Source organism: Struthio camelus, chromosome 31, assembly GCF_040807025.1.
Source record: "Struthio camelus isolate bStrCam1 chromosome 31, bStrCam1.hap1, whole genome shotgun sequence".
Lineage (NCBI taxonomy): Eukaryota > Metazoa > Chordata > Aves > Struthioniformes > Struthionidae > Struthio > Struthio camelus.
In genome coordinates, this window is record NC_090972.1 from 4,429,183 (window position 1) to 4,552,127 (window position 122,945).

General features: G+C 67.8%; 9 protein-coding genes across 26 annotated transcripts; 6 read left to right on the plus strand and 3 right to left on the minus strand.

Moving 5' to 3' along the window:
- The first annotated feature begins 3,270 nt into the window (after positions 1 to 3,270).
- On the plus strand, positions 3,271 to 11,114 carry YJU2B (YJU2 splicing factor homolog B). 3 transcript variants are annotated; one of them, XM_068922733.1, is made up of 11 exons: positions 4,990 to 5,045; positions 5,962 to 6,022; positions 6,194 to 6,336; positions 6,420 to 6,592; positions 6,735 to 6,873; positions 7,048 to 8,071; positions 8,188 to 8,429; positions 9,300 to 9,469; positions 9,573 to 9,749; positions 9,837 to 10,061; positions 10,921 to 11,114. In XM_068922733.1, exons 3-11 carry the CDS (start codon positions 6,206 to 6,208, stop codon positions 11,049 to 11,051), a joined length of 2,412 nt encoding a protein of 803 aa, XP_068778834.1. In that variant the 5' UTR covers positions 4,990 to 5,045; positions 5,962 to 6,022; positions 6,194 to 6,205; the 3' UTR covers positions 11,052 to 11,114. The 3 variants fall into 3 exon arrangements, with proteins under 3 accessions (XP_068778835.1, XP_068778837.1, XP_068778834.1); XM_068922734.1 differs by lacking the exons at positions 8,188 to 8,429; positions 9,300 to 9,469; positions 9,573 to 9,749; positions 9,837 to 10,061; positions 10,921 to 11,114 and adding exons at positions 3,271 to 3,380; positions 4,422 to 4,451; positions 4,531 to 4,584; positions 4,767 to 4,849 and having other exon boundaries at positions 7,048 to 7,658; XM_068922736.1 differs by lacking the exons at positions 8,188 to 8,429; positions 9,300 to 9,469; positions 9,573 to 9,749; positions 9,837 to 10,061; positions 10,921 to 11,114 and adding exons at positions 3,425 to 3,443; positions 4,422 to 4,451; positions 4,531 to 4,584; positions 4,767 to 4,849 and having other exon boundaries at positions 7,048 to 7,600.
- Positions 11,115 to 11,125: 11 nt separating this feature from the next.
- On the plus strand, positions 11,126 to 12,581 carry C31H19orf53 (chromosome 31 C19orf53 homolog). Its single transcript, XM_068922737.1, has 3 exons — positions 11,126 to 11,407; positions 12,085 to 12,140; positions 12,227 to 12,581. Exons 1-3 carry the CDS (start codon positions 11,317 to 11,319, stop codon positions 12,368 to 12,370), a joined length of 291 nt encoding a protein of 96 aa, XP_068778838.1. The 5' UTR covers positions 11,126 to 11,316; the 3' UTR covers positions 12,371 to 12,581.
- Positions 12,582 to 16,788: 4,207 nt separating this feature from the next.
- LOC138063026 (proline-rich protein 2-like) lies at positions 16,789 to 20,948 on the plus strand. The gene is made up of 3 exons (XM_068922698.1): positions 16,789 to 16,899; positions 18,686 to 19,774; positions 20,711 to 20,948. The coding sequence occupies exons 1-3, from the start codon at positions 16,853 to 16,855 to the stop codon at positions 20,946 to 20,948; spliced, it is 1,374 nt and encodes a 457-aa protein (XP_068778799.1). The 5' UTR covers positions 16,789 to 16,852.
- A 1,390-nt stretch (positions 20,949 to 22,338) lies between these two features.
- Positions 22,339 to 25,278, minus strand: LOC138063027 (collagen alpha-1(I) chain-like). The gene has a single exon (XM_068922699.1). It carries the CDS (start codon positions 25,276 to 25,278, stop codon positions 22,339 to 22,341), a length of 2,940 nt encoding a protein of 979 aa, XP_068778800.1.
- A 10,523-nt stretch (positions 25,279 to 35,801) lies between these two features.
- CC2D1A (coiled-coil and C2 domain containing 1A) lies at positions 35,802 to 77,111 on the plus strand. Of its 12 annotated transcripts, none has more exons than XM_068922714.1 (31): positions 41,856 to 42,350; positions 42,750 to 43,427; positions 43,541 to 43,840; positions 62,402 to 62,489; positions 63,111 to 63,246; positions 63,508 to 63,617; positions 63,865 to 63,930; positions 64,271 to 64,408; positions 65,429 to 65,756; positions 65,859 to 65,983; positions 66,182 to 66,254; positions 66,594 to 66,692; positions 66,803 to 66,933; positions 67,047 to 67,119; positions 67,325 to 67,461; positions 67,647 to 67,797; positions 68,843 to 69,015; positions 69,433 to 69,555; positions 70,189 to 70,247; positions 71,104 to 71,220; positions 71,320 to 71,393; positions 72,040 to 72,098; positions 72,185 to 72,236; positions 72,814 to 72,913; positions 73,359 to 73,449; positions 73,825 to 73,956; positions 74,232 to 74,287; positions 75,714 to 75,780; positions 76,121 to 76,247; positions 76,319 to 76,395; positions 76,507 to 76,770. In XM_068922714.1, exons 4-31 carry the CDS (start codon positions 62,427 to 62,429, stop codon positions 76,591 to 76,593), a joined length of 3,024 nt encoding a protein of 1,007 aa, XP_068778815.1. In that variant the 5' UTR covers positions 41,856 to 42,350; positions 42,750 to 43,427; positions 43,541 to 43,840; positions 62,402 to 62,426; the 3' UTR covers positions 76,594 to 76,770. The 12 variants fall into 12 exon arrangements, 11 of the variants coding, with proteins under 11 accessions (XP_068778813.1, XP_068778815.1, XP_068778816.1 ...); XM_068922715.1 differs by having other exon boundaries at positions 43,710 to 43,840; XM_068922713.1 differs by having other exon boundaries at positions 42,750 to 43,269; positions 43,449 to 43,840.
- BRME1 (break repair meiotic recombinase recruitment factor 1) lies at positions 51,112 to 60,766 on the minus strand. Its single transcript, XM_068922701.1, has 8 exons — positions 60,736 to 60,766; positions 58,371 to 58,569; positions 58,112 to 58,187; positions 57,327 to 57,431; positions 55,344 to 57,017; positions 54,609 to 54,739; positions 53,894 to 53,986; positions 51,112 to 52,650 (listed from the first exon to the last, which is right to left on the minus strand). The coding sequence occupies exons 1-8, from the start codon at positions 60,764 to 60,766 to the stop codon at positions 52,503 to 52,505; spliced, it is 2,457 nt and encodes an 818-aa protein (XP_068778802.1). The 3' UTR covers positions 51,112 to 52,502.
- Positions 77,112 to 78,942: 1,831 nt separating the features above from the next.
- Positions 78,943 to 84,529, plus strand: DCAF15 (DDB1 and CUL4 associated factor 15). The gene is made up of 13 exons (XM_068922728.1): positions 78,943 to 79,107; positions 79,926 to 80,023; positions 80,169 to 80,304; positions 80,509 to 80,615; positions 80,701 to 80,840; positions 80,935 to 81,105; positions 81,180 to 81,749; positions 81,927 to 82,018; positions 82,112 to 82,240; positions 82,324 to 82,409; positions 82,485 to 82,589; positions 84,078 to 84,193; positions 84,290 to 84,529. The coding sequence occupies exons 1-13, from the start codon at positions 78,970 to 78,972 to the stop codon at positions 84,343 to 84,345; spliced, it is 1,944 nt and encodes a 647-aa protein (XP_068778829.1). The 5' UTR covers positions 78,943 to 78,969; the 3' UTR covers positions 84,346 to 84,529.
- Positions 84,530 to 84,697: 168 nt separating this feature from the next.
- On the minus strand, positions 84,698 to 97,901 carry RFX1 (regulatory factor X1). 4 transcript variants are annotated; one of them, XM_068922723.1, is made up of 20 exons: positions 97,772 to 97,901; positions 93,493 to 93,810; positions 92,062 to 92,171; positions 91,888 to 91,971; positions 91,277 to 91,372; positions 90,773 to 90,868; positions 90,045 to 90,139; positions 89,645 to 89,954; positions 89,375 to 89,556; positions 89,134 to 89,253; positions 88,934 to 89,049; positions 88,714 to 88,832; positions 88,528 to 88,637; positions 88,227 to 88,378; positions 88,046 to 88,143; positions 87,784 to 87,933; positions 87,504 to 87,712; positions 87,252 to 87,405; positions 86,451 to 86,496; positions 84,698 to 86,147 (listed from the first exon to the last, which is right to left on the minus strand). In XM_068922723.1, the coding sequence occupies exons 2-20, from the start codon at positions 93,755 to 93,757 to the stop codon at positions 85,981 to 85,983; spliced, it is 2,679 nt and encodes an 892-aa protein (XP_068778824.1). In that variant the 5' UTR covers positions 93,758 to 93,810; positions 97,772 to 97,901; the 3' UTR covers positions 84,698 to 85,980. The 4 variants fall into 4 exon arrangements, with proteins under 4 accessions (XP_068778824.1, XP_068778825.1, XP_068778826.1 ...); XM_068922724.1 differs by having other exon boundaries at positions 93,493 to 93,806; positions 97,772 to 97,897; XM_068922725.1 differs by lacking the exon at positions 90,773 to 90,868.
- A 12,689-nt stretch (positions 97,902 to 110,590) lies between these two features.
- CLPP (caseinolytic mitochondrial matrix peptidase proteolytic subunit) lies at positions 110,591 to 117,024 on the plus strand. 2 transcript variants are annotated; one of them, XM_068922668.1, is made up of 8 exons: positions 110,591 to 110,676; positions 112,114 to 112,212; positions 112,301 to 112,372; positions 113,311 to 113,407; positions 113,968 to 114,155; positions 116,044 to 116,149; positions 116,269 to 116,653; positions 116,735 to 117,024. In XM_068922668.1, the coding sequence occupies exons 1-7, from the start codon at positions 110,659 to 110,661 to the stop codon at positions 116,436 to 116,438; spliced, it is 750 nt and encodes a 249-aa protein (XP_068778769.1). In that variant the 5' UTR covers positions 110,591 to 110,658; the 3' UTR covers positions 116,439 to 116,653; positions 116,735 to 117,024. The 2 variants fall into 2 exon arrangements, with proteins under 2 accessions (XP_068778769.1, XP_068778768.1); XM_068922667.1 differs by having other exon boundaries at positions 116,816 to 117,024.
- Positions 117,025 to 122,945: the final 5,921 nt, after the last annotated feature.

Consider the following 122,945-nt stretch of genomic DNA (forward strand, 5'->3'; position numbering starts at 1 on the left):
CCGCGGGAGAGGAGGGAAGCGGGTTAGGAGGGAGCCCGGGACGGGCCCGAGAGGCGTCCCGCTCCCTCCCTCCTCCTGCACGCGCTCAGCCCAGCTTTTCCTTCGGGATAAAAGGCCGAAGCGGGCGGCGGCGGCAGGAGCAGGGCGCCCCGGGGACCGTGCACGGTCCTGCTCGCGCCCGTCCCGCTCCCGGCTGGTGGCTCCGGCCCGGAGACTCGCAGCGTCCACGGTGTTTCCAATGTCCGGGACGAGGTGGGAGATGCCGGCTCCTTGCTGGGGGGGGGGGGGGGGGGGGAATCCCAGGGCGGCCGCGGCCTCGGCACCCGGATGTGGCTGGAGCCGAGGGAACAAAGGGCGGCGATGCTGCACCGGCCTGCATCCCGCATCCTGCATCCTGCATCCCGTATCCTGCATCCCGCATCCTGTATCCCACATCCTGCATCCCGCATCCTGTATCCCACATCCTGCATCCTGCATCCTGTATCCCGCATCCCGCATCCTGCATCCTGCATCCCGCATCCTGCATCCTGTATCCCGCATCCTGCATCCCGCATCCTGTATCCCACATCCCGCATCCTGCATCCTGCGTCCTGCATCCTGTATCCCGCATCCTGCATCCTGCATCCCGCATCCCGCATCCTGTATCCTGCATCCAGCATCCTGCATCCTGTATCCCACATCCCGCATCCTGCATCCCGTATCCTGCATCCCACTTCCCACATTCTGCTCCCTGCATCCCGTATCCCGCCTCCCGCCTCCCACATCCTGCATCCTGCATCCCGTATCCCGCCTCCCGCCTCCCACATCCTGTATCCTGCATCCTGCATCCCGTATCCCACATCCCGCCTCCCACATCCTGTATCCTGCATCCCGCATCCCGCACCCCGCTTCCCGCCTCCCGGCGGCCCGTAGCCGCCAGAGGGAGCCTCGGGCAGCGCGACGGGACAAAACCCCATTTCTGAGACGCGAGGGGCTGCGGGCGGCGGAGGGGGGCGGCAAGCAGGGGGGCGCAAGGGGCACGCAGGGACGCGCCGGAGCCGGAGCGGCCAGGCGCCGCCGGAGACCCGGCCCGGCGGGCGGCGCGGGGGCGAACGAGCCCCCCCGGCGCTCGGCAGCGCCGTGCCGCCGTGCCGAAGCGGCCGCCTCCCGCCGCCCGGATCAGAGGCCGCACGCGGGTTCGGCGGGCGCCCGCCGCGCAGCCACGCCGGCTTCCCGCGCCGCGGCCGAGCCCAGGCGCCGCTTGCGAAGACCAGCCGGAAAAGAGCCCGGCAAAGGGGGTCGAGGCGGCCCGGCGCAGCCCCTCTCGCCCGCCGCCGGCCCCAGCGGACGCCTGCCCGCCAGGGAGCCGGAGGAGCGGAGCCGGCAGCGAATTCGGGCCCGAGGCTTCGGAGCGGCGCGGGGATTTTCCGGGCATCCCGGAAAACGCCGGCGCAGCAGCACCGGTAGAAGGTGCAAAGCTGGGAAGGGGCTCCCGAATCCCCCCCCCACCCCCGCGTGTCCCCCAGGGCCCCCGCCGGGCCGGTTCCCGCTCCCTGGGGAAGCAGATCCTGGCTCGGCGTCCGAAGGCCGCCGGCACCCCACTGCCCGGGGTCCCCTCAACGCCCTGCGGTGACACCCCCAGGGGCGGTGACACCCCTGGCAGTGGTGACACCCCCAGGAGCAGTGACATCCCTGGCAGTGGTGACACCCCCAGCAGCGGTGACACCTGTGGGAGCAGTGACACCCCCAGGGGCGGTGACACCCCTGGCAGTGGTGACACCCCCAGGAGCGGTGACACCCCTGGCAGTGGTGACCCCCAGCAATGGTGACACCCACAGGAGCACTGACACTCTCCAGCACCGGTGACACCCCTGGCAGTGATGACACCCCCAGGAGCAGTGGCACACCCAGGAGTGGTGACACCCTCCAGCACCGGTGACACCCCCAGCACCAGTGACAACCCCAGGAGTGGTGACACCCCTGGCACCGGTGACACCCCCAGGAACAGTGACACCTGTGGGAGCAGTGACACCCCCAGCAGCGGTGACAGTTTTCTCCCTTCTGGCGCGCAGGACCAGGCGGCGGTGGCCGCGGGGCCTGGTTCCCATGGCGGGGGCGTGGGGTGACCATGGCCATGGGGACCATTCCCGTGGGGTGACCATGGCCGTGGGGTGAGCATGGCCGTGGGGTGAGCATGGCCATGGGGACCATTCCCGTGGGGTGACCATGGCCGTGGGGTGTCCATGGCTGTGGGGTGAGCGTGGCCATGGGGACCATTCCCGTGGGGTGACCGTGGCCATAGGGCCTGGTTCCTGTGGGTGACCATGGGGTGACTGTGGCCATGGGACCCATTCCCATGGGGTGATCATGGCCATGGGGTGACTGTGGCCGTGGGGCCTGGTTCCTGTGGATCCTGGTTCCCGTGGGGTGACCGTGGCCGTGGGTCCCATTCCTGAGGGTTCTGGTTCCTGTGGGGTGACAGTGCCCGTGGGTCCTGGTTCCCACAGGTCCCAGTTCCCACGGGGTGACCATGGCCGTGGGGCGCGGTTCCCGTGGGGTGACTGTGGCTGTGGGTCCCGGTTCCCACGGGTCCCAGTTCCCGTGGGGTGAGCGTGGTCGTGGGTCCCGGTTCCCACAGGTCCCAGTTCCCACGGGGTGACCATGGCCGTGGGGCCCGGTTCCCGTGGGGTGACTGTGGCCGTGGGTCCCGGTTCCCACGGGTCCCAGTTCCCGTGGGGTGACCGTGGTCATGGGTCCCGGTTCCCACAGGTCCCAGTTCCCACGGGGTGACCATGGCTGTGGGGCCCGGTTCCCGAGGGGCGACAGTTGCCTTGGGTCCAGGTTCCCGCGGGTCCCGGTTCCCGCGGGCTCCGCAGGCGCGAAGCCGGCGCGAAGCCAAGCCCCCTCCCGGCCGCCATACCTACCGAGGCAGCACGATGCCACGGTAGCCATGGCGGCGCGCGGCGGGGAAAGCGCCCCCCGAATGGCTGCGCTGCGGGCGCCCCGCCCCCGGCCGCCCTTCGGCCCCGCCCCCTGGCCGGACGATACCATCTCCCCGCCGCGGTGGCGGTGGGGGGGGGGAGGAAGGAAAGGTTTAGGACTCTCCTCCCGGGGTCGGTAGCGGCGGGGGCCGAGCCAGGCGGGGGGTTCCGCTCCCCGGGGCCGCCATCACGGTGTGTGGGGGGGGGGGTGAGGGCCGGGGGCGGGGGGGGCAACGGAACAGGAAGTGACGCTGCAAGTTGGAGCGGCGCTGCACGAGGCGGCCCGCGGGGGGGGGGTGGGCGCGCACTGCGCAGGCGCGGGAGTGGGGGTGGCCCCGCCCCCTTTCTGCCGCGGTGACGTCTGTCGCTGGGCAGTGACGCAGCGGAAGAGGCGGGGCGCCAGGAGCGGAGCAGGAAGAGGTGAGGGGGGGGCTGGGCCTGGGCCGGTGACCGGCCCCGTACTGGGAGGGGGGGGCCGTCCCAGTATGTACTGGTGACCACCGGCCCCGTACTGGGAGGGGGGGGCCGTCCCAGTATGTACTGGTGACCACCGGCCCCGTACTGGGAGGGGGTGGCTGTCCCAGTATGTACTGGTGACCATGAGCCCTGTACTGGGAGGGGGTGGCTGTCCCAGTATGTACTGGTGACCATGAGCCCCGTACTGGGAGGGGGTGGCTGTCCCAGTATGTACTGGTGACCATGAGCACTGTACTGGGAGGGGGTGGCTGTCCCAGTATGTACTGGTGACCATGAGCCCCGTACTGGGAGGGGGTGGCTGTCCCAGTATGTACTGGTGACCATGAGCCCTGTACTGGGAGGGGGTGGCTGTCCCAGTATGTACTGGTGACCATGAGCCCTGTACTGGGAGGGGGACGCTGTCCCAGTGCTTACTGGTGAGCATTGCCCCATACTGGGAGGGTGTCCCTGTCCCAGTATGTACTGGTGAGCACTAGCCCTGTATTGGGAGAGTGTCCCTGTCCCAGTATGTACTGGTGACCATGAGCCCTGTACTGGGAGGGGGACGCTGTCCCAGTGCTTACTGGTGAGCATTGCCCCATACTGGGAGGGTGTCCCTGTCCCAGTATGTACTGGTGAGCACTAGCCCTGTATTGGGAGAGTGTCCCTGTCCCAGTGTGTACTGGTTACCATTAGCCCCATACTGGGAGGGTGTCCCTGTCCCATTGTGTACTGGTGACCGTTACCCCATACTGGGAGGGTGTCCCTGTCCCAGTGTGTACTGGTGACTGTTACCCCATACTGGGAGAGTGTCCCTGTTCCAGTATGTACTGGTGACTGTTACCCCATAGTGGGAGGGTGTCCTGGCCTCAGCACATATGAGGAGCGTAGCGCCCCTTGCTGGTAGAGGTGTCCCTTCCCCAGTAAGGACTGGGAGCCCGGTGCCCCGTACTGGGAGGGCGCGCCGGGCGCCTCTCGCCCTGACGGCGCCTCCTCGTCCCGCAGGTCCCGCGGCGCTAGACACCCGACGCCATGGTGAGTGGAGCCGGCCGCGGGGCCGGGGCCGGGGCCGCCCTGGGCGCCGCCGCCGACACGTCCCGTTTCCTCCCTCCAGGGTGAGCGCAAGGGGGTCAATAAGTACTACCCCCCCGACTTCGACCCGGCCAAGGTGAGTGCGGGATGGGCCCCTCCCCCGGGGGCCTTTTTGGGGGTCGCAAACGGTACGATTTCGGGGTGAGGACGCACAGCTCCGTTGCGGTGGGGTTCTCCGGATCCTGGAGCGGTTTGAGGGGTGTTTTGGGGGGGGGGTTTTGCACGGATCCCGGCTGACCCCTCTGCTCGCCTTCGCAGCATGGCTCCCTCAACAAGTACCACCACAGCCACCCGCTGCGGGAGAGAGCCCGCAAGCTCTCCCAGGGCATCCTCGTCATCAGGTGAGGGGGCGCACGGGTTAGGGGGCAGCCCCCTGCCCGGGGTCGCGGCATGGCCGAGGCCTTGGGGAGGGGGGAAGGGGGGGGGGCCGAGGCCGAGCGGTTGGAGCGGCCCCCGTGACGGGCCTGTGCCCTCCCCGCAGGTTCGAGATGCCGTACAACATCTGGTGCGACGGCTGCAAGAACCACATCGGAATGGGTGAGCTCTCCTCCGGCGTGCGCCGGCCCCCTCTGACACCCGTCACCCCCCCCGCCGCCTTCCCCCCGGCCCCCTCCAGCATCCCCGAGGTGTCCCTGACCCCTTCCGGCATCCTTCATCCCCCTCCGATGTGTCCTGGATCCCCATCCAGCATCCCCGAGGTGTCCCTGACCCCCCTCTGGCATCCTTCATCCCCCTCCGGCGTGTCCTGGGAGCCCCAGGCCCCCTCCGATGCACTCTGGGCCCCCATTCAGCGTCCCCGAGGTGTCCCTGACCCCTTCTGGCATCCTTCATCCCCCTCCAATATGTCCTGGATCCCCATCCAGCATCCCCGAGGTGTCCCTGACCCCCCTCTGGCATCCTTCATCCCCCTCCAGCGTGTCCTGGGTGCCCTCAGCTCCCTCCGGCGCACCTTGGATCCCCATCCAGCATCCCCGAGGTGTCCCTGACCCCCCTCTGGCATCCTTCATCCCCCTCCGATGTGTCCTGGGTGCCCTCAGCTCCCTCTGGCGCACCTTGGATCCCCATCCAGCGTCCCCGAGGTGTCCCTGACCCCGCTCTGGCTTCCTTCATCCCCCTCTGGCATGTCCCGGGAGCCCCAGGCCCCCTCTGACATGATCCAACCCCCTCCAGCATGCTCCGGGCTCCGCTGGTGCCCAGAGCCAGCTTCAGCCACCTCCTGGGACTAGGACGGTCCTTTACGGCCCAACCGAGCGCTGCAGGGACCCTCTGGCTGCTGCCCCGGTGCTGGTTTAGCCCCCGGAGATCCCTTTTGACGGGAGCTGGGGACAGAGGGAGGTGGCAGGGCGCAGCAGCACGTCGGGCTGGGAAATCACCCAGCGGCCAGCGGCTCTGGAGGGGTGAGAGGCTGCCCGACAGGAGAGCAGGGCTCAGCCACGCGTCTCCCTGTCCCCAGGTGTCCGGTACAATGCGGAGAAGAAGAAGGTCGGCACTTACTACACAACTCCCATCTACAGGTGGGTGCTGGGGGCCGTGTCGTGCCGCATGGAGGCAGCCCCAGGGCTCCCGTGTCACCCGCCAGTGTCTGAGGGACTTTGTGGCGGGCGTGGGGACCTCTTGTCCAGCGACAAGGTGCTCCCCATCCCCACGGCTGGACCCAACCCCGTCCCTGTCCCCTGCGGTGCCAGGTTTCGCATGAAATGTCACCTGTGCGTCAACTACATCGAGATGCAGACGGACCCGGCGGGCTGCGACTACGTCATCGTGAGCGGGGCCCGGCGCAAGGAGGAGCGCTGGGACATGCAGGACAACGAGCAGGTCCTGCCCACCGGTGAGTCCCGTTCCCGGTGGCGCCTGCGGTCCTGGGGAGGCGCAGCCACCGAGTCCCCCCTGCTCTGCCGTGTCCTTTTCCAGAGAACGAGGACAAGGCCAAGCTGGAGACGGATGCCATGTACCGGCTGGAGCACGGCGTCGCCGACCGGGCCACGCTGCAGAGAGCCGTCCCCACTCTGGCCAACATCCAGGAGGCCCAGAATGCCTGGAAAGACGATTTTGCCCTCAACAGCATGCTCCGGCGACGCTTCAGGGTGAGCTCTCGCCCGCCCTGGCCCCGCTCCGCCTCCCTGGCCACGTGGGGGGACCGCGGCCCCCTTCCCCTCCCTGCCAAGCTTAGCCCTGTGGAGTTGGGGACCAGTCCCTGACGGTTGTCCCTGTTCCCTCCTGGCCCAGGAGGAGAAGAAGACGCTGCGGGAAGAGGAGGAGGAGGCCGCGGCGCTGCAGGCGAAGGCCGGTCTGAGCATCCCTCTGGTGCGGGAGGCCGAGGAGGACCGGCGCCTGGCCGCGCTGCTCAAGTACCACAGCTTGGACTGTGCGTCCCACCGCGGGGAGGGCGCTGGGGGGGAAGGGGGGGGGGGCCTGGGGGAGGGTGGCTGGGCAGCTAGGACTCCTGGGGTCCCTGCCACAGTGTGAGGACAGGCAGGGAGGGGAAGGACCCCCGCACGTGGCTGTGACGCTGAGCCTGTCCCTGTCCCCCCACCCCCAGCCTACGAGGACAAGCAGAAGATGAAGCGGACGGAGATCTCCAGCCGGTCGTGGTTCCCCCCAGCCCCGGCTCCGAGCGGCAAAGCCGGCGACGCGCTGCGGAAGCTGGGCCTGGGGGGCCGAGCCTTGCCGGGCCGGGCGGCCCTGGGCGCCTCGGCCACCTCCACCTGCCTGGGCATCGTCCGGCGCCGCTCCAGAGACGGTCCCGAGGGGCCGGCGGAGCCCGCGGTGCTGGAGCAGGGCGAGACGGCACCGGACGGCCTCCCCACGCCCGCTGGAGAGCCCGGCGGGGCGGCCGACGAAGGGGCAGCCCCCCGGGACGGCTCCCCGGCGTCCCCTGGCCCCGCTCCCGCTGCCTCCGGCCTCAACGCCTCACTCGTCGCCGACTATTCAGACTCTGGCTCAGATTCAGAGAGCTCCTGAGCGGGGCAGGCGGCATCCGAGCCGGGGCAGGTCCCCGTGTCCTGCCCTGCCGTCTCTGGTCCCTCTGGGCTGGTCCTGGAGGCAGCGGCTTGGGGCGTCCCCACCCCAGATTCGTGCTCCCCCCTGTAATTTATACGCTCCCTTCACCCTGCTCCTCTGTACGTATTAAAAGGAGTTTGCAGCACCGGGAAAGGGCAAAGTGGTGTCTCTCCTGCTGCCCTGTGCCGGACGGGAGCCGAGCGCCGCATCCAGTCCGCGCTCAGGCCCGGGCTGTCGCGGTGCGGCTTATCCCAGCCCCTGGAACGGGAGCCCCGCGGCCGTACGGGTGGCCGAGCCGGCTGCACCCGCGGGGCTCCGGCTCCTCTGCCCTCGGTTCCCCTTCCCCGGCTCTGCTCGGACGCCTGGGTCCCTCCCCCGTCCCCAGGAGGAGGTGGGGAGGCAGGAAGAGAGAGCAGCTTCCGGCAGAGGCCATGAGTCTGGAAGCGATCCAGTACCGCCGCGGCTCCCTCTCTATTCTCAACCAGCTGCTGCTGCCGGGGCAGATCCGCTATGAGGCCGTGGGCAGCGTGGAGCGGGCCTGGGAGGCCATCCGGGCCATGGAGGTGAGCCGGCGGCTCCGGCTTCCCCCGGGGCAGCGCCGGGGGCCGCCAGAACCGGCCCACCCGGACGCCGAGGTGGCCCGGACGCCGGGGCCCCACGGCCTGCACGCGGCCCGCAGGTGCGGGGAGCCCCGGCCATCGCCCTGGTGGGCTGCCTGAGCCTGGCGGTGGAGCTGCACGGCGGAGCCGGGCCGGAGCGCGACGCGGCGGCGCTGGAGGCCTTCGTGGACGAGCGGCTGCGGTACCTGGGCACGGCGCGGCCCACCGCCGTCAACATGGCCCGGGAGGCCGAGCGGCTCCGCGCCGTCGTGCGCCGCCGGGTGCAGAGCCCCGGCGTCACGGCCCAGGACGTGCGCGACAGGTAGGGCAGGACGCCCGGGTCACGCGGGGAGCTGGGGTGGAGGGTGCCCGGCCCGGCAGCGGGATCGCAGGGATGGAGGATGCCCGGTGGGATGCGAAGATCGTGGGGATGAAGGGTGCCCAGCGGGGAGATGGGATGCAGGATTGCAGGGATGGAGAGTGCGGGATCACAAAGAGGTGGGATGCGGGATGCGGGGATGGAGGCTGCCCGGCGGGATGCAGGATGGCAGGGATGGAGGGTGCGGGATCACGAGGAAGCAGGATGCAGGATGCGGGGATGGAGGCTGCCCAGCGGGATGCAGGATGGCGGGGAAGCGGGATGCGGGGATGGAGGCTGCCCGACGGGATGCAGGATGGTGGGGAAGCAGGATGCGGGGATGGAGGCTGCCCAACGGGATGCGGGATGGCAGGGAAGCAGGATGCAGGATGTGGGGATGGAGGCTGCCTAACGGGATGCAGGATGGTGGGGAAGCAGGATGCGGGGATGGAGGCTGCCCGACGGGATGCGGGATGGCAGGGAAGCAGGATGCGGGGATGGAGGCTGCCTGGCGGGATGCGGGGATGGAGGCTGCCTAACGGGATGCAGGATGGTGGGGAAGCAGGATGCGAGGATGGAGGCTGCCCGACGGGATGCGGGATGGCAGGGAAGCAGGATGCGGGGATGGAGGCTGCCTGGCGGGATGCGGGGATGGAGGCTGCCTAACGGGATGCAGGATGGCAGGGAAGCAGGATGCGAGGATGGAGGCTGCCCAGCAGGATGCGGGATGGCAGGGAAGCAGGATGCGGGGATGGAGGCTGCCCGGTGGGATGCGGGATGGCGGGCTGCCCGGCGCGGGGGCAGGAGGCCGAGCCCGGCTCGCCCACGCCACAGCGTCATCGAGCACGCGGAGGCCCTGCTGCAGAAGGACCTGGAAGACAACCGGAACATCGGGGCACACGGCGCCCGGCACATCCTCCAGCGCGTCCCCCACGCCAGCGTCACCGTCCTCACCCACTGCAACACGGGCACCCTGGCCACCGCCGGCTACAGCACCGCCCTGGGTAGGTGGCGAGGGACCCAGGTGTCCGGGCTGACCCAGCGCCCGCCGTGTGCCGTGCCGGCGGGGGGGGAGCAGCCCGGCCCTGAGCGTCCCGCTGTCCCCAGGCATCGTGCGCTCGCTGCACGCCCAGGGCCGCCTGGCCCGCGCCTACTGCACCGAGACGCGGCCCTACAACCAGGGCGCCCGGCTGACGGCCTTCGAGCTGGTGCACGACGGCATCCCGGCCACGCTCATCGCCGACAGCGCCGCCGCCGCCGCCATGCGCGACCGGGGGGTGCACGGTGAGCCGGGGCGGCGGCGGGGGGTGGCCAGGTCGGGGCCACCATCGCTGCCGCGGGGAGGGTCTCACGCCGGCTCTCGCCCTCCAGCCGTCGTGGTGGGAGCCGACCGGGTGGCCGCCAACGGCGACACGGCCAACAAAATCGGCACCTACCAGCTGGCGGTGGTGGCCCGGCACCACGGCGTCCCCTTCTACGTGGCCGCCCCCAGCACCTCCTGCGACCCGGCGCTGCCCAGCGGCGCCCACATCCCCATCGAGGAGCGCCCCAGCCGGGAGCTGACGGACGTCCAGGGCGTCCGCGTGGCGGCCCCAGGTGGGTGTCCCCCCGCCTCAGCCGGGGTCCCCCGCGGCAAGGCCAGGGCCGGGCTGGGGGGTCCCGTAGGGCTGAGGTGACCCCGCTGTCCCCTTTCCCCCTGTCACTGGGTGCTCCCAGGGCAATGGCAGGTCCACAGGGCTGGGGTGACCCCGCTCTCCCCCTGGGCCAGGTCCCCCCCGAGAACTGCTCCCCCCACACCGTGGCAGTGCCTGGTCCAGGGTGGGGGGACCCATAGGGTTGGGGTGATCCTGCCATCCTGGGTGCCCTCCAGTGTCCAGGAGGGGCGAGGGTGTCCCATAGGGCTGGTTTGTCCCTGTCCCCTGGGGGGCTGCTGGATCTGGGTGGGGTTGTGGTGTCCTACATGAGGTGGGGGTGTCCCACAGGGCTGGCATGTCCCTGTCCCTGTCCCCCTGGGGTGCTTATGGGCCTGGGCAGGGTGGGAGGGTCCCATATGGGGTAGGGGTGTCCCTTAGGGCTGGCATGTCCCCATCCCCCTGGGGAGGTGCTGGATCTGGCCAGGGTTGTGGTGTCCCGCATGGGGCAGAGGTGTCCCATAGGGCCCACATGTCCCCGTCCCCATCCCCCTGGGGGGTTCCCAGATCTGGCCAGGGTTGTGGTGTCCCGCATGGGGCAGGGGTGTCCCATAGGGCCCACATGTCCCCGTCCCCATTCCCCTGGGGGGCTGCCGGATCTGGCCAGGGTTGTGGTGTCCCGCATGGGGCAGAGGTGTCCCATAGGGCCCACATGTCCCCGTCCCCATCCCCCTGGGGGGCTGCCGGATCTGGCCAGGGTTGTGGTGTCCCGCATGGGGCAGGGGTGTCCCATAGGGCCCACATGTCCCCTTGCCACCCCGCAGGCATCGACGTCTGGAACCCGGCCTTCGATGTCACCCCCCATGAGCTCATCACGGGCGGCATCGTCACCGAGACGGGGGTCTACGCCCCCGGGGAGCTGCTCCAGGCCCTGGCCGCGGCCCGGGGGGACTGAGCCGGGTCAATAAAGCCCTTTAATGGCGGGGAGGGGAGCCATAATCCACCCTCAGCTATGGCAGTGGCTGCTTCCGCCTCGCTGTATCCCGGCGTGCCTTGCGGTTGCCGCCGTGCGCGGCACCGCGCTTCCGCCTCGCTGCGTCCCGGCGTGCTTTGCGCTTGCTGCCGCGCGCGCCCCCGCTGCGCAGCGCTTCCGCCTCGCTGTATCCCGGCGTGCAGTTCGCGGGGGGTGGGGGAGGCAGGAGCCGGAGGTGCGGCGCGACATGGCCCAGGGAAGGCCCAAGGCGGCGGCGAAGCGGCCGGGAAAGACGGCGGCAGCGGCCCCGGCGGCGGCCCGGGGGCCGCGGAAGGGAGGTGAGGGGAGAGGGCCGGGCCTAAGCCCCCCGGCTGGCGGGGAGCTGGGGAGGGGCGGCCCCTTTGGGCGGCCGGGGGGGGGGGAGCTCGTAGGGGAGGGGGCCTGGAGGAGGGGTATGGGGACACCATGGCGGAGGGGGATCCTTTGGGGAGGGGGCGTTTGGGGGGGACCTTCAGGGAAGGGATGTTTGGGGGTCGGGGGTTCCCGGGGGGTCCCTTAGAGAAGGGATATCTGGGGAGTGGGGGGCTGTGGGGGGGATGCTTTGGGGAGGGGGCTCCTGGGGGTGTGCAGAGGAAGGGAGTCCCTTTAGGGGTGGGGGTTGCTGGGGGGTGTTCACCTGGGGGAGGGGGCAGGGGGAGTCCTCAGGGAGGGGGTTCTCGGGAGGGGTCCCTTGGGGAGGGGGCAGAGGGAGCCCTTGAGGAGGGGGTCCCGGAGAGAGGGGGCAAGGGTGGGGGCAGCTCCCGGAGAGGGGTCCCCGGGGGGTCCCCTAGGGAAGGGGCAGGGGGGACCCTCAGCAAGGGGGTCCCTGGGGGGGGTCCCTTGAGGAGGGAGCAGGGGGAGCCCTCGGGGAAGGGGTCCCCCCCCCCACGCGTGGCAGGCGGTGCGGGAGGAGCGTGATGTCCCCACAGCGGTGGCAGGGGGGCTCCCGTCCACCCCGGCGCTCCCCGCTCCGCAGGCCGGACCATCGCCCCCAAGAAGGTCCGCGTGATCCAGCAGCAGAAGCTGAAGAAGGTGAGGAGGGGGGGGGCCGCAAGGGGCTTGGGCGGGCGGGGGGGGAGCAGCCCCGAGCCCCCCGCTGCCCGATGCTGCCCCCCCAGAGCCTGGAGGTGGGCATCCGCATGAAGATCGAGCACGAGGTGGTGATGAGGGCCAGCAGCAGCCTGCCCAAGAAGCTGGCCGTGGTGAAGGTGCCGCCGGCGGGCGCCGCCAAGAAGGGCAAAGCCAAGAAAGCTCAGCCCTGAGCCGGGCCCCCGAAGGTGCCCCGGGGGGCTCTGGGACCCCCCCCTGCTGCCGGAGCCGCGCTTTGGATTTTTTACAGATGGAGCAGGGTGTGTGGGGGTGGGGGAAGGTTGGACCTGTCATGAGCATGTCCATGCTCAGCCTTTGCTGTAACTGTCTTTAATAAAAAGGAGAGAGGGGGAAGCTGCTGCTCCCCCCGTCCTCCGCCCCGGATGCCTGGGCTGATCCGGATTGCTGGTGCCCAGGCCAGGGTGGGGGCGGGTTGGGGTCTCCCCTGTGAGCTGGGGTGCTTGTGGGCTGGTGGGGGGCAGGTTTGGTCCCCCCGGGGTATCCAAGGTTGTTCCCGAATCCAGCGTGGCTGGAGCCAGACCCTGTTTGCAGGTAATTGGGGCTCATTGGGGTCTGGCCCCCTCTCCCCTGCCTGTGGGGCTGGAGCCCCGGGGAGGGGCTGGGGGACTGGCTGGGCTTGGGGCAGGGGTCCCCGGCCAGCATCGGGGCAGAGGGGCTGGGGGCAGGTGGGGGGTGCCAGAGCTGGCATTGATATGGGGGTGGTTCCTGGTATCGGGGGTAGTGGGGGCCTCTGGGGCCAGGATCAGGGTGGCTGGGGGTCCCCAGGATCGGGGCAGCTGGGGGGGGAGTCCTTGTGGCCAGGATTGGGGTGGCTGGGGGGTCCTTGTGGCCAGGATTGGGGTGGCTGGGGGGGGGTCTCAGGGCAGAGAGTGGGGTGGGGGGCCTCTGGGGCTGGTATCATGATTGCTGGGGGTGGTCCCTGGAGCCGCAATCAGAGTGGGGGGCTTCTGGGGCTGGGATCAGAGAGGCTGGGGGGGTCTCTGAGATTGGGGCAGCAGGGGGTCCTGGGACCAGGGTGCCATGGGCGGGGGGGGGTCCCGGGGCCGGCATCGGGGTGCTGTGGGGTGTTCCAGGACTGGGAGGGGGCTGCTGCAGGGGGGTCCTGGGGCCAGGATTGGGGTGCCATGGGGCGTCCCGGGGGTCGGAACCGGGACGCCGTGGGGGGTCCCGGGGCTGGGACCGGGGTGCCGTGGGGGGTCCCGGGGCTGGGACCGGGGCGCCGTGGGGGGTCCCGGGGCTGGGACCAGGGCACCGTGGGGGGTCCCGGGGCTGGGACCAGGGCGCCGTGGGGGGTCCCGGGGCTGGGACCAGGGCGCCGTGGGGGGTCCCGGGACCGGGGCGCCGTGGGGGCTTCCGGCTCCCTCGTTACTTTGTTGCCGCTTTCGGCGCCGGCGGAAAGTTGTGAATGGAGCGCGGGAGACCACGCCCCCGGCTGCGAGCGCCTCCCCGCTGATTGGTGGGCCCCAGCCGCGATTGACAGATTCCCCTCGTCGCTTTGCTGCCTCACGTGGGTTAAGGCGCCCACGCTGATTGACTGCAGCCATATCCAATGAGCTGAGGCGACCGCCCTGCCACCAATCAGCGGCGGCAGGGAAGGGCGAGGCGAGGACCGAGCTTCTTAAAGGCGCCGCCTCCAAGGGACACGTGGGCGAGTCCCGCCCCGCCCGGGTGAGGCCCCCGCGTGGCCCCGCCCTCCCAGAGTGGGCGGAGTCAGTCGTTAAGCCCCGCCCACCGCGGGGCATCCCTCCCTTCTCCCCCCCCTCCCCCCCCCCGCTGTGACATCAGGGAAATTCCCTGAAATTTGCCGCATTTCGGAGACTCGTTTCTCGGCTTTATTTTGGGAACAAGTTTAATGGGGGAGGCGCGTCCGCCGCCGGCGGGGCTGCGCCGCGCGGGGAGGGCAGTGGGGCCTAGCGCGCGGAGCAGGGGGGACGCGGCGCCCGGACGCCTGGGCCCCTCTGCAGGGCAGCAGGGTGCGGGGGTTGGAGCAGGGATCCCGGATGCCTGGGTTTCCCCCCCCCCCAAAAAAAAAAGCCTGGGCAGGCAGTGGGGTGTGCCCCCCCCCCCCGGACGCCTGGGCCCCTCTCGAACCCCTGGGCAGGCAGCAGGGCACAGGCCCCCCCGGACGCCTGGGCCCCTCTCGAACCCCTGGGCAGGCAGTGGGGCTCAGGGCTCCCCCCCCCAGACACCTGGGCCCCCCCGGACACCTGGGCCCCCCCAAACCCCTCGGCAGGCTGTGGGGCACAGGCCCCCCCTCCCGAACACCTGGGCCCTCCTTGCAGCGCAGAGGGGCGTGGGGGCCCCCGGACGCCTGGGTCCCCGCCGTGGGGTGGGGTGGGGTTGGGGGGGGGGAGATGCCCCACCTCGCTGTCCCCGCCGCAGGGGCTGCGCTGACTCAGGCCTGGGTGCGACCGGCTCCCCGTCATCCCCTAATCGCCTGCGACGCCCCGACTTGCCGGGGCGCCGCGGGGGGGGGGGGGCCGGGCACCTCCCTGCGCCCGCGGCGCCGGGCGCTGCCGCCGCTTGCCGGGCTCCTCCGGGCCGGCCCGGCCTGGCGGCCCCCCCTCCCTTCCTGCCACCCGGCGGGGGGACGCGGGCAGGAACGGGGGCCCCCGCGGCCGCCGCCCGGCCCACCGGCCCCCGGAGCCTGCGGGCTCCCAACGGTCCGGGGGGGGGGGTTGAGGGGGGGGTTGGGGGGGGGGGTTTCCTCCCATCGCCGCACGCACGCGAATGAGGAACCGATTCCCTCTCCGCGTCCCGCTCCTGCCGCAGCCCCCCCCCCCCCAACCCAAACCCGGAGCAGGGGCCCAGGCGTCCGGGCTTGCAGCTCCCGCTCGCTTCCGCTCACCCTCAGCGCCCCGAGCTGGGAGGCCGGGAGGAGCCCGGCGGGGCCCCCCCCGCCCCAGCCCAGCGTGGGTGTGCCAGGGCCCAGGCGTCCGGGCGGTGCCGGGGGTTTTGGGGTGGGTGGGTGGGTGGAGGGGGGGCGCCGAGCGGCGGGTGCCGCCACGGGCGCGCGGGGCCAGACTCCTGTTCCTGCTGAACTGAGCCAGTTTAAGCAAAGCAACTGCGTATCAGCTCAGTAGGCACGGGAGGCAGCGCCCAGAGCGGGCCCCGGCGTCCGGCGGGGCCCCGGCGTCCGGCCGCCCCCCCCCCCGCGCCGCCGCCGCCGCCACGGCGCCGGGGAGCGGAACTTAGCCACTGTGAACACGACGCGGCGGCAGACTCTGTTCACAGGTGGGCTAAGCCCTGCGCCCCGGGGCCCGGCCGGCGGGCGGGGGGCCGAGCCGCGGCCCCCCCCCCCGCCACCGCCACCGCCACCGTCCCCTCTCTGTCCCCCTGTCCCGGGCACGGCCACCGCGCGGGTCCCCTCCCTGCTCCCCCTGTCCTGGGCACGGCCACCGCCCCTGTCCCCTCTCTGTCCCCTGTCCCGGGCACGGCCACCGCGCGGGTCCCCTCTCTGTCCCCCTGCCCTGGCCACCACCCAGGTCCCCTCTCTGTCCCCCTGTCCTGGGCACGGCCACTGCCACCATCCCCTCTCTGTCCCCCTGTCCCGGGCATGGCCACCGCCACTGTCCCCTCTCTGTCCCCCTGTCCTGGCCACCACCCAGGTCCCCTCTCTGTCCCCCTGTCCCAGGCATGGCCACCGCCCCTGTCCCCTCTCTGTCCCCCTGTCCTGGGCATGGCCGGCACCTGTGTCCCCTCTCCATCCCCCTGCCCTGGACATGGCCACCGCCCCTGTCCCCTCTCTGTCCCCCTGTCCTGGCCACCACCCAGGTCCCCTCTCTGTCCCCCTGCCCTGGTCACCCCCCCCCCAAGGTCCCCTCTCTGTCCCCCTGCTCTGGGCACAGCCACCACCTCTGTCCCCTCTCTATTCCCCTGTCCTGGGCATGGCTGGCACCTGTGTCCCCTCTCCATCCCCCTGCCCCAGGCATGGCTGGCACCAGTGTCCCCTCTCTGTCCCCCTGTCCCAGGCATGGCTGGCACCAGTGTCCCCTCTCCATCCCCCTGCCCCAGGCATGGCTGGCACCAGTGTCCCCTCTCTGTCCCCCTGTCCAAGGCATGGCTGGCACCTGTGTCCCCTCTCCGTCCCCCTGCCCCAGGCATGGCTGGCACCTGTGTCCCCTCTCCGTCCCCCTGCCCCAGGCATGGCTGGCACCAGTGTCCCCTCTCTGTCCCCCTGTCCCAGGCACAGCCACCACCCACGTCCCCCTGCCCCGAGCATGGCCGGTGCCTGTGTCCCCTCTCCGTCCCCCTGCCCCGAGCGCGGCCGGTGGCACGTCCCCCCTCCGTCCCCCTTCTCCGGGCATGGCTGCCGCCTGCGTCCCCCCCCGTCCCCCTGCCCCGGCCACCGCCCCTGTCCCTGCTCGGTCCCCAGCCGCTCCGGCGTCCTCGAGGCGGGGGCTGGCGCCCGTTGGAAATCCCTGGCAATGTGATTTTGGGCGAGAGAGTACAAAAATCGCATCACCAGGAACCCCGGCGGGCGGCAGCAGGCAGGGCCGGCGCGGCGGGGGGCCGGCGGGTCCCCTCGCTGCCCGCCGGGCCGCTTCCTCGACGACTCCGCCGGCGGCAAAGCGCGGCCCCCCGGCCCGGACGCCTGGGCCCTCGGCGGAGCCGGGGCGGCTCCGGGCGCAGCGATGCCGACGGTGTCCGGCGTCCCCCGGTGCCACCTGCGGAAAGGAAGGTGACGTCAGCGGGGTCCCCCCCAGCTCTGCCCGACCCATCCGGCCTCCGTCCCCCGTGTCCCCCCCCCTCCGCCGGCAGCAGCCGTCTCGGCTCTGCGCCGGCCCTAAAAATAGCGGCGGAGCGCGCCGAGATTGGGGCCGGAAGCGGCGGCTCGGCAGGGTGGGGTCCGGCGCTGGCACCCGCCGCGGCTCCCTGCGCCCGGCGGCCCGGCCCCCGCGGGGCAACCGAGGCCCCGGGCGGGCGGAGGCGGTGGTGCGTCGGCCCGGACGCCTGGGCCCGGAGCAGGCGGCGGCGGTTTGGGCCCCGCGTCCGACTCCGGGCCGGGCGCTGCCGCTCCGGCGGCCCCTTGTAGGGCGCGAGAGGCGCCCGGTAAAAATAACCCGGCGGGGCCACGTGCAAAGGGGAGGAGGGCAGGGCCGGCCGGAGGCTCGGCCAGGACGCCTGGGCCCCCTCCGGCGCGCGGTGCCCGCGGGCAGGGCGGGAGGGACGCGGCAGGGTGTGGGCGCGCGAGGGCTGAGTCACGGCGCGGGGCCGCGCTGGCGCATGCCTCGGCCGGCTGGTGCCACGCGGAGGGGACACGTGAGCCCTCGCGGTGACAGCGCGCGGCCGCGCGTGCGAGCCGGGACGGGCGTGCAAGCCCGGAGAGCCGTGCGAGCCGGGACGGGTGTGCGAGCCAGGACAGGCGTGCAAGCCCAGAGAGCCGTGCGAGCCGGGACGGGCGTGCGAGCCGGGACGGGCGTGCAAGCCGGGACGGGCGTGCAAGCCTAGGGAGCCATGCGAGCCAGGATGGGCGTGCAAGCCGGGACGGGCGTGCAAGCCGGGACGGGCGTGCAAGCCCAGAGAGCCGTGCGAGCCGGGACGGGCGTGCAAGCCGGGACGGGTGCACAAACCCAGAGAGCCGTGCGAGCCGGGATGGGCGTGCGAGCCTGGCATGGGCATGCAAGCCCGGAGAGCTATGCGAGCCAGGACGGGTGTGCAAGCCGGGACGGGCAGGAAAGCCCAGGGAGCCATGCAAGCCGGGGCAGGCGTGCAAGCTGGGATGGGCGTGCGAGCCCAGAGAGGCAAGCAAGCTGGGATGGGCGTGCGAGCCGGGACAGGCGTGCGAGCCGGGACAGGCGTGCGAGCCGGGCTCCCCGGCACCAGCCCGGATGCCGGGACAGCTCCTCCGGCCACGGCGCGTTCCCGCGGTGTCACCGCCGCGGTGGCGCTCGCCCGGGCTGCGGAGCGAGGCGTGAGCCGGCGGGACGGGCGCTGCCGCGGGTTGCCCGTCGGGCGGCGGCGAGGAGCCGGCGCTGGCCCGGCTGCGCCCGCCTCTGCCCCCCGCCCGGCCCCGGCTCTGCTTTTCCCATCAGCCGGGAGGAAACGTCCGAGCGGGAAGTCACTTCCGCGAGCGACGTGCCGCGTGTCCCCCGAGCGTGCCAGCGCGGCCGCTGTCCCCGAATCCCCCTGCGCGCGCCTGTCCTCGGGAGCCGCGGGGAGGCGGATGGGGACGGGACGCCCTGTCCCCAAATCCCCACGTACGCGCGTGTCCCCAGCCAGGAGCCGCGGGAGGGGACCCCTGTCCCCAAATCCCCCCTGCAGGCGCGTGTGCCCGGGGCCTTGGGGACAGGGATGGGACCCCTTAATGCCACCTCTGTCCCCGCAGCCCCCGGGCACGTCCCCACGCCTGGGGCGTGCGTCCCGGGCCCCGCGGCCACCGAGGGACCCAGGCGTCCTGGGGCGGCCCGCGGCCTGGCGTCGCCGGCGCCCGCCCCGGCCTGACATCACCGTCGCTCCGGCAACAGGCGCACTTCAAAGGCAAAACGGGTGGAAAGGGCCCAAAACCGTGGGCTAAGCAGCGCGGCGGCACCGCAAGCAGCACAGCTGGCCGCCCGCGCCAACCCGCCCGGACGCCTGGGCCCCCGGCGGGTGAGGTCCCGCGCGGGGAAGAGCAGCCGGAGCAGGCGGAGACGTGCACGGAGCCAGACGGACCCCGGAGGCGGCGGCCTGGTGCCAGGGACCCCGCGGAGGCCCTGGCGCTTCCCGGGCAGGGAGGCCCCGGCTCGGCGGAGAGGGAGCGACGGCAGCGATAGGAAGCGTTGGCATGTTGGGGAGCCGGGAGCGAGCTGGAGCGTCGCGCCGGTGCCCGCGCGGGGACGGCACCGGGAGCGCAACCCCGTATCAGACCCCCGAGAACCCACCGCGGTGCTGCCTGTTCCCACTGGGAGCACAACCCCGTATCAGACCCCCGAGAACCCACCGCGGCGCTGCCTGTTCCCACCGGGAGCGCAACCCCGTATCAGACCCCCGAGAACCCACCGCGGCGCTGCCTGTTCCCACCGGGAGCACAACCCCGTATCAGACCCCCGAGAACCCACCGCGGCGCTGCCTGTTCCCACCGGGAGCACAACCCCGTATCAGACCCCCGAGAACCCACCGCGGCACTGCCTGTTCCCACTGGGAGCACAACCCCGTATCAGGCACCCGAGAACCCACCGCGGCACTGCCTGTTCCCACTGGGAGCACAACCCCGTATCAGACCCCCGAGAACCCACCGCGGCGCTGCCTGTTCCCACCGGGAGCACAACCCCGTATCAGGCACCCGAGAACCCACCGCGGCGCTGCCCCACGGGCAGACCCCTTCCCACCGGGAGCACAACCCTATATCAGACCCCGGAGAACCCACAGCGGCGCTGCCCCACGGGCAGACCCCTTCCCACCGGGAGCACAACCCTATATGAGACCCCCGAGAATCCACAGGGGCGACGGCCTCTCCCCGCCGCCGGGGCTCGCGTTCAGCAGCCTCCCCCGGCGTTTCGCTGCGCCGAGCGGCCTCCCACGCGTGGCACGAGCGCGTCGGGGCTCAGCCGGGCCTCGCCCGTGCGGCTCCCCGCGTACCGGCCTTTCCCCCCCCCCCGCCCTTGTTGCGCCCCGCGGGGCTGAGCCCGGGCCAACTCGGGACAGCGGTGGGAGGAGGGCGGCGCGGGGCCGCCCCGTCGGCGCCCGTGCGCACACGCAGCGCCGCGGGGCGGGCAGGAAAGGATGAATCACGCGCGGCGGCGCCCGCCGGGGCCGAGCACCCCCCCCCCCCGCGCGCGCCACCGCCCTCACCCAGCGGCGCCGCGGACACGCGTGTCCGGCCCACGCCCGCCGCTGCCGCGAGCTTCGCGCGCGTTTTTTCCCACGCTGGCGCGCCGCGCCGATACTCACCCGGGGCCGGGGTGGGGTCGGGCCGGGGTCGGGCCGGGACCGGGACCGGGACCAGGACCAGGACCGGGGCGGCCGCCGCCGCCGCCGCTGCCCGAGTCGCTGACTTTTCCTCCAAGCAGGGAAATGCTTTTTAAAAGCTTCGCTCCGCCCCGACAGCGCGGCGAGGGCCGCGGCGGGCGCCGAGGGAGGGGCCTGGCCCGCGCCGCGCCGCGCCCCGCTCCGCTCCGCGCCGCTCCGCACCCTTTCGCCGCCGCGCCCGGCCGCCGGCGCCCCCCCCGCCCGGCCCCGCGCGTGGGAACCCGCGGGAGCCGCGGCGTGGGAACCGCGGGACCCGCGGCGTGGGAATCGCGGGACCTGCGTGGGAACCCGCGGGAGCCGCGGCGTGGGAATCGCGGGAGCCGTAGCGTGGGAACGGCGGGAGCCGTGGCGTGGGAATCGCGGGACCTGCGGCGTGGGAATCGCGGACCTGCGTGGGAACCCGCGGGAGCCGTGGCGTGGGAATCGCGAGAGCCGCAGCGTGGGAACGGCGGGAGCCGTGGCGTGGGAATCGCGGACCTGCGTGGGCACCCGCGGGACCTGCACTGTGGGAACCGCGGGACCCGTGGCGTGGGAACCTGCAGGACGCGTGGCATGGGAACCCCCAGCCCCACGGCGTGGGCACCGCCGGCCCCACAACGTGGGAACCCCCAGCCCCATGGCGTGGACACCGCCAGCCCCACAGCGTGGGAACAGCTGACCCCACGGTGTGGGAACCGCTGGCTCCACAGCGTGCAAACCTTCATCCCCACAATGTGCAAACGCCCCGTCCACAACGTGCAAACCCTCGTCCTCACGGTGTGCGAACCCTCGTCCTTGTGATGCTCAAACACCCCGTCTCACACCGTGCAAACCCTCATCCTTCTGGTGTGCGAACCCTCGTCCTCGTGGTGTGCAAACGCCCCGTCCACAACGTGCAAACCCTCGTCCTCACGGTGTGCGAACCCTCGTCCTTGTGGTGTGCAAACACCCCATCTCACACCATGCAAACCCTCATCCTTGTGGTGTGCGAACCCTCATCCTCGTGGTGTGCAAACCCTCGTCCTCGTGGTGTGCAAACGCCCCGTCCACAACGTGCAAACCCTCGTCCTCACGGTGTGCGAACCCTCGTCCTTGTGGTGTGCAAACACCCCATCTCACACCATGCAAACCCTCATCCTTGTGGTGTGCGAACCCTCATCCTTGTGGTGTACGAACCCTCGTCCTCGTGGTGTGCAAACGCCCCGTCCACAACGTGCAAACCCTCGTCCTCACGGTGTGCGAACCCTCATCCTTGTGATGTGCAAACACCCCGTCTCACACCGTGCAAACCCTCATCCTTGTGGTGTGCGAACCCTCATCCTCGTGGTGTGCAAACCCTCGTCCTCGTGGTGTGCAAACGCCCCGTCCACAACGTGCAAACCCTCGTCCTCACGGTGTGCGAACCCTCATCCTTGTGATGTGCAAACACCCCGTCTCACACCGTGCAAACCCTCATCCTTGTGGTGTGCGAACCCTCATCCTCGTGGTGTGCAAACCCTCGTCCTTGTGGTGTGCAAACCCTCATCCCTGCGGCGTGGCAGCCTGTCCCCAGCCCGGGCGTCCTGCGTCCGCAGCGCTGGAGTCCTGAGCAAAGCCGCCAGCCCCACGCCGTGGCACCCCCCCGGCGCGGCCCCCCAGCCCCCGGCACGGGACCGCCGAGCCCCGCGAGTTGCAGGGCCCTTGGCTCCCCAGTACGGGTGTCCGGGCCCCCCAGCGCGGGCATCCGGAGCCCCGTGACATGCAAACGCCCCGTCCCCGTGCGCGGTGGCAGCCTGAGCGTCACGGCGCGGCAGAGGGAAGCACCGCGGTGCGGGACCCAGGACGGAGGTGACAGTGGGTGCATGTGCTGGGGACAGAGGTGACGGTGGGTGTGTGTCCCAGGACGGAGGTGACGGCGGGTGCACGTGACCCAGGACGGAGGCGACGGTGGGTGCGCGTGTCCCAGGACGGAGGCGACGGTGGGTGCGCGTGTCCCAGGATGGAGGAGACGGTGGGTGCATGTCCCAGGACGGAGGTGACAGCGGGTGCGTGTGCCAGGACGGAGGTGACGGCGGGGATGAGGGCGATGGCGGGGATGGAGGTGACTCCAGGAACGGGGGCGACGGTGGGTCCTGGCAGCGATGGTGCGGATGGGGGTGGTGCCGGGGCCCGGAGGTGACGGTGGGGACGGAGATGATGGCGGGGACAGGGGTTAATGGCAGGTCCCAGGGATGACGGCAGGTCCCAGAGGTGACACCGGGTCCCGGAGGTGACACCAGGTGCCAGGGGTGATGGTGGGTCCTGGAGGAGACACCGGGTCCCGGAGGTGACACTGGGTCCTGGGGATGACGGCAGGTCCCGGAGGTGACACCGGGTCCCGGAGGTGACACCAGGTGCCAGGGGTGATGGTGGGTCCTGGAGGAGACACCGGGTCCCGGAGGTGACACTGGGTCCTGGGGATGACAGTGGGTCCTGGGGATGATGGTGGATCCCGGAGGTGACACCAGGCCCCAGAGGTGACACCAGTTCCCGGGGATGATGGCAGGTCCTGGGGGTGACGGTGGGTCCTGGAGGTGATGCCAGGTCCCGGGGGTGATGCCAGGTCCCAGGGGTGACAGCGGCTGATGCCGGGTCCCGGAGGTGACGGTGGGCCCCGGGGGCGATGCCGGGCCCCGGGGGCGATGCCGGGTCCTGGGGGTGACACCGAGTCCAGGGGGTGACGGCGGGTCCCGGGGGTGACGGCAGGTCCCGGAGGTGACTGTGGGTCCTGAGGGTGATGATGGGCCCCGGGGGCGATGCCGGGTCCTGGGGGTGACACCGAGTCCAGGGGGTGATGATGGGCCCCGGGGGTGACGGCGGGTCCCGGGGGTGACGGCAGGTCCTGGGGGTGATGATGGGTCCCAGGGGTGACGGCGGGTCCTGGGGGTGACGGCGGGCCCCAGGGGTGACGGCGGGTCCCAGGGGTGATGATGGGTCCCAGGGGTGACGGCGGGTCCCGGAGGTGACTGTGGGTCCTGAGGGTGACGGTGGGCCCCGGGGGCAATGCCGGGTCCTGGGGGTGACACCGAGTCCAGGGGGTGATGATGGGCCCCAGGGGTGACGGCTGGTCCCGGGGGTGATGATGGGCCCTGGGGGTGACGGCGGGTCCCGGGGGTGACAGTGGGTCCTGGGGGTGATGATGGGCCCCGGGGGTGACGGCGGGCCCCGGGGGTGACGGCGGGTCCTGGGGGTGATGATGGGCCCCGGGGGTGACGGCGGGTCCCGGGGGTGACTGTGGGTCCTGGGGGTGATGATGGGCCCCGGGGGTGACGGCGGGTCCCGGGGGTGACGGCGGGTCCCGGGGGTGATGATGGGCCCTGGGGGTGATGATGGGTCCCAGGGGTGACTGTGGGTCCTGAGGGTGACGGTGGGCCCCGGGGGCGATGCCGGGTCCTGGGGGTGACACCGAGTCCAGGGGGTGACGGCGGGTCCCGGGGGTGATGATGGGCCCTGGGGGTGATGATGGGTCCCAGGGGTGACGGCGGGTCCTGGGGGTGACGGCGGGTCCCAGGGGTGACGGCGGGTCCTGGGGGTGATGATGGGCCCCGGGGGTGACGGCGGGTCCTGGGGGTGATGATGGGCCCCGGGGGTGATGATGGGTCCCAGGGGTGACGGCGGGTCCTGGGGGTGATGATGGGCCCTGGGGGTGATGATGGGTCCCAGGGGTGACGGCGGGCCCCGGGGGTGACGGCGGGTCCCAGGGGTGACGGCGGGCCCCGGGGGTAACGGCGGGTCGCGGGGGGGACGGCGGGCCCCTCGGGCCGGGCCGGCGGGGCGAGGGGAGCGGGGGCCGGCGGCCGGCCGGGATCTCCATGGCGATGCCGCACACACAGACATTAAACAGCGCGCGGCGGCGGAAGTCGGCGAAACCGCCGCGCGTCACTGCGGTCGTGCAGCGCCCTGCGCCCGGCCGCTCCCGCACCGCCTCCCCGGCCTCCGCCCGCCCCGGGCCGGCACGCGGGGCCCCGCAGGCGCCCGTCACCGCCGCCTCGGGCACCCCGCGGGGACACGCCAGGGCGCCCGTCACTGCTGCCTCGGGCACCCCGCGGGGACACGCCGGGGCGCCCGTCACCGCTGCCTCAGGGACCCTGCGGGGACACGCCGGGGCGCCCGTCACCGCCGCCTCGGGGACCCCACGGGGACACGCCGGGGCGCCCGTCACCGCCGCCTCGGGCACCCCGCGGGGACACGCCGGGGCGCCCGTCACCGCCGCCTCGGGGACCCCGCGGGGACACGCCGGGGCGCCCGTCACCGCCGCCTCGGGGACCCCGCGGGGACACGCCGGGGCGCCCGTCACCGCCGCCTCGGGCACCCCGCGGGGACACGCCGGGGCGCCCGTCACCGCTGCCTCGGGGACCCCACAGGCGCCCGTCACCGCCGCCTCGGGGACCCCGCGGGGACACGCCGGGGCGCCCGTCACTGCCGCCTCGGGGACCCCGCGGGGACACGCCAGGGCGCCCGTCACTGCTGCCTCGGGCACCCCGCGGGGACACGCCGGGGCGCCCGTCACCGCTGCCTCGGGGACCCCGCGGGGACACGCCAGGGCACCCGTCACCGCTGCCTCGGGCACCCCACAGGCGCCCGTCACCGCCGCCTCGGGGACCCCGCGGGGACACGCCGGGGCACCCGTCACCGCTGCCTCAGGCACCCCGCGGGGACACACCGGGGCGCCCGTCACCGCCGCCTCGGGGACCCCACAGGCGCCCGTCACTGCCGCCTCGGGGACCCCGCGGGGACACGCCAGGGCGCCCGTCACCGCTGCCTCGGGGACCCCACAGGCGCCCGTCACCGCCACCTCGGGGACCCCGCGGGGACACGCCGGGGCGCCCGTCACCGCCGCCTCGGGGACCCCGCGGGGACATGCTGGGGCGCCCGTCACCACTGCCTCGGGGACCCCACAGGCGCCCGTCACCGCCGCCTCGGGGACCCCGCGGGGACACGCCGGGGCGCCCGTCACCGCCGCCTCGGGGACCCCACGGGGACACGCCGGGGCGCCCGTCACCGCCGCCTCGGGGACCCCGCGGGGACACGCTGGGGCGCCCGTCACCGCTGCCTCGGGGACCCCACAGGCGCCCGTCACCGCTGCCTCGGGCACCCCGCGGGGTGCACCCATCACCACTGCCTTGGGCACCCTGCAGGAGCCTGTCACCCCCGCCTCGGGGACCCCGCCAGGGTGCCCGTCACCGCCGCCTCGGGGACCCCGCGGGGACACGCCGGGGCACCCATCACCACCGCCTCGGGGACCCCGCGGGATGCGCCCGTCACAGCCGCCTCGGGGACGCCGGGGACGGCGCCCGGCCGGCCGGGGGGGTTAAGGCGGTGGCCTGGGCGCTGGATCCGGCCGCGCTGCCGTCACCGTCACCGCCGTCGCCCTGGAGACGCTTGGAAATCCCGAAGTGCAAACGCTGCCGGGAGGTTTGGGGCTTCCTCGGGGCGCAGCCGCAGCCGGGCAGGAGCAGCGGCGGCCGCGGCCCCGCGCTGCACCCGCGCTGCACCCGCGCTGCACCCGCGCTGCCCAGCCCGCAGCGCAGCGCTGCCCGGCCACGAGCAGCCTGCTCCCGCGCACTGCAGCGCGCTCACTGCAACGCACACTGCAACGCACACAGTGCAGTGCACACGCTGCACGGACACAAGCACGCTGCATGGACTCACTGCGACGCACCCGTGCACTGCAATGCACCCGCACTGCAACACACGCGCACACTGCAATGCGTGCACACTGCAATGCACGCGCACACTGCAATGCGTGCACACTGCAACGCGCGCGCACACTGCAATGCGCGCACACACTGCAATGCACTCACACTGCAACACCAACACATTGCAGCGCGCGCACTGCAATGCATGAGCACACTGCAATGCACACTCTGTAATGCACGCACACATTGCTATGCACGCACACTGCAACACACACTGCAACTTGCACACACTGCAACGCACGCCCACACTGCAACGCGCGCGCACTGCAACGTACACCGTGTGACGTGCACCCACTGCACGCAGGCAGGCTCACTGCACGCCCGCTGCGACGCACACCCTGCAGCGCCCGCACGTGTCCCGGCCGGCCGCTGCCTCCCTCACCCACCACCACGGGTCCCATCCTGCCCGGGGCCGGGGCGCGGGGACACGGGCGGCCCCCGTTCCTGCCGCCGGCGTCAGCCCCGGGCACGCGCTCTGGGCACCCGCCGCCAACCCCGAGCGTGGGCAGGCATCCGCCGGCGCCCGCCGCACCCTGTCCCAGGCTGCCAGTAGCACCCGGCGCCAGCACTCACCTCCTGGCGCCAGCACCCGGCTCGCGCCTGGGCACCCGGCTCGCGCACATGCGCCTGGATCCCGGCACGGGCACCCAGCTTGTTCATGGGCAGCCAGCTCCTGGCACGGGCACCCAGCTTGTTCATGGGCACCTGGATCCCGGCACGGGCACCCAGCTTGTTCATGGGCAGCCGGCTCCTGGCACGGGCACCCAGCTTGTTCATGGGCACCTGGATCCCGGCACGGGCACCCAGCTTGTTCATGGGCAGCCAGCTCCTGGCACGGGCACCCAGCTTGTTCATGGGCACCCGGCTCCTGGCACGGGCACCCAGCTCGTGCGTGGGCACCTGGATCCCGGCACGGGCACCCAGCTCGTGCCGTGCGTGGGCACCCAGCTCCCAGCATGGGCACCCGGCATCAGCACCCAGCTGGTACCTGGGCACCCAGCTTGCGCACGTGCACCTGGATCCCAGCATGAGCACCCAGCTCCCAGCACGGACACCCAGCTCCCAGCATGTGCCCCAGTTCATGCATGGGCACCCAGCTCCCACCACGGACACCCAGCTCCCAGCATGGGCACCCAGCTCCCAGCATGTGCCCCAGTTCATGCATGGGCACCCAGCTCCCACCACGGACACCCAGCTCCCACCATGGACACCCAGCTCGGACACTCATCTCCCAGCACGGGCACCCAGTTTCCAGCATGGGCACCCAGCTCCCAGCATGGGCACCTGGCTCCCAGCATGTGCCCCAGTTCATGCATGGGCACCCAGCTCCCACCACGGACACCCAGCTCGGACACTCATCTCCCAGCACGGGCACCCAGTTTCCAGCATGGGCACCCAGCTCCCAGCATGGGCACCTGGCTCCCGGCACAGGCAGCCAGTTCGCACGTGAGCACCCAGCCTGTGGCACGGGCACCCGGCTCCCAGCTCGTGCGCATGCATCCGATTTCCAGCGCGGGCACCTGATTTCTGGTGTGGGCACCCAGCTTGTGTGTGTGCACCCGATTCCTGGCACGGGCACCCGCTTCGTGCATGTGCACCCGATTCCCGGCACGGGCACCCAGCTCCCGGCATGGGCACCCACCTCGTGCACGTGCACCCGATTCCCGGTGCGGGCACCCAGCTCCTTGCACAGGCACCTGGCTCATGCTCGTGCACCCGCTTCCCAGCATGGGCCCCCAATTCCCAGCGCAGGCACCCGATTCCCAGCACAAGCACCCGCCTTGTGCATGTGCACCCGCTTCCCAGCATGGGCACCCGATTCCCGGTGCAGGCACCCAGCTCCTGGCACGGGCACCTGGCTCATGCTCATGCACCCGATTCCCGGCACGGGCAGGCGGCTCCCGGCGCGGGCAGCTGCCCCGTGCGCGTGCGCCGGGCTCCCGCTCCGCGCGCCGCCCCACTCCCGCCCCAGCTTTTGCCGGTCTTTTTCCAGGCCGTGATTCACTGCAAACTCATCGGCGCTGCCGGCCGGGCGCCGGCTGGAAAATCCGGGCAGCGTCTTGCCGCTGCGAGTGGAAAAGGGCGGGAGGCGCGTGGGAGGCCGGCGCCCACGTGGGCAGGGGTTGGCATAGAAAAATCCAAATATTTGGGGCAGGAGGGCGGCGGGAGGCTGGGAAAAGGCGGCTTTTTCCGCCCGGGAAGCGGCGGCCGCTCCCGGCGGCGCTGCCGCCACCGAGGTGCCGGAGCGAAGCCCGGAGGAAGCGGCCGGAGGGAGCGGGTGCTGTATTCCCGGTGTCCGTGCTGGGTCCCCTGGGACCAGGCCGTTCCCCGTGTCACCCGCGCCGTGTCCCAGGCCTCGTTCCCGTGGCCCGTTCCAAGGGCACCCGTGCAGCCGGGCACCCATGCACACGGACACCCGTGCGCCTCTCCACCCGGGCACCCATGCACACGCACAGCCGTGCACCTCAACCCCTGTGCACCCATGCACACGGACAGCCATGCACCCATGTATCCATGCACATGGACAGCTGTGCACCTATGCACCCATGCACTCGGGCACCCCTGCACCCGTGCACCCGGACAGCCGTGCACCCATGCACATGGACAGCTGAGCACCTCTGCACCCATGCTCCTGGATGCCCCTGCACCCAGACAGCCGTGCACCCCTGCACCCATGCACCCAAATGCCCGTGCACCCATGCAGATGGCCAGCCGTGCCGCGCACCCAGCACCCCGCGGGGCCCCGGCTGCGGCCGGGGGGCAGAGCCGGAGGCGGCCGCGGGAAGGGCTTTTCCGGCGCTCCGGCCGCGCGGCCCCTCGCCGAGCCGCGGCCCCCCTCCTCCTGCGCGGCCTTCCCCTCCTCCTCCTGGCACGGGCACCGCCGGCTCCCGGAGAACCCCAGCGCCGGGAGCTGGGAGCTGGGCGGGGGGGGCCGAGGGGTGCCAGGGGGTGCCGGGGGGTGCCAGCGGGTGCAGGGGTCCGTGCGATGCCGGGGGGTGCTGTGGGGTGCAGGGGACCGGGGGGTGCCATGGGGGTGCCGGGGGGGTGCCGGGGGGTGCAGGGACTCGTGGGGCCGGGTCGAGGGGCGCCCGGGGCTGGGCCGAGCCGGAGCCCAGGGGGAAACGGGGTCTGGAGGCTGCCAGGGAGCAACGGGGCCTGCACAGGGGCAGCGCGGGGCGCAGGGCCGGGGAGCACCCGGAGCACCCGGAGCAGCGCAGGGTGCAGAGCTGGGGAGCACCCAGAGCACCTAGGGGAGCACCCGGAGCACCCGGAGCAGCACAGGGTGCAGAGCTGGGGAGCACAGTGGTGGCTGGCGCAGGGTGCAGGGCACAGTGTACAGGGTGCAGGGTGCAAGGCACAGGGTGCAGTGTACAGAGTGCAGGGTGCAGGGTGTGGGGTGCGAATGCAGGGCGCAGGGTGCAGGGCGCAGGGTGCCTGGTGCAGGGAGCAGGGAGCAGGGTGCAGGGAGCAGGGTGCAGGGTGCGAATGCAGGGCATGAGGTGCAGGGCAGGGGTGCAGGGTGCAGGATGCAGGGTGCAGGATGCAGGGTGCAGGATGCAGGATGCAGGGTGCAGGATGCAGGATGCAGGGTGCAGGGTGCAGGGTGCGGGGAGCAGGGTGCAGGGCGCAGGGTGCAGGGCGCAGGGTGCAGGGTGCAGGGCGCAGGGTGCAGGGTGCAGGGTGCGGGGAGCAGGGTGCAGGGTGCAGGGTGCAGGGCACAGGGTGCGGGGAGCAGGATGCAGGGCACAGGGTGCGGGGTGCAGGGTGCAGGGCGCGGGGTGCAGGGTGCAGGGCGCAGGGTGCGGGGTGCAGGATGCAGGGCGCAGGGTGCAGGGTGCAGGGCGCAGGGTGCGGGGTGCAGGGTGCAGGGCGCGGGGTGCAGGGTGCAGGGCGCAGGGTGCGGGGTGCAGGATGCAGGGCGCAGGGTGCGGGGAGCAGGATGCAGGGCACAGGGTGCGGGGAGCAGGGTGCAGGGCGCGGGGTGCCGGCGGCGGGCGCGTTGCTGGGCGACGCCGTGTTTGTTGGCGCGGGCCGGCGCGCGGCTGAGTCACGGCGCTGTGACTCACCCGGCCCAGAGGCCTCCGGGCTGGCCGGCGGCCACCCCGCGCCCGCATCCTGCACCCCGCACCCCGCGCCCGGCCCGGCCCCGCACCCCGCGCCCGCATCCTGCACCCCGCACCCTGCACCCCGTGCCCTGCACCCTGCGCCCACATCCTGCACCCTGCACCCTGCACCCCGTGCCCTGCACCCTGCGCCCACATCCTGCACCCCGCACCCTGCACCCCGCGCCCGCATCCTGCACCCTGCACCCTGCACCCCGCGCCCGGCCGGGCCCCGCACCCCGCGCCCGCATCCTGCACCCCGCACCCTGCACCCCGCGCCCGGCCGGGCCCCGCACCCCGCGCCCGCATCCTGCACCCCGCACCCTGCACCCCGCGCCCGGCCGGGCCCCACACCCCGCGCCCGCATCCTGCACCCCGCACCCTGCACCCCGCGCCCGGCCGGGCCCCACACCCCGCGCCCGCATCCTGCACCCCGCACCCTGCACCCCGTGCCCGGCCGGGCCCCGCACCCTGCGCCCGCATCCTGCACCCCGCACCCCGCGCCCGGCCCGGCCCCGCACCCCGCGCCCGCATCCTGCACCCCACACCCTGCACCCCGCACCTGCATCCTGCACCCCGCGCCCGCATCCTGCACCCCACGCCCAGCCCGGCCCCGCACCCCGCGCCCGCATCCTGCACCCCGCACCCTGCACCCTGCACCCTGCACCCCGCATCCTGCACCCCGTGCCCGCATCCTGCACCCCGCACCCTGCACCCCGCGCCTGCATCCTGCACCCTGCACCCTGCACCCCGCATCCTGCACCCCGCGCCCGCATCCTGCACCCTGCACCCTGCACCCCGCACCTGCATCCCGCACCCTGCACCCTGCACCCCGCATCCTGCACCCCGTGCCCCCATCCTGCATCCCGCATCCTGCACCCTGCACCCCGCATCCTGCACCCCGTGCCCGCATCCTGCACCCCGCACCCTGCACCCCGCGCCCGGCCCGGCCCCGCACCCCGCGCCCGCATCCTGCACCCCGCACCCGGCCCGGCCCCGCACCCCGCGCCTGTATCTTGCACCCTGCACCCCACACCTGGCCCAGCCCCACACCCTGCACCCAGCCCCAGCCCTGCACCCTGCACCCCACATCCTGCACCCCGCACTGGCCCGCACGCTGCACCCTGCATGTGCCGAGGCCGCGCCGGGGGCCAGGAGGCTTGTGGTCCCCTCTTGTGCCCTGCACCAGCGCCGCTGAGGGCTGCCTTCCCGGGCACCCATGGGTCCTCCTGAGCACCCCTGGGTGCCCTGGGCATGCATGGCCCCTCCTTGTGCACCCCTGGGTGCTCTGAGTATGCATGAGACCTCCTGAGCAGCCTTGGGTGCCCTGGGCATGCATGGCCCCCCCTTGTGCACCCCTGGGTGCCCTGGGCATGCATGGCCCACCCCTGTGCACCCCAGGTGCCCCCTGCAGCCCTCGGTGCCCCGTGCACCCCTGGGTCCCTCTGTGCACTCTTGGGATCCCCCTGCCCCACGGGTCCCCCTGAGACCCCCAGTCCCCCCCAGACCCCCCAGTGTCCCCCAGTGAACCCCCAGGTCCCCCTGAGACCCCCAGTGCCCCCCCAGGGTGCCTCCCTTGGGTGGCAGCAGCAGAAGGCCAGGGCAGGGCTGGGGGGGGGGGTGGGGCCCGAGCTGAGAACGGCCCCGCTCGTGACACCCCAGGCAGCGGCAGCGGTGGTGGGGGGGGGGCGGGAGGAGGAGGCCGCGGCAGCCCCGTGACGCACGGCGGCGGGGGTGCCGGGGACGCCGGGGCCCGCTGGCGCCCGGCCCGGCAGCACGGGGGGGGGGGGGGCGGCGGTGACTCAGGGCGCAGCAACGCGCCGTGAGTCACCGCCTGGGTGGGACGCGGCTCCCACGCGCCGCCGCCGCCACCGCACAAAGGCGCTTTGACGGCCCGCGGGGGGACCCGGCCGGGGGTCCCGGCGGGGGTCGGAGTGGGGACCCCCGGGGCTGCGGTGCTGCGACACGGCCGCGCTGCCCCCGCCGCCCGCTGCCCCCACCACCGCCGCTGCCGCCACCGCCGCCGCCCCGGCTTTGCACCGCCGGCGGCCCACGGTTTTGCACCGACGGTAGCCAATGGCTTTGCACCACCGGCGGCTCGCAGTTTTGCACCGACGGTGGCCCACGGCTTTGCACCACCGGCGGCCCACGGTTTTGCACCGACGGTAGCCAATGGCTTTGCACCACCGGCGGCTCGCAGTTTTGCACCGACGGTGGCCCACGGCTTTGCACCACCGGCGGCCCACGGTTTTGCACCGACGGTAGCCAATGGCTTTGCACCACCGGCGGCTCGCAGTTTTGCACCGACGGCGGCCCGCGGTTTGGCACTGGCGGTGGCCCATGGCTTTGCACCACCGGCGGCTCGCAGTTTTGCACCGACGGCGGCCCGCGGTTTGGCACCGACGGTGGCCCATGGCTTTGCACCACCGGCGGCTCGCAGTTTTGCACCGACGGCGGCCCGCGGTTTGGCACCGACGGTGGCCCATGGCTTTGCACCACCGGTGGCCCATGGCTTTGCACCACCGGCGGCCCGCAGGTTTGCACCACCGGCGGCCCGCAGGTTTGCACCACCGGCAGCCCACGGTTTTGCACCGCCAGCGGCCCGTGGATTCGCACCGACGGCGGCCCACGGCTTCGCACCGACGGCGGCCCACGGCTTCGCACCGCCACGGGCCCGTGCTGTTGCACGGCTGCTGGCCCACGGCTTCGCCCGCCCGGCGGCACTTTTGGGGCGCCCCGGCTGCCCCCCCCGCCGGCCCCTCGGCCCCGCACACAATAGCGGCGTTTCCGGCAGCAGAAGAAGCCCGGCTGCCACCGCCGGGGGCTTTTCGGGCCGAGGGAAGCCCCCGGCGCGGCCCCGGGAAGCCCGGCGCAGCTCGGCCTCGGGTGCTGCGCCGCCCCGTGACTCATGGGCGCGCGGGCGCCCGCCTCCCGCCACGCCTGGGTGGCGCCCGCGGCTGAGACCCGGCACGCTCGGCTCACCCCAGCGCGGTGGAAACGCCCTGGGGGGGGGTGCCCACGCCTGCTCCGTCCGGCCCGAAGTGCCGCAGATCCGCCCCAAAACTGCCCCAAATCTGCCCCGATTTGGCCCAAAGCCTGCCCGAAGCGCCCCCTCCGCCCCGAGGTGCTGCGCAGCGCCGCCCCCCGGCTGCATGATGCCCGGCACGGCCTGGAGCATGGCCCGCGCTGTGCCTCAGTTTCCCCTCTTGCAGGGAGCCAGGCCAGGCTGTGCCAGGCTGTGCTGGGCCACGTGGTGCTGTGCCGTGCCAGGCCGTGCCATGTCATGCCAGGCTGTGCCAGGCTGTGCCAGGCTGTGCCATGCCATGCTGTGCCATGCCAGGCCAGGCCAGGCTGTGCCATGCTGTGCCATGCCAGGCTGTGCCGTGCCGTGCTGTGCCATGCCAGGCCATGCCAGGCTGTGCCGTGCCAGGCCATGCCAGGCTGTGCCGTGCTGTGCCATGCCAGGCCATGCCAGACTGTGCCGTGCCAGGCCATGCCAGGCTGTGCCGTGCCGTGCTGTGCCATGCCAGGCCATGCCAGGCTGTGCCGTGCCAGGCCATGCCAGGCTGTGCCGTGCCGTGCTGTGCCATGCCAGGCTGTGCCGTGCCATGCTGTGCCGTGCCAGGCCATACCAGGCTGTGCCATGCTGTGCCATGCCAGGCCATGCCGGACTGTGCCGTGCCAGGCCATGCCAGGCTGTGCCAGGCCATGCTGTGCCGTGCCAGGCCATGCTGTGCCATACTGTGCCGTGCCAGGTAGTGCCAGGCTGTGCCATTCCAGGCCATGCAGTGCTGTGCCATGCCATGCTGTGTCAGGCTATGCCGGGCCATGCCATGCCAGGCCATGCTGGGCTGTGCCAGGCCATGCCGTGCCATGCTGTAACATGTCATGCCAGGTCATGCTGTGCCATGCCAGGCCGTACCGTGCCATGTCAGGCTGTGCCGTGCCAAGCTGTGCCAGGCCATGCCAGGCTGTGCCATGCTTTGCCATGCCATGCTGTGCCATACTGTGCCAGGCCGTGCCGTGCCGTGCCATGCCGTGCCATGCCAGGCCGTGCCATGCCAGGCCGTGCCGTGCCGTGCCGTGCCAGGCCATGCCATGCCGTGCCATGCCAGGCCGTGCCGTGCCGTGCCATGCCATGCCGTGCCGTGCTGTGCCATGCCATGCCAGGCCGTGCCATGCCAGGCCGTGCCGTGCCGTGCCAGGCCGTGCCGTGCCAGGCCGTGCCGTGCCGTGCCGTGCCGTGCCGTGCTGTGTCAGGCCGTGCCGTGCCATGCCATGCCATGCCAGGCCGTGCCATGCCAGGCCGTACCGTGCCGTGCTGTGCCAGGCCATGCCGTGCCGTGCCATGCCGTGCCGTGCCGTGCCGTGCCAGGCCGTGCCGTGCCGTGCCGTGCCGTGCCGTGCCAGGCCGTGCCGTGCCGTGCCATGCCATGCCATGCCAGGCCGTGCCATGCCAGGCCGTGCTGTGCCAGGCCGTGCCGTGCCGTGCCGTGCCATGCCATGCCAGGCCATGCCATGCCAGGCCGTGCCATGCCAGGCCGTGCCGGCCCGGGCGGGCGGTGGCAGCACAGAGCGGCTGTGCCGTGCCGGACGCCGGGGCCCGCTGTGCCGCGCGCCTGCCGCGCCGTCTGCTGGAGGCCGCCGGGCCGCCGCCGTGGGCTGCCCTGGGGGCTGCGGGGGGCCGGGAGGCGGGCAGGAGGGACCGGGACTGCAGGGGGGGGCTGGGGGGGTCTCAGGCTGCCAGGGGCATTTAGGGCTGCTGGGGGGCTCTGGAGGTGCTGGGGGGCCCGGGGGGGGGTCTGGAGGAGCCTAGAGGTGCCAAGGGGTCTGGGGGGTCTGGACTGTCCAGGGGTGCCAGGGGGGTCTGGGGGGGGTGGGGGGCGTCCGGAGGTGCTGGGGGGAGTCCGGGCTGTCCAGGGGTGCTGGGGGGGTTCAGGGGTGCCAGGGGGTCTGGATGAGGCCCAGGGGGGTCCAGGCTGTCCAGGGGTGCCCAGGGTGGGCCGGGGAGGGGTATGGGGGGCACAGGGGGGCTCAGGGGTGCTGGGGGGTACAGGGGTGCCAGGGGGGTCTGGAGGTGCCAGGGAGGGGTCTGGGGGGGTCCAGAGGTGCAGCGGGGGTCCAGGCTGTCCAGGGGTGCTGGAGGGGGGCCAGGGAAGGGTCTAGGGGGGCTCGGGGGGGTTCTGGGGTGCTGGGGGGTTCTGAGAGGGGTCCCGGGGGGGTCCAGGGATACTGTGGGAGCTGGGGAGGGGCTGGGGGTCCGGGGGGGCTGGGGAGGGGTCTGAGGGGGCCAAGGGGGGGCTCAGGGGTGCTGGGAAGGGGTCAGAGGGGCTCGGGGGGGTTCTGAGAGGGGTCCCGGGAATGCCGGGGAGGGGTCTAGGGGGGTCAAGGGGGGGATCAGGGGTGCTGGGGAGGGGTCAGGAGGGCTCGGGGGGGTTATGAGGGGGGCCCGGGGGGGTCTGGGCTGTGCAGGGGGGCGGAGGGCCCGGAAGGAGCCGGGGGGCTCCGGCAACAACATCTGCCCCCCGGGGGGGGGTCCCGGGTCCCTGGTCGCCCGGGCGGCGGCGGCGCCGAAGGGGTTAAAACTCGGCAACAAAACGGCTACAAAAATATCAGTCTGCGGCGCCGGCAGCCAATGAGCGGCGAGCTGGGCGGCAGCCAATGAGCGGCGAGCTGGGCGGCGCCGCTGGCCAATGAGAAGCGTCCGGGCTGGCGCGGGCGGCCAATGAGCGACGAGCTGGGAAGCGCGGGTGGCCAATCGCGTGGCGCTCGCTGACCTGACATGACCCCCCCCGCCGCCGCCCCCCCCCCCGCCGCCGCCGCCGCCGCCGCCCCCCCACCCGGTGCGCGCCGGCACCGGCACCGAGCCGGGACGGAGCCAGCGGCGCTATATAGAGCGGGGGCCGAGCAGGGACCCCCCCCCGACCCCCCCCGCGGGAGCTCCGTGCCTGGCTGTAAGTACCGCCCCCCCCCCGGTTTTGGGGGGTTTTCCCCGGTTTTGGGGTGCCCCCCCCTCTCCGGCTGCCCTGGGGAACGGCTCGGCTTTGGGGTCAGTGACCGGCACTGACCCCCCCCCCCATATGCTATAATGGGACCTGACACCCCCCCCTCCCCATTGCCCCGAGTGCTGGGACTGGGACCCCCCCCCAAATCCCGGGAGGGGGGCGCTGACCCCCCTTCCCCCCCCCCAAAATGGTGAGGGGTCGCTGACCCCCTTCCCCCCCCCAAAGGTGAGGGGTCGCTGACCCCCTTCCCCCCCCCCAAAATGGTGAGGGGGCGCTGACCCCCTTCCCCCCCCCAAAATGGTGAGGGGGCGCTGACCCCCTTCCCCCCCCAATGGTGAGGGGGTGCTGACCTCCTTCTCCCCCCTCCCCAAATGCCAGTGGGGTTGCTGACCCCCTTCCCCCCCCCAAAATGGTGAGGGGTCGCTGACCCCCTTCCCCCCCCCAAAATGGTGAGGGGTCGCTGACCCCCTTCCCCCCCCCAAAATGGTGAGGGGGCGCTGACCCCCTTCCCCCCCCAATGGTGAGGGGGTGCTGACCTCCTTCTCCCCCCTCCCCAAATGCCAGTGGGGTTGCTGACTCCCTTCCCCCCCCCCAAAATGGTGAGGGGTCGCTGACCCCCTTCCCCCCCCCAAAATGGTGAGGGGGCGCTGACCCCCTTCCCCCCCCAATGGTGAGGGGGCGCTGACCTCCTTCTCCCCCCTCCCCAAATGCCAGTGGGGTTGCTGACTCCCTTCCCCCCCCCCCAAATGGTGAGGGGCGCTGACCTCCTTTCCCCCCCCCCCAAAAGCCGAGATGGGTGCTGACCCCCTCCCACTCCCCCTCCAAAAGCCGACATGGGTGCTGACCACCTTCCCCTCCCCAAATGCCGGTGGGGGTGCTGACCCCCCCCCCCCCAGGGCCAACGTCCCTGTCCCACGTCCCTGTCGCCCCCCCCCCCCCGGTGCAGATTTGGGGGCCGCTCCACACAAAACGCCTATTCTGAACCGATTCCCATGGGCGTTTTGGGGGGAGAAGAGCTGGAAAAGGGCCCGGGGAGGGGGGCAGGGGGCAGGCGCGGGCACGGATATAGGGGCCTGGACGTATGGGCACGGATATACGTGTGTTTATCAGCCCGGGGGGGCTCGACGCAGCCGGTGGGAGCCGGTTTCCCGCTCCGTCCTGTTTCACTCGCTTTTTTTGCCAAGCGCAGCTGCCTTCGAAGCGAGCGCCGCGCCGAGGGCGACGTCTCCCCGCCGGCTGCGGGACGGCGCCGGGTCCCGGGGCCGGAGTTCCCGCGGCGCCGCTCGCTCGCCGGCTGGTCCCGGCGCGGCCCCGACGGCTCCGGGTCCCGGCGCCGCTCGCTCGCCGGCTGGTCCCGGCGCGGCCCCGACGGCTCCGGGTCCCGGCGCCGCTCGCTCGCCGGCTGGTCCCGGCGCGGCCCCGCACGGCTCCGGGTCCCGGCGCCGCTCGCTCGCCGGCTGGTCCCGGCGCGGCCCCGACGGCTCCGGGTCCCGGCGCCGCTCGCTCGCCGGCTGGTCCCGGCGCGGCCCCGACGGCTCCGGGTCCCGGCGCCGCTCGCTCGCCGGCTGGTCCCGGCGCGGCCCCGACGGCTCCGGGTCCCGGCGCCGCTCGCTCGCCGGCTGGTCCCGGCGCGGCCCCGACAGCTCCGGGTCCCGGCGCCGCTCGCTCGCCGGCTGGTCCCGGCGCGGCCCCGACAGCTCCGGGTCCCGGCGCCGCTCGCTCGCCGGCTGGTCCCGGCGCGGCCCCGACGGCTCCGGGTCCCGGCGCCGCTCGCTCGCCGGCTGGTCCCGGCGCGGCCCCGCACGGCTCCGGGTCCCGGCGCCGCTCGCTCGCCGGCTGGTCCCGGCGCGGCCCCGACGGCTCCGGGTCCCGGTGCCGCTCGCTCGCCGGCTGGTCCCGGCGCGGCCCCGACGGCTCCGGGTCCCGGCGCCGCTCGCTCGCCGGCTGGTCCCGGCGCGGCCCCGCACGGCTCCGGGTCCCGGCGCCGCTCGCTCGCCGGCTGGTCCCGGCGCGGCCCCGCACGGCTCCGGGTCCCGGCGCCGCTCGCTCGCCGGCTGGTCCCGGCGCGGCCCCGCACGGCTCCGGGTCCCGGCGCCGCTCGCTCGCCGGCTGGTCCCGGCGCGGCCCCGACGGCTCCGGGTCCCGGCGCCGCTCGCTCGCCGGCTGGTCCCGGCGCGGCCCCGACGGCTCCGGGTCCCGGCGCCGCTCGCTCGCCGGCTGGTCCCGGCGCGGCCCCGACGGCTCCGGGTCCCGGCGCCGCTCGCTCGCCGGCTGGTCCCGGCGCGGCCCCGACGGCTCCGGGTCCCGGTGCCGCTCGCTCGCCGGCTGGTCCCGGCGCGGCCCCGACGGCTCCGGGTCCCGGCGCCGCTCGCTCGCCGGCTGGTCCCGGCGCGGCCCCGCACGGCTCCGGGTCCCGGCGCCGCTCGCTCGCCGGCTGGTCCCGGCGCGGCCCCGCACGGCTCCGGGTCCCGGCGCCGCTCGCTCGCCGGCTGGTCCCGGCGCGGCCCCGACGGCTCCGGGTCCCGGCGCCGCTCGCTCGCCGGCTGGTCCCGGCGCGGCCCCGACGGCTCCGGGTCCCGGCGCCGCTCGCTCGCCGGCTGGTCCCGGCGCGGCCCCGACGGCTCCGGGTCCCGGCGCCGCTCGCTCGCCGGCTGGTCCCGGCGCGGCCCCGCACGGCTCCGGGTCCCGGCGCCGCTCGCTCGCCGGCTGGTCCCGGCGCGGCCCCGCACGGCTCCGGGTCCCGGCGCCGCTCGCTCGCCGGCTGGTCCCGGCGCGGCCCCGCACGGCTCCGGGTCCCGGCGCCGCTCGCTCGCCGGCTGGTCCCGGCGCGGCCCCGCACGGCTCCGGGTCCCGGCGCCGCTCGCTCGCCGGCTGGTCCCGGCGCGGCCCCGACGGCTCCGGGTCCCGGCGCCGCTCGCTCGCCGGCTGGTCCCGGCGCGGCCCCGCACGGCTCCGCTTCGGTGGTCCCTGCAGGCAGGTCACCGGCTGCAGCCGGGACGCGGCGTCTCCTCGGCTCTTCGCGCTCCGGGTCCGCTCGCTGCCGGAGGCCGGGAGCTCCCGGCTCCCGCGGGAAGGCCGCTGCCCTCGCGGGGGATTTTTGCCGTTTTTGCTCGCCGCTTCGGTTCGGCCGACTGTTCTGCTAATAACCCGGGAAGCGTCGCCGGGCGACCTTCCTCGGGCCGCGCCGTTTCTGCACCAGCTCCGCTTGCGCCGGGGGCGACTCGGGTCCCCGGTGTGAAAACGCTCCCGGGGAGCTCGGGGCAGGGTTTGCCGCTCTTGGAGCCCGCGTTCGCCTCCCGCGCCGGGAGCCGGGCTTTGCCCCCAAACGCAGCCGTGAGCCGCCGTCCTTCGAGTGGCATTTGGCGACTTTCTCCTGAATTCGGAGCAAAGGGGTAACGGCCTGGCCGGGAGCCGTGCAGCGCCTCGAGGCGAAGCAGCCCTGCTGCCGTCGCCTTTCCGTGGCCTTCGCCTGGATCCAGCGCCGCCGGAGAAGGAGGATTCGCCTCATTTTTGAAGCCTGTCTTTCCCCCTGACGCGACGCGAGGAAAAGGGGTCGGGCGCGAAGCGCAGCGGGCGGGAAAGGGCTGGTGGCCGCCATGCCCCGGGGGCGCGGGAGCCGGGGCCCGGAGGCGTTTTTGGGGAGACGGATGGAGGAAGGAAGCGGGCGGAGGGCAAGCGCGTTCCCCCAGCGCGGCCGAAGCCGGGGGGCCGCTCCGTTCGGCGGAGCAGCCTGGGAGCGTTCGGCGGGGACGCGCTTCCCCCGAACCCCACCGGCCGTTTGCTGCCGTTTCTCCCTTTTTTTGGGGGGGGGCTCCGCGGCGGACCGGCTGCTTTCGGGGTCGGGGCGCTTCCTATCGCTTCCTGATTTTTCCCGCCTCGTTTTCCAGCCCTTTTCTCCCCTCACAAGCTCTGGGCGACGTAGAAAATCGGGGGGCGTTCGGGGGCTTTTTAACCCCCCCCCCCCGACGGGGGTTTATTTTTAGCGGCGGCCTTTGGCTTCGGGGTCTGGAGCGCCGCCTCTCCGCAGGCCCCTAATTACGGCTCCTTTGAGCTTTATTTATAGCTCGGAGGTTTACCCCAAGGAACCCGCCCACTGAAACTTGCTATAAAAAGGAAAAACCAAAAAAAAAAAAGAAAGAAAGAAGGAAAAAAAAAAAAAAAAGGCCCCTTTTCGGAGGCCCACGTAGCACTTTTAAAGAGACAGATGTTTTTGCCGCTGGCTGAGCCGGCGGCGCCTTCGGGGCGCCTCTCACCCAGCGTTTCGGCATCGCGCGCCCCGGAGCGGGAGCGCGGGGGTTTGGGGAAGGTCCCGCGTCGGGGTAGAAACCTCCCATCGGCCGGCCGGTCGCGAGGGGCGGCTGCGGCGCGACGCGGGGCTGGGAAGCTTCTCCCGCCGCTTCTGCGTCAAAACCCCTTCGCTTCCAGCTCCTGCTTGCTTTTCTTCCCCCCCCCCCCCAAAAAAAAAAAAACAAAGCAAAACAACCCCAGCAAAAACAATGCCCAGCAACCAGGTTTCTTTAATTTTTTTAATTCCCCCCCCCCCCCCCCGCCAAAAAATAAAATCGCGTCTGAACGGATGCAGAGAATCGGGTTGGTTCCTCCCGCAGCCGAACCGGGTCGCGTCCGGATCACAGCCCGCTCCGGGCGGGATTCCCTGGCCGTTGGTCCGTCCTGGTCCTCCCGCATTTCGGCGCTTTGCTCCCTCGCCCGGTGAAGCTCCCCCCCTAAATAGGGTGGGATGGGCGACACGTGCCCCCCCCGGCATCGCCGGAGCGGAGAGCCGCGAGGAGCCAGGAAAAACGCGGGGCGAAGCGGGAAACCCTCGCGCGCCGTCGCTCCGGGGCTTTTCCTGCCGCCCGGGCTCCCTCGTCTATTTTTCTTTCCCCCCCCCGCCTCCTTTTCCGGCTGATTTTGGCCCGGAAGCGAGTGTAATAACAGCGGTTTGAATTCCCGTCTTTGGGCGGGCGGCCGATCCCCCGGGATGACCCCGCTCCCCGGCCGCCGCGAGGTTTCGGCTCCGCTCGCGGCCGCCCCCGTCCCGCTTTCGGTGCGGTTTTGCTCCCCCCCCCCCTTTGCATTCGGTGACTTCATATTTTATTTATTTTCCTCCGACGGGTTTTTCAGCCTCGCAAGGGGATGCCGGTCACCTTCGGCGGGGAGGGGGTAACCGTTCCCGCCGCGGCTCCAGCTACCGACAAAATAGCCATTATTTGCCTTTCCAGGACTTTCCTTTCCTTTTTTTTTCCTTTCCTTTTTTTTTCCTTTCCTTTTTTTTTCCTTTCCTTTTTTTTTCCTTTCCTTTTTTTTTCCTTTCCTTTTTTTTTCCTTTCCTTTTTTTTTCCTTTCCTTTTTTTTCCTTTCCTTTTTTTTCCTTTCCTTTTTTTTCCTTTCCTTTTTTTTCCTTTCCTTTTTTTTCCTTTCCTTTTTTTTTCCTTTCCTTTTTTTTTCCTTTCCTTTTTTTTTCCTTTCCTTTTTTTTTTCCTTTCCTTTTTTTTTCCTTTCCTTTTTTTTTCCTTTCCTTTTTTTTTCCTTTCCTTTTTTTTTCCTTTCCTTTTTTTTTCCTTTCCTTTTTTTTTCCTTTCCTTTTTTTTTCCTTTCCTTTTTTTTTTCCTTTCCTCGGGGGCCCCTTTGAGGTTTATTGCTTAACTATAAAGACCGTTACGTCACTGGGAGCCAATGGGAAGGCGCAGCGAGCGCCGGGCTTGTCCGCAGGCCCCGGGCGGTCGGTCGGTGGCTGAAGTCGTGCCTGGAGGCGCGGGAAGGAGCCGGGTCCCGAGCCGGGAAACTCATTTCGACTTGTGGGAGGGTTGCCCCGGTGGTGATGGTGGTGGGGAAGGAGGGGGGGGGAAATAAATAAAAGGTTTTTTTTTTTTTTGGAGGGGAAGGTTATGCGTTTGCAAAGTCTCCCTCGGCGCGGTTTTGCTCGGCACCGGAAAAAACCTGGTTTTCGTGTTTCCCGCGGTTCGGCGGCCGCCGTCCCCGCTCCGGACCCGGGCGCCGGGAGGACGCGGGCGGCTCGAGCCCGGCGGTATCGTGTCAGGAGCTCGGCTGGAAGCGCTGGCGGCGAGGCCCGGCGCAACGTGCATCTGATTTATAATTAATAAAGGAGATTCATTTCCCCGTCTTGCTCCGGTTTTGATCTTTAAAGCTGCGGCGCCTGCAGGCTGCCGGCGCTTGGGTTATTTCTGTTTTAAAATTCACTCCTTTTTCCAGTGATAGTATCGTGCGCGCCGCCTTTTTTTTTTTTTAATTTTTTTTGCCTTTTTCGCTTGCTCCTTTCTGCTGGGGTGACCTGCCCTGGGGGCTCAGCCCGCGCGCCGCGCCGCGGCTCCGTCCCCTCCCCGGCTCCGGTTTTAAGGGCGAGCAGCCGGCGCTCCGGTAGGTGACGGCGCCGCGGGCCGCGCTTTATCCCTGGCGGGGTGGATTTTGCCCGGGGCAGGGGGGGGAAAACGGGATGTTCGCTCCGGCATCGGGCTCGCTGCCGACCTCCCGCGCTGGTCCGGCTCCGACGTCAGCGGCGCGGGGTTCGCTGCAGGTGAACGGGGCCAAAGAGCAAAATTCGGGGCGTTTTGTTGGAAGCTTTTTGCCAAACCAGCCCTGCGCTTGAGCCTGCTACGGCCGTCGGGAAGAGCGGGGGAAGCTGGTGTTCGCCCCCGGGAAAAGGGCGCTTTAGCCGGGGAGGGGGGAGTCGAAGACGGCCGAGCGCTGCCGCGGGACGAGCCGCCCCGGCGCCCGTTCCGCCTGACGGAGATAACGGCTTTTCCTCCGCTTTCTTAGCCGGGAAGACTCGTTCCTGAAAGGCCCTCGGCGCTGGACCAGGGGACGGCAGCCGCTGCGAGCCGTTCGCCGGGACGGCGCGGATGCATCCGGCGGCCGCGCGGGTCGAACGGGAAGCAGAGCGGCCAGACGGCCGCGGCCACCGGGGGGGCCGACGCGGAGGAAAAGCTGCCGCTCTCCTGCCCCTTCCCGGCGGCGCCTTCCCCTCGGTTTGTCGGAGAAACCGGGTGATGCTGTTGGCGCTGCAAGCGTCCCGGCCGTCTTCTCGCCCCGCTTCCCTGTTGCCGGAGCAACGTTCGCATCCGTAAAAGCTCTCGCCGTGCGGGATGGGTCGCCCAAGTCCTGCACGGGCAAAGCAGCGGGAAGGAGGCGAGGGAAAGGAAGCGGGACGAGGCACGGGAGCGCAGGGGTCGGCCAGCCGCGGAAGAGCCCCAGGCCCGCGGACGTGCGCTGACCGAGGCTTCTCTGGAAGGCGCCTCCGTCTCGAGCCCTCGGCCCGGAGCGGCGCGTCCTGGGGCCGGTGAGTCGGGGCCGGCGGCACGTGTTTATAATCGGGCTTATGCGCCCCCGTGACGGGCTGGGAGGCTCCTGCGGCGGCCGCCGGGTGCCCTACAGCCGAGCGGCAGCACCCGAGAAACTCCCGGAAACGGCCAGACCGCGAGGAGCGGAGCAGCGCAGGTAAATAATTTCGGAAACTAGTTTTGTGCGCAGGAACGGGAAGCGGCGAGCCTGCGCCCGGCCTCCCCCAGAGCCGGTCCCCAGGAGCCCGGCTGGGTCCCGTCTCTGCCTAGAGCCTCCCCGAGCGGCGCCGCTGGAAATCTCGGCTTTCCTCGATGCCCGCGCTCCGGAGCGGCGCTCGCTATCGATCCCTCCTTCCCTCCCGCCGGCTGCGGCGGGCAGACAAAAGCCTTGGGCTCTGGCAACGGATTAACCAAACGCCGTCTCGCCGCGCTCGCCTAGGGGCTGCGGGGCCGGGAGGGACGACGGACGTCTGCTCGTGCCCGGGAGCCGCGATGCGCCCGCCCGCGCGGCGATCGGAGCCCGCCGGACGTCGGAGGCAGACGGGGCGCCCGCCGCCCCCCTTTCGCTCGGTAAGTGCCCGGTTATCGCGGCGCGGTTTGGGGGCGAGGGGGGAGAGGGACGGCGGCGGCCGGAGCGGGGGAAACCCGGCGACAAGGGCTGGGAACGCGTCTCCCCGCTCGGAGCGCCCTCCGGCTCGGTCTCCTCCGCCCTGCCGTAATCGGGGCACGGAGACGGATGCTTTCCCTAAGCTCCTTACTCTCCTCCTAATTTGCTGTCAGAGCTGAATAAATGAACGGGGCCGGCTATGGGGGCGATAGGAAGATCCCAGCAGGGATGCGCCCCCCCCCCGCCCCGGGCAGATTAATCCGCCGGTCTCGCAATAACCCGTCCCCCAAATCGCCGCCTCTCAATTCAAAACCGCGGCTAGTGCCGCCGCCGCCGCCGGGGAGGAGATCGCCGGGGCCGCCAGCCGGCGCGGCGGCGTCGAACGGCAGGAGCCGGCTGCGCCTTCGCGAAAGGGGGGTGCGAGAGCCGGCGCTGAAACGGGGCCTCGTCCGGCCGCACGGCGACCCGTCCTCTTTGTTTAAGGTTGGGATCAGAGCGGTTTTGGACTGCTCTCCCTCCGGCTGGAGCTGCGGGAGGGCGGCGGTGGCCTCCCCGCGCAGGAGGCAGCGTCGCTACGGCCCGAGGTTGTTCCCGGCGGGCCGCGAGCCGGACGCGCCGGCTGAGCCGGTCGCTCCGTCTCCGGGCGGTCGAGGGAGACGTCCTGCCTATTTCAGGGCGCCTCCGTCAGGCGAGGAATCCTCCTTCCTTCCCGGGGTCAGACACGGACCTTTAGCCAGCCGGATCCCAGCTTCGGCGCTCGGCCGCCTCCGGTTTCCCCGTCAAAGCGCGTTTTCCCCGGTCGGCCCTCGGTTTCCCTCCAGGAAGCGTCGCGGGAAGGAATAGGCGAACGCGGGCACATCGCCGGATGGATGTAAAACCAGCTCGGGGTGAGAGGCCGGGCAGGCGGCGCTCGTCCGCCTGCGCTCCCTGCCCTTGTTTTGTTCCCCAGCGCGGATCCGAGGCGACGCTTTTCGTGTCCATCCAGCCCCGCCGCTTGTTACGCGCGGTCGTCAGTTTTTAAGCCTCCGCCGCCGGTGGGGTGGGCACGTGAAGCATCCGCGTCTTCGCCGCAAAGATGCGGAAAGGGAGGTTTGCTCGGAAACGGCGAGTCCCGATCCCGGCTCTCCCCTGCCGCCGGGACCTGGCGGCTTTACGACAGCAGCAGCGCGGGGTTGTACGTGATCGTGGCCCGGAGCCGGCCGGTAGCAGGGGTGAAACCAGCTCGCTCAACGGATCCATCCAAGCTGGGTGAGGGGAACCAAACCAACCACAAGGAAAATGATTTAAAAAAACAAAAAAACAAAAAAACGCCAACCCTCCTTTCAGCGCTCCCGAGGGTTAAGGCGGCTGCTGCTCCCGCTTGCAGCGCAGCAAACCCGGACAACCCGCTGGGTCGGCGTTGCCGGCGCCGCCTGGGAAGACCCCTCCGACGATGTCTGACGACGGCGGGCGCCGAGGGTTCGGGGGTCGAATCCCCCCTCTGTGAGAGCGTCTCCCGAGGTTTATCGGATGCGATCAGCCTTCGGCCCCTTCGCGGGAGAGCGGGCCGGGCCGGGGGGGGGGAATCGGGCCGCGCCGCGTTGGGAAGCGAGCGCCGTGACGAGGTGGCAGCGCGTCGAAAGGCAGCGGCGGGCGGGCGGCCGGGCTGCGTCTAGACGAACGCCGGCGGAGCTCCCGGGCTCTGCTCCCGCTGGACCGGCTGGCGCGAAGCTGGGGAGCGGAGCCCTCGCCTGAAAGGCCCCCGGCGTCCCTTTCATCTCCCTTTTGATTTCCCTTCGACGTTCCTTTGTTTCCCTTCCGGATCTACCCTGCTTCCCATCTCCTTCTGGGCAGGTACGTGAGGAGCCCTGCCTCGAGCAGCGGCCCTCAAATACTTGCTGAATCCAGAGCGGAGCGTCTTTTTTTAAATGCAATTCTCAGACAAAAGATTTCCATCCCTCGGGTAGCCTGGCGGAGCAGGGCGAGCCGGCGGCACGCGTCGAAGTCGCGGTTTTTGCAGAACTTAGCTGGAAACGCTGCCGGGGAAAAGGGTGCAGGAGGCCCCCCCCTGCCGCCCCGGCGCAGCTGAGTTTCTCCGGGAAAGGCGTGAAACGAGCGTTCGGAGGCCGCTTTCGCGGGAGCCGGTACGAGCGGCAGCAGGGCTTGCCCCCGTCCCGCTGCTTGTGCCGGCGTTAGCCTGCGCATCTGCCGCCGCCGCCGTGCCAGGGAGCGGGAGTCGCGAAGCCTCGCTCGCGCTTAACGGCGTCGTCCCCAGCGTTGCACAGGAAGGGGAAACCGAGGCACGCGGCGGCGCGTAAAACCGGCGACGCCGAGCCCCTCGCTCTCCTCGCTGGACCCATCCCGGGGGGAGCGGGCATCTCCGGTCCTGCTCTGAGCCCCGCTGCACCCCGCGCCGCGACTCTCTCTGCTCCGAGTTGGTGGAAAGCGTCAGTCTGGTATCTCCGGGCGGGACCTGGGCGCGCGCGCGGCCTTTAATTCGGGCGAAAGCCGCCGAAGGCAGCGTGCGTCTCGGGGTGATGCTCGGAGGGGTCTTAACGCGATGAGATCGCAAGAGGCAGGCGTGAAACGAGCTGCGTTAAAGAACTGCAGATCCCTTTACACCCTCTTTTGGGGGTTTTTCCTGAGTGGGCATCGCCGGAGCCGCCAGTTCGGGCTCAGCTGAGCTAGTCTCTCGCTTGCCGGCAGCAGCGAAGCCGAGACGGTTGAACGCGGCCGAGACAGAAGCGGCGGCGAGCCGGGCGGAGGGCGCCGTGCCAGCGCGGCCCCAAGCCTTGCTTCCGCCCCGAAAAAAATCGCTATTTTGTGCGGCAGAGCCGGGATGAGGCCGGTGCCGGCGCGGATGAAGCCCTGCGGGGTTTAGCCCAGCCGCGGCGGCTCGTGAGCCCGCGCTTCCTCTTCTGGAAACTCGCCTTTGGGCCCCGTTTGGTCGGTGTGTAGGACCACACAGTAGGCAGAATCGGGAAAACCCACCTGGCTTAAAAAGACATGGCAAAAAAAGGGCTAATTTTTAACCTGGCTCGGTTTGGAAAACTTGCTCGCTGTCTGCGGTCCCGCGAATACAGGCACCGCTGAGGGAGCGAAAAAAGCAGCCGGGATTGGAAGCTGCTTAAACCAGCACTCCTGCCAACAGAAATATATGTTAGCCGTGCCCGAAGAGTGCTTGGCCAGCATAGTACGTCCCTTGTAACGCACCTCGGCGTGCAGCGGCACGGGGTTATAGTCAGGGGTTTTCTGGAAAATCAGCACGGCTAGAAATGTTTTATTTATCCTCGGGCAAAAATCCTCGCGTCTGCAGAACCGGACGCGGGCTGCCCAGCAGAGTAATTCACTGGAGGGAGCAAAGCGGGAGGCCTTTGCCCGGCAGCGACGTGCCGAAGGATCTCGTGCTTCGCGCTCCTCCCCGGAGCGGCCTGAGGTGCCGGAGGCCGAGCGCTGCTGCGATCCCCGAGGGAGAAAGCCAAGACGGACCGCCTGGTACCTACAAGTCTCCCCTTGCACCCTGGAAGGGGTAGAGACGGGAGGGAAGGGTCTACGGGCTGGCTGATACTGGGGGGACGGTGCTAGTTCGCGGTGGTGCACCCATCCCGGGGTACGCGTTGGGCCAGGCTTTGCCTTTGACCTTCAGTAGAAAAACTACGGAGACGAACCCAGCGTGATGTAAGACGTTTTCTTGTTTCAGATTTTCCTAGCGACTTTTTTTTTTTTGGGGGGGGGGGATCAAGAAAGAACGCGGCCAGGCCCAAAACGTCGCTGCACGCAGTGTCTTTCGCTCAAGTAAGGTCTTGGCGCACAGGCGAGAAGTTTTGTGTTGCCCCCCCCCCCCCCCACCCCGCTTTTGGAGTCCAAGTGAGGAAAAACCAGAGGAAGAAGGCAAAACCGCGCGCGGAGGGATGCCGACGCCTCTGGAAGCCTCCGCGGACCCACAGGGCGGCAAAGGTTTCGGTGAACATTCAACGCTGTCGGTGAGTTTGGTCACTGATGTTGAACCATCGACCGTTGAGTGTACCCTGTGGCCCTGAAGAGCGGCTGAATTCAGGGTCTGGGCTTAAAACCTCTCTCCAAAGACTTCTCCAAGCGTTTGCCGGGCTTCTAAAACGTGATTGCTCTTCCTTGAGTAAACCCGTTAACTCGATTGCCTTAGCTAGAATTTAATGCCGTTTAGACGTTTAATTCTGTGGCTCCTCTGCACGAGGAAATAGCTGGAATTTCTATTACGGACTAGGAATTTCTGCTATAGCTTCTCCAGCATAGTCCTCAGCGCAGCCGCTCCGGGTGAGAAAACCCCTCCGTTTGGAATAGTCTGTGTCTGTCCGAAGCAGGGCGGTTATTCAGGAAAGCGGGTGCTTTTCTTCAGAGTAACATCCGCACGGGGATGCTCCGTTCTGTATCGGCGATGGGTTATTTGATTTAGCAAACAGCTCGATGGCCTGGGGGAGAGCAGGGGGTTGGCCTCTAGGCGAGGGAGGCGAGCAGCCCGACTGCGGTAGGTCGCTTCCCCTTTTCTGTGCCCACTTTTGCCACCCATAAAAGGTAGATGGATAACGTCGCTACTCCTACTGGCGAATAACGAGTGCAAATTAATGGACGTTTCTCTGTGCTTGCCGGGGTCTCTGTCACGGCAACCCGAGCCGCCGCGTACCGCTGTTCCCCCTGCCGCAGCCCGATCCCCGCGCGAGCCCAAAAAGTCACAATCAACATTCATTGCTGTCGGTGGGTTGTGATGCTGACGGAAAACTCGCTGATCAATGAATGCAACTGTGGTTGGAACGCGACCGTCGCTGCGAGGCCCTGCTGCCCGGGGACGAGGCGGCCGAGGGGACCGGGCCGTCCGCTCCCCGACTCCCGGAGCTCCGCCGCCACCGCTCCGGACTGTTCACGCCACGCCGGTCGCCGCAGCAAGGCCTGGGGCTTGTAAAGTAGCTGAGAGGTGAATAATACCTTTCCTTTAAAAAACGAGGACACCAAAGGACTGATTTTTTTTTTTTTTTCCCTTTGGTGCCAACTGAACCATTACACCTCCCCTCAACAACGATCCTCCTGAACTTAAGCTCAAAAGGTCTCCTGGGGCTTTACTCCCAGCTGGTTTGAACCTGGTTATTGTTCCCCAGGTATTGGCTGTTCTTTGCAGACCATTAGCCAGCGCTCTGTCTGGGGCCAAGGGCTGAAGCAGCCGGAGGAGAGCGGTGGCGGCCCTGCCTCTGGCTTGCCCAGTAACAACGCTCCCTATATCCTCCTCAAAGTTGTTATCCATGCGAGCTGCCCTCAGTAACGCTTTTCTTTCAGCTGTTTTGGCAACTCATAGACAGTTACTGCATGTTTTACCAAGACCCCGTGGGCACCGGCGAGCAGCGTGTCTGGCTGCGGCGGGACGGCCTAAGGGAGCTGGGGTGCCTGTTTGGAAAAGCTTTTGCTAAAGAGTTAATGTTCTGCAGACTGCGGGGAGAAGAGGCCACGGCAGCTTCGTTGACCCTGCAAATCAGATTATATAGCTGAAACCCAAAATAGCGCGGTGTAGATTAGTGGAAGAAGCGTGTCTAACGGGTAAAATATAGGTCGGCGTCGCATCTCTGGCCAGGATTTGACCCCGTAATACTTATTTGCCCCTTTTCAAAAGGGGACCTCTGTGCTCCTCCGTCGCTCTCTGGAAAAGTGATGTTTATTGACCGAGTCTCCTGTTTGCAGCTCGAAAATCAATCCCAATGAGATGGAAATCTGCTGAGGCGCTCTCGTTCTTGCAGCGAGCTGCTTTCCGCTGCTGAATTGCGGTGCCGAGAGGTGCGGCAGGGAGAGCTGATGAAGCGGACCGCGGGCAGGAGGGAACACGGCTGCGATGGGCTCAGTCCCGCAGGTCTCCGCGCCGGCAAAACTTCTGTCATGCCAGGGCGGACGAGGAGACTCGGCCCTAGGGAACCCTACCGGGGAAGTGCACGGTTGTAGGCGCTATCCAGCCCATTTTGGGTGCCCCAGAGAGGGCACAACTTGGCGTAGCTGCCCGGATGCTAACGAGCGAGGCCAGCTATCTGTACAGGCTCGCTTCAAGACTCTTTTTGTGTGTGTCCTTAACCTGGGGCTTCAAAGGAATATTTGCGTTGAGTTGATGAAGGAAAAAAATCACAAGCTCGTGTTTCAAGGCACAGGCGGTCTGCGTGTGCGTCGCCGCTTGTCTGCAGGCGGGAGAAGGCAGGTCGCGGGTGGGGGGCTGCTGAACGCAAGTCAGCAGGGCGGCGAAAGGGAAGGGGGGGGGGCACCGGTGTTTGCACGCAGGGGTTTAGCTGGCGACCGCCGGCGGTAGGAAAAAGGAGAGAGGCGCTTTAAACTCCCCCCCCCCTTTTTTTTTTTTAATTTTTTTTTTAATTGTTGTTGCTGTTTTCGCTTTGCAGCAGGGGCGGCGGAGGGAGGCCGCTGCTCTCCGAGGTGTCGAGGCTGCTGAGCGCCCCCTCCCCGCCTGCCGCCCCTCCAGACTCATTGGCTCCGGGCGGGCGGCGGGGGAGGGCGCAGCGAGGCCCGGGGGGGGGATGCGGCCGGCGCTGGCCGCGGGCGGCACAGGGGGCGGCGGATGGAGCCTTTCCGGCCGTTTGACATGTGGCGGGACTACCTGGGGCTGGCGGCGGTGCTGGCGAGGCTGCGGCAGGAGCGGCAGGAGCGGCGGGCGGCGGCGAGCAAGGCGCTGTGCGTTTTCTGCAAGCACAACGGCGAGGCGAAGCACGTCTACACGGCGCACAACCTCAAGGGCGCCGGCGGCCGGGTGGAGTGCCCGGTGCTGCGCAGTTACGTGTGCCCGCAATGCGGGGCCACGCAGGACGGAGCGCACACCCGCCGCTTCTGCCCGCTCACCCGCCGCGGCTACACCTCGGTGTACCGCAGTTCCGCGGCGGCCACCGCCGGCCGGGCCCCCCGGCCCAACGCCGCGGCGGGGGGGAGGCCCCGCTACCCGCGCCCCTCACCCCCGTCCGGCCGGCAGGCGCCGGCGACCGCCGGCTGCGAGCGCCGCCCCGCCGCGGGGCTCGGTACTTTGGCGTCGCCGAGCCCTTCGCCGCCTTTAATGGGGTTTTAATGTGATTTGATATATATTTTTTTTTTTTCCTCCCGGTATGTCCGTTTGGGGGGGGGGGTGGTTGTTGGGGTGGGGTCTTGTTGTGTTTTTTGTGTTTTCTTTATTTTTTTTCTTTTAACTCACCCAGCCGGCAGCAGCCTCCGCCCGAAGGACGCGCAGCCCGCGGGGGGTCTCCACGCGGGGGACTCGTCCGGGCTGCAGCGCCGTGCGCTTCCCTGGCCGCGGCTCAGCGTGCGCTCGGCGAACTCGGCCCGAGCTCCCACGCCGCGCGCGCCTCCGGCGCTCCCACGCCGCGCGCCCCCTCCGGCGCTCCCACGCCGCGCGCGCCTCCGGCGCTCCCACGCCGCGCGCCCCCTCCGGCGCTCCCACGCCGCGGCCGTCGAGAACTCCTGCTCCGCGTTTTAGCGCAGGAGAGGCGCGTTTCGCCGCGTCTCGCCGCGTTTCGCGGCTGCGCTGGAAGAAGCGGAGCGGCCAGGGGGTGGCAGAGCTGAGCGAGGAGGGACCGCTGTTCAAATGACAGTTCGCCAGCGTGACCAGCTGCGGGGTCATCGCTTGCAGGCTGGGGCGGGATGCCTCGTCCTTTCTCCCGGCTGCTGATCTCAGGGAAGTCTCTCTGCTGTGTCTGGCTTAGGCTGCCGTGGCTTCGTCGGCGAGGGAGGAAGGCAAAGGGATGTTGCGAGCGGGCAAGGGAGGAGGAGAGCTGGGAAGAGGACGGCGTTCGGCTCTTCTGCGAGGACGGGAGGCTGGAGCGAGCGCAGGCCTCGACCTCAGGAGATGATGGCCTTCCTCCCGCTTCTTGCCCCCGTTCAGTAACGCAGGCGCTCTTCACGTCGCTATTTACGCAGAGATGTTGGGCTTTCGATGAATGTTCCAGATCATGGGTCAGGCCTTCGTCTGCCTGCGGTCGGAAGAGCTGTACTGAAACAACAGTGCCGGCAAAAAGCCTAGAGAAGGGGCAGTTATAGCAGCAAAACCCTGTTGGGGAGCTTATTTCTTGTTTGGTTCAGAAATCAGTTCTAAGTTGTGGGTTGGGTCGGGTTTTAAAAAGTGTGTTTGCCACTAAAATCTGCTTGCTTGCCAAAAAGTTTTTGCAAGCGCAGCCAGACTGGCAGGGCGTTCGCAAGCGCGGAGGAACGGTGCGCCCTGCAGAGCTGATGCCTCAGTCATCGGGCAGTTGTGTCTTGTTCTCCTCCACTGAATGAATGTCAACAGAACCGTCCTTGCGAGGACGGGCCAGTTCTGGCCGTTTCTGAATGCTTTCACAGCAGTTTAATAGCCCTTAAAACCTAGTTGTTCTCCTACTTGGCTTTGAGAGAGGGTGATAAGGGTTAATAACTCACCTGCAAATGTGGAGCGGGCGAGTAGTTCAGAACTGTCTTTTCCTTGTAGAAAAGTGCACGTCTTAAAAGACTCTTTTGGTTTAATTGAAATATATTTTATATGTTACACATATGAAGTTATTTTATTTGCCATTTTTTGGTTATTCTGTTGAAACATTATTTTGTTGTTGCATTAATAAACTGTTAAATCCAGCAGTTACTAATTCCCTGGCTCTGGCTGCCTGCACAGTCCTACATGTCCTTCCATTTTTTTCCAGTGTTCAAACCGGTCGGTGCCCCCCTGGGGGGGTGAGGAGGAAACTTCCCTGACCTTCTGCTTTTTCTGTACTTCAGCCTCTTTAAAGACTCCAGATCCCTGTGCGCGCTCATTATCAGGCGACTAGAAAGAACGAAAACAATGCGTTTCACATTAATAACAAACCCTTTGTACAGTGTCACAACTGGGAGTATAAATACATATTTAAAAGCTTTGTGCTTATAGTGCTGTAAGTTTGTACGTCACTCGTCAGGAAGCTCTATAATTCCTATGGCAATTTCCTTCCATTGGGAACTCCCCTTTAAGTGAAAGGGAAGTCTGTGGGACTTTGTAGAAAGAGCTTTTCTTCAAAATGTTTACAAAGAATTTGAATTAAGTAGGTGCAAACAGGTAAACCAGGAAAATAAAGAGCTGCACTTCAGCAGCAGTTCAGAAAACACCTAAAGGAGGCGGCTGCTACTGTGACTGACATTAACTCCTTAATGAACAATGTTCCAGAGATTTTGTTTTTTAAACTTTATGGCTTGTTTACCCATTTATTTCATTCAAATTCCTAAGTAGAAAACTCAAGCTCTACACAAGAAATCCCATCCTGTTGGCTTTGCCATGTAAAATATTACTGTCGGCATTATCTGCTAGGTTTTACAGTAAGCCAAAAACTGCATTTCAACAAACGCTTGTTAAACACAGCTTAATTCGTAAACGTGGAGCAACAAGTGAACAAACTGATTTCCTTCAGTTAGCGAACTTGTGTAATAAAGCTGTGTTTTATTTTATCTATTTGCCTCTTCCCTAGAGAAGATAAAAAGCCTTTACTTCAGGTCAGAAAATAACCATGCTGCTGACAAGGAACGTGGCAAGGCCGTGCAACAATAAGGTAAGGGGTGAGAAATGACACGTGCCATTACGTTTGCTTCAAGCATCCGTCTGAAATTCCTCTATTTACAATTATTTAGGGTTGAAGGGAGACGTGCAGGCAGAAAATAACTATTTTTAAAGTCTTGCGTTTAAGAACAGTCTGAAGCATGCTGCTTCCTCCGTGGCTCTGCACTCACTCGTGGGGCAAGGGGCCATTTAGTAGGATCGCGGGGGACGGACTCGCCCGCCCTCGCTCTCCTCGTCCCTTTTACCGCATTCGTGCGCGCGTACGGCACCACGCGTGCCTTTTGCAGGATGAGGCTGTTATAACCTCACTCCCCAGAAATCCAGAGACTTGCTGCTCTAAAACAAACTCGGCTTCGCAGCCTGTGGGCGTTAAAAAGCTCCGCGAAGCCAGCTCTTCCCTCCTCCTGCCCGTAATCAGGACAGCGAGGTCTGCGTGAAGTGTGCCCCGGGTACCCTCCCTGATGCCGAAGTGTGCTCTTACTTGAGATTAGAGAGCTCAGCAATCAGACCGCAGACAACATCTGTTGCATCTTCCTTCTGGGAGGGGTCGTAAATCCCCTCCATCACCTCAGCGCTAATGAAAAAGAGGGAGGAAGAATTGGAATGTTTCTAATTGCCAGCTCAGTCCCTTCTTACTTAAAATAACGGGCTCTACTCTTTTTACAAGAGTCCCTTGTATATATTTACACGTGATTTAGTTCCCTTCTAAGATTCCTTTACCATGCTAGTGTAGCGTATATGAAAATGCAAACCAGGTACATTTTATGTAGCGACTATCTGCTTCAGTTTAGATCAAGTTCTTATTTTTTAAGTTTATCAGATACTAAAAAATGTTGCTTCTTGCTCATAGAAGCATTGGAGTGAGGCTCTTCTAGTGAGTACTATTTGAGGCATAAAATGAAGTTCTTCATGTTTGCTATTTTGCTAGAAAATAACAGGCTAATGATTACAGCACCATACATCAGAAGGGATCCCATAACACCCCCCCCCCAATGACTTTATTCATTGTTAAGAAAAACAAGTGCTCTGCCTAAAACTATAGGGAAATTTTAGGTAGGCAAAGTGTAATTCTCCGCTTAAAACTCTTCTCACTCTGTCTGCTGATGAATCCTGTGAATACGACCTCACAGACACCTCGGCTTTTTCAAATCCTGCGTCTGCTGAACAGTGCGACACAGAGTAGGAAATCTGCCTACCTGGGCTGCAGCTTGCCTGGGCCATTTATATTAGGGACCAGAACTGCCTTTTCTAGGTGGCTTTGTCCTCTTTCAGCACACGGCTGGCTTTCGGGCGCCGAAGACTCCTGTTTGTTATCAGCAGAAAATGGCTGGGTGGGGGAAGAAGTTAGCATGAAAATGGAAACATGTGCTGCATAACAGACCCAAGAAAAACGAGTTCCAGGGAGGAGCCGTTTCTCACCCAAGCCCCATTCCAGTTAAAATTAGAAGGGAGCAAAACTAGTCTAGCTTACAGGTATATCTATATGCATTTTTATCGTAATACCAGGATGTATTTCTAGGGTAATTAGTGATGATGACAAGCATGGCTTTGCTGTAGGCGTATCTTCTGAGTATCATTTGAGACAGTTCCGCGTTAAGGAACAGAAGGGGCGTAGGCAGACTCCAGTGCCAAAGGATTTCAAGCTGGGCAGCCTAAAATGGCAGCACAAGGGGGTTTTTTTGCCCCCTTCGGGTTATTCTCACACTACTGCTTTAGGCGTTTTGAGGGAAGTATGGCCAAAATACGCATTTGGGGATTCTACAGAAGGAAGGGGTCAGAACACTGTGGCGCCTATGTAATTCCATGCGTTTGGCCAGACGCACCGAGAATGTGACTTTTCTCTGAAAGCCGCATGTACCTAACTTCGCCCTAAAACAGGTGTTTATGGTTAACATTAACTTAACTTGACAATCACTATCAAGTCAAATTACCTGCTGCGGTGGAAATTTGAGGCTGCTGTCTTTGAGGACAGCCTGTAAATCGCTGTCAGGCAACAATTCTAATTCTAGAGAAAGTTCGTCTCCTCCAGTTGAACAGGTTTTGTCCTCGGGGCTCGTATCTGCAGGTATGCCACCGGGCAAATTCTTATCTGCGGCAGAAAGAAATTTCCTGTCATCTGAATTAGCGTCAGCTTTATCGCTGTGACTGGCCATCGCTCCTTTTTCCAGTTGTGCAAGAACGCGGCTAGGGGGGTGAGTGCTTTCCGTGGGAATGGGCTCCATCGTTTTTCCAGTGAGCGCCGTTTCTTTGGCGTTTTCTCCATCGAGCTGGAGTGAGCAGGGAGTGGGCTTCCCTTCTGCCTCTAGAATTTGGATCTTTCCTGGTGGGATCTCTGTATTTGGCAATTTCTCTCCAAGTCTGTTAAGATTTGGCTCGCCTGTGCTGAGCCGTGAGTGCTCTTTGCTAGGTCTCACTTTTTCGCTTCCATTTTCTTTCTGTTCCTCTGGAAGATCTTCTTGTTTCCTCTTCCGTACGGAATCCCCATGAATTGAGACAGTTGAATCAGGTTCAGACACTGAGCTGGTCCCTAGAGAGAGTATTCCTGCCTCTTCTGCCTCTTCTCTGCCTCTATCAGCCTCTCCCTTGTAAGACATTGTATGCAGCAAAGTATTGCAGCTCTCAAGGTGACTCATGCTCTCGGCTTCCGGGCAAACCGGACTAACTGTACTGGGAGCGTGTGCGTTTTCCGATTCGGAGAGATCTACCTCCATCTTCAGCTCCACAGCTGGGGTACAGCCACCTGAAACCCTTCCAGAAGCATGGCTGTCGCTGCGGCCGTGTTCCCCGTCTCGGCCAGCGCAGGGAGGGCTGCCTCGCTCGGCCCCGCTGCCTGCGTTTAAAACGTCACCGCTCCCGAGCGGCTCCCTGGGTTCCGCAGCGTTGCCCCCGCTGCCGCGGTCGCTTGGCTGAGCGGCGTTGCCGTCTCCGCCTGGACTGCTCTGCCGAGCTGCTCTGCCGCCTCTGCTCTGCTTTTCGGCAGTCTCCTGAGCACGGGAGTTGTTCTCCTTAGCTGTGACAGGATTTTTTAACAAAGATTCCGTTACGTTTTCCGCTGTTTCATTTTTTCCTTCTGTATCAGTCACACTTTGTTGTTCCCCATTCACATCTTCACTGCTTTCTTCTTTAACCCAGCTGTCCGATACAGCCTCAGTTTTATTTTGTTCTGCGTTTACAACAGACTCGCACAGCAATCCCTTGTTGTGAGGCAACTCTGCAGAGAAGCTCCTGTCCTGACAATTGCCAATACTCTTCTCTGGAATATCAGGAAATACAGAAGCGGCTTCGATCAAAGAGGTTTTTTCGCAGGGGTCGTCTTGTAAACGGGATGCTGTCCCCTCTCCTTGTTGTTCTGGCAGCACTAAGTCATTCTCAGGATTGTTGCTGATATTCTTCATTCTGAGGCAAGTTTGAGGTTTATCTAGCTCCTCGCAAAGACTTCTCTGACGCTCTGGAGTTGCCACTGAGTGATCCTCTTCCATTTTGACCACAATTAAATTTGCCTGTTCAGATGCCTCTGCCTGAGACTTTGCTTTCTGGGTAACTGCCTCTGATGGCTTCTGTTCTAGACTGATATCCATATTTTGGGTATTACAGACTATTATTTCCTGAAATAATAAGGTGCATGCATCATTAATGCCTTAAAAAATAGCTATTTTTGGTTTTGTGTTTTTATAAAAAGCAGCGCTTACTCCATTCGGTATAAATACCAAACAATTTACAGGAACCACCTACTGAACTCTGAGAGCTCTAACAAAAGTCACATTCATACAGCAGGATGTGACAAAGCCAGAAGGTCTTACTGCTCTGTTCTGCAACGTAGCAACAAGAAGTAGCTTTAAATTGTATAGTTTATTAACAACAACAAAAACAAACCTGTCCATAGGAAGATGGTTAACTGGGATGCACCATTTTACCTGTTCTGTTCGACTCCTCGGAGCGACACCGTTGTTTCGCTTCCGTTTCTCCGCCAGAGCCTCCTTCGGCCTTGTGAAGACTGGCACAAACTTCCCTGCTGACTTCTACAGCCAAGGGCAATAGTGATGAGTGTGAGGAGCAGTTACTCCCCGGGGGACCGAGCAATCCAACATCCTGAGCACCATGCCCAGTCTTCCCAGCTCAGCAGCTCTCAATATCGATTAGAAAGACAGCGAGGGGATGACCTCATCCGGCTTATAATCCTATCTGGGTAGACACTGCAAACCATCCCCGAGAAGCTCACAATGTTATGTCAAGCCTGAAGCTTAGAGGTTTTCTTTCTCGATTTAATAGAGAACAAGCTGAACCCTTAAAATTCTGGGAAATGCTTTCTGCAGTTTGTACATATTTGAAATGCATTATTTTACACTGTAACAATGGATTAAATTAGGTGCATTTTAATAACACACTTCAGTTTTGCAGTGAATGCGGGGTTTCAGTTAAACCCACTTTTTTCAGGTGCAATTTGTTGTCATGTGCTCATTCCAGAACTTTGGCAACGCTGCTGCGTGCCCTAGGGTATACATTTGAGGGAGATATGCTGGCAGCGTTCAAGCAGCTAAAGTGAATTTGTCCACAGAGGAAAAACAGCTACACAAAGGCAAATCTAGCTATGCTGTGGAAGGAATTTCCTGCCAGCTGAATGCTTAGACAGTATCGAGGAGATCGCAGTGCAGCACGCTGCTACTGGCGGTCTCGGGCAGAACCTTCAAAGCAGACTTACCTGAGATAAAGAAATTGAGGTAAACTGCTTCGCCTGACTTCGCTCCGCAGCAGTCTTCTCTCCTTCATCGTTTGAACTATTAAAGAGAATACAATAGCGTGCACGTCTAGCTAGTGTCAACGTGTTATCTTGGGGTAAGTCATAATCGCCTTGATTGGGGCTGCGTCTCTGTTTTACAGGACGCGAGCTCTGTGGGTTATATCGCCCTACAAACTCACGTTCTGGTGATTTCCAAGTTACATGGCGCAAACTCTGTTACCTTGCTTGCGAGTTTGCTTCCAAACTTTCAGTGCTTCCCGGGTCCTTCTCTTCCCGTTCCTCTGCCCCTCCCGCGGTTGGCTTTGATTTGCCTTCAGAATCCATGATTTGGGTCTGTCCTGTCAGGTCTAAGCCCTCTGTCACCTCAGGATCTTCCCTAAGTCTTTTCATTTTGGAAACACTGCACTTGCTGTCTCCTCCTTTTAAGGGAAAAAGTCATTAGAAAACAGCCTTGGCAGTAAGAGTGACTAGAACAGAAAGAACAAGGTTGTAGAGCTGTGTGGTAAACTGTCAAGTAGCAGCAACAATTTTATCAAAACCTATGAAAAAAACCTGCCTGAAGCTTAAAGTACTATCCACCCCTGGCCTACAGGTTGCCCATGTAGGTTTTGCATTAATTCCTGTTACTAAATCCTATGAAAACGCTTGAACTAAGGAAGCTTTTAAAATCTGCTAGCAACACAAGGCCTATCACAAACTCTTGGTAAGTTCCGACTTCGGTGGAGGCACTGGGGCACAAGCACCTTTGTAAAATACTAACCTGACTTTTAACAATAAAAACACCCATAGCAGATGAGGAAGATTTTGCCCTGGTCAGATTTACCAGTATAAACACCCAAAGGTTGTTCTTTCTGAGGACAACAACGTCCTGAGGCTGCAGACGTCTGCCGCTCTGGACGGACTTTGGGTGTTGCTTTGGTGGAGAGGAACAGAAATTAAACGAGAAATCCTAAGAAACCCTGCGTTACCATAGCCCCCGTACAACAGGGCGGCCTCAGGTATTTTGTTTGTAGGAAGCTTCAAGTATGTTTCTAGTGTTAAAAGTTAATTACAGCGGTCAAACTCCAGTGCTCTTTTCTAGGTTAAATCAGTATTTTATTAATCAAAATCGGTGCTAAATGAGATGTAACGTTTAATCTGAATGCTGCCAGCTGAAGCACTAGCAATCCTCCACCTACCGAAGAGCGGTATAACCCAAATTGCTCACTGATGGTGCCAAACAGCATAATTTGACAAAACGCTGTGTCTGTGTGGATTAGTCAAGTACTACTCAGGGGAGGAAGCTGTGCCTAAAGCAGCGTTGTAGACAGCCTTAAATATTACCATTCACATACATAAGCATAGATTTGTGTTATCGTCCTGTGGATACGCTTTTCGCCTTGGCTCTCCGCTTCCACACAGTGGCGTAGTGCAGGATAAACAGAATCGGAGCCTTTGCCTTTAGCGTTTGCAGCCTGTTATCGAGGTGTTTACGCTGAAATCCATGCCCCCCTACCAAGGGCGTTCTGAGAGCGACGCTCAGATGCCGCCAGACCCTTTCGAAGCACCTTTTTCCTTCCCTCTCCACCAAAGCGGAAAGGCTCTGGCAGCTCTCGCCGATTCCAGACTGCGTTTCAAACGGCTCGTCCTGCTGTGCCTTGATTTTTAAAGCTGCCGCATTTACGGATTCTTCAAAGTCTGCTGAGTTAGGTGGGGAGGGGAGGAGAAGAGGCCTGTTTCCAAAGAGTCGTAGATTGTGCACCCTGCTTGAAAAGCTCGTCAAATCTAGTCCCTTTATTACCCGCCGCGCTAAGAGGCATCATGCCAGAGTCCCTCCTGAGATCCTACGGAGGAAGAACAACTGCAATCAAGAGAGACAGCAGGACGGCAGAGTGCAAATGGTGGCTCGTCTGTTCCGAAACAAGGAGAAATGGGGTATGCTACACAACGGACAAACTCCTGCAGTCTCGGGGGGAGGCCTACCACGAAGCCTCATGCAATATTTATTGGAACAGCACAACAAACAAAGCGACGGGAGTGACTGTGTGATACAGGGACAGGAGAGGTGTAGTGGCTGCTGTTCCCTGCCTTGTCACCAGCTGGGGTGGGGGGGGGGGGTCGTGTTGTTTTTTCCATCTGCAAAATGGGGCTACTAACCCATGTTTTCCTCAGCATTGTAGCAAGCCGAAGTGACATTCGGGAAGCGCTTTGCTATGTTGAGATAAAAGCCGCTTCGAAAGCGTTGTACGTGGGTGTTTTTGTAGCAAGCACCAGTAAACTATGGAAACGCAGAGAGCAGTTTGGGGGGAACTTTGGTGAAACAGGTGTGGGAAAGGTAACAGTTTAAAGGTGATGTTAGACGTCAGTTTGCTCACGCTTTGAGAAATGTTTGCAGATGCAGCATCTACATACTAATTAAGCGCCTGGGTAGTTTTAGACGTGCAATCTCTCTCTTACTACCAAGTATAACGAACGAGACTTGAAATAATTTGGTTAGGCTCCTTGACAGCTAGACCGCTTCTTTACGAGGGGGCACTGGCATCTGTCAAACACCGTCACACCGTCCACGTGTAGCAGCGAACGAGCCCCGGAGCTCGTGTCGTTACCTGATCGTTGGTCGTTCTTCCTTTTACTCATCTTACTGCCCTCCTGAGTGGGAAAAACAGATGAGAACACTCAACTACTGGCCTTACAGCATCTTGAAAATGTATTTTGCCTTCAGCGTTGACCTTTTCCTTTAACATAATTGCGCATCGCTCCGGCAAACCCCGTTTTGCAGTGCCTGAGGTGGGAAACGCCGGTGACGCTGTGCGGTCGTCCCAGTGCCTCCCCCTTTAATCGCACTCTCCCACAAGCAAGTTAACGCGCAGGAAGGATTTTAGGCCCATCCACAGCCGTGAACCACCCCCCCCCCGCCCGCCCGCCCGGTTGTACACTCTCCAAAGAGCCAAAAGCATCAAGTCAGGGCGCTGCAGACCCCAGGCTGCACCCCAGCGCTTTTAGTCGGGGCGCTAGCGCCTTGTTGACGAGGAAGGATTTGGAAGAGCGCCGGGCTCGTGGTGGCAGCCCCCCCTCCCCCCCGGGCTTCATGGCTGCCCGTGGCCTCTGGCGACAGGGCCGGGCTTCGCTTGCCAGATGCCCTTGCTCCTCACGGAGAGGGCCTCCAGGCGGCACGCCGGCGGGCTGCTAATGGACACTGCTCCCCGCAGCCTCCGGATTCGAGGGGAAAAGGGGGGGAAAAGAGGGGGCACGTTCCCTCCTCGGCCCCCTCAGGGGGACCCGCCATGGCCGCCGCCGCCCTTCACCTCAGGGCGCCGCCAACGGCTTTTCCCGCCTTTTCCCTGAGCCCCGCCCACCTCCCCGTGCGCATGCGCATCCCCCCCCTCTTCTCAGCGCGCGTGGGCTTCTGGGAGTTGTAGTCTCCCCACCGGGCCGGGGGGGCGGCCGGCCATGTTGCGCCACCGCCTCGCTTAGCGGCGCCGGGAGAGGAGCGGGGAGGGGGAGTGTCGTAAAGCGAAGGAGGAAGGTGGGGCTTGGGTTTTTTTTCTTGCGACAGCGGTGCCGCAAAGCGCGGCGTGTTGTTGACAGCCGCCCGGGCGGAGCTGGAAGTGAGTGTGAGAGGGCGGGGGGGGGGGCCGAGGCCGAGGCCGGTAAAGCCGCCGGTACCGGGGCTCCCGGCGGGGTCTGGAGCCCCGAGGAGCGGGCAGGGCCGGGGGGGAGGCGGTTGGGGGATCGTTTGTGGGGAGGGAGGGGTGGGGGGCGCAGGGTATTGGGGGGGATGTGAGGGGAGTGGGGGTCTTGTGGGGGGCTCTAGGGAGGGGGAGTCTGTGGGGAAGGGGCTGGAGGGGGTTTGGGGGGATTTTGGGGGGGATGAGGGGGTTATAGGGAGGGTGTAGAGGGGCTGGGAGGGTTGGAGGGGGGCTTGGGAGGCTTACAGAGCGGGGCTGAAGGAGTTATGGGGGGGTGAGGGGACTTATGGGGGGTCAGGAGGGCTTATAGAGAGTTTTGGGGGGGTTTATAGAAGGGTTTGGGGTGGGATAAGGGCTCTGGGTGCCAGGAGGCAGTACCCCAGGGTGTTTGCAGGGGAGGCCCTTGGCTGTAGGGGGCTGGCAGATGAGGAAAGTCACATAAGATGGGGGGGGAGTTCTGTGGGGGGCTGAGCCCGAAGGGTGGCTGGAAACAGGGGTCGAGTCCATCCGGGGTGCAGGGACAGTACCCGAGGGGCCCCCTCGCACCCTGCGACCCCCTCGCTCACAGGCCGCTTCCCTCCAGCTCTGTCTGAAGGAGGAAAAGAGGGATGAGTAAAACCAGGAGGCCGCCTCCGCCGCCGGGACGTGGCGGCACCGCCGCCGTCAGGCAGGTACGTCGGGGCTCCGGCCCGCCGCCTCCCGGCCCCCCTTCCTCCGTCTGCTCCAGGCTGAAGCAGGGTGCGCACCTGCAGTTACGCCTCCGCCTGCCCAGGAGGGAGAGGTCACTGGCGTAAAGATCCTTTAAACAACCAGAGGGAAACCTGAGGCCTCCTGACCACACCTTCCGCACAGGGAAGCTCTGGCGTGCGTTACGCAAGACTCAGATCTGAGCAGCCGCAGTTTCTGGGGGGACTTTGTTTAAACTGGGCAGTTCTTCCATTAAGCAGGTGCCGGCCGCGGCTTCCTTGTACGCACAGCGTTCGTAGTGACGCTGGTCGTTCCAGGCACGGGTCTCCGTCGTGGATCCGTTGGGAGAACCGAGCCGCCTGTATCCTCGTTGCCTGTCTTCTGGGATTTGTTTTTGCTTTTCTAAGCTGGATCAGCAGCTTTGTCAGTGTGCAGCCTCGCTGGTCGTTGAGCCAGTGTTAATGCAGGGCGCAACGGGCTGGTCCCCAACCGTGGGACGCGTCGTCCTCCCTCAAGCCCGATCCCAGAGGATCGGCATCAGCTAGTCGGCGTCGCTGCTGCCTCTGCCAGGATCGTTCGGGGCAGCTGCTTTTTCTCCCCCACAGGTGCCTTTGCTGATGGACTTCTCTCCGGAGGGGATGATGGCAAACGATGCCGGGGACGATGCGGCCGACCTGGAGGCAGAGCTGCTGGCTATTGTGGGAGGCCAGCCTGATCCGAAAGAAAAACCCAAGGGGAAAAGTAAGTGGCCCAACCTCGTGGGAAGGATATATCTGCCTGGGGGGACCCGTCTGCTGGGAATTTCTCTAGCTGGTTGATGATGTGCCATGTGGAAAATGACTCACGGTGGTTTGTCTCCTGCCTGATGAGTTTGCGTGACCCTCTCCGGGCCGGACTTGCTGCCCTGCCTGGTTTTCCTTGGCTTTCCGGACGCGAGCCTAAGCCATGGTAGGAAACGGTTGTGAGACACAAACACCAGACGCGCTGCTTCTCCCTCTCCAGCACCTTTGCCGATGGAAGCGATCGAGAGAATGGCTGCTCTCTGCATGAAGGACCTGGACGAAGAGGAGGGAGGGGATGAGGAAGATCTGGAAGACGAAGATGATCTCATGGTATTCAGGGCTCTGCAGGCAACGGGAGGTCTGGTGGTTTATTCCTTGCCAATTGGTGTCCTGCACAGGACAGGAGGGGTTTTGGGAGAGCGTCCCTGTGCCCTGGCTCTTCCTTGGCCCTTATCCCCCTTCCCTGTATTAGCTTTTCCTTGCTCCATATGCTTTGGGATCAATGGGATGCGTTTTCTCCAGAAGAGATTTTTGGCCCCGGTTTATCATTAACGGAATTCCTGCTGTTGGCTTGTAGGCAGAGCTCCAGGAAGTACTCGGCGAAGGGGAAGAGAGAGCAGATGCCCCCATAACTACTGCAAAGGTAGGAAACTCGTTCTTCTGCTTTGCTTCCTCTTCTACCCCTGCTGCTCCTGGTGTGGGAGCACTTCTACGTCCACAGTGTCATCTGTTGGATCTCCCCGACAAGTAAATGTGACTCCGTTGCACAAAAGTTTGATGGAAGATAGGGAGGACGGAGTTCACAAACTGCGGCCGTGCTAGACCTGTTTTGACCCAAGCTTGTGAAAAACAAAGGGCCGAACAGCTGTGTCTGCGCTGACCCCTGGATCGGGGCGGGTATCGGCCGCGAGGAAGCCCGGATCCTGTGTCGTTGTCATCTAGTTGGGGGTGCTCAGCACGCCTTCTCCTTTGGGCTCCCGCAGGTGGGTGAAACGCCTCCCGAGTCCGGCAGCATCGAGTCTACGCTGGCAGAGAGGGTGGACATGTACCAAACGGCCATCGCCAATGCCAAGCAGGCTGGAGACAGCTCCAAAGTGCGCCGCTACGAGAGAGGCCTCAAGGTGAGCCTGAAACAGCGTGCTGGAGCAGCACGCTGCTGGCCAGCGGCTTGGTAACAGCTGCTCCCTTGGGGGGCTAAAGAGAAGTCTTTTTTGCTTAATCTGTAGTTACGTGAAACCCGTTTGATCTTAAATTCGCCGCTGAGCGTGGCCGGTGTTCCCATGCTCCAGGATTTTGCGCTTACGTCTGTGTTAAGGCCTGTTTTCCCCACAGTGGTGAGCGCTTCTAGCTCCCACTGCTTCAAGAAGAAGCAGAAATTATTCAGACTTCTTGGAAAATCAGGTCGTTCTAATTCCAGCGCCTAATTGTGGGCAATAACATAACCTGAGGAACAAGTGGATGCTGCAATGTGTGCTATAACTATCTCTGAGACTGTGTTATGCACAGAGGTCTCTGGCACAGCCCTAATCATCTTATTCTGCTGCAGGCTTGGCTTTTGGCTAACACACAGCCTCATGGTCCTGATGGCTTGCGGATGCTTAAAGCCTGTGAGAAGTCTGAGGACTTTTGTTTTTTAATTTTGAGCACCAGCCTGTTCTTTTTAGTTTGTTTTTTTTTTCCTCTGGCTGATTTCTACCTTGTTTAAGTCTTTTCTGCCACGTTAAAGTTTTTTTTTCATGCACCTATCTGTGTTGTCAAGGGCAGACCTTCCTCTTTCCCTTGGGTTTTGTCCGCTAGCAGAACACCATAGCGCGTGGAGCGTGTTAGCCTGCCTGTCGCGCAGGCTGGGGGAGCGTGGCACTGCTCTTCCAAAGCAGGTATGCAGCTCAAGGTGCTCTCTGTTCTCTGGAAACGTGAGAAAGTGAGGAAGTTGCAGAGTCGGGGAATGGCTTCCTAATCAGTGAGCCCCTTTGCCCTGTTTCAGGCCATGTTTGGCTGTTGTTTTTAAGCAGATACTGTTTTTTTCCCACCTTAGGGGGTTTTGCTGCAGTCCCGGCAAATTCCGAAGTTTCTCTTTTCATAGCCGAGACAGAGAAGGATCAGAAGCTGATGATTTTCTTTGTGTGCGTGTTCTTTTTCAGACACTAGAGAACATGCTGACCTCTGTGAGGAAGGGAAAAAAGATCGACGAGGAGGAAATCCCACCACCGGTGGCTCTGGGGAAGAGTGTGAGCTCCCAGCAGCCCTCTCCTTCTGCAGCGGTGTCACCCCTCCATGGCTCCGTGCCCGCCTCAAGCCCTGGCTCACCCCCGCCTCCTGTGCAGCCGCCTGTTGTCTCTCCTCCCAAACCCCTGCCCACGTTGCAGCCGCCTCCTGTGCTCCCAAAGCCTCAGGTCTTGCCCAGCCCCGCTTTGCCCACCAGCTCTGCAGAGAAAAAAGCACTTTCTCCCTCACTGTCTCCACATCCAGGTGAGGCCTTGGCTTGTTCTGCTTCGTGGTGGGTCGCTATATCCTGCTGCTGAGGAGGGAAACCCTCCCGAAGCCCAGCGACTCTCCTCTCTGCCTCCCCAGGTTCCGGCCGGGCCAGCACTGAGGCTCTGCTGCAAGGCCGGCAGCGGGAGTACAAGCTCGCAGCCCTGCACGCGAAACAGCAGGGAAACGTGGAGATGGCCACGAAGTACTTCCGCGTCGCTAAGGTGTGTGGCGCCTCTCTGGGTGGCCAGAGAGGCCTGAATTTCTCCTGCCTATGAAATATTAAGCAAACTGCCGCCTTTCTTGGTGTCTGTAGTAAAACAAGGGTAAATCTGGCTGGCAGGGGCTGTCTGCAAAGCATGTCATGAAATGTCTATTTGAAAAAAAGTGAGAACTGTGATCTTTCTCTGGTGCTTTTTCAGAGCTTTGACTCCCTGTTAGAAGCTTTGGGGAAGGGCCAGCCGGTGGATCCGAGCAGCGTGCCCCCTCCTCCCGGTAAGGAGGGAAAGGTCGCTGAAGAGCAACGCCTTGTCCAGCTGGGGCCTGCCCTGCCTGGAAGGACTGACGCTTTGGCTGGAGACCCCTCTGGAAGGGGGGCTTCCAGGTCCGGCTCCCTGCTTGCCTCTCGCCTTTTGGCGTGCCTGGGGAAGGGCAGCCGTTTCCAAGTTTGGAAGGTGCCAGCAAACCGCAGGGGCGTTGCTGCATGATACCGCCTGCACCGGGCTCCTTCCAAAAAGCCGCTCACGCTCAGCGGGGCGACACTCTAATGTACCTGTTTCCTAGTGAATATCTCGCTGCTTGTTTGTGGACTGATCGATTCCTCCCTTTCCCCAGACCAGCTGTCTAAGGAGCTGCTGTCGCCCGGCCGGCAGCAATCTGCTGCACCAACGCCAGCAGTCGTGCCCGAAGCGAAACCAGCCTCTCCTGCAGCAGGTACGAGCCCAGGAAGCTACATCGATTCTCTAAGCTCTAGCTGCCCACTGAGGAAAGAGAAGTTAGAGAGAGACATAACTGAACCGTTTCTCCCGGTCTCGCTGGAACAGACATTCCTCCTCCCCCTCGGGACATGCTGGAAGCTCTGCAGCAGAGAATGGAGAGGTACAAAACGGCAGCGGCGCAGGCCAAGAGCAAAGGGGACGATCGGAAGGCCAGAATGCACGAGCGCATTGTAAAGGTGAGGGCACCGTGCGCTCCGGATGCCCGGCCCGGGGCTGTTTCCCTCGGCAAGGTGCTGCCTGTATGCGTGCCACGAGAGCAGCGGTTCTCAGGCTTGGCTTTCTCTTTCAGCAATACCAAGATGCCATCCGGGCTCACAAAGCAGGGAAAACGGTGGATTTCTCAGAGCTGCCCATTCCGCCAGGTATTTTCCCAGTCTGTTCTGCAGCCCATCTGGAATGGCAGCAGGCACTTTTTGGGTCTGTTTTTAAAAAACCGTGCGTGTGTCAGAGAAGAAGATTTGATCCAAAATTCAACCTGGACTAACTGATCGTGGACTCCCGCAGGCGGGGAGCGCCTTCCTGACACAACCCGGCTTCCCTGCTTTCATTTTGCTTCCCCTTTGCCAGGCTTCCAGCCCATCCAGGGTGTGGAGACACCATCTGGAGACCAAAGCATTGTGGGAGTGCTGGAGACAGCCATGAAACTGGCCAACCAGGAGGTCCAAGAGAACGAGGAGGAAGCCGAGCCCGAGGAGACGAAGAAGGTTGGGTTTTGAGGGCTGGGCAGCCCCTGGACCCCGCCTCCCACTGCCATAGAAACCAAAAATTGGGGATGGGAGAAGGCTCTGGAGAGGTCATCTGCCCACACAGTGTCCACTGGGTGGAGGTTACCCTGTTCTTCCTGTTTGCAGCTTTCTCTGACGCCTTCTCTGCCTGTTTTTGGCTGCAGCCTGCTCCCCGCCCTGCTCCGACGAAAACAGCCGTCTCCTCCCAGCCCAAGCAGCAGCCTCAGCAGCCCCCGCGAGCATCCTCGACGGGCGCCCCCTCGGCAGCACATTCTGCAGGAGTGGCCAAACCAGCCCCCAAAGCCACCACGAAAGGTACCCGGCTCCCCAGCTCGAAGCCCTGCTCTGTCCCTGAGGAGGCTGGAGCAGCTGGGATGCTCTGAGCTGGGTGTGAAAACGTGGCCTCTGAGCGCGGGCAGCGAGAGAACGGGGGTGACTTGCCCTAGGAAAGAGAACTGGGAGGTGTGAGAGAGAGCAACCCTCAAATGTGCGGAGGAGCCCTTCGCAGACGGAGGGATTGGACAGGAAATCGTAAGGGAGATTTCAGGGGGAGCTTCCTAACGGGAAGGGAAGGCAAATGCTGAGATAATTTGCCGAGGGAAGTTGGACGCCCTGTTACTGGAGCTTCTGAGAGCAGGATGTACCAGCACCTGGCTGTGTTTTAATGAGCTGATCCCTGCTTTGGGCCGGCTGGGACCTGTGCCACCTCCCAGAGCCTGGGACAGGCTGCAGAAAACAGCCCAGGCTGAGAACCTGGTGGGAGTTTCGGGGTGCATCTGATCTGAGCAACCTCGTTTTAAGAATCCCTTTCCCTGTTTGAGGGGTTTTAGAATTGTGCCAGCTCCGGCACAGCTCTCATCAGCCGGGGTCAGTCAGAGCTTTGGTAGCTCAGCTTGCGCTCTGGAGGCCCCGGTTTTACAGCGTCATTTGTGTGCATCCAGTGACCGAGAAGGCATTTAGACGGGAAGGCAGTCTTGGGACTTATCACAAGCCCTAAGCTAGCCTGGCCGAGTCGGCTCTCCCTCTGTTTTTCCTCTCCTCGTGGCCCTTCTCTGATGCTGTGTCCGTATGCCGGTGAGGCTGTGTGGCCAAGGAATACGGGTGGAACAGGCAGGTGCAATGACGCTGTCCCTTAGCAAAGGTCCCTTTAAGCCATTGCAGTCTCTTGGGGACCCTCCAGCACCTCTGGCCTTGATCCCAGCTTGAAAATAGAGGCTTTGGCTGCAAGCAGCGATAGACCTGATATATTTAATAGGGGCTGCTCCAAGCTTTCCCTCCCCTTTGGCGCTCTGCGAGGCAGTGCTAGCTCCAGGCTCCTGCGGCCGCTCGGGATGCTCCTGTCTTTCCCTCTCTCTTGTAGCCCAGCAGCAGCTGGCCTTCCTGGAAGGCAGGAAAAAGCAACTGATGCAGGCCGCGCTCCGAGCCAAGCAGAAGAACGACATCGAGGGGGCAAAGCTGTTCCTTCGCCAGGCCAAAGGGCTCGACCCCATGATAGAGGCGTCGCAGAATGGCCTTCCCGTGGATATAACCAAAGTAAGGTGGTTCCTGCAGCGCCGGTGAGGTGGGACTAGTTCTGCCCCTGGCTGCTGTGTCCATGCAATTCCCAGGACTAATTGCCAATGCTCCTGGGTCCGTGCCAGCTTTTGAGCTGTGGCCCCACACGTGGTGGCCTGGGCTCTTGAGGGTTGGATGCCGAGTCCCTAATCGGGGACGCGCTGTTGCGTGGTTGCATCTGAGCTGTTGCTCCCCTTATGCTGGACTTGGAAGCACTCACATCTCCGCCAGCGCTGGGAGAGCTCCAGTACTGACTCGCTGTGCGGCACTGGATAAATTCTTTCCTCTTTGGGTGCCTGTTTCTCACATCTTATGATGTGGGTAGGTGGTTCTGGGTAGGTGAGAAGCTTTCCTCTTGTCGCTGCAGATGGATCCGATGCCTTTCTTCCCTTCCAGGTCCCTGAAGCCCCGGTGAACAAGGAAGACTTTGTGCTGGTGCAGCGCCGGGGGGTTAACATCTCCCCGGAGGCAGCTAGCCAGTACATGGAGCTCATGAAGCTGATCAGGCAGCAGCACGAGGTAGAGGGTGCAGGCCAGCCAAGAGAGGCTGCGCAGGGTTTCCTGGGCTCGTCTTGGGCGTTATTCCCCTCTGCCGAGTGGGGCCCTGAACCAAAGAACTCGCAGCAGGAAAATAGGCTTATTTTGGGCAAACTTGGGGCGAGATTGAGCACCACAGGGGCAGGGCGCAACGTGGGGGCTGTATGAAATGCGGTGCCTCGGGGTGAAGGAAGGGAGACTGGGGCAGCTCTTCCTCACTCTGCATGAGGAGGGAAGGGTAGCAAGGAGGAAGGAAACAAGCGGCTTCCCCTGAGAAGGGGGGAAATTGTGGCTTTAAATCTCGGCATACGGGAGATTAGGCCTGAAGAAGGGTTCTCTGATGGAAAAGGAGGTAGCTCAAGGCTGCTGTAAATCGGTTGGGAAAGCGGTGGGGCCTCCGTTGTCGAAGGTTTCTGAAAATTGGCTGTACAAACATGTCCAGGAAGAGCCAGATCAGGCCGATCCTGTGCTTGAGCTGCAGAGGGGTGAGAGGCTCCTAGGAGCTCTTACAGCTCTGCCCTGTTGTGGCTCCGTGGCAATGCGGCGAGGTCCTGGGGGGATGGTGCTGGACGGCAGGATGTTGTAACCGTCCCCTTTTTGTCTCTGCTGTCCCAGATGTGCATGAGTTACTCCAAGCAGTTCACCCACCTGGGGAACATCGCGGAGACGACCAAGTGAGTGTGCCAGGAGGAGCGCGTGCGCCCCTTTTCCTGGCATCGACTGCTTTGCGTTTGTCCCGCTGCCCTCACAGAGCTGCTTAGAGTGCATCCCGCAGCGCTCCTCCCTGTAGTTTCCATCAGGGAAGCTATGTGCTTTTCCCTTCCTAAATGGAGGCGCGTAGCGTGGCTGCCAATTTCCGCGTTACCAGGGGGCACCGCAGCAAGTTGCTCCTCTTGGTTGTAATGCAGAGCAGATGGATTAACGACCCGATGGCGTTTCTCCCAAACCCGGGGTCCTGGCCAAATTCCAGCATGGGTAATTCCGTTCTGGCTGCCTCGAATTCCCCTGCAGCTCAGCTGGGGAGAGGGTTTCTCGCTGCGCAGGGCAACTGCAGCCCGGAAAGGGCCGCTCTGCTCGGTGGGGCTGCTCAGGCGTAGGGGCTGCTGCTTTAGCTGTTAGGGGCCATTTTTAGCTGAGGGGGAGAGAGATGAGCTAAAACTTGACAACCTTTCCTGGGCCTTAGAGATTCAGCAAGGAAAAAGGCCAACGATACCAAACGCTGTGCCACCTTCTACGCACCGGTGTCAAATCTCTCTTTGCTTTGTGTTGTCTTCCATGGGAATTTCCAAAGCTGTAGTTCTGACTGTGACTTTTCCAGATCCCAGTGCTGGCGGGAGGGGAGGTGTTGCCTCCTGCCCGCTGAGGTGATCTGGATGGGCAGAGGGCAGGATTGATTCCCGAGCCGTGGAAGCCGCTGGGGGAAGGCGCGTGCCTCACCGTGAGAGCGCTGTGGTCCAGGGGAAACCGAGGGCGCTACTGTAGACCGTCAGTTGAAGCTAACCCGGGCGCCACTCCTGCCCTCCCCTCCAGGTTCGAGAAGATGGCTGAGGACTGCAAGCAGAACATGGAGATCTTGAAGCAGGCCCACGCCAGAGGCTTCCCTCTGCCCAAGTACCACTACGAGCAGAGGACCTTCAACATCATCAAGTAGGTTCCCTGACCGAGCATCGCTTCCCGGGGTGCTGAGCGGGGCGAAGGGAAGGCAGGTGATCCATTAAGGGATTCCTCTGCTTTGTCTGTTTGAAGAATCTTTCCTGAACTGAACAGCAACGACATGGTCCTGTCTATAGTGAAGGGGATCAATCTCCCAGCTCCGCCAGGTAAGAGAGGAACAGGTGTTTATCTGCAGAACGGAGGCAAAAAGAGGGCCATTAATGCCAGTTAACCAAACCTGCAGAGACCACCCTAGCTGAGACTGCTCTGCTCGGTCGTATGCTCACCCCGCCAGCCTGGAGGGCTCGTAGCAGCTCTTGAGCCGCAGGCGCTGCGTGACAGCTGTCAGCTGGGGTCGGAGCCAAAGACAACGGCTTGGGATCCTCTTTGTAGCGCAGTGTCAGGGATGAGAGCACCATTGGGGTTTGCCTGCTCCCCCTCGCTGCACCAGGTGCCTGCTGACAACTGTCCTTTTTTTTTTTTTTTTTTTTTTTTTTAATTATCTCCTGTTAAAATGCCCCAGAGACAGCTGGGCCTGGTGCCAGCAGTCATTAACGTTTGTTGCTTTCCCCGGCTGTTCCCATACGCAAACCCCGCGGGGAGCGGTGAGGACATGGGTAACGATCGAGCCAAAGTGCCGTTCTGCCAAGCGGACTCCATAAGGAGAAGAACCCAGCTGCCACTGGCTGGCGACGGCTTGGAACGGAGCAGGGGTCCGAAGGGGACACGGGAGCCGTAGTTTCTGCGCTGCAGCAACCTTTGGCAGGTTGCGGCGGGCGCCTGCGAGGCGTTTCTGGCTTGTCTGTGTTTAAGGTGTGGCTCCCAACGACCTGGATGCGTTTGTGCGCTTCGAGTTCCCGTATCCCAACGCGGTGAGTTAGCTAGCGCCCGTCTGCGACGCGCTCTGGGGTTGTGCTGGGGCGACTCGGCGCTCACCCTCCCTCCCTTGCCTTCGTAGGAGGAAGCTCAAAAGGACAAGACCAATGTGATCAAAAACACGGACTGTCCTGGTAAATGCCCTTCCAGAGAGGTGGGGAGGATGCCGATACCTGGGAACTTGTTAGGGCAGAGCAGCTGATCTGTGAATGTCTGTGGGTGTTGCATGTGGTTCCTGAACCACAGGAAGTTCCACCTAAACCTGAGAAAAAACTTCTTGACTGTGAGGGTGACAGAGCATTGGAACAGGTTGCCCAGAGAGGTAGCGGAGTCTCCTTCCCTGGAGATATTCAAAACCCGTCTGGATGTGATCCTGGGCAATGTGCTCTAGAGGACCCTGCTTGAGCAGGGAGGTTGGACTAGATGATCTCCAGAGGTCCCTTCCAACCTCAATGATTCTGTGATTACCCTACGTAGGCGTGAAACAGTTTTACCCCAAGGGATAAAGCGCTGTGGATTACTGAGTCTGTCATAATGGGTCCACACTTGTGGCATAGCTGCAGAGAGCTCGGAGGTCTCGGGTCGAGAGGCGTTAGAGCCACACTGAGCCTTTAGCGCTAACCTGCGCCTGGTTCGCGTCTTGCTGGGGGCGCTGCGCTCAGTGCAGCAGCCTCACGCTAGCGTGGTGATTTGCTGTTGCTCCCGTGGCAGAATTCAAGGAGCAGTTCAAGCTGTACATTAACCGAGGCCACCGCGGGCTCAAGAGGGTCATCCAGACCAAAGGCATCAAGTTCGAAGTGGCGCACAAAGGGTAAGAGCGCCGGGACGGAGTAGCAGGTATAAATATCATCTGGACTTCAGAAGCCAGAGGGGAACTGGCTCGTTATCTCCTTGCGTGGCAAACTCATGAATGTTGGGACGCAGCTGAGAAGCTCACGCAGCCTTTTAGGGGTCGATAAGCACAGGCAGCTGAGCACTGGCATTAAACCGCTCTGCCACCACTTTCTCGCCTCCCGAAATGGGTGCAGTCTGCACTGGGAGAATCGAGAGCGTGCGCTTTTCGGTGCTGCTCGGCAGGGGGTTGTTTTAAGGCGCTGCGACCTGGGCTTTTCCCCTTCCTAGTGCAGGATGCAGGCTGTTGGTCCCCTGTTTTGGGGAAGTTCCTGAGCTAAACGGCTCCCAGGAGGAAAAAGAGGAGAGAGGCCTGGGGGGGAGCACCCTGGTTTCACGTCGTCCCGGTCTCCCCTTTCTCCCAGGGGGCTGTTCAAGACAGATCGTGTCATCGGGACAGCCCAGCTGAAGCTCGAGGCCCTGGAGAATACCTGCGAGGTCCGGGAGATCGTTGAGGTGAGGAGCGCAGGGCACGTTCACCTGGTGCCGCTGTCTCACTGCAGCAGACTCCCGGCGCCGTGCAGAGCTCGGCCCTGGGCTCGCTCCTCACCCTTGGCGTTGCGGGCCGGCCTCGGTGCCGCTTGGCGAGGCCGCGTCGCTTTGTATCGAAACAGGCGACGACTTCCTAAAATGTGCTGAGCTACGTGTGGCAGCGCGCTCCGGAGGGGAGTCCCGAGGCCTGCTCCCGCGGGCTGAGTCCAGGCCTAACTCAGTGCACCCAGGGCTGGTGTTTGGGGCTTTGCCGGCTTCTCCTCCGCTCGCTCACATGGCTCCGTCTCTGTTTTTTTAACTATGGTTTCCTCCTCTTTGCTCCGCTCCCTTGCTGCCCAGCTGCTGGACGGCCGGCGCCCCACGGGGGGGAAGCTGGAGGTGATCGTACGGATAAGAGAGCCCCTGAGCTCCCAGCAGCTGGAGACGAGGACGGAGAGGTGGCTGGTTATCAACCCCAGCACCATGCCGCCGGTAAGGGCCGCGGCGCGCCGCAGGGCTCTGCCCCGCTCAGCGTCCTTCGCCTCCCTGTGGCCGCGGGTGACGGAAGCAGAAGCCGGGGGGGGGAGACTGGGAGCTCCCGGAGGCCAGCGGGGTCCCCTCCGTCTAGCTCAGCTGGCACAGCCTGAACTCGGAGTGCCCCTTTGCCTTGCCTCAGACCCCTCGTCATTTAAACGAGCCTTGCGAGCCGCTTGGCGGCACGTAGACGAAGCCGCATCGTCGTGATACCTGCTGCCTCTCCTTTACAGGTCGCCGTCCCCAAACCCAGACCGGCAATCACTCCAATAAAGGACGTGAGCAACAGGTAAGTGCCACCGGCTCTGCCGTGCTGCTTGTCGGCTCGCGCTGGAGGCCACGAGGAGGCGGCTGTCCTGCCCCGGCTGCTGGGGGGGGACAGTGTTGTCATGCGTCCGTGACGGTCGCGTGCGGAGGCCCTCGGTGGGCTCAGTGACACCGTGGGCGGCAAATGCCAGGGTCAGTAGCACGCCGAATATCCTCTCGAGGGTTTCTCCCCGCTCCGCGACTCCCATGCCCCTTGCAATAAGTTGTTTCTGGGATCGCCGTTATCCTTACGGCACAATGGGGGGAATTGAGGCAGGAAGCTGGGAACGTCTCTGGTTAGAGCACGTAATAAAAGGGGACGAGTTTGTCGCAGCCGGCTAGGGCAGGGGAGCGGCTTCTACCTGGCGATTGCTGTTTACGGCCTCTCGTCTCTGTAATTCCCTTCCAGAACGTCCATCTGCTCAGTGCTGTAGCAAGGCCGGCTCTGCCTGCGCCCTCTCCTCCTCCTCCTCTCCGCCCCAGGAGCTCTTACACGGAGTAGATTTTCTTCCCACCGGCGGTGGAAGAGCCGAGGCTTAGAGCGGCCGAGGCGCTTAGGGACCCCGCGCTGCCTGGTGCGATGCAGGCTCCCCGCTGCCAGCCCCAGGGGGCACCATGCCCGTTTTTTTTCCCAAACGGGGGCAAGCCAGGCTGGCAGCACGGTTTCCTTGCCGAGAAGGATGCCAGAAGGACCTGCTTGGGCCAGGGTGGCCCTGAAAGGGATTAAACGTGCTGCGGCAGGACAGATGGTTAGATGCGATGGCCCGGCTGTCACTCGGGAAGTGCCGAGTTCTGGCGCTGGGAAGGACATAGCCCCAATCGTCCTTCCTTGGCCTGTTACGTCCCTTCCCCAGATGCTGGGAGCTGGCTCCTGGCGGAGACACGGCCCCGATCCAGGGCGTCCGGTCTCGCCTCCTGCGGCTGCTCTCGCCCCAGGGAGGTTCTGGTGGTGCAGAAGTGGCGCAGAGCAGACTCCCCCTGCGCGCGGAGGGCAGCTGAGCGAGCAGGAGGAGGCAGGTTGCATCCCCTCCAGCCGCAGGAGGAGGAGGAGGAGGAGGAAGGGCAGGTGTAGCGCGCAGGAGAGGAGCGAGGACGAAGGCGGGAGGCAGAGCGGAAGCGAGCCGGAGCCGGCAGGCGAGGCCAGCGAGCGGCGCAAAGGGCCGGCGCAGGCTCCGAGCGGAGCGGCCTGAGCTGGCAGATGGCGTTCTGAAAGGACGGAGCCCGGCGGTACGTGGCGTCCCCGGAGCGCCCCGGCGAGGGCGAGCGCGGCCTCGCTTCCCCCGGCACCATGCCGGGGAGGCCAGGAGGGGGGACCGGCTCCTCCCTGCCGCCGTGTCCGTCGTCGGCGCCGAGTCCGCAGCGGCCTCCCCTTCCCGGGGCCTAACCCGCGGCGGTTTCTCCCTTCGCAGCAAACCCGTCCGCACGCTGCCCAGCCTGAACCTGCTGGCCTTCGACCGGGAGAAGCTGGAGAAGAAGGTGAGTGATTTCCCCGCGGAGCAGGCGGCTGTGCCAGGGCGCGGGGCTCGTTTCCCACATCCCGACTCCCGCGCCGCGGCTGCCCTTGCGCGTCGCTGGCGTCGGGCTCGGAGCTAAGGCGGGCGCTGGGAGACGAGGCCGCGTCCCCTCCCGGCAAAGCGGAGCCGCCGATGCTGCCGTTCTCGCCGCGTTGCCCGCCCAGTCTCCTCCGCTCGCTGCTGGGGACGGATGGGAGCGAGGTTCCCGGCGCTGGTTCCATCCCGGCGTGTGCGCGGCGGGCTCGGGGCCGGCTCCTCCCGGCCGCTCCGTGCGCCCACGGCCCGCCGCTTTTCCCCGGCAGATGCTGGTGTACAAGCAGGCTCACCGGCAGCTCCCCAACGAGGTGCTGGAGCAGTACCAGGACGTGCTCCAGCGCAGCCAGTGGCTGCGGGCGCAGCTGCAGCACGGCACGCCGGCCTTCCGGAAAGGTGAGTGGCGGCCGGGGGGGAGCCGGGAGCCGGCGCCGGCCACGGCGCTGAGCTCCCTTCCCTCTCCCTAGAGTACCTGGCGCAGTTGGAGCGCTACCTGCACCTCTACACGGAGACGGCGCGGCGCCTGGGCACCGAGGGCAACCGGGTAAGGGAACACGCTGCCAGCTCTGCTCCGGGGCCGGGCTCGGACCCGCGGGGTCACGCCGGCACCAGGATGTGGCCGGCTCCCCCCAAACCCCTCGCTTTGCGTTGGCAGGATGCGGCCAAGGAAGCTCTTTACAAGAGGAATTTGGTGGAGAGCGAGGTAAGCGGGTCCCCCCGGGGCTCAGCGCCGGCTCGGTAGCCGAGCGCCGCTGCCCGCCCCCTCTTCCCTTCCAGCTGCAGAAGCTCCGCCGATGAGCCGCACCGGCGGCTGGCGTCGCGCCGGCGCCGCCGCGGGCCCCGGCTCCCGCCCCGTTCCCTCCTGGAGCCGGCCCTGCTGCGACAATCGCCCCGCGGCCGGGAGCATCCGTCTCCGGCCGGAGCCGGGGGCCGAGACGAGGCCCCGCGGGATCAGCGCTGCTATTTTTTTTCCCCCCCTCTCCGCCCCGATCCCGCCGGCCCCGCGCACTTTGCACGCGTCCCTGGGTGCCGGGGCCGCTCCGGAGCCGCGGGATATCCCGCTCGTCCCCCCGCCCCGCACGCCCAGGGACCTTCCTCCGAACCAAATGGCCGGCTCCGCTCCCGCTGCTCTAAGTGCCTGTCTCCGGGCTCGGCCCCGGGGCCTCCGGGAGCCACCGCGCAAGCAGGGCGCCGGGGCCGGCTGCCCCACGGGTTTCTTTTGTGCTTTTAGAGAGAAATCTATAAAGTTTTTAAGAAGAACCTGTGGGCAGTTGTTTTTTTTTTTTTTTGGTTTTTCAGTCAAATCTTTCTCCCTCTGCCCAGGGTGTTACTAAACCTTCCTGAGCTCCTTTGGACCATCTCCAAGGATGCGGGGATGCCACTCCCAGGGTCCCCAGGCCCATGGTTGTCCCCAGGTTGATAACATGCCCCCAGGTCAGTGGCCCATCCCTAGGCCCGTGGTTGTCCCCAGGTTGATAACATGCCCCCAGGCACGTGGCCCATCCCCAGGCCCATGGCTGTCCCCATGTTGATGATGTGTCCCCAGGTCTGTGGCCATCCCTGGCCTAGGGGCAGTCCCCAGGTTGGTGGCATGTCCTCAAGCCCATGGCAGTCCCCAGGTTGGTCATCCTTCCCAGGCTGGTGGTGGTCTCCAGGCCCAGGACAGTCCCTAGGCTGGAAGCATGTCCCCAGGTCGATGACGTGTCATGAGGCCCATGGTTGTCCCCAGGCTGGTGGCCTGTCCCCAGGCTGGTGACCGTCCCCAGGCCGGTGACCATCCCAGGCCTACGGTGGTCCCTAGGTCGATGATGCTTCCCCAGGCTGGTGGCCTGTCCCCAGGCCCATGGCGGTCCCCAGGCTGGTGGCCTGTCCGCAGGCCCATGGTTGTCACCAAGCTGGTGGCCGGTCCCCAGGCTGGTGGCCTGTCCCCAGGCCCATGGTTGTCCCCAGGCTGGTGGTTGTCCCCAGGCCCACGGCGGTCCCCAGGCTGGTGGCCGGTCCCCAGGCTGGTGGCTGGCCCTAGGCCCATGGTTGTCCCCAGGCTGGTGGTTGTCCCCAGGCCCACGGCGGTCCCCAGGCTGGTGGCCTGTCCCCAGGCCCATGGTTGTCCCCAGGCTGGTGGCCGGTCCCCAGGCTGGTGGCTGGCCCTAGGCCCATGGTTGTCCCCAGGCTGGTGGCCGGTCCCCAGGCTGGTGGCCGGTCCCCAGGCCCACGGCGGTCCCCAGGCTGGTGGCCGGTCCCCAGGCTGGTGGCTGGCCCCAGGCCCATGGTGGTCCCCAGGCTGGTGGCCTGTCCCCAGGCCCATGGTTGTCCCCAGGCTGGTGGCCGGTCCCCAGGCTGGTGGCTGGCCCTAGGCCCATGGTTGTCCCCAGGCTGGTGGCCTGTCCCCAGGCCCACGGCGGTCCCCAGGCTGGTGGCTGGCCCCAGGCCCATGGTGGTCCCCAGGCTGGTGGCCGGTCCCCAGGCCCACGGCGGTCCCCAGGCTGGTGGCCGGTCCCCAGGCTGGTGGCTGGCCCTAGGCCCATGGTTGTCCCCAGGCTGGTGGCCTGTCCCCAGGCCCACGGTGGTCCCCAGGCTGGTGGCTGGCCCCAGGCCCATGGTGGTCCCCAGGCTGGTGGCTGGCCCTAGGCCCATGGTTGTCACCAGGCTGGTGGCCGGTCCCCGGGCCCATGGCCGTCCCCAGGCTCAGGGCCTGTCTCTGGCCCGGTGGCGGTTGCCCCGGCAACGGCCCCTCCGTCGCCCCGGCAACGGCTCCCGCCAAGCCCCGCGGGGCGCCCGCGGCCCCGCCCATTCCCGCGGGGCCGGGCCCCGCTGCTGCCTCTTCTCCATGGCAACCCCCCCTCCCAAGTGCGGACGGACGGGAGCGCTGCCCAATCACAGCGCTGCGGGGGAGGGGCAGAGCGCCGCGCCCTGATTGGCGGGCGCGCCGCGCCGGGGCGGGGCGCGGCGGTGACCGACAGCCGAGCCTGGCCAACCGAAGGAGGGCCGCCTACCTCGCGCCGCCGCGCCCCCCAATGAGGCGCGGGGGCCGCGCGGCTCCGACCAATAGGCGCGCGGCGTGGGCGGGCCGTCGGTGGCGGGCCGGGGCGCTCCGGAAGCGGAGGGGGCCGGGAGGAAAATGGCGCCCAGCTCGAAATCGGAACGGGGCGGCCCGGGGGGGAAGCGGGGGCCGGCGGGGGCGGCGGGTGGGTCCTCGGCCGGGCCGGGCCCGCGGGGTCGCCGCGAGCACGTAGTGCGGCAGCTCGAGCGCGTCAAGGTGAGCGGGGGGCCGCGGGGGGGAGCCCTGAGGCGAGGGGGAACATGGCGGGGGGGGGCGCTGAGGGGAGAGGGAACATGTCAGGGGTGTCTTGGTGGGGGGAGGATGTGGCTGCGGGAGCCCTGAGGGGGGAAACGGGGTGGGGGAGCATGGAGGGGGGATGTTTAAGGGGAGCCCTGGGGGGGGGCATGATTGGGGGGGTGCTGGGGGGGACATGGTGGGAGGGGGGCTGAGGAGAGCTCAAAATGGGGGGGGAGAGGGAGATGATGGGGCCTGAGGGGAGCCTGTGGGGGTGGGAACGTGATGGGGTCCCTGGAGGGGGGGAAGGTGGGTTGGGGGGGGCTGAGAGGTTCCTGGGGGGAGGGAACATGGCAGGGGAAGGTTTAAGGGGTGTTCTGGAGGGGGGGGACATGGAGGAGGAGGGGCCCTGAGGGGTCTCTGAGGCAGGGGGACGTGGTGGGGGGCCTTAGGAGAGGGGGACATGGCAGTAGGGGGGATGTGGCAGAGGGGTCTTGGGAGGGGGCATTGCAGGGGGAGTTTGCTAGGAGCCCTCAGATTGGGGGGGGTATGGAGAGGGCCCGGGGGGGGCTATGGCAGGGGGTCTGGCGGGGGGTGGCATGGTGGGAGGCTGGAGGGGCCTGGGGAGGTGGGAGGGATGCCGAGGAGGGGCTGCGGTGGGGCCTGGGGGGACCTGAGTGGCTGGAGGGGGGTGATGTGGGAAGGGGAGAGGGGTAGGGTAGGGCGGGGGGCCCGGGGGAGGTCGGGGGGGGCTCCCCCCCTCTCGTGGCAGGGCCGAACGCGCCGTCCCCCCTCCCCAGATCAGCGGGCAGCTCTCGCCCCGGCTCTTCCGCAAGCTGCCGCCGCGGGTGTGCGTCTCCCTGAAGAACATCGTGGACGAGGATTTCCTGTGCGCGGGGTGAGGCACGGCGGCGGTGGCAGCGACATTGTCCCCCCTCCCCGTGCCCGCCGGCCAGCTCCTCCGAGGGCGCCGGGGAGCGCCGGCCCTCCCGGCCGCGGCCTTCCCGGCCTCGCTGCAGCCGCCCCTCTCGCTCCCGCTCCAGACACATCTTCCTCGGCTTCTCCAAGTGCGGCCGCTACGTCCTGTCCTACACCAGCAACAGCGGCGACGACGACTTCTCCTTCTACATCTACCACCTCTACTGGTGGGAGTTCAACGTCCACAGCAAGCTCAAGCTGGTATTCGCTCCCCCTTTCCCCCCCGGCCGCCTGTCTGGCGCGGGAAGTGCCCCAACAGCCGCGCCGGAGCAGCGGCGCCGTTGTCCGCTCCGGGGCAGCGCGGCTCCTTGGGGACGCCTGATGGGGGAGCGACTCGGTCCCTGCGGGGGCTGCGGGCGGCCGGTGCCGTCCCTCCCGTCGCCCCAGCCGCTCTCCCTCCTTCAGGTGCGCCAGGTCCGCCTGTTCCAGGACGAGGAGATCTACAGCGACCTGTACCTGACGGTGTGCGAGTGGCCCAGCGACTCCTCCAAGGTCATCGTCTTTGGCTTCAAGTGAGCGCGACCGCGCGGGCAGGAGGCGCGTCGGCCCCCGCGGAAGCCTCCGGGCCGGCTCAGCCCTGACCGCTCTCTCCGGCAGCACGCGCTCCGCTAACGGATTCCTCGTCAACATGATGATGATGAGCGACGAGAACCACCGGGACATCTACATCAGCACGGTGGCGATGCCGCCCGTCATGCACTGCCCCGGCTGCCGCGACATGGCCCTGGCCTACCCGGGTGAGCGACGGTCCCCGCTGTCCCCTGCCCGGCGCGGGCCGCGGGGCTGCGCTCGTCCGCCCTAACGAGCTCCGCCTGCCCCCGCCGCCCGCAGGCGACCCGCACGCCCACTGCCTGCAGCACGGCTTCATGCTGCACACCAAGTACCAGGTGGTGTACCCCTTCCCCACCTTCCAGCCCGCCTTCCAGCTCAAGAAGGACCAGGTCGTGCTGCTCAACACCAGCTACTCGCTCGTGGCCTGCGCCGTCTCCGTGCACACGGCAGGTACGAGGCCCCCGGGGCGCCCGCGGCGGGCTGCGGCCCCGCGGCCGCCCTGACGCGCCGCTCCCTCCCCCAAGGCGACAGCGGCTTCTGCCAAATCCTCTACGACAGAAGGAACCAGCCGCAGGCCTGGCGCAGAGCGGGCTGCGGCCCCCCGGGGCCCCCCGAGCGGCCGGACGAGCCCATGGAGAGGGACAGCTGCCCGTGCCCCGCCGCGGCCCTGCAGCCGCCCGCCGGCAGGCCGGCCCCGGGCGGCGACGGCCACGGCCGGGCCACCGAGCTCTCCCCGGCCGTGGCCAAGGCTAAAGAGTTCGTGGCCGACATCTTCCGCCGGGCCAAGGAGGCCAAAGGCTCGGCCCCGGCGGAGGAGGAAGAGGAGGAGGAGGAGAGCGGTGGGGGCGGCTTCGGGTGCCGCCCCGAGGCTGGGCCCGGTGGCTCCCTGTCCCCGGCCGTCCCCGCCGGAGCGGCGTGGGAGGCCCGGCACTGCCGCCTGCCCCCGGGGCTGGCGTCGCCCCAGGCCGACGGGACCGCGGAGGGCGAGCTGTCGCCCAAAGCGTCGCCGCCGTGCGGCGCCGAGCCGGGCTACGTCAACTACACCAAGCTGCGCTACGTGCTGGAGCCCGGCGACCCCGCGGAGCCGGAGGACGGTGAGAAGCTCCTGCGGCTCGCCGGCAGCCCTGGAGCCGGCCGGATTCGGGCTGGCTCCGCGACTGGCTCCAAGAGGTCCCTTCCCCGGCGGTTCTGGCAGCGGTCAGAGCCCGATCCCGGCACTGCGGGGTCCCTCGGCCTCCGCCCCGGCTCCCTTTCACCCTCTTCCCTTGCAGAGTACGAGGACGACAAAATCTCGCTGCCCTTCGTCGTCACCGACCTCAGAGGCCGCAACCTGAAGCCGCTGAAGGAGAGGGCGATCGCCCAGGTGAGGGGGCACCCGCTCGGGAAGCGGCCCGCGCGGCGCCGGGTGCCCGGGGAGCCCCGGCCCACCTCGTCCCACCTCGGGCTGCTCCTGCAGGGCCAGTACCTGACGGTGGAGCAGCTGACGCTGGATTTCGAGTACGTCATCAACGAGGTGATCCGCCACGACGCTTCCTGGTCCCGGCAGTTCTGCTCCTTCAGCGACTACGACATCGTCATCCTCGAGGTGGGCGCGGGGCAGGGAGGGCGCCCGGCGGTGGTGGCAGCGGCCCCCCGCCGCCGCCCTCAGCCCCGGCTCCTTCCCCCCAGGTTTGCCCGGAGACCAACCAAGTCATCATCAACATCGGGCTGCTGCTGCTGGCCTTCCCCTCGCCCGACGAAGAGGGGCAGCTCCGGTGAGCGGGACGCCCCGCGCTGCGCCGCGCCGCGCCACGCCGCGCCGCCGCGCCTCACCCCTCTCCTCCCCGCAGACCAAAGACCTACCACACCAGCCTGAAGGTGGCCTGGGACCTCAACACGGGCACCTTCGTCACCGTCAGCGTGGGCGACCTCACCGAGGTCAAGGGACAGACGAGGTGAGCTCGCCGCCGGGCGCCCCGGCTCGGGGGGGGCCGCGACCGGTGCTGGAGCCTCGGCTGGGCACCTCGGGGCGCTGGGGTGGGCAACGGGGCAGCTCAGGGGACTAGGATGGGTGCTGGACCCCAATAAGGGGGTCTTGGGTGCTGGGGCTCCAGTAAGGGTGGCTCAGGTACTGGGGTGGGCACAGGGGCACCTGGGGGTGTCGGGGTGGGCACTGGGGCCCCAGATGGGTGCTGGGGCATCTTGGGGCGCTGGGATGGGCACCTGAGCCCCAGTAAGGGTGTCCTGAGGCACTGGGTGGGCATTGGAGCCCCGGTAAGAGTGTCCTGGGGCACTGGGATGGGTGCTGGTGCCCCAGTAAGGGTGTTTTGGGGTGCTGGGATGGGTGTTTAGTCACCTTGGGGTGCTGGGATGAATGCTGGGACCCCAGGAAGGGTGTTCTGAGGGCACTGGGACAGGGGCTGGGACCCCAGTAAGGGCATCCCAGGGTGCTGGGATGGGCGTTGGGGCACCTTGGGGTGCAGGGACCCCAGTGAGGGCGCCAGGATGGGTGTTGGGGCACCTCGGGGCACTGGGACCCCAGTGAGGGCGCCGGGATGGGCTTTGGGGCACCTCTGGGCACTGGGAGGGTGTCAGGGCACCGGGAGGGTGTCAGGGCACCTTGGGGCGCTGGGACCCCAGTGAGGGCACTGGGATGGGCGCTGCAGCACCTCTGGGCACTGGGAGGGTGTCAGGGCACCTCGGGGCGCTGGGACCCCAGTGAGGGTGCCGGGATGGGCGCTGCGGCACCTCTGGGCACTGGGAGGGTGTCAGGGCACCTCGGGGCGCTGGGACCCCAGTGAGGGCGCTGGGACCCCAGTGAGGGTGCCGGGATGGGCGTTGGGGCACCTCTGGGCACTGGGAGGGTGTCAGGGCACCTCGGGGCGCTGGGACCCCAGTGAGGGTGCCGGGATGGGCGCTGCGGCACCTCTGGGCACTGGGAGGGTGTCAGGGCACCTCGGGGCGCTGGGACCCCAGTGAGGGCGCTGGGACCCCAGTGAGGGTGCCGGGATGGGCGTTGGGGCACCTCTGGGCACTGGGAGGGTGTCAGGGCACCTCGGGGTGCAGGGACCCCAGTGAGGGTGCCGGGACCCCAGTGAGGGTGCCGGGATGGGCGCTGCAGCACCTCTGGGCACTGGGAGGGTGTCAGGGCACCTCGGGGCACTGGGACCCCAGTGAGGGTGCCGGGACCCCAGTGAGGGTGCCGGGATGGGCGCTGCGGCACCTCTGGGCACTGGGAGGGTGTCAGGGCACCTCGGGGCGCTGGGACCCCAGTGAGGGCGCTGGGACCCCAGTGAGGGTGCCGGGATGGGCGCTGCGGCACCTCTGGGCACTGGGAGGGTGTCAGGGCACCTCGGGGCGCTGGGACCCCAGTGAGGGCGTCCCGGGGCGCCGGGGCACCTCGGGGCGCCCCCCGCCCAGCCCCGCTGGCCCCCGCCCGGCAGCGGCAGCGTCTGGAGCTCCTACCGCAAGGGCTGCGTCGACATGGTGATGAAGTGGCTGGTGCCCGAGAGCAGCGGCCGCTACGTCAACAGGATGACGAACGAGGCCCTGCACAAAGGTGGGCGCTGCGTCGCCCCGGGGCGGGGTGGGGGGTCCGCCGCGGGGGGCCCCGGCGTCCGGCTCGGCCCCAGCCCCGCTCTCCCTCCGCCCCCAGGCTGCTCCCTCAAGGTCCTGGCCGACAACGAGCGCTACACCTGGATCGTCTTGTGACGCCGCCGCCGGCCGACTACCTCCTCCCGGCTCCCTTCCGTTCCGTCTCCGTTTTAACTAGTTGGGTTTTTCTTTTGTGTTCGCCCTTTTCCCCTTTGGTTTTATTTGGTTCTGTTCTTTTTTTTTTTTTTAATTATTATTATTTTTTCGGTTCGCGTTTTAACGGGGGCCGAGTCGAGGGCGAGCCGGCGGTCGGGGCCGCCGCTTTCCCTTCGCCCGCCGGGGAGGCGGCGGCGGCGGCTCCGCGCTCCCGGCTTCGCCGTTTCCCTGCAATAAACCTGCCCGTTTCCGCCCTTCCGGCCCCCGGCGCCTTCATTCCGCCCCCCCAGCCCCGAGTGACGGAGGCGCCGGAGGCAAAGAACACGCTGGATTTATTCCTCTTAAGAAAGAACTACAAAAGGTAGAAAACAGCTTTTGCACTCTAGACTACACACGTACACAGCGTCCGGCCGCGGCGGGGCCCCGGCGCCTCCGCGCCCCGCCGCCGCCGCCGCCGCCCGGGGAGGATTGACACAAAATAGAGATTTTTATACAGTATGTCGATTTCGGCAATAAACATCTATCTCACAGGTTGAAAACACTGAGAAAAAAATCAAACAAATAAGGCCATAACGGTCGGGAGACCCCAAAATATCAAGTCATTTATGTGTTCACCAATCGCACGACGGTCGGGGCGGGGGGGGCGCTGGCGGGAGGAGTTAATTACATACAAAAAGCACAGATTCGTTTCCTCGTTAAAACTAGAATATCTAATACTCAGTCACGGACCGGCGGCGAGGCGGGGGGGGCGGCGCGGCGGCGGGGGGGCCGCAGCGCGGGGCTGGCCGGCGTAAGGCAGCGGTGGCCGCGGGGGGCGGGGGGGCTGGGGGCTCCCCAGGACCCCCGGGGGGGGGGAGCTGTGGCTGATGTGGGGCAGAGCCCCCCCCCCCACTGTGGCCACCCCAGGGGCCCCCCCGGCCACGCGGGGGTGTCTGGTGGGTGAGAACGGCCCTGGGGCCCCCGTTTTGTGCCCCCCCGCTGGGGCCCTGTGCTGTCCCCCAGTCCCCCCCCCCGGTGTCTTTCCAGCCCTGCTGGGGGGGGGGGCAGGTCCCCGAATTTGCCCCCCGGGAGGTGTGAGCTGGTGGGGGGGGGGAGGGCTGCACCTGGGGCAGGGGGCGATTTGGGGAGGGGGGGCGGGGGGGACCCGGGTTTGGCCCCTTGCTGCTGTGCCGCAGCGTCCCCTGTCCCTGCCTGCCCCCCCCAGGGGACTGGTGTCGTCCCCCCCCCCCGGTGCCACATCCTCCCCGTGCCCCCAGCAGCCGGGGCGGGAGGGGCCGGGGCGGGGGGCGACACGCTTTGGCACGCGACCCCGGCGCATTGCTTAAGGCACATATCGCTGCTGAGCGCCTCCCGCGTCCCCCCCGCCCCCCCCCCCCCCGGCCACCCCCCCCCCCCGGGGACGCTATGGGGACAGGGGAGGGGACGCGCGGCCCCTGGGCCGGGCTCCTCGCTGCGGGGTGGGGGGGAGGGGGGTCGCCGGCCCCCCCGGCGCGGGGCGGGAGCGGGAGCGAAAGCGCACGGCATACCAGGCGGAGGCGGGCGGAGCTCGGTTTGGGGGCCGGGGCGGGGGGGGGCCGGGGCGCGAGGCCCCCCCCCTTAGCTGGACGGCAGGGCCTGGACGAAGATGCCCCGCGAGTCGGCCCGCGCCAGCTTGGCGGGCGGCTCCATGGGGTCGGCGGCCAGGCCGGCGGACTCGTTGGAGTTGAGGGAGATCTCCTGCGGCATCTCGTCGTCGCTCTCCTCTTCCTCCTCTTCCTCTTCGTCTGCGATTTTGGGGGGGGGGGAGGGGAACTCATGACCAGGAGTGCCACCCCACCACCTACCCTGGGCAATGCACTGGGGTCGTGTGCATCATTAGGTTTCAGAGTTAACGCTCTGAGAGGTGTGTCAGTAGGCTTCAGAGTTAACGTGCCAAGAGGCCTGTGAGCGGCTGGCGGGCAGCGCTGCGGCGGCTTGCCCGGTTCCCGCCAGCACCGAGAGCTTTTACAGGTCCCGGTGGTGCCGTCTTTGGGGTGCCTGGGTTGGGAGGGGGATCATGTTTTGGGGGGGGGGGGGACACGACTCACCTTTGTCGGGGTCCAGGGAGTTCAAGGAGCTCGTCAGGTTGGCGAACTGTGGACGGGGGAGAGGGGTGAGGCCCTGCACGCTTGGGGGGGGCAGGGGGGCAGCCCCTCCCCCCCAAAACCACCCAGGGCCCCCCACAAACCCAATCCCTGTTCCGGGGTGTCCCAACAGCCCCCCCCCCAGCCCCCACCACCCCATGGGGGCGCCCACAAGCACCGTCCCCATCCCAAGGGGGGGGGGGTCTCAGCAGGTTCCTGTCCCCGGAGGGTGGGGCCCAGAAGACCTCCCCCCCCCCCAAAACCCACCCAGGACCCCCCACAAGCGCCATCCCCATCCCAGGGTGGGTCTCAGCACGTTCCTGTCCCGGGAGGGGCCCAGAAGACCCCCCCCCCGAGGACTCTCCCCCCACAAGCGCCACCTCCCATCCCAAGGGGATCCCAGCAGGTCCCCGTCCCCAGGGGGGAGGTCCAGGAGACCCCCCCCCCAAACCCACCCAGGACCCCCCCCCCCCGAGTGCCGTCCCCATCCCAAGGGGATCCCAGCAGGTCCCTGTCCCCGGGGGGGAGGTCCAGGAGACCCCCCCCAAACCCACCCAGGACCCCCCCTGAGTGCCGTCCCCATCCCAAGGGGATCCCAGCAGGTCCCCGTCCCCAGGGGGGAGGTCCAGGAGACCCCCCCCAAACCCACCCAGGACCCCCCCCAAGTGCCGTCCCCATCCCAAGGAGATCCCAGCAGGTCCCTGTCCCCGGGGGGGGCCCCAGTCGCTGCCCCGGCGCCGCGGCCCCCCCCCCGGCCGCCCGCACCTCGCCCATGACGGCGATGGGCGTCTCGCCCTTGGCCTGGGCCACGCGGTGCTCCACCAGGTAGTACATGTACTCGTCGTAGAGCAGCCGGATGAGGTGGAAGGAGCCGAAGCTGGCGGCGCTGCGCAGGGTCAGGTCGCGGATGACCATGGAGCTGCGGGAGAGGGCGGCGGCGGGGGGGGGGGTCACGTCACCGCGGCGGCGTCACCGCGGGGATGTCACCGGGGCTGAGGTTGGGGGGGGGGGACGCACCTGTAGAAGGACCACTTGAGGAGGAAGAGCTTGGCGGCCTTGGGGAAGCCGTGGCTGCCCTGGTAGGGCTTGAGGACCTGGGTGACGACGCCGTCCAGCCAGGCGGCCCACTGCTCCAGCGAGTTCTGCTGCTGCAGCGTCAGCTTGAAGTCCTGCTCCAGGCGCTGCACCACCCGGTCCTCGCAGCGGCACACCCACGAGGCCTGCTCCTGCGGCGGGAGGGCGTCAGCCCCGGCGCCCCGGCGCCCCGGCAGCCCCTTCCCCGCGGCGGCGGCCCTACCTGCACGTTGGCGAAGTCCACGCGGTTGAGGTCGCTCAGCATCTGGTTGATCTGGGCCGTGTTCTGCAGGACGGCGCGGGCCGCCTGCGCCAGGTGGTTCAGGGACGTGTAGCGCCGCAGCGTCTGGGCAAAGGCACTTGCTGCCGCCACCTGCGAGCGGCCGGAGGAGCCGGGGTTGGGGGGGGGCGGTCAGCGGGAGGCCGCGCCGTTTCCCACCCCCCCACCGTCCTCCCCACCGCCGCGCCGCCCCCCCCCCCCCCACCTTCACGCGGACCATCTCCTCGGGGATGTTCATCATGGCGTTCGTTAACCAGCTCTCCAAACTCTTGGCGAAGTTGCGGATCGCTTGCGTCAAGGCACCTGGGCGGAGAGGAGGGTGAGGCGGCGGCGGCCCCCGCGGAGCGGCGGGGCCGGGCAGGACGCGGAGCCGGCCGGCCACTCACTGGGGATGGGCCGGAGGACGTCGGGGATGAGGATTTCCACCAGTCCCTGGTACAGCATGTTGTCGCAATCCTTCGTCCACTTCAGGACCGGTTCGTACTTGGAGAGGACGACGAGGGAGCTCTTGGGCAGACGCTTCTCCGCTTCGTCGTGGCTGCGGCCGCGCAGAGGCTGCTCAGAAACGCCCCCCCCCCACCCCTCCCTTTGATCCCCAAAACACACCCCCTCTCCCGCCCCGGCACGGAGGAAAGACGCCGGGACGTGGGGACGCGGGGACGTGGGGACACGGGGACGGCTACTCACACTGCGACGGGGGCGGCCTCGCTGGGCTGGTTGAGGTTGTACCTCCAGAAGGTCTTCCACAAGGTCTCCACCAGGGTGAACTGCAGGTTTATCATCACGTCCACGATGGCCTGGCGGGGACGGAGGGGCGTGAGGGCCGGCGGCCGCCCCCGGAGCGGCATCTGCCCGGCGCCGGCGGCCCTTTACCTCGCAGTGCTCGCGGTAGAGCACCTGGAAGGCCTTGACGTCCTCGGCGCTCACGCCCTCGGGCAGCGGCTTCCCCTGCAGGTCGAGCTCGGAGAACTCGGCCAGGCTCCGCGAGGCGTCTGCGGGGACGGAGGGCGGGTGACGCGCCGCCAGCCGCCGGGGAGCGGGGGGAAAGCGGGGGGCCCGGGGGCGCCGGGGCCGCGCCGCGGCCGGTCCTTACCCAGGAACTGCTGGTACTGCTGCACCTGGGTGCTGATGTCGGAGAGCCCCGAGGGCTGCTGCTGCCCCACGGCCACGCCGTTGGTCATGCCCTCCATCTTCTGGATGGGCTTGAGCCTGCCCGAGGCAGCCAGGCGGGCGTGAGGCGGGCGGGAGGCGCGGGGCCGCCCCGCTCCGCGCCCGGCGCCGGCCGCCGTTTACCTCTGCTTCTGGGAGAAGGGCTGCTGCCGCATGGCCAGGTGCTGCTGGTCCTCCATGAGCCGCAGCAGCGGCGAGTTGGCTTTGATGCGGAGCCCGTAGTAGTGGTACTTGGAGTTCCCCCTGCAAGGGAGAGCGGGGGAAAACGGGGGCGGGGGGGGCGGGGGAATAAAACCCAACCAATCCTCGCGGAAACGCTCCGGGCGGCGCAGGGGGACGGAGCCGAAGGCGCCGCCGGACCCACCTGGTGCCGAGGCGGCGGGTGCGCAGCCCCATGAAGACGGAGCGGATCAGCTTGCCGAAGGAGGCGGCGTTGACGGGCTCCAGCTTCTGCTCCTGGCAGTGCAGCAGGTAATGGCAGTAGAGGGTGCTGCGGGGCAGGCTGACGCCCTCGGCCGTCTCGTAGTTATCCAGCAGCCACTGCACCTGCGGGGAGGCAGCAGAGCTTCGCGAGCGCTTGCGGGTGGCTTTTCCCCCCCACCAAAACACGGAGCGTTTGGGGCCGGCGACTCACCGTGGCGGGAGAGGCACGCGTGGTGTGCGAGTACGACTGGCCCGAGCTGCCCAGCATGTATCCCCCTTGGATGACGTAGGTGCCGGTGCCGGCGGCGGCGGCGGCGGTGCCGGAGCCGGAGCCGGCGGCGCCGGGGTTGGCCACGATCTGCCCGCCGGAGACGTACATGGGCACGGAGCCGCTGCTGGCCACGGCCTGCGAGGTGGCGGGCGTGCTGGGCTGCACCGGCGCCGCCGGCGCCTCGTAGTAGTTGGCGCTGGCGTTTTGGGTGTAGAGCGGCGTCTCGGCGTAGGGGTACGTGCCGGAGCGTCTGCGGGGAGAGCGGGAGAAGGGAAGCGGTGAGCCGGGTGGCGGCAGGGGCCGCGGCGATGGCGGGGGGGGGCCCGGCGCGTGCACTCACATGGTGCCGGCGGCGTAGCTGGCGTCGCCGCCCTCCACGTACTGCACCTGCCCGGGGTAGACGTGCTGCACCGGCACCTGCTGCAGCTGCTGCACCTGCGCGGGGCAGCCGGCGCGGGCGTCAGCGCGGCCCGGCCGCCGAGCCCCAACCGCGCCGGCCCGCGCCTCCTGCCTCGGGTTTTGGGGTTCGGGGGGGGCGGCAGCGGCGACGGGAAAAACCTGCGCGTGAGACGCGTCGGCCCGGGGGGAGCCGCGGCCCCCGGGGGCGGCCTGCGCGACGGCGCGCGGCGGGGAGGGAGGGAGGGGGGGCGGCGACGGCCCCGGCGGGACACCCCCGGCCCTCGGGGCCGTCACCTACTCTGAGCGCCGCGGCGGCCGGTCCCAGCACCAGCACCTGGGGGCCTCTCGGAGGAGCGGCGGCAGCGGCGGCGGCGCGCGGGTCGGGGCCGGCGTGGCGGGGGGCGAGCGGCGGCGCCGCCGCGGCCCCCCGGGGCGGCGCGAGCAGCAGGGGCTGCGGCAGCAGCGGCAGCAGCTCGAGGCACCGCTCGGCCGGCGGCTCGAGGCCGAGCCGGGGTTCGGGGCCCGGCGGGCGGCCGCTGCCGCGCTGCTCCCGGCGAGGCCGCGCCGGCCGGGCGAACGCACCGCCTGCACGCTGCACGACAAACAGGGGGGGCGCTCAGGGCCGCCGCCGCTTCCCCCCTCCCCTCTCCCCGCCGCCGCCGCCGGTACCTCCTGGGTGACGTGGACCTGCGGGAGCCCCTGGACGCTCAGCTGCTGCACGGCGCCGGACTTGGGCGTCTGCGGGGCCGCCTGCACCACCGACCGCTGCGGGGGCGAAACGGGGGGGGAGGCGGTGAGCGGGGGCGGCCGGCGCCGCGCGCCCGCACCGGCGCTGCCCTGCCTTGCTTTGCCCTCCGTGCTTTCGCTCATCTTCCTTGCCTCGCTTTCCCTTGCCTCGCTTTCCCTTCTCCCGCTTTTCCCTTTTCCTGCCCTTTTTCTCACGCCAGCACCCGCTGCATCCCGGCCCGCTCCGGGGTCCCGCGGGCAGCGGCGAAGCGGGGTGCCAAACGCATCGCCGTTCGCATTGATTCTCCCCGTTTCTTCCTTTTTTTTTTTTTTCCACCGGGGAAACCCGGCCCCGCGAGGTGCAACGGCCTGGAGGAGGGCGCTGGAAGCGCCTGCCCGGACCCGGCGGCTGCTCCCGAGCCCGGCGGGGCGGCCGCGGACGCTCACCTCCTGCGCGACGGGCACCGGCTGGACGCCGTGGACCTGGAGCTGCTGCACGGGGCCCGGCTTGGCGGCCGAGCTGTTGGTCTGCGCCGGCGAGCGCTGGGCCAGGAGAGAAACGCGGGCGGTCACCGGCTCGGCCGCCGCCTGCTCGCCACGGCCGCTTCCTGCCGGTCCCCCCGCGGCGGGGACGTCGCTCCCGGCCCCGTTTGCCCGCCGCAAACGCTTTGGCGTCCGCCGGCGAGGCCGCGGCGCGGTGGGGGGGGGGAAGGGGCTTTCGGGGCCGGCGCCTCCCGCGGGCTCCGGCTTCTCCCGCTCGGCTTTCGCCTCTCCTACGAAACGCTCCTCCCCAAAGGAGCCGACGGGACGCGGCTGCAACGCTAGAAGCGGAGCACGAGCCGCTCGGGGAAGGCGCCAGCATCCGCCGGGCGCGGACGGGGAGGCCTTCCCTCCGCCGGCGCCACAAAATCGGGTTTTGGAGGGGTTACGTTCTCCCCCGGCGAGACGGCGCCAGCTCGCTCGGGTCCTTCACCGGAGCGGGAAAGGCCACGGCGGGGCCGCGGGGATCCGCCGCTCGAGGCCGCGGCCGGCGGCGGGACGGCGCGGCCGCCTCTTACCTGCTGCGGCACCTGGACGCCGGTGATCTGGAGCGGGGAGACGGCCGCCGGCTTCGCCTGCACGCTGGCCTGCACCAGGAGCCTCTGCGGGAGGAAGAGGAGGGGTCGGCGGGCGAGGAAGGCAGCGCTGCGGGGGGGTGAAAGCGGGGTGGGGGGGTGTTTTGGGGGCCCTACCTGCTGCGTGGCCTGGACCTGCTGCACCACCTGGGTGGGCACGCCGGCCGGCGCCGCCGCCGAGCCGGGGCTGGCCTCCGACACCGTGTCGCTCGGCCGCATGGCGCCTTCTGCCTCGCGGGGAGCAAGGAGACCGAGTCAGGAAAGGGGAAAGGAGAGGGGGGACAAGCAGCCGGGACGGACGGAGCGGGAGCCGCCGCCGCCGCCCTCGCGGCGGAAAACAACCGTTTCTGCCCCTAACAAACGATGGGAAAAGGAGGAGGACCGGCCCCGGCGCGCCGAGGGCGCCGCACTCACGCTCCTGCGGCGCCGCGAGGAGCCCGGAGTGAAACATGGTGCCGGCGCCTGGGCGAGGAGGGAGGAGGCTGCGGAAGGAGCCGGGGTTTTATACGCCGGGACCTTGGCCGGGTAATCCCGGCGGAGGCGGCGGAGCCGGCCCTTTCCGGCGGCCGCGATCCCCCTCCCGGGGACTCCTCGGGGAGCCGGCCGGAGCCCCTCGTCCCCCGTCACGCCGGCTAATTAACCGTCGGCTAATTAGGCAGGCTGCTAGGGACGGGAACGGCCGGAGGAGGCCGCCCGGAGAACGGGCAGGACGGCCCTGTGCGGGGTGTTTCTGGCTCAGCCCCCTCGGTCCTGAACCCGCCGGTTTCGGCGCCGCTCCGAACCGGCGGCGTCACCTCGGCGTCGCCGGAGGGGAATCGCTGCCGGCCACAAATTGCGGCTGCCGGGAAGCGGCTTCGGCAGAGACCCACGGACACCGGGAAGCGGCTTTGGCGGCTGCCGGGAAGCGGCACCGGTAGAGACCCGCGGACACCGGGAAGCGGCGCTGCCGGAGGGACGCGGCCGCCGGGAAGCGGCACCGGTAGAGACCCATGGACACAGGGAAGCGGTGCTGCCGGAGGGACACGGCCGCCGGGAAGCGGCACCGGTAGAGACCCGTGGACACCGGGAAGCGGTGCTGCCGGAGGGACACGGCCGCCGGGAAGCGGCACCGGTGGAGACCCGCGGACACCGGGAAGCGGTGCTGCCGGAGGGACGTGGCCGCCGGGAAGCGGCACCGGTAGAGACCCACGGACACCGGGAAGCGGCGCTGCCGGAGGGACACGGCCGCCGGGAAGCGGCACCGGTAGAGACCCGCGGACACCGGGAAGCGGTGCTGCCGGAGGGACGTGGCCGCCGGGAAGCGGCACCGGTAGAGACCCACGGACACCGGGAAGCGGCGCTGCCGGAGGGACGTGGCCGCCGGGAAGCGGCACCGGTAGAGACCCACGGACACCGGGAAGCGGCGCTGCCGGAGGGACGCGGCCGCCGGGAAGCGGCTTCGGAGGCCGCCGGGAAGCGGCGCCGTCCCCGCGCCGCGACCGGCCCTGTTCCGAGCGCGACATCCCGTTCCCGCCGCGCGCGCTGGGGGCCGGGACGCGGGGCGCTTACCGGAGACGGTGACGACGATGTACTGCTGCGGGGCGGGGGGCGGCGGGGCGGCGGGGGCGGCGGGGGCCGCCGGGGCCCCCAGCTCGGCCGCGTAGGCCTTGGGGGCGGCGGGGGCCGCCGGGGCGCTCGGCAGCTCGGCCGCGTAGGGCGCCGGGGCCGGGGCCGGGGCCGCCGCCTGTTGCTGCTGCGGCGCCTGTTGCTGCTGCGGCGGCGGCGGCTGTTGCTGGGCTGCCTGTAATTCCGTAACGTAGGCCTGCGTCGCCATGCCGACGGCGGGGAAAACGATAATAAATAAGGCTGCTTGTTTTTTTGGGCTTCCTTTCGGCGAGGACGGGGCGGGGGGCAGAGAACCGCAGCGACAGACAGAGAGAGAGAAAGACAGGGGAGAAAAAGGAAAAGCGGTTAATCGATCGGAAAGCCATCGGCCGCTCCCCGCTGCGCCCCTCGTTAGCCGCTAACCTCATTACGCCCCACCGCTAGTAACTAATTACGGGCAACCGCCGCCGGGGCAGGCGGGGGGAGCGGTGTTCCCCGATGACCCTGGCTGGGGCCGGAGCCGGTCGGGATCCCCTGGGGCCGGAGCCGGTCGGGATCCTCTGGGCATGGAGCCCGTCGGGATCCTCTGGGCATGGAGCCGGTCGGGATCCTCTGGGCATGGAGCCCGTCGGGATCCCCTGGGGCCGGAGCCGGTTGGGATCCCCTGGGGCCGGAGCCCGTCGGGATCCCCTGGGGCCGGAGCCCGTCGGGATCCTCTGGGCATGGAGCCGGTCGGGATCCCCTGGGGCCGGAGCCCGTCGGGATCCCCTGGGGCTGGAGCCGGTCGGGATCCCCTGGGCATGGAGCCGGTCGGGATCCCCTGGGGCCAGAGCCCGTCGGGATCCCCTGGGGCTGGAGCCGGTCGGGATCCCCTGGGGCTGGAGCCGGTCGGGATCCTCTGGGCATGGAGCCCGTCGGGATCCCCTGGGGCCGGAGCCGGTCGGGATCCTCTGGGGCCGGAGCCCGTCGGGATCCCCTGGGGCCGGAGCCCGTCGGGATCCCCTGGGCATGGAGCCCGTCGGGATCCCCTGGGCATGGAGCCCGTCGGGATCCCCTGGGGCCGGAGCCGGTTGGGATCCCCTGGGGCCGGAGCCCGTCGGGATCCTCTGGGCATGGAGCCCGTCGGGATCCCCTGGGGCCGGAGCCCGTCGGGATCCTCTGGGCATGGAGCCGGTCGGGATCCCCTGGGGCCGGAGCCCGTCGGGATCCCCTGGGCATGGAGCCGGTCGGGATCCCCTGGGGCCGGAGCCGGTCGGGATCCCCTGGGGCCGGAGCCCGTCGGGATCCTCTGGGCATGGAGCCGGTCGGGATCCCCTGGGGCCGGAGCCCGTCGGGATCCTCTGGGCATGGAGCCGGTCGGGATCCCCTGGGGCCGGAGCCGGTCGGGATCCCCTGGGGCCGGAGCCCGTCGGGATCCCCTGGGGCCGGAGCCGGTTGGGATCCTCTGGGCATGGAGCCGGTCGGGATCCCCTGGGGCCGGAGCCGGTCGGGATCCTCTGGGGCCGGAGCCCGTCGGGATCCCCTGGGGCCGGAGCCCGTCGGGATCCCCTGGGCATGGAGCCCGTCGGGATCCCCTGGGGCCGGAGCCGGTTGGGATCCCCTGGGGCCGGAGCCCGTCGGGATCCTCTGGGGCCGGAGCCCGTCGGGATCCCCTGGGGCCGGAGCCGGTCGGGATCCCCTGGGGCCGGAGCCCGTCGGGATCCTCTGGGCATGGAGCCGGTCGGGATCCCCTGGGGCCGGAGCCCGTCGGGATCCTCTGGGCATGGAGCCGGTCGGGATCCCCTGGGGCCGGAGCCCGTCGGGATCCCCTGGGCATGGAGCCGGTCGGGATCCCCTGGGGCCGGAGCCGGTTGGGATCCCCTGGGGCCGGAGCCCGTCGGGATCCCCTGGGGCTGGAGCCGGTCGGGATCCCCTGGGGCCGGAGCCCGTCGGGATCCCCTGGGGCTGGAGCCGGTCGGGATCCCCTGGGGCTGGAGCCGGTCGGGATCCTCTGGGCATGGAGCCGGTCGGGATCCCCTGGGGCCGGAGCCGGTCGGGATCCTCTGGGCATGGAGCCGGTCGGGATCCCCTGGGGCTGGAGCCGGTCGGGATCCCCTGGGGCCGGAGCCGGTCGGGATCCCCTGGGGCCGGAGCCCGTCGGGATCCCCTGGGGCCGGAGCCCGTCGGGATCCTCTGGGCATGGAGCCCGTCGGGATCCCCTGGGGCCGGAGCCCGTCGGGATCCCCTGGGGCCGGAGCCGGTCGGGATCCCCTGGGGCCGGAGCCCGTCGGGATCCCCCGGGGCCGGTCGGGATCCCCCGGGGCTGGAGCCGGTCGGGATCCCCTGGGGCCGGAGCCGGTCGGGATCCCCTGGGGCCGGAGCCGGTCGGGATCCTCTGGGCATGGAGCCGGTCGGGATCCCCTGGGGCCGGAGCCCGTCGGGATCCTCTGGGCATGGAGCCCGTCGGGATCCCCTGGGGCCGGAGCCGGTCGGGATCCCCTGGGGCCGGAGCCCGTCGGGATCCCCTGGGGCCGGAGCCGGTCGGGATCCTCTGGGCATGGAGCCGGTCGGGATCCCCCGGGGCCGGAGCCGGTCGGGATCCCCTGGGGCCGGTCGGGATCCCCCGGGGCTGGAGCCGGTCGGGATCCCCTGGGGCCGGAGCCGGTCGGGATCCCCTGGGGACAGAGCCGGTCGGGATCCTCTGGGCATGGAGCCGGTCGGGATCCCCTGGGGCCGGAGCGGGAGCCGGTCGGATCCCCCGGGGCCGGAGCGGGAGCGGGGAGGGCGGCGGCTCCGGAAGCTCTGCGGCCCCCCGGGATGCCGGGATGCTGGGGGGGGGGCGGGGGGGCGGCGCAGCCCCCGTTTCCCGGCGTTCGGCTCCGTTTCTCGGGCGCCGCGGGCCGGGGCTGGTGACGGCGTGACGAGCCCGAGGGCGCAGGGCTGGGGGCGCGCTGATGTCACGCCCACGGTGATGTCACCCCCCGGTGATGTCATACCCATGCTGACATCACTCCCCGTGGTGAGGTAACCCCCCGGTGATGTCACGCTCACGGCGATGTCACCCCCGTGGTGATGTCATACCCATGCTGACATCGTCCTCTACAGTTATGTCATGCCCTTGCTGACATCCCCCCCCGTAGTGATGTAACCCCCCCAGTGATGTCACGCCCATGGGGAGATCACCTCCTGTGGTGATGTCATACCCATGCTGACATCATGCCCAAGGTGATGTCACCCCCTAGCAGTCATGTCATGCCCATGCTGACATCATCCCCATGGTGGTGTCACGCTCACGGTGATGTCACCCCGGTGGTGATGTCATACCCATGCTGACATCACCTCCGTGGTGATGTCACGCCCACGGTGAAGTCACCCCCAGCAGTGATGTCATACCCACGCTGACATCATTCCCTGTGGTGATGTCACGCCCATGGTGAAGTCACCCCCAGCAGTGATGTCATACCCACACTGACATCATTCCCTGTGGTGATGTCACACCCACGGTGACGTCACCCCAGCAGTGATGTCATGCCTGTGCTGACATCATTCCCCGTGGTGATGTCACGCCCACAGTGAAGTCACTCCCACTGGTGATGTCATACCCACAGGGCTGCCAGGCCTCAGGGCCACCATCCGCCCGTGTCACCCCCACGTGATGACATCACGGGACCCCCCCCAACCCCCGGCGTCGTCACGGCGCCGCGTCGCCAGGCAACCGCCCGCCGCCGCGTGACATCAGCGAGGGCGGCACCCCACCCGGCGGGGGGGGGTGACATCACAGCCCTCCACCCCACCACGTGCCACCCCCCCCAACACCCGTGACATCACGGCGCGCCCGGCGCTATGACATCACCGCGTGACATCACACACCCTTCCCCCCCCCCCGAAGAGGAGGGCGGCGGGGTGGGGGGGGGAGGGAGTCCCCTCCCGCGGCGCCCCGCCCCCTCCGCCCTCCCCCATTGGCTCCCCTCGGCGCCCCGCCTCTTCCCATTGGCCCGCCCGCCCACCAATCACCGCGGCGCGCGGCTAGGCCCCGCCCCCTCCCCCTCCCTCCCTCCCTCTCTCCTCCCCCCCCCCCCGGCGGCCTGGGCCCTTCTTAACGCCGGGGCCGCGGCCGGGACCCCTCAGTCGGGGCAGGGCAGCGCCGCCCCCCCCCTCCCCGGGGCCTCCCCCTCCCTCCCCCTCCTCCCTCCCTCCCGCCGCCGCCATCTCCCCCCTCCCTCCTGGGCCGCCGCCATCTTGTGCGGCCTCGCGCAGGACCCACCTGGCTCTTCCCTTCGCCGGGGCCCCGCGGTGGCCGAGTCCCTTCCAGGGCCGGAGGCGTCGGGCGGCGCGGCCGGGCCCGAGGCCCGGGGCCCGGTAGCGGTGCGGGGTGGGATGAGATGGGGTGGGGGGTGGTGGTGGTGGGCGGCGGCGGTTGTTGTTGTTGTTGTTGTGGTGGTGGTTGCCGGGTTCCCCGGTCGCCACGGCTACCGTGGCTATGGCGCCCTCCGTGTTCCCTCACCGGGGCAACTGTTGCTACCCACCTCGGCAGCGGGCGGGGGAGGAGGGGGGACGCGCCGCCGCGCCCCGCCCCCGCCGCGCTCCCATTGGCCGCCGCCGCCTCCCCGCCGCCCGCCGGTTGGCTGCCGCCCGCGTCGCTCCGCCGGCGGGCCCGCCCCGCCCCGCCGAAAGGGGGAGGCTGAGGTGGGGGGGGGTGGCTGCGCCGCGCGCGGCGATTGGCTGCGCCGCGCGTCCGTCGCCGGTTCGTGCGCCAGGAAGAGGGAGGGAGGAGGGGGGATTGGGCGGGCGGGGAGCTGGCGGGCGGCGGTTGGTCGCCGTCGCTGCCAATCAGCGGCCAGGAGGCGGGGAGAGCCGCGCCCCGGCGGAGGGGCGGGGAAGGCGCGTGCGCGCGAGGCCGCGCGGGCTGACGGGAAACGTAGTTAGCTCTTGGCGCCGAGGAGGAGGAGGAGGGGCTTGAGCGCCTGCGGCGCTACGTCACGGCCCGATGACGTCAGCAGGCGGCAGCCCTCCGCCGGCTCAGCGCCTCTCGTGACGTCACCGCTCCGCAGTGACCTCACCGCGCGGTGGTGGGGGGAGCAGGGAGGCGGCTGAGGCGCGGTGCGGCCTAGCGTTGCCACGGCGACGCGGCCTGCGCGGGGGCGCTGCCATGGCCCCCTCGGCCGACCCTTCGCCCCCGGCCCAGCCGGCCGCCCGCGGTGCCGCCAAGGGCAGCGTGGGGCAGGGCGTGGGGGAGATGTGGAGCTGGGACAGGGGAGACGTGGGGCTGGGTGTGGGGGAGACGTGGGGGAGACGTGGGGCTGGGTGTGGGGGAGACGTGGGGCTGGGACAGGGGAGATGTGGGGGAGACGTGGGGCTGGGTGTGGGGGAGACGTGGGGGAGACGTGGGGCTGGGTGTGGGGGAGACGTGGGGGAGACGTGGGGCAGGGTGTGGGGGAGATGTGGGGCTGGGACAGGGGAGATGTGGGGGAGACGTGGGGCTGGGTGTGGGGGAGATGTGGGGGAGACGGGCTGGGTGTGGGGGAGACGTGGGGCAGGGCGTGGGGGAGATATGGGGGAGATGTGGGGGAGACGTGGGGCTGGGTGTGGGGGAGACGTGGGGCTGGGTGTGGGGGAGATGTGGGGGAGACGTGGGGCTGGGTGTGGGGGAGACGTGGGGCAGGGCGTGGGGGAGATATGGGGGAGATGTGGGGCTGGGTGTGGGGCTGGGTATGGGGGAGACGGGCAGGGTGTGGGGCAGGGTGTGGGGGAGATGTGGGGCTGAGTGTGGGGCTGGGTATGGGGGAGATGTGGGGCAGTGTGGGGGGGAGACATGGGAGAGATGTGGGGCTGGGTGTGAGGGATGTGGGGCTAGGTATGGAGGAGAAATGGGAGTAGGAGTGGGGGAGATGTGGGGCTGGGTGTGGGGGAGACGTGGACACACCTGGACTCCGGGGTCCCGCCACACCCGGACGCCTGGGTCCCCGGACACCTGGGTCCCTGCACACCCGGACGCCTGGGTCCCCTGGCACCTGGGTCCCCGGACGCCTGGGTCCCTGCACACCCGGACGCCTGGGCCCCCGTCCCACCGCTGACCCTCTTGTCGTTGCAGGTGCCGAGGACCCGGCGAGCCGCCCGGCCGGGGGGGCCGCTGCCACCGTCCCTGGGACGCCGGGGCCCCCCCGGGTGCCCCCCCGCTGCTCCCTCCCCGGGCCCTGCTGGAGCTCAGCGGCACCCGGAGCTCTGCTAGCGCCGAGGACACGAGGGGACACGCATGGGGACACGCGTGGGGACACGTGTGGGGACGCGCAGCCCCCCCCGAACAAAACTCCGCCAGCGCTCCGGCTCCGCTATCGCCTGGCACCTAACGGTTAGAGCCAGGCGGGGTGGGGAGGGGCCCCGGACGCCTGGGTCCCCTCCCAGCGGCGGGGTGGGGTGGGGGGGGAGCCCGGGGGAGGCCGGGGGTGTCGGGCCCTGAGTCACTTCCTCCCCGGCAGCCAGGCGGCAGGTAGGGGCCCCGGCGGCACTGCACCCCGGGCTCGACCGCCTGGGCCCACCGCGGGGGCCGGGTTTGGGGCTGAGACCGGGTCTGGGGCCGGGTTTGGGGCTGAGACCGGGTCTGGGGCCGGGTTTGGGGCTGAGACCGGGTCTGGGGACCGGGTTTGGGGCTGAGACCGGGTCTGGGGACCGGGTTTGGGGCTGAGACCGGGTCTGGGGACCGGGTTTGGGGCTGAGACCGGGTCTGGGGACCGGGTTTGGGGCTGAGACCGGGTCTGGGGACCGGGTTTGGGGCTGAGACCGGGTCTGGGGACCGGGTTTGGGGCTGAGACCGGGTCTGGGGACCGGGTTTGGGGCTGAGACCGGGTCTGGGGACCGGGTTTGGGGCTGAGACCGGGTCTGGGGCCGGGTTTGGGGCTGAGACCGGGTTTGGGGTTGCATTTGGGGCTGAGACCAGGTTTTGGGTTGGGTTTGGGACCCAATTTGGGGCTGAGACCAGGTTTTGGGTTGGGTTTGGGACCCAATTTGGGGCTGAGACCAGGTTTTGGGTTGGGTTTGGGACCCAATTTGGGGCTGAGACCAGGTTTTGGGTTGGGTTTGGGACCCAATTTGGGGCTGAGACCAGGTTTTGGGTTGGGTTTGGGACCCAATTTGGGGCTGAGACCAGGTTTGAGGCTGAAAACAGCCAGGTTTTAGGTTGGGTTTGGGATCGGGACTGGGTTTCAGGCTGGGACTGGGTTTGAGGCTAAAACCAGGTTTGGGACTGGGTTTGGGGCTGAAAGCAGGTTTTTGGACCGGGTTTGGGACCGGGACCAGGTTTGGGACTGGTTTAGGGCCCGGGTTTGGGGCCGAGCTGGGGTTTGGGGCCGTGCGGCTTCGTCCCCGCTCGGGACGGTGCTGTGGGCTCCCGGCGGCCGCCTGGGACAGCACCCGCTGCCAGGACGCCTGGGTCCCCCGGGGTGCTAGGACGCCCGCGTCCCCTCACAGGGCCCGGACGCCTGGGCCCCCCGGACGCCTGGGCCCCCCGGACGCCTGGGCGCTCTCGGCAGCGGAAGCGGGGTGGCCCCACAGGAAGGTGGCAGCTGACGGCGGCGCGGGGGCCATGGGGGGGCCCCGGGGGGCCGCTGGCCTCCGGCTCCTGCTGCTGCTGGCGGCCACCGATGCCACGCGGGGAGGTGGGACCCGCCGCGCCCCTGCCCGGACGCCTGGGTCCCCTGGGGGTGGGGGCAAGATGCCTGGGTCCCCTGGGAGGGGGCCCGGACGCCTGGGTCCGGTGGGGGTGGGAGTCCTGGGCACCTGGGTCCCTTGCGGGGGGTGGGGGGGGAGGACGCCTGGGTCCCTTGGGAGGGGGCCTGGACACCTGGGTCCCTTGCGGGGGAGAGGGGGCAGGACGCCTGGGTCCCTTGCGAGGGGGCAGGACGCCTGGGTCCCTTGGTGGGGGGGGGCAGGACACCTGGGTCCCTTGGTGGGGGGGGGGTCCCGGACGCCTGGGTCCCTTGGTGGGGGGGGGGTCCCGGACGCCTGGGTCCCTTGGGAGGGGTCCCGGACGCCTGGGTCCCTTGGGGGGGGGGGCCTGGACACCTGGGTCCCTTGGTGGGGGGGGGGCCCGGACACCTGGGTCCCTTGGGGGGGTGGCAGGACGCCTGGGTCCCTTGGTGGGGGGGGGGCGGACGCCTGGGTCCCTTGGGAGGGGTCCCGGATGCCTGGGTCCCTTGGTTGGGGGGGGGGGGGGGGCAGGACACCTGGGTCCCTTGGTGGGGGGGGGGGGGGGGGCAGGACGCCTGGGTCCCCTTCAGGGGGGTGGGAGCAGGACACCTGGGTCCCCTGCAGCCCCCAGGGTGGGTGTTAGCCCGGACGCCTGGGTCCCCTTCAGGGTGGAGGGTGGGGGCCAGGACAGCGGGGTCCCTCGCGGCCCCCGGGGTGGGGGTCGGGGGGCGTCAGCCCGGGCGCTCAGCCGGCGCCGCAGACGCCCCGCAGGGCCGGGCCGAGCTGCGCTGCCTCCGCCTGGGCCCCGCCGGCGGCATGAACTGCAGCTGGGGGGGCCCCGCGCCGCCCCCCGGCCCCCTCGTCCTGCACTACCGGAGCCTCAAGCTGTGAGCGCGGCGGCCGCCGGACGCTGGGGCCCCTCGGGGCGGGGGGGGGACGCCTGGGTTCCTCGGGGGGTGGCCGGACACCTGGGCCCCTCCTGGCTGGACACCTGGGTCCCTTGTGGGTGTGGTGGGACGCCGGGGTCCCTCGTGGCCGGACGCCTGGGTCCCTTGGGGGGAGTGGTGGGACGCCGGGGTCCCTCGTGGCCGGACGCCTGGGTCCCTTGGGGGAGTGGTGGGACGCCGGGGTCCCTCGTGGCCGGACGCCTGGGTCCCTTGGGGGAGTGGTGGGACGCTGGGGTCCCTCGTGGCCGGACGCCTGGGTCCCTTGGGGGAGTGGTGGGACGCCGGGGTCCCTTGGGGGGTGGCCGGACGCCGGGGTCCCTCGTGGCCGGACGCCTGGGTCCCTTGGGGGTGGCCGGACGCCGGGGTCCCTCGTGGTGACAGCGGCCCCCGCAGCCGGCAGCAGGTCCCGGGGACGGCGCGGGCGCCGCCGGGGCAGCGGTGGGTGCTGGTGCCGCGGGCCGAGCTGACGGCCGGCGACGTCTACGCCGTGTGGGTGCAGGCGCCCGGCGGGCAGCGGGTGACGCAGCCCCTCAACGTCTCCCTCGACCTCATAGGTACCGCTGGGCCCGGACGCCGGGGTCCTCGGGGTGGGGTGGGGGGCTGGGGGCTGGCACACGGACACCTGGGTCCTCACTGGGGGGCGCCCGGATGCCTGGGTCCTTGGGGGGAGACTGGGGGCCTGGCACCCGGATGCCTGGGTCCTCACTGGGGGGTGCCCAGATGCCGGGGTCCTGGGGGGGGCTGGGGGGCTGGGGGGAGCTGGGGGGCTGGGACCCGGATGCCTGGGTCCTCACTGGGAGGCATCCGGACACTGGGGTCCTCAGGGGGCCTGGGAACCCGGACGCCTGGGTCCTCACTGGGGGGCGCCCGGACGCCTGGGTCCTCACTGGGGGGTGCCTGGACACTGGGGTCCTCAGGGGGGCTGGGGACCCGGACGCCTGGGTCCTCACTGGGGGGCGCCCGGACGCCTGGGTCCTCACTGGGGGGTGCCTGGACACTGGGGTCCTCAGGGGGGCTGGGGACCCGGACGCCTGGGTCCTCACTGGGGGGCGCCCGGACGCCTGAGTCCTCACTGGGGGGTGCCTGGACACTGGGGTCCTCAGGGGGGCTGGGGACCCGGACGCCTGGGTCCTCACTGGGGGGCGCCCGGACGCCTGGGTCCTTGGGGTGGGGGGAGGGACGCCTGGGTCCACGCTGGGGGCGGGGGGGCTGGGATCCAGACGCCTGGGTCCTCACTGGGGGGCGCCCGGACGCCTGGGCCCCCAGCTGGGCACCCGGAGCGGGGGGCCCGGCGGGGGCTGAGCAGTGCGGCGCAGAGAAGCCGCCGGCGCCGCAGCTGCAGGTGGAGGCGACGCCGGTGCTGGGCCTGCGCTGGATGTGGCCCCCGGGCTGGGCCGGGGCCGGGGGGGCCCCGCGCTGCGCCCTGCGCTACCGGCCCCGGGGACAGCGCCGCTGGAGGACGGTGCGGGGGGGACGGGGGGGACGGGGGGACGGAGATGAGGACAGGGATGGGGACGGGATGGGAATGGGGAGGGGATGGGGATGGGGATGGGATGGAGATGGGATGGGGATGGGGATGGGGAGGGGATGGGGATGGGGACGAGATGGAGATGGGATGGGATGGGGACGGGATGGGATGGGGACGGGATGAGGACGGGGATGGAGATGGGATGGGGATGGGGATGGGGAGGGGATGGGGATGGGGACGAGATGGAGATGGGATGGGGACGGGATGGGATGGGGATGGGGTTGGAGATGGGGATGGGACGGGGATGGGGACGGGGACGGGATGGGGTGGGGATGGGATGGGGATGAGGATGGGGATGGGGACAGGGATGGAGATGGGATGGGGACGGGATGGGGCTGGGGACGGAGATGGGGATGGGATGGGATGGGGATGGGGACGGGACAGGGATGGGGACGGGATGAGGATGGGGATGGGATGGAGATGGAGATGGGATGGGGATGAAGATGGGGACAGGACAGGAATGGGGAAAGGGACGGGGACGGGATGGGGATGGGATGTGAACGGGATGAGGATGGGGATGGGATGGAGATGGAGATGGGACGGGGATGGAGATGGGGACGGGACAGGGATGGGGAAAGGGACGGGGATGGGATGGGGATGGGATGGGGATGGGGATGAGGATGGGGATGGGATGGAGATGGAGATGGGATGAGGATGGAGATGGGGACGGGACAGGGATGGAGATGGGATGGGGACGGGATGGGATGGGGATGAGGAGGGGACAGGGACAGGATGGAGATGGGATGGGGACGGGATGGGATGGGGATGGAGATGGGGACGGGACAGGGACAGGATGGGGATGGGGATGGGATGGGGATGGAGATGGGGATGGGGATGGGGATGATGGGGATGGGGAAGGGGGTGGGGATGGGATGAGGATGGAGATGGGGATGGGACAGGGATGGGGACGGGATGGGATGGGGATGGGGCCGGGGCCAGGCTGTGGCCCTGTTGTGGGTCCCCACCGATGTCCCGTGTCCCCAAGGTGCCGGAGTCGGAGCTGGAGCCGGGCGGCTACGAGTTCCCGAGGGGGCAGCTGGCGCCGGGAGCCCCCCACGAGGCGCAGGGCCGCTGCGCCCCCCCCGAGCCCCCCGCACCCTGGAGCGACTGGAGCCCCTCGGCCGTCTTCACCACCGCCCTGGCTGGTGCGCCCGGACGCCGGGGCCCCGGGGTGGGGATGCCCGGATGCCGGGGCCCCAGGGGTGGAGAGGGTGCAGATGGGGCCCGGATGCCTGGGCCCTGGGGTGGGGGTGGACTCCTAGGTCCCCAGGGTGGGGGTGGGGGGGTGCCCGGACACCTGGGACCCCAGGGTGGGGGGGCGGACGCTTGGGTCCCTCTGGGCCCCGGACGCCTGGGCCCGCTGACGCCGTGCCGCAGCGCTCCCGGAGGTGCCGCGCGTCTGGTGCCTGGTCGAGGCGTCGCGGCAGGGGGAGCCCCGGCCGGTGCTGCGCTGGCAGGTGAGAGCGCCCGGGGGCCCGGACGCCTGGGCCCCTGGCCGGGGGTGGGGGGTGACCCAGACGCCTGGGTCCCTGGGGGGATGGATGACCCGGACGCCTGGGTCCCCGGGTGGGAGGAGGCACCGGACACCTGGGTCCCTGGGGGGATGGATGACCCGGACGCCTGGGTCCCCGGGTGGGAGGAGGCACCGGACACCTGGGTCCCTGGGGGGATGGATGACCCGGACGCCGGGGTCCCTTGTTGGGGGGGGGGGGGCTGACCCAGACGGTGAGGTCCCTTTAGGGGGTGGATGACCTGGACGCCTGGGTCCCTGGGTGGGGGGGCTGACCCAGACACCAGGGTCCCTTGGGAGGGGGTTGACCCAGATGCCTGGGTCCCTTTTGGGGGGCAGGGGGGGGCTTGACCTGGACACCGGGGTCCCTTGGGAGGGGTTTGACCCAGATGCCTGGGTCCCTTGTTGGGGGGGGGGCTGACCCAGACACCTGGGTCCCTGGGGCTGACCCGGACGCCTGGGCCCCGCAGGAGCCAGCGGGGGCGGGGGGCCACGTGCGGGGCTACATGGTGACGGCGGAGCCGGGCGGGGGCCGGGGCCCCCCCCGCCGCCTGCGCCCCCCCTGCTGCCGCCTGCCCCTGCCCCCCGGCACCGCCCGGGCCGCCCTGCGGGCCCACCGCCGCGGGGGGACCTCGGCGCCCGCCCGCCTCCGCCTGCGCCGCTGCTGCCGCCTCCCCCGGCCAGGTGGGACGTGGGACTCCCCCCCCGTCGGACCCCCTATGGGGACCCCCCCACTGGGACCCCCCCAGGGCCCTCACATGGGGCTCGGGCATCCTAGGACCCCCCGGGATCCACCCTGGGACCCTCCCCATGGGACTCCCTATGGGAACCCTCCCAGATCCCCCCCCCAGGGCCCCCTCATGGGCCTCGGACACCCTAGTACTGCTGGGGACCCCCAGGACCCTCCCCGTGGGACTCCCTATGGGAACCCTCCCAGATCCCCCCTCCAGGGACCCCTAGAGACCCCCCCAGGGCCCCCTCATGGGCCTCAGACACCCTAGTACTGCTGGGGACCCCCAGGACCCTCCCCGTGGGACTCCCTATGGGAACCCTCCCAGACCCTCCCTCTGGGGGCCCCCCAGAGCCCCCCCATGGGACTCGGGCACCCTAGGACCCCCCTGGGACCGCCATGAGACCCTTTGGGACCCCTAGTGATACCCCAGCGGCCCCCATGGGCTGCCTCCACTTGGGCACCCCTGGACCCCCCTAGGACCCACCTCATGGGACAGCCTATGGGCCCCCTCAGCCCCCCCGGGCCACCTGCACCCCTGGGCCCCCCCAAACCCCCTTGGCACCGTCTGGGTCCCCCCAGGGTCCTCGGAAAGCAGGGGGGCTGAGAGGGGGCCCGGACGCCTGGGTCCCCACTGCTGGGGGGAAGGTCATGGGTGGCTGCTGGTTTTTGGGGGGGCTCCCCAGGGTTTTGGGTGCCTGAGGTGGGTTTGGGCACAGGGGAGGAACCCACGTGGGGGGGGCGGCGCCCAGGGGACCCCCCCGAACTGGGGACCAGCGGCCACCGGCATCTGGGGCCCGGGCAGAGCCTCCAGCTGCTTGGTGAGATGGGGACGGGGACGGGGACGGGGAGGGGATGGGGACAAGGATGGGGATGGAGATGGGGATGGAGATGGGGAGGGGATGGGGACAGGGAGAGGATGGGGATGGAAACGGGGATGGGGACGGGATGGGATGGGGATGGAAATGGGGATGGGGACGGGGACAGGGATGGGGACGGGGATGGGGATGGGGATGGGATGGGGACAGGGACGGTGACGGGGATGGGAACGGGATGGGATGGGGATGGGAGGGGATGGGGACGGGGATGGGGATGGGGATGGGGATGGGATGGGGATGGGGACGGAGATGGGGATGGGATGGGATGGGGATGGGGATGGGATGGAATGGGGACGGAGATGGGGATGGGATGGGATGGGGATGGGGATGATGGGGATGGGGATGGGATGGGGCTGGGGACAGGACGGGGACAGGGACGGGGATGGGGATGGGATGGGGATGGGGATGGGATGGAGATGGGATGGGATGACGGGGATGGGGATGGAGATGGGGATGGGATGAGATGGGGATGGGATGGGGATGGGGATGGGATGGAGATGGGATGGGATGACGGGGATGGGGATGGAGATGGGGATGGGATGAGATGGGGATGGGATGGGGATGGGGATGGGATGGAGATGGGATGGGATGACGGGGATGGGGATGGAGATGGGGATGGGATGAGATGGGGACGGGGATGGGATGGAGATGGGGACAGGACGGGGACAGGGACGGGGATGGGATGGGGTTAGGGATGGGATGGGGATGGGATGGGGATGGGGACGGGGTGGGGACAAGGCCGTATCCTGCTCTGTTCCCCCCGCAGACGCTTCCCGTTCCTCCATCCTCGTCTCCATCCTGGGCACCGCCGTCGTCCTCACCGCCCTGGCCGTGGCCGTGGCCGGGCTGCGCGCCAGGTGAGGGCCGCCGGCCGCGGGGGGTGATCGGGGGGGGTCCGGGGCCACCTCCCGCCCCACGGGCACCGGGGGAGCCCAGGAGTCCGGGGCCAGGGCCGCCCCGGGCAGGGCTGGGGGCGGCCGAGACCTGGCGCACTCGTGTCCTGCCAGGCCCCAGGCTGGGAGCTGGGGGGGGGCGGGGAGGGGGCGGGGCCAGAGGTAATTAACGCTAACGAATCGGTCCGTCCCCAGGCGCTGCCACCGGGTGCTGCCGCCCTGGTGCTGGGAGCCGGTGCCCGACCCCAGGCGCAGCCGGGCCGCCCGCACCCAGGTGAGCCCGGACGCCTGGGCCCCTCGTGGGCGGGTCGGGTGGGAGGGGGGACCTGGACGCCTGGGTCCCTCGGGGTGGGGGGGACCTGGATGCCTGCCCCCCCCCCCAACCCCCGCTCACGGACATGTGCCCAGGACCCCCCCAAGCCCGTGGGGCCGCCGGAGCCCCCGGAGCCGCCCGTGAGCCGCGTGTCCGTGGCGAGTCCGCGGCCGCCCCGCTGCCGCCCCGCGGACACGGGTCCCGATCCGGATGGGCGCGCAGACCCGGACACGCATCCCGACTCGGACACCGACCCGGAGCTGGACACGCATCCCGACTCGGACAGGGACCCGGACACGCATCTCCACACGGGTGCGGATCCCCACGTGGACACGGACACGGACACGGGCGCCCTGCCGGTGGGGTCGGGCTACGAGCGCCATTTCCTGCCCACCCCCGAGGAGGTGCTGGGGCTGCTCTGAGCCGCACGGCTCCGACACGGCTCTGACATGGCTTGAACACGGCTCACACACGGCTCCGACACGGCTGCGACATAGTAACAACAGAGCAATGACATGGCTCCGACACGGCTCCGACATGGCTCTGACACGGCTCTAACACAGGTCCGACATGGCTCCGACATGGCTCTGACACAGTAACAACACAGCAATGACACGGCTCTGACATGACAATGACACAGCAACGACACAGCTCTGACACGACAATGACACAGAAATGACACGGTCCAACATGGCTCTAACACGGGTCCGACACGGCTCTGACACAGCAACGACGCGGCTCCAACATGGCTCTGACACGGTAACAACACAGCAACGTCATGGCTCTGACATGACAATGACACAGCAACGACGCGGCTCCGACATGGCTCTGACACGGTAACAACACAGCAACGACATGGCTCTGACATGACAATGACACAGCAACGACGTGGCTCTGACATGGCTCTGACACGGTAACAACACAGCAACGACACGGCTCTGACATGACAATGACACAGCAACGACACGGCTCCGACATGGCTCTGACACGGTAACAACACAGCAACGTCATGGCTCTGACATGACAATGACACAGCAACGACGCGGCTCCGACATGGCTCTGACACGGTAACAACACAGCAACGACACGGCTCTGACATGACAATGACACAGCAACGACACGGCTCCGACATGGCTCTGACACGGTAACAACACAGCAACGACACGGCTCTGACATGACAATGACACAGCAACGACGCGGCTCCGACATGGCTCTGACACGGTAACAACACAGCAACGTCATGGCTCTGACATGACAATGACACAGCAACGACACGGCTCCGACATGGCTCTGACACGGTAACAACACAGCAACGACACGGCTCTGACATGACAATGACACAGCAACGACACGGCTCCGACATGGCTCTGACACGGTAACAACACAGCAACGACACGGCTCTGACATGACAATGACACAGCAACGACGCGGCTCCGACATGGCTCTGACACGGTAACAACACAGCAACGACGCGGCTCTGACATGACAATGACACAGCAACGACGCGGCTCCGACATGGCTCTGACAGGGGTCCAACACGGCAACGACACGGCTCCGACACGGACTCCAAGGGACCCCCGTGGCCAGGGGACCCCAGCATGGAAACCGCCCCCATCCCACGGCCCCTCGTGTCCTCCACGTGTCCCGTGTCCCCTCAGTCCGCCCACATCCCCCTATGTTCCTCCATGTCCCTGTGTCCCCCGTGTCCATGTCCCCTGTCCCCCATGTTTCCCATGTCCCCCCGTGTCCCATGTCCTCCCATGTCCATGTCCCCACATCCCCCGTGTCCCTCAATGTCCCCCTATGTCCTTCCATGTCCCCCGTGTCCTCCCATGTCCATGTCCCCACATCCCCCGTGTCCCTCAATGTCCCCCTATGTCCTCCCATGTCCCCCCATGTCCTCCCATGTCCCCACATCCCCCGTGTCCCTCAATGTCCCCCTATGTCCTTCCATGTCCCCCCGTGTCCTCCCATGTCCATGTCCCTGCATCCCGTGTCCCTCCATGTCCCCCTATGTCCTCCCATGTCCCCCCATGTCCCCCTATGTCCTCCCATGTCCATGTCCCTGCATCCCCATGTCCCTCTGTGTCCCTCCATGTCCCTCCATGTCCTCCCATGTCCATGTCCCTGCATCCCCATGTCCCTCCATGTCCCCCTATGTCCCTCCATGTCCCCCCATGTCCCCCTATGTCCTCCCATGTCCATGTCCCCGCATCCCCATGTCCCTCCGTGTCCCTCCATGTCCCCCTATGTCCCCCATGTCCATCAATGTCCCATGTCCCCCATGCCCCCCCGTGTCCACCCGTGTCCCCGTGTCCCCCATGTCCCTCCACGTCCCACATGTCCCTCCGTGTCCCCCCACATCCCGCCCGTCCCCACATCCCCCCGTGACCCCCATGTCCCCCGTGTCCCCGCTGCTGTCCGTGCATTAAAGCGCTGGAGACGCGCCCTGGCCCGGCCCCGTCCCGGGTGTCCTGGGGGCGCCGGGGGGGGGGGGGATGTCCTGGGGGGCACCGGGCCCAGGCGTCCGGGCGCCGGCGGGGGGGGGGGGGGGGAGGCGGTGCCCGCTGGCAGCGGCGGTCACGTGACGGCGGCGGGCGGGGAGGTCACGTGACGGCGGCGGGCGGGTCACGTGGGGGGCGCCGGGCAGCGCGCGTCTCCGCGGCACCATGAGGCCGCTGGTCACGGTGAGGGGCCGGTTATGGGGGGAGGTTGGGGGGGGGGACCTGGGGGTCCCGGTTATGGGGGGGTTCCGGTTATGGGGGGTCCGGTTAGGGGGCTCCAGAAGGCCCCGGTTATGGGGGGGTCCAGGTTATGGGGGAGTTCTGGTTAGGGGGGGTCCTGGTTAGGGGGGTCCCGGGGGTCCCGGTTATGGGGGGTCCGGTTAGGGGGCTCCAGAAGGCCCCGGTTATGGGGGGGATCCCGGTTATGGGGGGGTCCGGTTAGGTGGCTCCAGAAGGCCCCGGTTATGGGGGGGTCCAGGTTATGGGGGAGTTCTGGTTATGGGGGGGTCCTGGTTAGGGGGGTCCCGGGGGTCCCGGTTATGGGGGGTCCGGTTAGGGGGCTCCAGAAGGCCCCGGTTATGGGGGGGTCCAGATTATGGGGGAGTTCTGGTTATGGGGGGGTCCTGGTTAGGGGGGTCCCGGGGGTCCCGGTTATGGGGGGTCCGGTTAGGGGGCTCCAGAAGGCCCCGGTTATGGGGGGGTCCAGATTATGGGGGAGTTCTGGTTATGGGGGGGTCCTGGTTAGGGGGGTCCCGGGGGTCCCGGTTATGGGGGTCCCGAGGAGTCGGGTTATGAGGGGGGTCCTGGTTAGGGGTCTCCAGAAGGCCCCACTTATGGGGGGTGTCTTGGTCATGAAGGGGTCCCGGTTATGGAGGTCCCGGGAATCCCAGTTATGAGGGCGTCCCGGTTAGGGGGGTTCCTGGTTAGGGGGCTCCAGAAGACCCCAGTTTTGGGGGGTCCATGGGGGTCCTGGTCATGAAGGGGTCTGGGTTGTGGGGGTACTGGGGAGCCTGGTTATGGGAGGGTCCCGGTTAGAGGGGTCCTGGTTAGGGAGCTCCAGAAGGCCCAGGATATGGGGGGTCCCGGTTATGGGGGGGGTCCTGGTTAGGGGGCTCCAGAAGGCCCAGGTTATGGAGGATCCTGGTTATGGGGGTGCCAGGGGTCCTGGTTAGAGGGGAGTCCCAATTGGGGGGGGTAGCTGTTGGGGGGGTCCCCAGTGTGGGGCTGCCTAGGACCGGGGGGGCCTGGTAAGGGCGGGGGGAGGCTGTGGGCCATGTTAAGGGGCTGTCACGGCTGGGGGGGGGGGTCCTGTGAGGGGGGGGTCCCCAGTGTGATTCGGTTATGGCGTGTCCCAGCTATGAGGAACTATGTGAGGGGGGTCCCAGTTACGGGGGTGTCCTGGGGTTATGGGGAGGGTTATGGGGGTCCCCGGGGGGGTCCGGGTGCTGGGGGGGTCCAGGCTGGGGGGTTTTGGGGTCCCCTGCAGTTCATCCCCAAGGCGGGGGGCGTTGAGAGCTGCCCCCCCCCGCAGTGGGTCTGGTGGGGGTGTTAGTCCTGAGGAGGGGGGTGCCGGGGGGGGGGGTCGGTGGCACCTGACCCCCCCCCCCGTGGCCCCCCCAGCGCGGGCTGCGGCTGGGCTGCCGGGTGGCCGCCGGGCGCAGCCTCCACGCGACGCCGCCGGCCCGCAGCCCCCTCATCCCCATCGTGGTGGAGCAGACGGTGAGTGCGGGGGGGCCGTGATGCCCCCTACCCCTGTGTCCCCCCCCCCCCACCTCCGTCCACGTCCCCGCTGACCCCGTCCCCGCAGGGCCGCGGCGAGAGGGCCTACGACATCTACTCGCGGCTGCTGCGGGAGAGGATCGTCTGCGTCATGGGGCCCGTAGGTGCTGGGGGGGCGCTGGGGTGGGGGGCACGCGCTGGGGGGAAGGGACGTGGTGGGGGGATGTGCCATGGGGGGGGGACACGGGGCAGGGAAGGGACCCGCCATGGGGGGGACGTGTCATGGGGGGGGCCGTGGGGCAGGGAAGGGAGCCACCGTGGAGGGGGGACATGTCATGGAGGGGGCCGTGGGGCAGGGAAGGGACCCGCCATGGGGGGGACGTGTCATGGGGGGGGCCGTGGGGCAGGGAAGGGACCCGCCATGGGGGTGACATGTCATGGGGGGGGCCGTGGGGCAGGGAAGGGACCCGCCATGGGGGTGACATGTCATGGGGGGGGCCGTGGGGCAGGGAAGGGACCCGCCATGGGGGGGACATGTCATGGTGGGGGCCGTGGGGCAGGGAAGGGACCCGCCATGGGGGGGGGACATGTCATGGGGGGGGCCGTGGGGCAAGGAAGGGACCCGCCATGGGGGTGACATGTCATGGGGGGGGCCGTGGGGCAGGGAAGGGACCCACCATGGGGGTGACATGTCATGGGGGGGGCCGTGGGGCAGGGAAGGGACCCGCCATGGGGGGGACATGTCATGGTGGGGGCCGTGGGGCAGGGAAGGGACCCGCCATGGGGGGGACATGTCATGGTGGGGGCCGTGGGGCAGGGAAGGGACCCACCATGGGGGGGACATGTCATGGTGGGGGCTGTGGGGCAGGGAAGGGACCCGCCATGGGGGGGACATGTCATGGGGGGGGCCGTGGGGCAGGGAAGGGACCCACCATGGAGGGGGACACAGTTTGTGTGAAGAGGAAATGCTGCAGGGAAGGGAGAGACCATGAGGGGGAGATGCTTTGTGGGGGGGACACGGTGCTGGGGGGGGGCACAGCACCCGGGGGGACACGGTGCCCAGGGTGCCGTGGGCGCAGCGCGGCCGGTGCCCCGCAGATCGACGACAGCCTGGCCAGCCTGGTCATCGCCCAGCTGCTCTTCCTGCAGTCCGAGAGCAACAAGAAACCCATCCACATGTACATCAACAGCCCCGGTGAGCGGGGGGGGACGTGGGGGGCACGGGGGGCACGGGGAGGGGGCGATCCACATGTACATCAACAGTCCCGGTGAGCGGGGGGGGACGTGGGAGGCTGTGGGGGGATCTGAGGAGCTGGGAGGGGCACTTGGGGGGCTGGGGGGAGATGGAGGGGAGACTAGGGGGGTCGCAGATGGGGCTGTGGAGGGGACACGGGATGGGGGGGGATCTAAGGGGCTGGAGGGGGCTGAGGGGGGTGATGGGGAGATGTAGGGGTATTTGGGGGGAGATGTAGGGGACTGGGAGGGCCCCGGGGGGGTTGGGGGGATCTGGGGGGCTGTGGAAGCCCTGGGGGGGAGCCCAGGGGCCAGGGGAGAGCAGTAGGGGACTGTGGGGGCCCTGGGGGGCTGTAGGGGGATCTGGGGGGCTGTGGGGGCCCCAGGGGGAACAGTGGGGACTGTGGGGGCCTTGGAGGGCTGTGGGGGGATCTAGGGGGCCATGGGGCCCCCAGGGGGAGCAGTGGGGGGCCGCGGGGGCCCCGCCGTGGGGCGGCAGCGGCGCTGACGGCGGCGGCGCAGGCGGCGCGGTGACGTCGGGGCTGGCCATCTACGACACGATGCAGTACGTGCTCAACCCGGTGGTGACGTGGTGCGTGGGGCAGGCGGCCAGCATGGGCTCGCTGCTGCTGGCCGCCGGCGCCCCCGGCATGCGCCACTCGCTGCCCAACTCCCGCATCATGATCCACCAGCCCTCCGGCGGCGCCCGCGTGAGCCCCCCGGGACGGGGACGGGGATGGGGACAGCAGGACGGGGACGGAGAAGGGACGGGGATGGAGAGGGACAGGGTTGGGGACAGCAGGACGGGGATGGAGAAAGGATGGGGATGGGGAGGGACAGGGATGGGGACAGCAGGATGGGGACGGAGAGGGGACAAGGATAGAGAGGGACGGATGGGGACAGCAGGACGGGGACGGAGAGGGGACAAGGATGGAGAGGGACAGGGATGGGGACAGCAGGATGGGGACGGAGAGGGGACAAGGATGGAGAGGGACAGAGATGGGGACAGCAGGATGGGGATGGAGAGGGGACAAGGATGGAGAGGGACAGGGATGGGGACAGCAGGATGGGGACGGAGAGGGGACAAGGATGGAGAGGGACGGATGGGGACAGCAGGACGGGGACGGAGAGGGGACAAGGATGGAGAGGGACAGGGATGGGGACAGCAGGACGGGGACGGAGAGGGGACAAGGATGGAGAGGGACAGGGATGGGGACAGCAGGATGGGGACGGAGAGGGGACAAGGATGGAGAGGGACAGGGATGGGGACAGCAGGATGGGGACGGAGAGGGGACAAGGATGGAGAGGGACAGGGATGGGGACAGCAGAATGGGGATGGAGAGGGGGCAGAGATGGGGACAGGGACAGCATGAGGATGGGGAGAGGGGATGCGGACAAGGATGGGGAGAGGACAGGATGGGAACAGCAGGATGGGGACAGAGAAGGGATGGAGAGGGACAGGGTTGGGGACAGGGACGGAGAGGGACAGGGATGGGGACAGGGACAGGATGAGGATGAGGACAGAGGGATGGGGACAAGGAGAGAGAACAGGACGGGATGGGGACAGGATGGAGACAGGAGCAGAGAAGGGACAGAGACTGGAGCAGGTAGGGATGGGGTTGGGAACAGGGAAGGGAATGGGACAGGGATGGGGACGAGGATGGGACAGGAATGGGGACAGGGATGAAGACGAGGCAGAGCTGGGGACAGGGATGGGGACTGGGATGAGGTTGGAGCAGAGCTGGGGACAGGATGGGGACAGGGATGGGACGAGGATGGGGACAGGGATGAGGATGAGGCAGAGCTGGGGACGGGATGGGGACCAGGATGGGACTGGGATGGGGACAGGGACGAGGATGGGGACAGGGACGAGGATGAGGCAGAGCTGGGGACGGGATGGGGACGAGGATGGGGACAGGGACGAGGTTGGAGCAGAGCTGGGGACGGGATGGGGACAGGGATGAGGTTGGAGCAGAGCTGGGGATGGGATGGGGACAGGGATGAGGTTAGAGCAGAGCTGGGGACAGGGATGGGGACAGGGATGAGGTTGGAGCAGAGCTGGGGACGGGATGGGGACAGGGATGAGGTTGGAGCAGAGCTGGGGACGGGATGGGGACAGGGATGAGGTTGGAGCAGAGCTGGGGACAGGGATGGGGACAGGGATGAGGTTGGAGCAGAGCTGGGGACAGGGATGGGGACAGGGATGAGGTTGGAGCAGAGCTGGGGACAGGGATGGGGACAGGGATGAGGATGAGGCAGAGCTGGGGACGGGATGGGGACAGGGATGAGGTTGGAGCAGAGCTGGGGACAGGGATGGGGACAGGGATGAGGATGAGGCAGAGCTGGGGACGGGATGGGGACCAAAATGGGACTGGGATGGGGACAGGGATGAGGATGGGGCCAGGATGGGACTGGGGACAGGATGGGGACAGGGATGAGGATGAGGCAGAGCTGGGGACGGGATGGGGACAGGATGGGGACAAGGATGGGGACGGGATGGGACTGGGGCCGGCAGCGAAGCTGCGGAGGGGAGCGGGGCTGGGGGAGCCGTGTCGGTGTGTCCCCCCCGCATCGTCCCTGTCCCCCTCCGCCCCCCAGGGCCAGGCCACGGACATCGCCATCCAGGCGGAGGAGATCCTGCAGCTGAAGCGGCAGATCACGGGCATCTACGCCAAGCACACGCGGCAGCCGGCCGCCGTCGTGGGTGAGCGCCCGGGGGGGCGGGGGGGAGGCGGGCACCCACCGCGGACGACCCCCCCCGTGCCGCCCCGGGGACGTCCCCATCCCCCGCTACCGCCGCTGAGCCGAGCCGTGTCCCCGCAGAGGCGGCCATGGAGCGGGACCGCTACATGAGCCCGGTGGAGGCGCAGGAGTTCGGGCTGCTGGACAAGGTGCTGGTGCACCCGCCGCCCGACGGCCAGGACGAGCCCCAGCTGGTGCAGAAGGAGCCGCCGCCGCCGCCCCCCCCGGCCCCCCCGGAGCCCCGGCCCTGACCCCCCCCCCTTCCCCCCAACCGCCTCGTTAGCCCTCCCGCTTGGATTAAACGGCCTCAAATGGCAGCCACGCTCATTGGGGGGGGGGTGGTCTGTGAGCCCCAAACCTGTGGGAACGATAACCTCCCCCCTGACCCATATCTGCCTCAGCTGCGCCCTATATCCCCCCCCCAGACCCATATCTGCCCCAATTGGGCCTATCTCCCCTGCCCCAGGCCCATATCTGCCCCGGCTGTGCCCTATATCCCCCCCCAGACCCATATCTGCCCCAATTGGGCCTATCTCCCCTGCCCCAGGCCCATATCTGCCCCGGCTGTGCCCTATATCCCCCCCCAGACCCATATCTGCCCCAATTGGGCCTATCTCCCCTGCCCCAGACCCATATCTGCGCCAGCTGGCACCTGTGTCCGCCCCCCAACCCATATCTCCCCTTGTCACACCCTATATTCCCCCCCAGGACCTCCTCTCTGCCCTGCCTGGCCCTATATGCCCCCCCAGACCTATATCTGCCCCAGCTGGGCCCTATATCCTCCCCCCAGACCCATATCTGTCCCTATTGCACCCTATATCACTCTCTAGACCCATATCTCTTGTTGTTGTGTTCTATATCCTTCCCCTGACCCATATCTGCCCCAGATGGGCCCTATTCCCCCCCCCCAAATCTGCTCCTGTCACACCCTATATCCCCCCCAGACCCATATATGCCCCTTTCACACCCTATATCCCCCCACCCCAGACCCCTATCTGCCCTGCCTGGCCCTATATCCCCCCAGACCCATATCTGCCCCCGTCACACCCTATATTACCCCCCCCAGACCCATATCTGCCCCACCTGGGCCCTATAACCCACTTCCCAGTCCTATTTCCCCCTCCCCTTCCCCCGGACCTGCCCCCCCCCCCGGGCCGACGTTGGGGCCCTTCTCTCCACCCCGCCGAACTACAGCTCCCGGCGTGCCCCGCGGCCTCGCGCCTATTGGCCGGCGCCGGCGACCAATGAGGGGCGGGGGGCGGGGCGAGGCGGGCTATTTAAGCGGCGGGGCGGGGGGCGGGGCCGGCCGGGAGGGGCGAGGTGGGGCCGCGGCCGGGCCCGGGGCCCTTGGGGGGCTCCGTGGGGCCCTTGGGGGGCCATCGGGGCCCGTGGGCGGGGGGAGGGGACCGTGGGGCCCTTGGGGGAGGTTGTGGGGCAGGTTGGGGGGCTGGGGGGTGGGCTTAGGGGGGCCGGGGTGGCATGGCGAAGGTTGAGGGGACTGTGGGGCGGGTTGGGGGGCTGTGGGGTGGGCTTAGTGGGGCCGGGGTGGCATGGGGAAGGTTGAGGGGGCCGTGGGGCGGGTTGGGGGGCTGTGGGGTGGGCTTAGGGGGGCCGGGGTGGCATGGGGAAGGTTGAGGGGGACGTGGGGCAGGTTGTGGGGTGGGCTTAGTGGGGCCGGAGTGCCATGGGGAAGGTTGAGGGGGCCGTGGGGCAGGTTGTGGGGTTGTGGGGTGGGCTTAGTGGGGCCGGGGTGGCATGGGGAAGGTTGAGGGGGCTGTGGGGCAGGTTGGGGGCCATTGGGCCTTTTGGGGACGTGTGGGGCCTCTGCAGGGAGTGTGGCGTGGGGGTTGGGGGTGCCGAGAGGTCATGGGGCAGGTTTGGGGGCCATTGAGCTCTTTGAGGAGCTGTGGGGTGGGCTTGGGGGGCTGGGAGGCCATGGGGCAGGTTTGGGGGCCATGGGGTGGCTTTGAGGGCTGTGGGGCAGCTTGAGGGCTGTGGGGCAGGTCTGGAGGCCATTGAACCCTTTGGGGAGCTGTGGGGCCCTTGGGGGGGCTGTGGGGTGGGGATTTGGGGGCCGAGAGGCCCATGGGGCAGGTTTGGGGGCCATGGGGAAGGTTGGGGGCTGTGGGGCAGGTTTGGGGGCCGTTGGGCTCTCGGGGGGGGCTGTGGGACAGGTTGGGGGCCTGGAGAGCCCTTGGGGAGGGCAGTAGGGTGGGTTTGGGGGGCTGTGGGGCAGCTTTGGGGGCCATCGGGCCCTTGCGGGGGGACCATGGGGGCAGGTTTAGCTGTGGGGGGGACCCTTGGGGGGACTGTGGGGTGGGCTCGGGGGTCATGAGGCCCTTGGGGGGGCATGGAGTGACTTTGGGGGCTATGGGGTAGGTCTGGGGGGTAGTAGAGCCCTTGGGGGGGCTAGGGGATGACCGGGGGGGGAGGGATGTGGGGCAGCTGAGCCCCCTCTCCGCCCTGGGGCCGCGTCTCCCCCTAGATCCCGTCGGCGGGGGCCATGGAGCACCCGAGCTTGGCCCCCTCCCCAGGTAACCGGGGGGGCCCGGACCCCTGGGTCCTTGGTGGGGGGGGCACGCAGACCCCTGGGTCCCATGTCGGGGTGATGCCTCCCTCCCCCCCCCCAGAGCCGGAGGATTTCCTGGGGGTCGCCGAGGCGGAGCTGGGCTGTTCCCTGGGGCCGGGGGGTGGCCGGAGCCCCCCCACCTCCCCGGGGGACACCGGGGGACTCTGCCCGGCCCCCCTCGACCAGGCAAGACCTGCAGGGGGGAGGGATGGGGGTCCACGGCAGGGACCGAGATGGGGGTTAGGGGTCTGGGGGGGACGTGGAGGCCCAGTGGGGGAGGCTGGGCTGAGATGGGGTTTGGGGGTCTTGGGGGGTGTTGGGGGTCTGTGGGGGGGGGGTTAGGGGTGCCTGGAGGGGTCTGGGGGGACCTGAGGGAGCTACAGGAGTCCTTTAGGGGTCTGGAGGGGTCCAGGGGTGCCTGGGGGGGGTCAGGAGGTCCTGGGGCTGCTATGGGAGGTCCTGGGGGGGTCTAGGGGTGCCTGGAGGGGTGTAGGGGTGCCATGGGTGTCTGGGGGGGGGTCAAGGGGTGTTCTGAGGTATATGGGGATCCTAGGGGGATTCAGAAGGTCCTGGGAGTGATATAGGGGTCCTGGGGGGGGGTCTAGGGGTGCCTGGAAGGGCCAGGAAGTCCTGGGGGTGATATGGGGGTCCTGTGGGGGTCTAGGGGTGTCTGGGGGGGTCAGGAGGTCCTGGGGGTGCTATGGGGGTCTAGGGGTGCCTGGGGGTTGTTCAGGAGATCCTAAGAGGGGTCTAAGGGTGCCTGGGGGGGTTCAGGAGGTTCTGGGGGGTGCTATGGGGTCCTGGGGGGGTCTAAGGGTGCCTGGGGGGGGTTCAGGAGGTCCTGGGGGGGTCTAAGGGTGCTTGGGGGGAGTTCAGGAGGTCCTGGAGGGTGCTATGGGGTCCTGGGGGGGTCTAGGGGTGCCATGGGTGTCTGGGGGGGTCCAGGGGGTGCTCTGAGGGTCCGGGGGGGCTTCCCGGGGGTCCCCGGTGCCAGCGGTGTCCCCAGGAGCTGGCAGCACTGGGGCTGCCGCCGGGGGGGGGGCCGGGGGCGCTGGCCGGGCTCCTGCGTCTGTACCGGGAGGCGGCGGCGGGGGGGGCCCGCCGGGACCGGGAGCTGGCGGCCCTGCGGGAGCGCCTGGGCCCCCTGCAGGTCAGCGGGGTCCCCGGGGGGGTGTCCCCATCCCCGTGGGTGTCCCCATGCCTAGGGCTGCCCCTGGGGGGGCTCCTCGGGGGGGGTCCCCGTCCCTGGGGTGTCCCATCCCCAAGGGGCCCTATCCCCTTCCCTGGCACCATCCCATCCCCATGGTGTCCCCATCCCTGTGGTGTCCCTGTCGTCGTGGTGTCCCTATCCCTGGGGCTGTGTCATCTCCGGGGCTGCCCTGTCCCCATGGTGTCCCCATCCCTGTGGTGTCCCTGTCGTCGTGGTGTCCCTATCCCTGGGGCTGTGTCATCTCCGGGGCTGCCCTGTCCCCGTGGTGTCCCCACCGCTGTGGTGTCCCTGTCGTCGTGGTGTCCCTATCCCTGGGGCTGTGCCATCTCCGGGGCTGCCCTGTCCCCGTGGTGTCCCCATCGCTGTGGTGTCCCTGTCGTCGAGGTGTCCCTATCCCTGGGGCTGTGCCATCTCCGGGGCTGCCCTGTCCCCGTGGTGTCCCCATCGCTGTGGTGTCCCTGTCGTCGTGGTGTCCCTATCCCTGGGGCTGTGCCATCTCCGGGGCTGCCCTGTCCCCATGGTGTCCCCATCCCTGTGGTGTCCCTGTCGTCGTGGTGTCCCTATCCCTGGGGCTGTGCCATCTCCAGGGCTGCCCTGTCCCCGTGGTGTCCCCACCGCTGTGGTGTCCCTGTCGTCGTGGTGTCCCTATCCCTGGGGCTGTGCCATCTCCGGGGCTGCCCTGTCCCCGTGGTGTCCCCATCCCTGTGGTGTCCCTGTCGTCGTGGTGTCCCTATCCCTGGGGCTGTGCCATCTCCGGGGCTGCCCTGTCCCCATGGTGTCCCCATCGCTGTGGTGTCCCTGTCATCGTGGTGTCCCTATCCCTGAGGCTGTGCCATCTCCAGGGCTGCCCTGTCCCCGTGGCGTCCCTATGATGTCCCCATCGCTGTGGTGTCTCCATGCCCAGGGCTGCCCTGTCCCTGGGACTGTCCCTGTCCCTATGGTGTCCCCATCTCCTGGGTATCCCTGTCCCTGGGACTGTCTCTGTCTCCATGGCATCCCGGTCTCCCTGGTGTCTCCATCCCCGTGGTGTCCCCATCCCCATGGTGTCCCCATGCCCGGGGCTGTCCTGTCCCCATGGTGTCCCTGTCCCTGGGGCTGCCTTTTCCCTATGGTGACCCCATCCCTGCAGTGTCCCTGTGCCCAGGGCTATCCTGTCCCCGTGGTGCCCCCATCCCCGTGGTGTCCCTGTGCCCAGGCTGTCCTGACCCATGGTGTCCCCATCCCCGTGGTGTCCCTGTCCCTGGGGCTGCCCTTTCCCTATGGTGTCCCCATCCTCATGGTGTCCCCGTGCCTGGGGCTGTCCCGTCCCCGTGGTGTCCCCATCCCCGTGGTGTCCCCATCCCTGCAGTATCCTCATCCCCGTGGTGTCCCCGTTCCTGGGACTGTCCCCATCCCCGCACTGCCCCTGTCCCTGCGGTATCCCCGTCCCCGGGACTGTCCCCGTGCCGGGGGTCCCGGTGGGGACGCTGCGGGGGGCGGCAGGCGCAGGTGGCGGCGTGCGCCCGGGAGATCGCGGCGGCCCGCGACAACGCCGAGCGGCTGCGGGAGCAGAACCGGCGCCTGCTGGGGCAGCTGGAGGCCGAGCGGGCCGAGGTGCGCGGGGTCGGAGCGGGGGGGTCCCTGGGCTGGAAAGGCGAAGGGGGCGGGGGGGAATGTCCGATCCGACCCCCCCCCTCCCCGGCCCAGGTGGCCAGGCTGGCGGCCGCCCTGGCCAGCCGCAGCGCCCAGCACGGCCTCGAGGCCCGGCGCCGGGAGCAGGAGCTCGCCCGGCTCAAGGAGAGGATGGCGGAGAGGAGGGACAGGCGCCCTGGTGAGCGCAGATGCCCCCCTCTCCGGGGCCCCCCGAACCCATCTGGGGTCCCCCTGAGCCTCCTGAACCTGTCTGGGGTCCCCAAAACCTGTTTGGATCCCCATGAGACCCCTGAACCCATCTGAGGTCCCCCTGAGCCTCCTGAAACTGTCTGGGGTCCCCAAAACCAGTCTGGATCCCCCTGAGACCCCTGAACCCATATGGGGTCCCCCTGAGCCTCCTGAGCCCCTCAAACCCATCTGGGGTCCCCCTGAGCCTCCGGAACCCATCTGGGGTCCCCCAAACCAGTCTGGATCCCCCTGAGACCCCTGAACCCATATGGGGTCCCCCTGAGCCTCCTGAGCCCCTCAAACCCATCTGGGGTCCCCCTGAGCCTCCTGAACCTGTCTGGGGTTCCCCAAATCTATCTGGATCCCCCTGAACTCATCTAGGGTTCCCCTGAGCCCCCTGAACCCATCTGGGGTCCCCCTGAGCCCTCTGAACCTGTCTGGGGTTCCCAAAACCAGTCTGGATCCCCCTGAGACCCCTGAACCCATCTGGGGTCCCCCTGAGCCTCCTGAAACTGTTTGGGGTCCCCAAAACCTATCTGGATCCCTCTGAGCCCCCTGAACCCATCTGGGGTCCCCTTGAGCCTCCTGAACCTGTCTGGGGTCCTCCAAACCAGTCTGGACCCCCCTGAGCCCCCTGAACCCATCTAGGTTCCCCCCCTGCCCCATCTGCCCCCCCCCGGGCCTGGCGGGACCCCCCTGAACCAGCACCCCCCCCCCCAATCCCGCAGCCATGGAGCTCCTCAACGCGGTGCCGCGGGCGGGCGGCCGGCGAGGGGCCTGGAGGCCCGCGAAGACGCCTAGCACGTAGGAGCCGGGGGGGGGGGTCCCTGGGGCTGGGGGGGGTCTCCAGAGCTGGGGCATGGGGCTGGGGGCATCCCTGGGGCTGGGAAATGGGGCTGGGGGGGGGTCCCTGAGGCTAAGAAAAGGGGCTGTGGGGGTCCCTAGGGCAAAGAAATGGGGTTGGGGGGTCCCTGGGGCTAAGAAATGGGGCTGGGGGGGGTCCCTGGGGCTGGGGGGGGGGTCCCTAGAGCTGGGGCATGGGGCTGGGGGCATCCCTGGGGCTGGGAAATGGGGCTGGGGGGGGGTCCCTGGAGCTAAGAAAACAGTTTGGGGGGGGGG

Excerpts from the sequence above, each read along its gene's own strand:
- YJU2B (XM_068922733.1), top strand. The coding sequence starts at position 6,206 with ATGTCACCTGTGCGTCAACTACATCGAGATGCAGACGGACCCGGCGGG. Across the intron at positions 9,470-9,572 it reads CGGCTACAGCACCGCCCTGG|GCATCGTGCGCTCGCTGCAC; the intron begins GTAGGTGGCGAG and ends CGCTGTCCCCAG. Across the intron at positions 10,062-10,920 it reads CGTCCGCGTGGCGGCCCCAG|GCATCGACGTCTGGAACCCG; the intron begins GTGGGTGTCCCC and ends GCCACCCCGCAG.
- RFX1 (XM_068922723.1), bottom strand. The coding sequence starts at position 93,757 with ATGGCGACGCAGGCCTACGTTACGGAATTACAGGCAGCCCAGCAACAG. Across the intron at positions 89,254-89,374 it reads ACCCGCCGCCTCGGCACCAG|GGGGAACTCCAAGTACCACT; the intron begins GTGGGTCCGGCG and ends TCTCCCTTGCAG. Across the intron at positions 88,638-88,713 it reads TCTACCGCGAGCACTGCGAG|GCCATCGTGGACGTGATGAT; the intron begins GTAAAGGGCCGC and ends CGTCCCCGCCAG.
- BRME1 (XM_068922701.1), bottom strand. The coding sequence starts at position 60,766 with ATGAGTAAAAGGAAGAACGACCAACGATCAG. Across the intron at positions 54,740-55,343 it reads TCAAATTTCCACCGCAGCAG|CCATTTTCTGCTGATAACAA; the intron begins GTAATTTGACTT and ends TCCCCCACCCAG. Across the intron at positions 53,987-54,608 it reads CCAGGCAAGCTGCAGCCCAG|CGCTGAGGTGATGGAGGGGA; the intron begins GTAGGCAGATTT and ends CTTTTTCATTAG.
- CLPP (XM_068922668.1), top strand. Across the intron at positions 112,213-112,300 it reads CCATCGTGGTGGAGCAGACG|GGCCGCGGCGAGAGGGCCTA; the intron begins GTGAGTGCGGGG and ends CCGTCCCCGCAG. Across the intron at positions 112,373-113,310 it reads TCGTCTGCGTCATGGGGCCC|ATCGACGACAGCCTGGCCAG; the intron begins GTAGGTGCTGGG and ends GGTGCCCCGCAG.
- C31H19orf53 (XM_068922737.1), top strand. The coding sequence starts at position 11,317 with ATGGCCCAGGGAAGGCCCAAGGCGGCGGCGAAGCGGCCGGGAAAGACG. Across the intron at positions 11,408-12,084 it reads CCGGGGGCCGCGGAAGGGAG|GCCGGACCATCGCCCCCAAG; the intron begins GTGAGGGGAGAG and ends CCCGCTCCGCAG. Across the intron at positions 12,141-12,226 it reads AGCAGCAGAAGCTGAAGAAG|AGCCTGGAGGTGGGCATCCG; the intron begins GTGAGGAGGGGG and ends CTGCCCCCCCAG.
- CC2D1A (XM_068922712.1), top strand. The coding sequence starts at position 62,427 with ATGAGTAAAACCAGGAGGCCGCCTCCGCCGCCGGGACGTGGCGGCACC. Across the intron at positions 67,798-68,842 it reads CCCCAAAGCCACCACGAAAG|CCCAGCAGCAGCTGGCCTTC; the intron begins GTACCCGGCTCC and ends TCTCTCTTGTAG. Across the intron at positions 69,556-70,188 it reads TGATCAGGCAGCAGCACGAG|ATGTGCATGAGTTACTCCAA; the intron begins GTAGAGGGTGCA and ends CTGCTGTCCCAG.
- LOC138063027 (XM_068922699.1), bottom strand. The coding sequence starts at position 25,278 with ATGGGTGCACCCCGCGGGGTGCCCGAGGCAGCGGTGACGGGCGCCTGT.
- DCAF15 (XM_068922728.1), top strand. The coding sequence starts at position 78,970 with ATGGCGCCCAGCTCGAAATCGGAACGGGGCGGCCCGGGGGGGAAGCGG. Across the intron at positions 80,305-80,508 it reads TCCACAGCAAGCTCAAGCTG|GTGCGCCAGGTCCGCCTGTT; the intron begins GTATTCGCTCCC and ends TCCCTCCTTCAG. Across the intron at positions 80,616-80,700 it reads GTCATCGTCTTTGGCTTCAA|CACGCGCTCCGCTAACGGAT; the intron begins GTGAGCGCGACC and ends TCTCTCCGGCAG.
- LOC138063026 (XM_068922698.1), top strand. The coding sequence starts at position 16,853 with ATGCCGACGGTGTCCGGCGTCCCCCGGTGCCACCTGCGGAAAGGAAG. Across the intron at positions 16,900-18,685 it reads TGCCACCTGCGGAAAGGAAG|GCGCACTTCAAAGGCAAAAC; the intron begins GTGACGTCAGCG and ends CTCCGGCAACAG. Across the intron at positions 19,775-20,710 it reads TCGCCCGTGCGGCTCCCCGC|GACGCGTGGCATGGGAACCC; the intron begins GTACCGGCCTTT and ends GGGAACCTGCAG.